This window comes from Lotus japonicus, chromosome 4 (genome assembly GCF_012489685.1).
Source record: "Lotus japonicus ecotype B-129 chromosome 4, LjGifu_v1.2".
NCBI lineage: Eukaryota > Viridiplantae > Streptophyta > Magnoliopsida > Fabales > Fabaceae > Lotus > Lotus japonicus.
Genome location: NC_080044.1, coordinates 33,332,048 through 33,476,226, shown reverse-complemented (window position 1 = coordinate 33,476,226; position 144,179 = coordinate 33,332,048). Strand labels below are relative to the sequence as shown.

Below are 144,179 nucleotides of genomic sequence, written 5' to 3'. Positions count from 1 at the left end.
ATTGATTTAGATCGAAGAAAAAGTTCGAAAACCCTATTTTCCATAGTGGCCGAAACCTATTTGCTTGGGTACCGTGTCCAAAAATAATTTTTGGGTCTCTATGACCTGAGCCATTGCGTAGCTCTTTCAATTGTCGAAATTTTGGCGCCGGTTTCGTGTCATTCCGAGTTCTGTAGCTCGAGTTATGCACGTTTTAGCGAATAAAGTGTTTTTGCACAAAACTTGAATCGAGTCAAAACTCATCCATTCGGGGAAAGCCCTTTCATTCGTGCCTAAGTGTTGTACTCTGAAGTTTCTTGAGCTTTGTCTAACTCTAGTTAGTATTGTTTCGATTATGTCGACTTAATTTGATTGATTTCTGCTTTGTTTGCTCTAAGGTTCGTTTGTGGAAACCTTGGGCTTGACTGAACAAGCTTGTGAGCGAGACCTGCACCGCGAGACTAGAACAACTCGAGGTTAGGGCAACTTACTTACTAGCTATTTCCTTGTAGGCGTCGATCAATTCGACTGGGTTATTGTGTTGATATTGAATATTGCTTGGATATTGTTTATCGCTTTATGGAAAAATGTTTTCTGAGAGGCTTCGGCCGTTTGCTGGTTAATCTAGGATGTGTTGGAATATGCTGTTTATGCTTATTGATTGCGCTGATTTAGTTATGCTATTCCACTTATATCTGTGATACTGATGAGTGAGGATAACGGGCAAGTCATGCCGAATTTTATGAGATTTTTGAGAGAGTTCGAAAGGACGAACGGAGTTCGGACCTTGTTATGTTTTAATGGATCGAGACCTTCTCAAGGAATTGTTTGGGATTATGGGATCCCTGAAACTTATAGGAAGTATTATAAGATTAAAAGAAACCTATTTTCTCAAGGAAAACTCATAAGACATTAATCAATCTCTAAAACCATTGAATAATGGTAACAACCTTAGATAAGAGCTTGGAGCTTGAATATTAGTTTGAAAGATGAGAAGGGTCGCCGAGTCCAAGTTTAGAAGAAACTTACAAGTTTCCGAGTATGTTGATACTCTTTTGCTCGATGAGCAGTTTATTGTTTGGCTATCTAAAGTTTAGCCGGAAATTATAAGTTTCCAAGTACTTCGGTACTCTTCGCTCGATGAGCAGTTTATTGTTTGGCTATCTAAAGTTTAGCCGGGAACTATGAGTTCCAAGTTCATTCTTTCTTCTTTTGATTAATTCATTTTGTCGCATAATCGACATTATCTTCGGCTTAACGGGCGCGAATCCTTATGTTCAACCCGACGGGTTGGACCGATTCGGCAATAATCGTTTGACACGCGTGAATCCTTATATTCAATCCGAGGGATTGGATCGATTCGGCGGTAGTCACTCGGGCACGCGTGAATCCTTATATTCAATCCGATGGATTGGATCGATTCAGCCATCGCCATATAAACTCGCATGAGTCCGTGAGTTCAATCCGAGGGATTGGACCGATTCAGCGATAATATTTCGACACGCGCGGATCCTTATATTCAATCCGAGGGATTGGATCGATTCGGCGATAGTCATTAGACGCGCGCAACGTCCGTATGTTCGACTCTAATGAGAGAACCGACTTGGCGTTGTCATTTACTGCGTGTGCGAGTCCTTGTGTTCGACCCAATGGGTTGGATCGACTTGACATGCCTATTTTTGGGATCAACGTTTGAATTGACATTGCATGCATACATGCGCCCAATATGGAATTGTTGAGATAATGCTTATTGTATTGTTGAGATATTATTCATTGAATTGTTATTAGAGCCTTGATAACATGCTAAGTATATACCTTAGGGTAGGCAATACAGAACATATAAATATATATATACAACATATATATATACATACCCCCTTATTCTTCACATGCTGTTTGTATTATCTACTATATTCCGTGAGTTGACCCTAGCGCCGTGGCTTTGTTTGTATGTTTGTGTTTGGGCGGTCGGCCTGCTGCCAGACGTTCAACAGATGATTCAAGAAGGTTCGTCGTTCGGGGAGGACCCGGAGCGAAATGACTACTACTGAGCCTTCGACGTGGACCCGGACTTCATGGAAGATCAGATGAGGGTCGAAGATAGTGGTGTAGGATATGGGTGGTTAGAGTTACTGATTTTGGTTGTCATGGTCATAGCTCTGATTCATCAGTTGTATTTTGGGGCAGGGTAGGTTCCCGACTATTAGCTTTTTGTGTGATTCTCTTCCATGAGGATCACAGAGAGTTTGTCGGGCGTAGGAAGTCTTTTGGAAGCCGTTTTGGGCTGACTTACTTTTCGGAGGACTGTATTTATAAAACTTATGACTCTATTTATGAGTCGCACTTGTTTGCCGTTGGGCAATACTTTTAGTTACTTGATGTTACTTTCCGTCACTTGAGGACACTCGTGACGATGTTTTTAGTTACAGCAAGGGTGTGCTTGTATTGTATATTAATCGCTGTTAATCGCGATTGGGTTGAGTCTTTATTTCGACAAGTCTTTTTATTTAAACAAAACAAAAAAAAAATATACCTGCTTTTTCCGCTTTATTTTATTTTGAGTTACTAAAGTGACGCCACCGAAATCGGGGTGTTACATTTTACCACATGGATCTTCAGTTAGCTTGCAAGGTGATATTTGGTTGACATTAATCACACTTCTTGCTTGATATTTGGTTGATTTTCTCTTTAATGTGAAGTCTTCGTGCATCCTTAAGGAGAGTTGACTACCTAATTCAAATTATTTTAATTATTTTAAATTTTTAAAGATACATTGATACTTTTATGTCTTCGTAGGATAGCTCAAGTGTTAGGAGCTAAGGGACATATGTTAGGGTGGGGGAAGTCCAGAAATCGATTCCTAATAAACGTAATTTATATTTCTAATGTATCAAAAAAAATCTTTACTTTCATGACGATAAAAAAAAACTTTGTTATGTGCATGTGAAGTGATTATTTCATAATTCATACACTAAATTGCAAATTAAGCATTGTGTGTCCTCTTTTCGTCGGGTACAATAAAACAACGATTCACCGACTCCGGAAAACCATAAGCCAACAAACAACGCCTTAACACATTTGTCTGCAGGGCAATTCCGTCATTTCCCAATAATTTCTTTCCCTTTGCTAATGGAAGAAAGTACCTTTTTAAAGACGATGGAAAACGAGAAGAAAACACAAACGCACAAACAACACTATTTGTGGTTTCCACCTGCAAATTTTCCTCCCCTTAAATCCATTGCTCAGGAGGTGTTCCTTTTTCCACCAAACACCCCCTGAGATTCATTTTCCCAAAAAAACTACCCAAAAAAAAAAGAAAAAACAGAAAACTTCAGTTCCAGTTTCAATTTTCGTTTTCCGTTTTGATCTCAATGGCGTCTGAAGGCTTCACCGACAAGAATGTTGTGTTCAAGAAACTCAAGACGAAGTCTGAAAATAAGGTTCTTCCTTTTTCATACTTTTATCATTCGAATTTTGAATTTATATGATTATTTGATTTCACTTTAAATTTTTCATATGCTTGCTGCGTTTTTGCTAGATCGAGTTTCAGATCTGCGTTTGGTTATTGAATTTTTTTGTGTGCGTTTTGTTTCAGATGTGTTTCGATTGCAATGCGAAGAACTCAACCTGGGCGTCCGTCACTTATGGGATCTTCCTCTGCATCGATTGCTCCGCGGTTCATCGTGGTCTCGGCGTTCACATCAGCTTCGTGAGGTAAGTTGTTGCTTGATTTTGGTTGTTGAATGCTGAATTTGGTTGTTGATTTTTCTATGCGGAAGTGTGCGTATCAGTTTGCAATTTTATTTTATGACTGACTCTATTTTGTGCAATGGCGAGGTCTGAATGTGCAAATGGATCAATTTAGGGTAGTTCGTTAATTTACTTTCGGTGTCATCTTTTAGAAATTTCCCCAATTCAAATGGTTTAATGAAATCAGACTCCGAGGTATTGTCTGTAATACGTAGTTTGGAATTTTATTAGCAGTTTAACTAAATAATTTTGTAGAGGGGGGGTAGACATGGGATTTACATTTCATGGCATTGGCAGGTGGGAATGCAGGACATTTGTTGGAAATCAGGATAACATAAACACGGAAAAATAGTTTATGAAATGGGTGGGATAGCTAAAAATATAGCTAGAAAAGCTTTTATCTATAGCAGCATTTTGTATGTGGGATTTATAATTGATTTGAAAATATCATTTTTGTGGGGGCAGGGTGGTGGTAGTGTTCAATTTGGTATTCATAGTACATGACTTTGGTTTGAAGCTAGCTTTTAAATTGAGTTATGATCTTTGCACTGACTTCATTATCAGACCCTCCGAAATAGACTCATCTGGATCTTTCAGAAAAATTTACCGTGGAACCATGGGATTACCCATTTGTTTACATGAGAGTATGTGAGGACTCACAAAACCTGAGCAAGTATCCTTGTTTCCGATAGCATTTACTTTATTTTTTCTGTGTTACATGATAAGAGTCAGGATGGAAGGATGAAATCCTTTTTGTTATGCTTTTCGAGTTGTGAGGTGGGGTAAGGACAGAGTGGGATAGTTGAAAATTAAAGAATCAAACTTGGACCCCCCCTATAGGTGAGTTTACTTCTTTAATGAGTCAGAGGTTTTTTAAGACCAAGAGAAGACTTCACTTTTCTTCCCTGTGAACCAGCATTTTAGTTTTTTTGTAATGAGTAGATGTCTGGAAAAAAATAAGCAGAGAGCATTTGCTTAATAAAGTTTATTTGGGCCAGAGGGGTGTTAAGTGTAATTTCTTAATCTTGAGGGATTCAATAAGCCTCAGTTTTATCTCTAAATTAAAACATCTAGCCTTTTGCTTTAGCGTCTTTGATTTATACATTGTTTTCTTTGAATTACATTTCAATCAAAAGGGAGGAAGTAATAGAAAATGAGGAAGAAGGCAGAATTGATTGATACCTAAATGTTTTTTCATATGTAGATCTACAAATTTAGACTCATGGAGTCCTGAGCAATTGAAAACAATGAGCTTTGGAGGAAACGGTCGTGCGCAGGTTTTCTTTAAGCAACATGGTTGGACTGACGGTGGCAAAATAGAAGCGAAGTATACATCCAGAGCTGCAGAATTGTATAGGCAAATTCTTTCAAAGGAAGTAGCTAAAAGTATGGCTGAGGAGGCAAGCTTGCTTTCATCGCCTGTTGCTTCTCAGTCTGCCCAAGGGGTTAATGGACTTGCTGATGTTAAGACCAATGAATCACCGAAAGAAAACACTTTGGAGAAGCCAGAAAAGCCTGAGAGTACTTCTTCACCTAGAGCACACACAGCGGTATCAAATACTATGAAGAAGCCTATTGGGGCTAAAAAAGCTGGGAAGAGTGGGGGGCTTGGTGCCCGTAAGCTCACTAAAAAGGTATGTGGGTAGCTATCTTTATTTGCAGATTTTATGCGAGAAGAGCCTGTTGGTTAATTGGTTTATGATTATCTTATTCTCTATTTTACTTTGATGATATGAATATCAATTGTTGACAAATGACTTCTGTGAAATACAGCCAAGTGAGTCTCTCTATGAGCAGAAACCTGAAGAACCACCTGCTCCGATCCCATCCACCACAAACAACAATTTATCTGCTGTGCCATCTCTGACGTCTCGATTTGAGTATGTTGAAAATGTCCAGTCATCCGAGTTGAATTCTGGAGGTTCAAATGCAATAAGTCATGTTTCTGCACCAAAGGTATCAAGCTTCTTTTCAGACTTTGGAATGGATAGTGGCTTTCAGAAGAAATCTGGGCCAAGCTCTTCAAAAGTGCAAGTAAGCTGCCTACAAATTTTGCCCCTGCATAGTGTAAACTTCTATTACATGTGATTATCATACGGTATCTATTTATGCATCTCTTAAAATTTTGGTTGAGTCTCCATGCAGTTTCAAGTTCTTAACATGATACAGATCCATGGACGAGAACATGTTAGTCCTGGCAGGCTAGTGTTTTATAGAAAAAGAAATACTATCATACAAATTTAGAGTGGTGTGTTAAAAATACATTTCAGGTTAAATACACTAACAACTAAGCATTCCCAATTTGTTTTAAAAAACTTATGAGCTTCCCTAAGCTTTAATGAGGAAGAAATCTTCTTAATTCTTTTTTCAAGTTAGGCCGGTGTAATTTCAAAAACTAGGAGATTTGTATCATGTTAGGTTGGCTGAAGACCACTTGATTGCAAGTTTGCAGGTTGTGTGCTACTATGATATCATCATTATGATCTTATATGGTTTTGTAAGAGCACTTTCAATACACTTTAGAACTACAATTGTATAACCATGACGTCACCAAGGAGTGCTAGGAGTAGAAATGAACTTGAGTAAGACTCAATTGTCTCTGCATGGTTATTTTTCCAGTTCTTCCCTAGCTAATTGCCTTCGCTGACTCTGAGCACTATAGTGTGATATGCTTGACCTTGCATGTGGCCTTGTTTTTAACCTAGTTTTAAAGCGGTTCTTGTATCCCATATAGTAATTTGTAGCTTATGTGCTTTCTGGTTGATCTGTGATTCAATACCTAGGGTGTGTCTATATACCCTTCCTCCTCCAAGTCATATAGATATGCATTCTTTACATTTGATGGCTGTTGATAGTGTTTTAAATCGCGCTATAGTGGCGCTATCTCACTGTCACAACGAGGAGCAGCCCCTGGCCGCTACAGAACTTCCTGGCGGGGAGCATTTTGCAGTCGTGCCCGAATTCGCAACCATTGTGGCGCTGTAAATCTGCTACAGGGAGGAAATCCTAAAAAGCCAAAATGCCCTCTGAGTATTAACATGAGGGATATAATATATATGGTTGTTTTTGGCTTTTCTGTTTGAAATAAGATTGAAAAAGACAAGTCTTCAAAGTCGACTCTCACTTAAATCTCCGTGCTTCCACTTCTGACAGTTGTGACTGCTTACATGTTCCACAGGAAATTTGTGCAGCCTGCAACTCCTTGGCTTTCGTAATTTGAATTTTGTGAAGTTCACTATGAGAAAATATTTGAAATCCTTGAGATAGCTCTCGGGTTGCTTAGTACTTTTTTCTTTTTTTGATTCCCAACCTAGTCAATGAACTCGGTTTGACCCATTACGATGCCCCACTTATTTCTCCTAATTTGGGCTTGGTTCAACTTTTTTCCTCCAAGAATTTCCCCTGCCTTTGAGTTGGAGCCCGAAATTTCACACTCACCTGAAACTTGTGTGTGAATTGTTCTGTAAAAGCTTGTCTCGTGTTGATAACGGCTCTAATAGCCAAGTGTGCCTATTTAGGTGGTATTGTGGCAATAGGCTTGTCGCCCCACTTGCTTCAGTTACTACGCTAGTAACCCATTTAGATTGTCCAACTGAGGGAACTAGAACACACAATGCCATTGCATTTGCTCAAAAACCAAACTTTGTGGGATATTATTGACCATGAGGTCACTTTTCATAATATCTTCCAACATCCTTTTTGGCCTCCCTCTACCCCTCTTCGCAGCACTAAGAACCATGTTATCAACCCTTCTCACTGGTGCCTCTAAAAGTCTTCTTTGCACATTTCCAAACCATATTAACCGATTTTTAGCCATCTTCTCCTCGATAGGTGCCACAGCAATATCTCCTCTTATACAATCATTTTGCATCATGTCTTTTCTAGTGTGTCCGCCAATCCATCTTAACATTCAAATCTACATAGAGGATAGCTGGTCATATAGCTGTTAATACTTTCCTTTGAGCTTGGTGGGTACTTAACAAACTTATACAGCTAGATAAAAATGAACCAGTTAGTTGACAACTTAATAATTTCCTGCAACATAATCCCAAAATAAAATATATGGAATCAAACAACACTGACAATATGTATATGAACAAGTATTAAGCAGATAGGACCGGCTAGACTTGCCAGATTTATTGGTATTATTTGGCAAGCATTTTTGCAGTCGCAGGCTGAAATTTTATCTATGGACTTATTAGTATTGTGCTACACTGCTACCTGATCTTAGTGACTTTCATTTACATCTTATCTGGCTTAAATGGATGTTGCAAAACATCTGTAAAAGCATGTACTTGGTGCTTTTTTCCCAAAAATCCAGTTAATCATCATCTTATGAATTATCTATTTTTGGCCATGCACCTTATTTTGTTTTGTTGTGTCTGGTATAAGATTCAGGAATCTGATGAAGCAAGAAAAAAGTTCTCAAATGCTAAATCTATTTCGTCATCCCAATTTTTTGGAGATCAGAGCAAGGCAGATGTTGAAGCTAAAGCTACTTTATCGAAGTTTTCTGTATGTATCCTACTGTCTTTTATTTTAGTAACTTGCTGGAACGTATAGTTAGAATACACCTTTAGATATTGGATGATCAATCCCCTGTTTTAATACTATATTGGATAACTTATTTCATAATTCATTGATATGATCTTTTGATTGTCGGAATGATCGTATCAATAAATCACCCAAATTCATCTCTAAGAAATTTAGTTGTAGACATGTTAGTTCTGAAAATGGAAACCCCACCCTAGTCTCCTAGGAACCGCAAATATCAGATATAATAGTCTATGCACTGGACACGATAGTCTCTGCAAAAGACTAATATGATTTACATTTGTGGTTCTATAAGGACTAGACCAGGGTTTTGCATTATCAAGCACTAATGTATCCATCACCAAATTTCTCGACAAATCTGGATATAAGTTAAGGGCCAGATGCATAAGTTTCTGTCAAAAGTTTATTTACTAATGAAGATTACATATGAATAATTTTGTTCTTTCAAAGTAGTCTTTTTTAACGAAGTTATGTAATTCTTGACATGTTTGTGTTCTCTCTGTCATAGATTTCTTTCCTTCTTACTAGCCATAGGGATCGCTGATTATTAATGTCCTTGGAGAACCTTTGTTTTGATAAACCAAAGACTGGCCGAAATTTATTTCTGAACACTTCTTCTGAAACATTCCCATTAACTTTAATGTTAAGATTACTTTTTGGTATAACCCATTTTGAAGTGATATCTATAAATTAAAATTAATTTCTGGTACTTCTTTTATATGGTTTCATAATTAGCTAAACTAAGTTTATTTGTTACTGATACAGATAGTAATTTATCAATTTAATACATTGAAATTAACCCAAATCGAGTCTTAGACCTTGCCTTTTCCTGTTAAAAAAAGAATTCTCTTAATTGTTATTTGAATTCATCATAGGCTAGTGTAGGTTGAGTGGGAAGAGAGAGAAAAAGAAGTTCCAGTTTTAATAGACTGATTTTGGGAAGAAAAAGAAAAGGTGAATGCATATAAACTGTGTCTACCTTTTGTTTGTTAAGCAACCCGTAAAAGTCTGAGAGAAGAAATACTATCTCTGTCATAGATGTTTTATCATGGACATTACAAACTTGTTCTATTCATGCAAATGTAAAATAGTGAAATATTTCACATAAATCTGCTGGCACACGTTGAGTAGTTCCTTGTGTGATTTACAGCATGTTTGCATAATTATTCTACTCCTACATCAGGATATAATCATGGAATTGATTTAATTTTGAGAAGCTAGTCTTTGTAGATTTTAAATATTAGAATCGATTTTGACTCGGTAGACGAAAAACCAAGTTCAAATTGCAATTAACTGTTAGATAATGGAGGAAACCCTCAATCACGTTTTAAAAGGATTATGTATCATAATTAGGTGTTTGGCAGCATCTTAGGTTAGATAGGTAGCTTTTTAGTTAGTTAATCTAATAGCTAAGATATTGGTTAGAGCGTGGTAAGGGTGAGGCATATAAAAGAAAAGGTAAGATTAGAGGGGGAGGTATATAACAGAAAAAGGTAAGATTTCAGGGGGATATATGTTGTATTGTGTGGGGATTTTGGCAGAGGTCTGCATGTCTTTAACATCGAGGGAATTTCATACTTTCTGTAGTTGTTACCTACTCATGGTGCTTGCCCACATTTGGGGCAGGATTGGATAAGGGATTCAATAACTAGACTTTCATTTCTCAATTCTGTACCAGATCTATTACAACATCTATTTGGTGTAATGCCCTTTTAATAGCATGTCACTAATGGATATGTTGATGGATTGGGTATCTGTGGGAATCATTTCTCTTTTTTTTCTGGGATGTTTGAAATATAATATAAAAGGATTCATATATCTTCACCAGACTGCTTAAGCTTTTGGGATAGTAGGTTTATAACATGGTATCAGTCTCTATGACTAAGTCGTCTCAAGTTTAGTCCTTGTTATTTCCCATTATTCTAATAAAAAGTTCAATTTAAGCACAAGGTAGGTTGATCTATGTATTGTGACGCTTCAAACGCAAATGGCTTTTACGTGATGGGAGTGTTAAAAATACAGTATAAAACCATTAATGTGTGATCTTGTAACAACACAAGCTTCTGGGGTAGTTGGTTTCTGGCATGATTATGTTCTATTTTTTTAGAAGGATGCCTTATCCTCCCCCTCTTTAATTTTTTAATTTTTGGCTTAACTAAATGAAGAAAGAGGCGTGCTTTTGTATATTCTAGAATCTCGATATGACTGGTTACCAAGCTTGAATAAACTCTTATTTGGAATTTAGTGTTTCTCGAATCTGGAATAGGAGAGGGGGTATATGATGCTTGACGGTGTTTTGTCCACTTGTTATTTCCAGGGTTCGAATGCCATCTCCAGCGCTGATCTTTTTGGTGACTCTGGCGATAACTCCATTGATCTTTCTGCTAGCGACCTCATCAATCGATTATCTTTCCAGGTATTCCTTTAAACAACGAAATGATAATGAACTCCTTGTATTAGTTCCTGTATTCATGTTGGAGGGGATGCTGTGGCTTCTTCCCTCCCTTGCTTGTTTTGCAGGCACAACAGGATATCTCTTCCCTTAAGAACATTGCAGGAGAGACTGGGAAGAAGCTCAGCTCATTGGCCTCTACCTTGATGACTGATTTTGGAGACCGAATCCTCTGAAATTGTATCATGTTCTGTATGTAAAATGTCTTTAGTGTTTGCTAAAGATACCAGCCGGTTATGTCTTGAGTTCAGTATACAATTCTTTTGAGATACAAAACACTATAATTTCCAGGCTTGTCATAGAGGCTGGTGTTTTTATTTTGTACCACAGGTACTGTTTTTAGGTTGCTAATATGTTTCAGATTGTTAATATTTTTTATTTATCAATACTAGTTTGTGGCGAACTTTGCTATTGTATCAGTTAAGAGAAAAACATTTTTAGATCAGTTTCCCTTTGATTACTGTATCAAATATTTATTTGCTAATGTTCGGTGCATACGGAGCTGCACCAAACCCAAATAAACTGGGAAGTAGTTGGGGTCTTACGGTACCAAACCTATTGCTACTACGTGGAACTGAACCATAGCCAGCCAGTGCTTTTGATTCGGTGGTTTCAAGTTCAAGACTCTGACAGGTTTTGATGTCAGAGAACTGAACCGTTTGATTTTATGAACCATACCAGTTAGCTTAGTATGAACTGATTTTTCAATTTTATAATCTGGTTCTGATGTTGTGGGGTGGATAGTGTTTCACCTGTACCTATTTCTATTAATGAGTTCATGGGTATTTATAAAAAAAATTAGTACAATGTACTGAAAGTGTTAAAATATCCAAGACTATCTTTTAGTTATATTTTCTAAAAGAGAAGTGTTTCCCTACTTCCCCCTCCCTTACCCTCCCCTCCACTTCCCTTCAAAGCTGGGAGTTGAGTTTTGAAGGGAAGAGAAGAGAAAAGAGAGGCTTATGAGAACCCCCCTTGTTTGGGAGATTTTATGAAGGCGGGGAAGGGATTGAGGAATTTTTGAAAACCCTCCAAGATCCCTCCAAGACACTCCTTTAGTTGTTTTGTTGAGTTCCCTCAAATTGGGGAACGGGGTTAAGAGGAATTTTGAACTTGCAAATAGAAATGAAAATTTGATAGAAACTCCTAAGAATTCGTTTGGGGTCAAGATGGATAAGGTAGGATAGGATAAAAAAATTGGAAAGATGGATAAGGCTCTTATATTATCTTGGGCTTGAGGTAGATAAAATAATGATAGAATATGATATAAATAACGAAAGTAAGTAATATTTTTTAACTTTGTTATTTTCTAAATTGAGCCATGAAATTTGTCATCTACCCGGGAAGTTGAATACTAACACTGAGGAATTTGGGATTTGGAAAGGAAATGCACATTGTCTCTATTTGGCGTAATTTGCTTATGGTAATGCAAGATGTCACATAGTCTTGGATCCCTCTTTCATGCGCCTTTCACACCTAAAAAACTTGGAGAAATAAAGTTGTGTTCTCTGGGTTTTACTCCATGAATCCCTCCCCATTAATGCCCTTAGATTTGGTCGAGGCTTGGCTCATTCAGATGTGTGTTCTTGGTGTTCACCTCATGTTGAGTCTGTTGTTCATTGTTTGCGCGATTACATTCATGAGAGGGAGGTTTGGACCAGTTAGGTGTGCTTGTGAAGCAGCGTCGTTTTGCTATCCTTTGGTGGCTTTGGTGTTGGAGGAACAACACTATTTTTGATGATACACAATGGTCTGAAGAAGCTGCTATGCAGTATATTACATCTTTTGTTGCAAACTGCGATGATTTCTCGACACCACATTCTATCTCATCTTCGAATTGATCCAGGGAGTTGTTGTGGCGTTGTCCGAGTGCAACCCAGGTTAAGCTAAACACTCATGGGTGTTTTTAAGTGCAGGGCCAACGAATTGGCTTTGGAGGCTTGTGTGCAATGCTTCTGCGACCTGGTTGGGAGGCTTCTCGAGGTCCTCTTCTAGCTCATGTGCTCTGTGCGAAACTCTTGGCCATCAAGCATGGATGTAAGACCTGGATTTACAGAACTAGTTACTTTTCCGACTCACGCGTAGGATCAGTGTAAGCGTGACAGGAGTTTGCTGTTTGGGAAAGTTCAATGAAGAAGAAAGTTCAGGAATTGCTTGAGGATAGTACCATAGTCGTTTTAGGAGTTAGTGCGAGTCGTCTGCACACCCGCCTTATGGCGAGAGTGTCCAGAATAGGCTAATTCCGCTCTTAAAGCAACGTTTAAGCGAAATTCTAAATCCTTGGAAAAATAAGAAGTTCTCTTTATTTTTCCTTCGACCAGTGTTTCATTTCGGAACCCTGGACTGTACGCACGATAGGATTCACTTCTCGGAAGTCCGACGACGCTAATTTCTTTTCTTCAAAAACCCTAAATTCAATCACTGAATGAAGACTTTTTCTATTCAGAGCTTTTAACGAAGTTTCCATCCGCGTTGCCAGATTTCTTTCGACGTTTCCAATCTTTCTTCAGAACGAAGTTTTGTCATCTGACCTTCACAGCAAAAAGTAGTTTTTCGGGGCAATTTAACTTACACCGCTTTTGGATCGCTTTTCCCTAATTCTAGAGATTTGTTTTGAGTTCTGGAATTCTGTCGCCAGAATCTCGCTTAGAATTCACCGATGAACGTGCTGCAAAAATCGGAATCGCGAAATATTCATTTTCCCGCGATTTCACCTTCCTATAAATAATAAAAAAATCAAAATATCTCCCCATAACGTCCATAGAGGCCGCGAGTTGAGGAGAGAAAGGAGGAGAGGAGAATTTCGCCGAATCTTGACCGATCTTCGAGCTGTTTGTCCCTACTTCAAGGTATCGAGGTAACTAGCTTGATTCTTACCTCTGATCGTTCTTTTTACTGCGTTTCTTTATCTCTTTCTGAGCTCAAAGTTTCGAGCTTTTCGTAAAACTATCCGTTTTTCCCGATTTTTCTCTTGGGATATCTTCTATACTTGCCCAACAACCTAGAACACTCGCCGTTGTTCACCGATTTCGATCGAGTTGTCAGAGATCTGAAAAACTGTGTAAAAACCCTTTTTGCGCACATATTGAAACTTTAATGTCGAAAAGTCGCAATCCGACTTAGTGCCTTTAGGATTAGTTGCTACAAATGTCGTTAGGAACATCGCTATCATATTTGTTTTCCGAAGTTTTAACTTTGAGTTTTTGAGTTTTAATTTTGGACCAAAATGCCCCTAACTAGTCGTAATTCGATCCGTTCGTCCGAAATTTTTTCCGACAATTTCTTTACCCTAGTTTTACCCTAAAACTACCTTGTAATTAAATTAGATCGAAGAAAAAGCGCCGGAGCCTTTTTCCTCTTGTGGCCGAGAGCATGTTTTAGTGGGGGGGTGGGAGTTTTTCGTTTGCGAAAACTTGTCCTTTCGTGCTCGATTGTTGTACTCTGAAGCTTCAATGCTTTGTCTATCGTTAATTAGTTGTATTGTGATCGAGCTAATCGATTTTGTTTGGATTTCTGCTTTGTTTTCTCCGAGGTTCAGTTGAAGGAACTCTGGGTTTTTCAGAGCATTTGTGTGAAGAGAACCTAGACCAAGAGGCTGGAGCAACTCGAGGTTAGGGCAACTGACCTATTAGCTAAGACTGCATGATAGGCGTCGATAAATTCGACTTATGTTTTACTTTGATATTGATTATGATGATGAATTAATGTTATTATGTTTTTCATGACTTATGATATTGAGATGTTATTGAATTGTGCGTTTTGACGCGACTTCGGAGTGGAGAATCACTGAACTGGTTGCTTTTGCTCTTTCGGGTTGGGGAAACAACCCTAGGCAAGTACAAACAGGGGTTTGAGACTTAGCCGTTCGTTTGTATACTTAGACTTTCCCCGGGATTTACATTTGGTGGGTTTTCAGAAAACTTAGAATGAATAGAATTTCGAAAACTAGAGACTTTAGAGAATTTAGTATTCAAGAACTAAACTCATAACTTGACTAATTCAATTTGAAACATTTTTATTAACGGATAAAACATAGGAAATCTAAAGGAGGAAAAAATTGCGATAGACGGGGAAAAGTCGACTTTGTTGTGGGTTCTGGAGAATTGCTGGACACTAGGGGGGGTGAGCCACGGTGACAAGGGGAAGTTACCGAGTACTTTAGTACTCTTGTTGTTGGAGTTTGTGTTGTATTGACCGAAACTAAACTCTTGGGTTTTGAAATTGGGTTTTAAGCTAAACACTTGTGTTGTGAGGACGATTCGATGTTTGGCTAACCATATTGCATCATGCATCATTCGAGGTTTGTACGATCGAAAGATTGGGCCTCGGTGAAGTCGGGAAAGCTTCACGAAGGTTGGGAATGGCCTTCATCGAAGAACACCTGGGTGTATCTTCGGCATAGCAGGCAGAGTGGCACGACCTAGGGTGGTTGGGGCTGATCCGACTATGCATGGGTTTGTAAGTGACACCCGAGCGGAAATGGTTAAACACTAGGCCGGTGTTAGGACTGACTCGATGGTGCCCATCCCACTTGAACTATCCGGATCATATTGAATTGCATTTCACGCATACATTCACTCTGACTGGAATTGTATGCTGTTTGAATTATTGAAGCATTGTTAGAGCCAATAACATGCTAGGATTATTAATATATATACATAAACATATATATCTATACCCCAATCACATGTTGAGTGTATAAGTACTTTATTCCGTGAGTTGACCCTAGCGCCTTGGCTTTGGTTTCATGTTTGTGTTTGGGCGGTCGGCCTGCTGCCAGATGTCGATGGCGGAGTGGTTTTCGATGGTCTCTCCCTCTGGGGGGATCAGGTTTGAGTTGGTGGACCGTCATGCCCCCACCGCTTGGGTGATCGATGCTGTGGATCATCGAGCGACGTACCGGGGAAGGGTCATGGAGGACCGGACAGACGAGCGTGGACGTTTGACGAGGGGAGTGCTACGACGCATGGAGCTGAGCCTTGACTTGTCGCCTTCAGTGCGCTATGGACCAGGTACTGGTCGAGGACCACCTGCACCACCTCTGACTTCATCTTCTTCCGATGACGAGGACCCATCCGAGATCGAGGCTGATGTTGATGCACCTGTTGTGCCACCTCCTACTACTGCTGTTGACCCTACCGACGTGGCGTCGTCCTCGAGGCTCGTGCAGCCGAAGAGGGAGTCTGTTGTTCCGTCTGCCTCTCGCCGTTTTCCTTTTACTCCACCGCGCGGCTACCGTGTGGAACCCCTGGTTCGGGTGGTGGAGGAGGATGTTCTCACTGAGGAGGTAGATGTTGAGATGGGCTCGACTAGGGTTGTGCGCAGGACAGTTAGGAGGGAGGTCGTGGACTTAGACACGAAGATGATCACGGTGGCTTCCGACTCTGACTCCGACACCGACGTGGACAGCTACTCGCCGAGCGACGAGGGAGAGGAGGAGGAGCTATGAGCGGTACTCGGAGGGTAGGTTAGGCAGGCGTCATATTTTGTGTAGAGCTCTGATTCGTCTTACTTTTGGGACAGGGTAGGTTCCCGATGCATGGCTTTTTGTGTGGTTCTCTTGATGAGGAATCACAGAGAGTCTGTCGGACTAAAGGGGTCTTTTGTTTGGGTCATTTTGGGGCCGACTTTCTCTTGGATGACTGTACGTAAAACTTTTTACTTACACTACTGGTTCTGTACATGTTTACCTACGGGTACACTACTTTGGGGTCACTGCAAGTGCGCGTGACGTTGACGTGCAGCTGAGGCTGTACATGTATATATGTTTGTACATCGGTTAGTTTAGTTGCTGGGTTATGTCTTTATTTTCTATCGCTTTAATTTTAAGGAATCAAACGAAAAAAAATACCTGTTTTCCGCGTAAAGTTTATTTTTGAATTACTAAAGTGACACCTGGAAATCGGGGTGTTACATTGTGGTATCAGAGCTTAGTTGAGTCTTTTGGGAGTCTTTGGGGAATAGGTCTTCTGTGCTAGGTTTTGTGACTCTGCAAGGAGTGAAAATTGATTTTTCGTTCTAATTGATTGCATTGTTACTTAATCATATGGAATAGTTTTGGTTCTATCATACGATTAGGACTAATAGTTTCCATGGGGTAACAGACGATGGTGAACACGAATCAACTAGCGGAGATGATGGCCACTATGGCCCAGGCGATGACTAATCAAGCCAATGACAACGCTCAGAGGCGTGCTGCGGAGGAAGCGCGTGATCAACACCAGCGTCAGAGGGAGGTGACTTTAGATCAGAACAAGGGGTTGAATGACTTCAGGAGACAAGATCCACCTAAGTTTTCGGGAGGTACTGACCCGGACAAAGCGGATCTCTGGATTGAGGAAATAGAGAAGATCTTTGGCGTGTTACAGACCGCTGAGGGAGCCAAGGTGGGGATGGCAACCTTTCTGCTGTTGGGTGATGCTGAGTACTGGTGGAGGGGCGCCAGAGGGATTATGGAAGCAAACCATGTTGAGGTGAACTGGGATTCTTTTCGTACTGCGTTTCTGGAGAAGTATTTCCCTGACAGTGCTCGTGACGAGCGTGAATCACAGTTTCTGACTCTTAGACAAGGGAGCATGACCATTCCGGAGTATGCTGCTAAGTTGGAGTCCTTGGCCAAACACTTACGATTTTTCCGTGATCAGGTTGATGAACCCTATATGTGCAAGCGCTTTGTGAGGGGACTGAGAGCTGATATTGAGGACTCAGTGAGACCGTTAGGGATCGTGAGATTTCAGGCATTGGTGGAGAAAGCTACATAGGTGGAGCTGATGAAGAACATGAGATTGAACAGGGCTGGAGTAGGAGGACTAGTGAGGTCGACACCTCAGAGTTTTCAAGGAAGGGGAAGATTTCAGACGAAGAAGCCGTATCAACGTCCTGCGGGGAGAGGGTTTACCCCAGGATCTTACAAGCCTATGGCTGCTGTTGCTACTCCTGGAGGGTCGGGAAACCGTACCCCAAACCGTGATGTGACCTGTTTTAGATGTGGAGCGGTCGGGCACTATGCAAGCAGTTGCACGATGCCACCAAGATGCTTCAACTGCAATAGATCGGGGCATCTGGCTGTGGACTGCAAGGCACCGAAGGCTGAACCGTCTGTGAATGCTGCTAGTGGAAAGCACCTAGCTGCGAGGGGAAGAGTTTATACAATGGATGGTGAAGATGTTGAAGGAGTGGATGGCTTGATCAGAGGGGAGTGTGAAATCGACGGTAATCTTCTAGCTGTACTCTTTGATTCTGATGCAACTCATTCTTTTGTCTCTAAGGATTGCGTATCAAGACTGAATCTGCCTATTACTGCTTTGAGTTTTGATCTTATGGTGACTACACCTGCTAGGACCCTAATTGCTAATGCCGCATGCATGCACTGTTCAGTAGTATATAGAGATAGAACTTTTCATGCCAATCTAGTATGTTTACCCCTTAAAAACCTAGATGTAATCCTAGGGATGGATTGGTTGTCCCACTACCATTGTCTTTTGGACTGTAGTCGAAAGAAAGTGGTGTTCCCAGACTCGGATCTTTTCGAGTATCTTTCTACTAACCACATTAGTGCATCGTTGAGCGAGGGCACTCAGAAGTACACTTCATTGCTAAGTTTGGAGGGGAGGAAGGACTCGGATGTTTATGGCATTCCGGTGGTGCGAGACTTTGCTGATGTTTTTCCTGGAGACGTACCTGGACTACCGCCAGTACGCGATGTAGAGTTTGTGATCGACATTGTACCCGGAACCGGAGCGATTTCGATCGCACCTTACCGTATGGCACCTGCAGAGCTAGTAGAGTTGAAATCTCAGTTGGAGGATCTTTCGGCAAAAGGATTCATTCAACCAAGTGTCTCACCGTGGGGAGCGCCAGTGCTTTTAGTCAAGAAGAAAGACGGGAAGTCGAGATTGTGTGTGGATTATCGACAACTAAACAAGGCGACGGTCAAGAACAGATACCCGTTACCAAGGATAGATGATTTGATGGACCAACTACGAGAGGCGGCCGTATTTTCCAAGATAGACTTGAAGTCAGGCTATCATCAGATCAGAGTGAAGACTGAGGATATACCGAAGACTGCTTTCAGAACACGTTACGGACACTACGAGTACCTAGTGATGCCGTTTGGAGTGACAAATGCACCTGCTGTTTTCATGGATTACATGAACCGCATCTTTCATGAATTCTTAGATCGGTTTGTGGTGGTGTTTATTGATGACATACTGATCTATTCGAAGGACGCGAAGGAACATGAAGAACATTTGGGCCAAGTTTTACAAGTGTTGAGAGAGAAAAAGCTGTATGCGAACCCTTCCAAGTGTGAATTCTGGCTGGAGGAAGTCAATTTCTTAGGCCATGTTATCTCAAGGGAAGGCATAGCTGTGGGCCCGGCGAAAGTAGAGACTGTTTTGGCTTGGGAACAACCGAAGACAGTGACAGAAATCAGAAGTTTTGTGGGTTTAGCTAGATATTATAGACGCTTCATCGAGGGATTTTCCAAGATTGTTGGACCTTTGACTCAAATGACGAGGAAAGATCAACCTTTTGCATGGACTGAGGCGTGCGAATCAAGTTTTCAGACACTGAAGGAACGTTTGACGACGTCACCTGTGCTTATTTTGCCACAACCGGAGGAACCTTTTGAGGTCTATTGTGATGCTTCACATCAAGGCTTGGGATGTGTATTGATGCAACATCGGAAAGTGGTGGCTTATGCTTCGAGACAGTTGAAGACTCACGAGAAGAACTACCCGACTCACGATTTGGAGTTAGCTGCCATTGTGTTTTCGCTTAAAATCTGGAGGCATTATCTCTATGGTTGTACTTTCACGATATTTAGCGATCACAAGAGTCTTAAATACTTGTTCGATCAGAAGGAGCTGAACATGAGGCAACGAAGATGGATGGAGTTTATCAAGGACTACGAGTTTACGCTGCAATATCACCCTGGGAAGGCAAATGTAGTTGCTGATGCTTTGAGTAGGAAGATGCATGTCTCGTCAATGATGGTTAAAGAGCTAGAGTTGTTGGAAAAATTTCGAGATATGAGTTTAGGTGTGACACCGTCTGAGGGAATGTTGAAGTTCGGAATGATCAGAATCGCCAGTGGACTGATGGAAGAGATTAGAGAGCAACAATTGCAAGATGCGTTTCTGCTAGAGAAGAGGAACTTAGTAATTCAAGGGAAAGACCCGGAGTTCAAGATAGGAACTGACAATATCCTACGATGCAAGGACAGGGTTTGTGTACCCAACAATCCAGAATTGAGAAGGCTAATCATGGATGAAGGACACAAGAGCAAATGGAGCATTCATCCTGGAATGACAAAGATGTATTAAGACTTGAAACTGAATTTTTGGTGGCCGGGAATGAAGAAACAAGTGGCCGAGTATGTAGCTGCATGTTTGACTTGTCAGAAGGCTAAGGTAGAGCATCAGAGACCTGCTGGTATGTTACAGAGTTTTGACGTGCCAGAATGGAAATGGGATAGCATCTCCATGGATTTCGTGGTAGCTTTGCCAAGAACACAGAAGAGACACGATTCGATTTGGGTAATTGTGGATCGTTTGACCAAGTCAGCGCATTTTCTACCAGTGAGAACTACCTACAATGTGGAAAAGTTGGCTGAGATTTATGTGGCTGAGATTGTGCAACTACACGGAGTTCCGACGAGTATTGTGTCTGATCGGGAGCCAAAGTTTACTTCGCACTTTTGGGGAGCTCTTCATGACGCGTTAGGAACCAAGCTAAGTTTGAGTTCGGCGTATCATCCACAAACTGATGGGCAAACAGAGAGAACTATTCAGTCGTTAGAGGATCTACTACGTGCTTGTGTCTTAGACAACAGAGGAAGCTGGGATGATCTTCTGCCATTGATCGAATTTACATACAACAGTAGTTTTCATGCGAGCATTGGGATGGCACCGAATGAGGCTTTGTATGGTCGAAAGTGTAGAACACCGTTGTGTTGGTATCAAGATGGGGAGAGTTTGTTGATTGGGCCAGAACTTCTGCAACAGACGACTGAGAAGGTTAAGCAGATCAGAGAAAAGATGAGAGCTTCGCAGAGCAGACAGAAGAGTTATGCCGATCAGCGACGCAGAACCCTAGAGTTTGAAGAGGGCGACCATGTGTTTCTACGAGTTACTCAGACTACTGGAGTTGGCCGCGCTATTAAGTCAAGAAAGCTCACGCCAAAGTTCATTGGACCTTACCAGATAACTCACCGTGTTGGGCCAGTTGCGTATCAGATTGCGCTACCACTGTTTCTTTCCAACATTCACGATATATTTCATGTGTCCCAGTTAAGGAAGTACATTTCAGACCCGACTCATGTAATCGAGCCAGAAAACGTTGAACTGAAGGATGATTTGACTTTTGAGGCACCGCCGGTTAGCATTGGGGACAGAAGAGTGAAACAGCTTAGAGGGAAGCAGATTGCATTAGTGAAAATGATATGGAACAACGATACAGGAGACGCTACATGGGAATTGGAAGACAAGATCAAGGAACTGTATCCCGGACTTTTCGCAGAACTCTGAGTTTCGAGGACGAAACTTTCTTTTTGGAGGGGAGTATTGTAAGACCAGGATTTACAGAACTAGTTACTTTTCCGACTCACGCATAGGATCAGTGTAAGCGTGACATGAGTTTGCTGTTTGGAAAAGTTCAATGAAGAAGAAAGTTCAGGAATTGCTTGAGGATAGTACCATAGTCGTTTTAGGAGTTAGTGCGAGTCGTCTGCACACCCGCCTTATGGCGAGAGTGTCCAGAATAGGCTAATTCCGCTCTTAAAGCAACGTTTAAGTGAAATTCTAAATCCTTGGAAAAATAAGAAGTTCTCTTTACTTTTCCTTCGACCAGTGTTTCATTTCGGAACCCTGGACTGTACGCACGATAGGATTCACTTCTCGGAAGTCCGACGACGCTAATTTCTTTTCTTCAAAAACCCTAAATTCAATCACTGAATGAAGACTTTTTCTATTCGGAGCTTTTAACGAAGTTTCCATCCGCGTTGCCAGATTTCTTTCGACGTTTCCAATCTTTCTTCAGAACGAAGTTTTGTCATTTGACCTTCACAGCAAAAAGTAGTTTTTCGGGGCAATTTAACTTACACCGCTTTTGGATCGTTTTTCCCTAATTCTAGAGATTTGTTTTGAGTTCTGGAATTCTGTCGCCAGAATCTCGCTTAGAATTCACCGATGAACGTGCTGCAAAAATCGGAATCGCGAAATATTCATTTTCCCGCGATTTCACCTTCCTATAAATAGTAAAAAAATCAAAATATCTCCCCATAACGTCCATAGAGGCCGCGAGTTGAGGAGAGAAAGGAGGAGAGGAGAATTTCGCCGACTCTTGACCGATCTTCGAGCTGTTTGTCCCTACTTCAAGGTATCGGGGTAACTAGCTTGATTCTTACCTCTGATCGTTCTTTTTACTGCGTTTCTTTATCTCTTTCTGAGCTCAAAGTTTCGAGCTTTTCGTAAAACTATCCGTTTTTCCCGATTTTTCTCTTGGGATATCTTCTATACTTGCCCAACAACCTAGAACACTCGCCGTTGTTCGCCGATTTCGATCGAGTTGTCAGAGATCTGAAAAACTGTGTAAAAACCCTTTTTGCGCACATATTGAAACTTTAATGTTGAAAAGTCGCAATCCGACTTAGTGCCTTTAGGATTAGTTGCTACAAATGTCGTTAGGAACATCGCTATCAAATTTGTTTTCTGAATTTTTAACTTTGAGTTTTTGAGCTTTAATTTTGGACCAAAATGCCCCTAACTAGTCGTAATTCGATCCGTTCGTCCGAAAATTTTTCCGACAATTTCTTTACTCTAGTTTTACCCTAAAACTACCTTGTAATTAAATTAGATCGAAGAAAAAGCGCCGGAGCCTTTTTCCTCTTGTGGCCGAGAGCATGTTTTAGTGGGGGGGGGAGTTTTTCGTTTGCGAAAACTTGTCCTTTCATGCTCGATTGTTGTACTCTGAAGCTTCAATGCTTTGTCTATCGTTAATTAGTTGTATTGTGATCGAGCTAATCGATTTTGTTTGGATTTCTGCTTTGTTTTCTCCGAGGTTCAGTTGAAGGAACTTTGGGTTTTTCAGAGCATTTGTGTGAAGAGAACCTAGACCAAGAGGCTGGAGCAACTCGAGGTTAGGCAACTTACCTATTAGCTAAGACTGCATGATAGGCGTCGATAAATTCGACTTATGTTTTACTTTGATATTGATTATGATGATGAATTAATGTTATTATGTTTTTCATGACTTATTATATTAAGATGTTATTGAATTGTGCGTTTTGACGCGACTTCGGAGTGGCGAATCACTGAACTGGTTACTTTTGATCTTTCGGGTTGGGGAAACAACCCTAGGCAAGTACAAACAGGGGTTTGAGACTTAGCCATTCGTTTGTATACTTAGACTTTCCCCGGGATTTACATTTGGTGGGTTTTCGGAAAACTTAGAATGAATAGAATTTCGAAAACTAGAGACTTTAGAGAATTTAGTATTCAAGAACTAAACTCATAACTTGACTAATTCAATTCGAAACATTTTTATTAACGGATAAAACATAGGAAATCTAAAGGGGGAAATAATTGCGAAAGACGGGGAAAAGTCGACTTTGTTGTGGGTTCTGGAGAATTGCTGGACACCAGGGGGGGGTGAGCCACGGTGACAAGGGGAAGTTACCGAGTACTTTAGTACTCTTGTTGTTGGAGTTTGTGTTGTATTGACCGACACTAAACTCTTGGGTTTTGAAATTGGGTTTTAAGCTAAACACTTGTGTTGTGAGGACGATTCGATGTTTGGCTAACCATATTGCATCATGCATCATTCGAGGTTTGTACGATCGAAAGATTGGGCCTTGGTGAAGTCGGGAAAGCTTCACGAAGGTTGGGAAGGCCTTCATCGAAGAACACCTGGGTGTATCTTCGGCATAGCGGGCAGAGTGGCACGACCTAGGGTGGTTGGGGCTGATCCGACTATGCATGGGTTTGTAAGTGACACCCGAGCGGAAATGGTTAAACACTAGGCCGGTGTTAGGACTGACTCGATGGTGCCCATCCCACTTGAACTATCCGGATCATATTGAATTGCATTTCACGCATGCATTCACTCTGACTGGAATTGTATGCTGTTTGAATTATTGAAGCATTGTTAGAGCCAATAACATGCTAGGATTATTAATATATATACATAAACATATATATCTATACCCCAATCACATGTTGAGTGTATAAGTACTTTATTCCGTGAGTTGACCCTAGCGCCTTGGCTTTGAAATGTTTGTGTTTGGGCGGTCGGCCTGCTGCCAGATGTCGATGGCGGAGTGGTTTTCGATGGTCTCTCCCTCTGGGGGGATCAGGTTTGAGTTGGTGGACCGTCATGCCCCCACCGCTTGGGTGATCGATGCTGTGGATCATCGAGCGACGTACCGGGGAAGGGTCATGGAGGACCGGACAGACGAGCGTGGACGTTTGACGAGGGGAGTGCTACGACGCATGGAGCTGAGCCTTGACTTGCCGCCTTCAGTGCGCTATGGACCAGGTACTGGTCGAGGACCACCTGCACCACCTCCGACTTCATCTTCTTCCGATGACGAGGACCCATCTGAGATCGAGGCTGATGTTGATTCACCTGTTGTGCCACCTCCTACTACTGCTGTTGACCCTACCGACGTGGCGTCGTCCTCGAGGCTCGTGCAGCCGAAGAGGGAGTCTGTTGTTCCGTCTGCCTCTCGCCGTTTTCCTTTTACTCCACCGCGCGGCTACCCTGTGGAACCCCTGGTTCGAGTGGTGGAGGAGGATGTTCTCACTGAGGAGGTAGATGTTGAGATGGGCTCGACTAGGGTTGTGCGCAGGACAGTTAGGAGGGAGGTCGTGGACTTAGACACGGAGATGATCACGGTGGCTTCCGACTCTGACTCCGACACCGACGTGGACAGCTACTCGCCGAGCGACGAGGGAGAGGAGGAGGAGCTATGAGCGGTACTGGGAGGGTAGGTTAGGCAGGCGTCATATTTTGTGTAGAGCTCTGATTCGTCTTACTTTTGGGACAGGGTAGGTTCCCGATGCATGGCTTTTTGTGTGGTTCTCTTGATGAGGAATCACAGAGAGTCTGTCGGATTATAGGGGTCTTTTGTTTAGGCCATTTTGGGGCCGACTTTCTCTTGGATGATTGTACGTAAAACTTTTTACTTACACTACTGGTTCTGTACATGTTTGCCTACGGGTACACTACTTTGGGGTCACTGCAAGTGCGCGTGACGTTGACGTGCAGCTGAGGCTGTACATGTATATATGTTTGTACATCGGTTAGTTTAGTTGCTGGGTTATGTCTTTATTTTCTATCGCTTTAATTTTAAGGAATCAAACGAAAAAAAATACCTGTTTTCCGCGTAAAGTTTATTTTTGAGTTACTAAAGTGACACCTGGAAATCGGGGTGTTACAATGGACTTCTTCTAGCTTGGGATTTCGGCTATCGCCATGTTGTGTCCGAGAGTGACTCGTTGAATGTTGTTAGGAAGCTGGAGTCCCCCTCTCTGTTGTCGCATCTGGTAGGTGTGTTGTTGGATATTGTTGATATCTCAACCCGTCGTTAGCGTGTCTCTTTTCACCATGTTTAGATGGAAGCTAATGCGTGTGCGGATCAACTAGTCTAGGTTGGTTTGTGATGTCATCTTGGTCTTCATAGGTGGTTTTTGTTGTCTACTTAGTTGATTCTGCTTCTTACTTCTGACCAACATTGTTGTGCTAGTGTAGTTTGTCTTTTTATTTCATTGATTAAAAAAAATTAATAACTCGTCTGGTTTTTAATTTGCTTTTTCATTTTCATGATAATGTACATATTGAGGAGGGTCCTATTGATCTATACTTCTTTCCTTTAGATAACCGATTTTTTTCCTCGACTTCGATGTATGATATATGTTTGGTTGGAACTTAGTGGTGCCTTGGGTTCCTCCACAAGGCATAACTTTGAAATTCAATGTTGACGGATCCTTTCAGGCAGGACATGCTGGTATTGGTGGCATATTGAGGAATAGTGCAGGGTATGTGTTGGGCTATTTCTCAAGAAAGGTGGTGGCTCAGCGTGCGGATGAGGCGGAGGTCTTGGCAATTCTTTACGCCTTGTTATATTGTCAACAATTTGTGGTGTTTAATGTTGTGGTGGAAAGTGATTCCATGCTTGCTGTTGGGTGGGTAAAGGGGCTAAAAATAAGACCCTGAAAGATGACAAATGAGCTTAACATGATTGATTATTTAATGCCAGTAGTTATCTGCAGTGGGGTGAGACATATTTTAAGGGAAGGAAATTCGGAGGCGGACACATTGGCAAAACAAGGATGCTTTGCTTCGGAACCGGTGTGGATTTATGACGGCCAACCTTTGGTTTGAGTGTTTTTTTATATGCATTTGTTTGCAATGTTTTGTGTTGCTTTTATGTTTGTTAAATGTAGCAGTAGGTGCTTTTAAATTTTTGGTGGCCTGGATGAAAGCTAGGGGTGATTGTTGATGCGTATAGCTGCTGCGGGTACTGTTTTGGAGTTTTTTGCTGCAGAGACAGGTCTGTTATGGATCCTGGTGCATGCTGCGTTTGCTGTTGTGTAAAACCAAAGCTTTGGATGCTTTTACTGTACCTGTGTTTGCTGTTGTGCTGATATGCTGTTGCTGAAGCTGGTATTAAGTGCTGGTGTAGATGCTTGTTGTTGCTGTCAAAAGAAATAGGCTGTTGTTGCTGTCATAAACCAGATGCTGTTGCTGTCAACTTAAAACAGTTGTTGCTGTTGCTGCTGAAATATGTTGTTGCTGCTGTTATAAAACAAATGTTGTTGCTGTCAAATTAAAATTGCTGTTGCTGTTGCTGCTGGTGCGAAAATGGAAGGGCTTTTACACATGATGTTTATGGTTTGCTGATTAATAAGTTTGAGGTCGTAATGGATACTTGGGGATGAACCTGTTGGTGCTTCGGCTTCTAGTAGACGCCTTAGTTTTTGAGTATCTGTTTTAATGCATTGAACTAAAGGATGTAATATCATTGAACTCAGGTACAGAATGACTATCTCAAGATTGTAGTACTCTTTTTCCTTGCTAGGCTTTTTCCCATTGGGTTTTGCCTAGCAAGGTTTTAATGAGGCTCTATCTTGGGATTTCGTTTATGCCATTTTGTGGGATGGTGGTGGGTTTATTTTGTTCGGCCAACTTGTTCATAGGTCGTTCGAGTTCAGTTCAGAGTGTACTTGGTTCTCGCTTGGTTTGCTATTGCCTCAAGCGCTTCTATTAATAATATACATTTCATTTTCAAAAAAAAAGAAAAAACATTTTTCAATTTTAAAATATTAAACTTAGTTGGAGAAAGTGCAAACTATATGAATCAAAATCAAAATCAAAATTAATCTCTTTTACAAATTAGATTTTTTTTTTTTTTGATAAGCTTTTACAAATTAGATGACAATAATTTTCCATCAATTTAATATTTAAAATCAATTTAATTAAATTTAGGAAAATTGAGTGCTCATTTCAAAAAAAAAAAAGGAAAATTGAGTGCTGAACCTATAAAAGGGGAAGAAAAAAAAACACATGAACAAGATTTGCGGTTTCACCTGCAAAATTTCCTCCCCAAATCTATATTGCTCAGGAGGTGTTCCGGTTCCACCAAACACCCCCTGAGATTCCACCGCAACAAAAAGAGCAAGATTTTCTTCAATTCAAATTCAAACTTCCATTTCCCTTTCGTTTTTCATTTCTGTTTTGATTCTCATTTTCGGCCTCCAATGGCGTCTGAAGGTTTCACCGACAAGAACACTGTGTTCAGGAAACTCAAGGCGAAGTCTGAAAATAAGGTTCTTCTTCTTCCCCTGTAAAATTTTCATTTCAATTTCAATTTGAATTCATAGGAATTTTTTATTTCACTTCCAATTTTTCACGTGCATGCTGCGTTTTTTGTGATCGGATTTCAGATCTACGTTACCCGTGTATATGCGTTTGATTTCTGATTTTGTAGTGTTTTGTTTCAGATGTGTTTCGATTGCAATGCGAAGAACCCAACCTGGGCGTCCGTCACGTATGGGATCTTCCTCTGCATCGATTGCTCTGCCGTTCATCGCAGTCTCGGCGTTCATATCAGCTTCGTGAGGCAAGTTGTTGCTTGGTTTTTGATTTTCTATGCGGAAAGTGTTTGTGTCAGTTAGCTATTTGATCACTTAGCTGATTCTGTGTTGATAGTTTTATGTTGTGCAATGCTGAATGTGAAATTGCGGTTGGATTTAGCGGAAGTCTTTGTTTTACTGTGTTGTGTCATCTTTTATATCTTTCCCCATTTCAGATGATTAAAGCTTGAATAGTCAATGAAATTAATAATCTGTAGATTGTAAAGGGTAAAATGATTCTTCAGTTCCCCTGAAAGCGGAATTCAATAAATAAATGATGCTGGATATTTATATTCTGCTTTCATTTTAGTGTGGTGGAGCGGGGGGTTGAGGAGTAGCATTGGTTTTACTTTTTTGTTGAAGGTTGGAATGCGGTTATTATTATTGTTTCTCATAGCCTTTTTTTTATTTTCCTTGGGGTACATTATTGAATCAAGATAGGAGTCAGGATTGGATGAATGATTGGTGATATAAGTCATTTTCTTGTGCTTGAATTGCAATATGAGATAAGGATTTAGACTTAGAGTTGAGTGTAATGAAGCAAACGTGGAACTAAGCTTGCTTCTCTAATGAGTAAAAGAGGTTTTGTAAGAGGTTTTGCACGAATATTTCAGTTGAGTTCAGGCTGAATGTTTGGATAAATTTGTGCAGCAGCCATTTGCCTAATAATATTCATTTTTTATGAGGGGATGGGGGTAAGCTGTAAGAACAATTTCTAAATCTACAAGAGATTCAATAAACCTCAGTATATCAGCATAATTAACTCATATTTTATATTATTGTGCATTCCATGGGTTGTTTAAAAAGCATAGCAGTTTATCACTAAATTAAAACTTATCACCCTATGCTTCTGCATCTTTTGTTTTTCGCTTAACTATTCTGTGAATTACACTAAAATCAGAAGGGAGGAAGTGGTAAAATAGAAGAATGAGGGCAGAAATGATTGATATCTAAATATTATATGCTTTATTATTTGTAGATCTACAAATTTAGATTCATGGAGTCCTGAGCAACTAAAAATGATGAGCTTTGGAGGAAATAACCGTGCTCAGGCTTTCTTTAAGCAACATGGTTGGACCGACGGTGGTAAAATAGAAGCCAAGTACACATCCAGAGCTGCAGAGTTGTATAAGCAAATTCTTTCAAAAGAAGTAGCCAAAAGTATGGCTGAGGTGGCTAGCTTGCCTTCATCAACTGCTCCTTCTCAGTCTGGTCAAGGGGCTAATGCACTTTCTGATGCCAGGACCAATGAAGTAATGAAAAAAAACATTCTGGAGAATCCAGAAAAGCTTGAAAGCACTTCGTCACCTCGAATTGCACGTTCAGTAATTTCAAGTACTGTGAGAAAGCCTATCGGGACAAAAAAGACTGGGAAAGGCGGGGGACTTGGTGCCCAAAAGCTAACTAGAAAGGTATGGATATTTATCTTTGTTTGCAGATTGTATACTGGAATTGTTTGTTGGTTTATCATTATCTTATTCTCCTTTTTAATTTGGTGATCTGAATTGTTGACAAAGTATATCTATGAAATGCAGCCAAGTGAATCTCTCTACGAGCAGAAGCCTGAAGAGCCACCTGCTCCGGTTGCATCCTCAACAAACAACATTATGCCTTCTCCTTCTGGACCATCTCGGTTCGAGTATGTAGAAAATGTTCAATCATCCGAGTTGTATTCTGGAAGTTCAGATGTAATAAGTCATGTGTCTGTACCAAAGTCATCAAGCTTCTTTGGAGACTTTGGAATGGATGGTGGCTTTCCAAAAAAGTCTGGGTCAAGTTCCTCAAAAGTTGAAGTAAGCATATATACCTGCAACTTCACTCCTGCATAAATTAACTTTTACTGTATGTGGTCAGCATACAAAATTAAGTTAACCATGATTCTCTTCAAATTTTGATGCTTAGTTGTCATCTTGCTCAATGCCTTTAACTAGATACAAATCTATGGAGCAAAAGTTTGTGGTTGCAACTTAGTCAGAAAGTGCTAGGATGTAAATATTTTTGAAAAGAAAAAATGCTAGTATACACATGTAGAATCATGTATTAAAATGCATTCCATGTTAATTACAAGAAAACTTAACATTGCAAATGTGTTCTAAAATAATTGCGGACTTCCGTAAGTTTTAATGCAACATTAAGCTCTCTAAATATATTTTATGAGGGTTTCAGTGTACTTTCAAAAACTTGGAGATTTGTGTTAGGTCAGGATGGCTGAATACACCCTGATTAGAAGCGAAATTATTGTTTCCTCTTATAATATCATTCTTTGATCTTGGTTTTTGATAAGAACCTTGGGAGAACCACACCACAAAAGCTAGCTGTTGTAGTTGGAGAACCCAAGGCCTTATAAACCCCACATTAGAATCCCATACTTCCAAATTCCAATGTGGGACTCAAGTCCCATACCTTGCAATGGGGTCCTAACATCCCACCACGCTCCGCAGCCCCGGCGCCCACGCGGGCTGGCTGTGCACTAGCCCCTTGACTAGTCCCAGGCGAACACTGCAATGCCGGGGTCACCACTTGCGCCGCTCGTTTGCAGCTCAGAGACATGGTGGAAGGCTCTGATACCATTGATAAAAACCTTGGGAGAACCACACCACAAAAGCTAGCTGTTGTAGTTGGAGAGCCCAAGGCCTTATAAACCCCACATTAGAATCCCATACTTCCAATGTGGGACTCAAGTCCCATACCTTGCAATGGGGTCCTAACAGTTTTGCAGGATGACCTTCAACATTCTTTAAAAATACAATAGATAACTATGACTTCACTGAGAAGTTCCAGTAATAGGAAACTTAAACAAGTCTCAGCTTGAAAACTCTAGAAAGAAATTAACCATCATTACTTGGCAATTTCCTGTTACATTATCCCACAACAAAGTATGGAGCGAAGTAACAAATATGCATCTGAACAAAGATAAACCAATAGGACCATAATTGTGCCTGTTTTAACATTGGATTGTAAACAAGCATTATTTCAGGCATAGGCTAAAATATATTAGATTAGCATTGGACAAATTAGTTCTTTTGCTACCAAATCATAATGAATGCTTTATTTTTATTAAAAAAACTGTATATTTGTTTTGCACTCCTGTAACCTGTGAAAATTCACATATCTTGTCTGACTTCAATATATGTTGCCAGTCATCTATGGAACATGTAGTTAGTGGAATTTTACAAATTCATTTTACCTGCACCACATGAATCTTTGTTTATCTTGTTTTGCGGTGTTCTGGTATAAGATTCAGGAATCTGATGAAGCAAGAAAGAAGTTCTCAAATGCTAAATCTATATCTTCATCCCAATTTTTTGGAGACAATAAGGCTGCAGATGTGGAAGCGCGAGCTACTTTGTCAAAGTTTTCAGTATGTGTCTTTTCTTTAAATAACTTGCTGGAACATATAGTGTTAGAAGTTTTCAGTATGTGTCTTTTCTTTAAATAACTTGCTGGAACATATAGTGTTAGATTATACATGAATGCAGATCTTAGATGTTCAATCCCTTTTATATCTTATTCTTTTGATTGGCAGAACTTATGTTAATGAGAAAATTTCCAAATTCGTCCGTAAGAAATTTGGTGATGAACACCCTGGTACCAAATACTAAAACCTCACCTTAGTCCCATGGGAACCACAAATATCAGTCATATTAGGCAGTGGATAACTATGATTGGCATTTGTGGTTCTTTTGGGAATAGAGTAGGGTTTCAGCATTCTGAAGTACTAATTTAAATTTATCATTGCGCCAAATTGCCCAAGGACGAATTGGGGGATTAACTCTAGTTTAACTAATACGAAAATTAAGGGCCAGATGTATAAGTTTCTTTCTAAATTTTATTTCATAATAAATACGAATGGATTTTGTACTGTCAAACTAGTCCTTTCTTTGAAGACAAATTCTTCTAACTTATGTGTGTTCAATGGATCAGTTTTCTTTTCTCATGTCCTGTCTGTCTGTAAGGACCAAATTTTACAAATCACCATGATTGTGACCTTGGAAAGACATTATTATTATGAATAAAAGAGGGGCTGAAATTATTTCTGAACATCCTCAAGGAAATTTACTGTTAAACTAAATATTACTTTTTCAAGTATAACCCGCTACTGAGTGATGTCTATGACTGGAAATTCATTTGCTGTTTAGTTTTAATTTGGTCTTGTAAATATGCTTAAGCTAACTTTCTTTGTTATTGAATGTGTGTAGTAGTCAATCAATTTCATAGATGGGATTTAAACCTGTTAGAAGTCCCACATTGGCTAGAGATAGAGCATAGATAGCCTTTATAAAGGTAGTGCAAACCTTAACTCTTGAGCTAGCTTTTGTGGTTGAGTATAGGCCTCCCAATTTCTAATATGGTATCAGAGCCTATCCTAGATCCATTTGTTGTTTGTTGTGGAGACTTCCCATATTTGGGGCACCCGTTGTTGTTGATCCCACGTTCCAGGTTGTTCAGTCCTGCACGTGAGGGGGTGTGTTAGAAGTCCCACATTGGCTAGAGATAGAGCATAGATAGCCTTTATAAAGGTAGTGCAAACCTTAACTCTTGAGCTAGCTTTTGTGGTTGAGTATAGGTCTCCCAATTTCTAATAAAACCAATCTTGCTTTTCTTGAAGATAGGAATTCTCTTAACTTGTTGAGATTATTCATTATGGGCCAGTGTTGGTTGAGTGGGATGGGTGAGAGAAAGAAGTTTCAATTTTCAATTTTTCATAAAGTGGTTTTCAGCATGAATAAATTCTTTTCTTTAATTGCTTCTGTATATTCTAGATTTGATGTGTTACCAAGCATGAATAAATTCTTAGTTTGAAGTTCTGTCTCTGAAACCTGGAATGGATAAGAAAAAGAAAATTGGGACGTGGGAGTTTAATGTATTAGTTGACATTTGACAGTGTTTATCCTCTTGTTACTTCCAGGGTTCGAATGCCATCTCCAGTGCTGATCTATTTGGAGGCGACTCAGGAGACTCTTCCATTGATCTTGCTGCTAACGTTCTGCTCAATAGATTATCTTTCCAGGTATTCCTTACATTATGGCCGGAGACAAATTTCTTTCTTCATGTTCTTTGTTATTCGAACAATGAAATTATAATTAAATTCTGGGCTTTAGTTCCTGTATTGTTGTTGGGAATAATGTTACTTTCACACCTCTAAGAGAGGTGGAAAGAGGTGGAATGAGGAGAGAGATAGGAAGAAAAGAAAAAATAAGAGAGAGAAAGTATGTGATGTGATAGATGATGAGAGGAGAGAGATAGAAATGAAAATAGGTGGAAATGAAGTGTTTAGATAATGAGGTGTCTACATATCATTATTGTTGTTGTTGGGTTTGGTGCTGATCCTCCCAATCCCTCCTCTTCTTGTTTTGCAGGTGCAAGAGGATCTCTCATCCCTCAAGAACATTGCAGGAGAAACTGGGAAGAAGCTTACCTCCTTGGCCTCCACCTTAATGTCAGATTTTCAGGACCGGATCCTCTAAAATTATATGTTCTATAATTAAGAGAGTCTTTGGAGTTTGATGCAAATACCACCACTTATGTTTCAAATGTAATATCAGGGTTCAGTATACAATTCTTTGATAAAATATAAAATAAGATGCTATAATTTCTGGCTTGCCATTTAGGCAGTTTTTTTTATATGATGTACCAAAGGTACTTTTTGATGTTGCCAATATGTTTTTATGGTTTATACTTTATTCTTTTAATTAGTCAATATCAGTTTGTCACAAACTCGACAATGTCATCTTGTATAAATTAATGAAAAAGCTTTCTCGCTTACATTTTAAAACTAGTTTCCGTTTAATTACAGTAGTAAACCTTAATGGTTCAGTGTCGATTTTTTATGGAACACGGGAATAAAATTAACAGAACTATGCAAGGCTGTGTTTGTACTACATTCCAATGCACAAGAACTGAAGATTAATGTTTATCCAAACATATTCTAAGACATGCAATTTTTTCACTTAAAGATGCACAAACTCACATATACGGTAGAATCATGAATGTGCATTATCCGCACTGGATATCTCTTGATTGGAAGACAACTCTGACACCTTCTTATGATCAGGACCTTCTAAGTAGATGAGCTTGTGACAAACCCGCACAACTCATGGACTCGCAAAGCCCGCGGTAGTTCTATGATAAAAGCCTCATTTATCACAGTAAAACTGACTCACAAGCCCACGGTGGTTTCCTCATCAATTTAACTCATCTGGTCATTATTATGCTAATTTTTAAAACAAATTAAATATATATCAAAATTTTAAGCAAAGGCCTATTAGCTCAGCTGGTTAGAGCGTCGTGCTAATAACGCGAATGTGCATTATCCGCACTGGATATCTCTTGATTGGAAGACAACTCTGACACCTTCTTATGATCAGGACCTTCTAAGTAGATGAGCTTGTGACAAACCCGCACAACTCATGGACTCGCAAAGCCCGCGGTAGTTCTATGATAAAAGCCTCATTTATCACAGTAAAACTGACTCACAAGCCCACGGTGGTTTCCTCATCAATTTAACTCATCTGGTCATTATTATGCTAATTTTTAAAACAAATTAAATATATATCAAAATTTTAAGCAAAGGCCTATTAGCTCAGCTGGTTAGAGCGTCGTGCTAATAACGCGAAGGTCGCAGGTTCGAGACCTGCATGGGCCACTTTTATTGTTTTGTTCTTTTATTTTCCATTATTTTCTGTTTTAAGAATCCAACGGTGCTGTTTTGTTAATTTTATGACCCAAATTAAAAACAATTAATCAAGATCACCAACTGGAAATTTAAGCAATTATTTATTTTCTGTTTTCAAAATTTTACATAGGAAATAGTTTAAAAAATACAAAATTTTGAGAATCAATCAATATCAATATCATCAATATCAATATCAATATATATTAGAAAAGAAGAACTTCCATAGTGACGTGTCAGCACCAGATTAATTCTTAGTGACGTGTCAGCACTAGATTAATTCTCATAAAAATTATTCCACGTGTCAATTTGAATTTTTATTAATTCGGGATTTTATGAATTTTTATTGTGATTTGCTAGATTTTGTTAGTTTTTATCTATGTTTATTTAATACAATTTTTAATATTAGATTTGATTGGGATTTAGGTTGTTTATTTCTTAATTTTATTTTAATTTATCTTATTATTTATTTTAAATCCAGAAAATACTTTATTTTATTTTAGATTTACTTTTAGAGTATATTAATTAAATTTTCTTAAATTTTTGGATTTTTAATTAATTCAGGATTTTATGAGTTTTTATTGTGATTTGCTAGACTTGGTAGTTTTTATCTATCTTTATTTAGTACCTTTTTAAATTTTAGATTTGATTAGAATTTAGGTTGTTATTTCTTAATTTTATCTTATTATTTATTTAATCAATATCAATATATATTAGAAAAGAAGAACTTCCATAGTGACGTGTCAGCACCAGATTAATTCTTAGTGACGTGTCAGCACTAGATTAATTCTCATAAAAATTATTCCACGTGTCAATTTGTTAGAGGATATAATTTTCAATTGATATATGTTTTAATTTTATATATTCTAGCCTAATTAATTGATATTATTTTAGAAGATATAATTTTCAATTAATATATGTTTTAATTTTATATATTCTAAAATAATTGATTGATATTATTTTAAAAGATAAGATTTGGTCTTTTAATTTATTTTAAACTTATTTTTAGAATATATTGATTAATCTTTATTGAATTTTCGAATTTTTTATTAATTCGGGATTTTATGAATTTTTATTGTGATTTGCTAGATTTTGTTAGTTTTTATCTATCTTTATTTAATACAATTTTTAATATTAGATTTGATTGGGATTTAGGTTGTTTATTTCTTAATTTTATTTTAATTTATCTTATTATTTATTTTAAATCCAGAAAATACTTTATTTTATTTTAGATTTACTTTTAGAGTATATTAATTAAATTTTCTTAAATTTTTGGATTTTTAATTAATTCAGGATTTTATGAGTTTTTATTGTGATTTGCTAGACTTGGTAGTTTTTATCTATTTTTATTTAGTACCTTTTTAAATTTTAGATTTGATTAGAATTTAGGTTGTTATTTCTTAATTTTATCTTATTATTTATTTAATCAATATCAATATCTATATACTATAGAAAAGAAAAACTATGTGAGACCCACTTAAATGAGTTGACACTCCTAGGTTCACTATCACTCACCCTCCTCTATAGCTGACAAGTGTCAAGTTCTAATTTATTTTGACTAATTTATGACCAGATTAATTTCTCCTTGATTTTAGTTTTGTGTCCCATCATTATCAAGCATTCAAATAATCTTGAAATAACTCATTAATTGCTGTTTAATGATTTTTTAAACCGTTCATTAATGCTGAATCAAAAGTTTCCACCCATCACAAACTAGTATGTATACCCGTGCCGATGCACGGGGACATATTTCCAGGTATATAATAATTTGCTTTTAATATATATAATTATAATTTATTTTGTGTGAATGAATAAAAAATCTAAATATAATTTATTGTGTTTTTAATTTGTTTATCATATAATAATACAATAATTTGTATGATTTTTGTTGTTAACTTATTATTTCCGTTTTTCATATCTCCAAATAAGATGATAGAAAATATGGATTACATATTAAATTTATCCGTGCCGTTGCACGGGGGGCATATTTCCGAACATATTAAAAACAACTTTTAATATATGGATTAAATTTTTTATATAAATGAAAAATAAATATAAAATAAATTTTATATTTGATTAATGTGTTTATGATGTAAGAATATAATAAATTACACGATTTTTGTTTTTTTATTTCGTTTTTCCTATCTCTAAATTACTATACACAATTTATAACATATGGAAAATGTGATAAAAGAAATAAATCACATTAAATTAAATTCTTTTCCACTATATAATTTTAATTTCATAATCCCTAAATAAATACGGACATTAAAAAGTAAAATAAAGAATGCAATAGATAGCTCATTCGGAACATTTGAAACAGAGACTTTGAAATGAGGATATGCGGAAAATGATGGAGAAGCTTTCATTTAATTTAGGAATTGCTCTCTCTCTCTCTCTCCCTCCCTCCCTCCCTCCCTCCCTCCTCTCTCTCTCTCTCTCTCTCTCCCTCCCTCCCTCCCTCTCTCTATATATATATCTACTCCTAAAAATATTTTAAAAGTCTAGAAAAAGTATAAAAATTATATTAAAACATTTTCTATTAGTTTCAACATGAAGGTATTTTCATGCAAAATGTTCCTCATTGTATCAACTTTTTACTATGTAACCTAAACACCAATCAATATAGAATATATATTTTCAATCCCCGTGTGACTATATATTTATATATATTTACTTCTTAAAATTTAATTTTGATTATTCTTAACTTGGAAATATTTTAATGTAAATGCTCTTCCTTGGAAGATCCTCATTTTCACAATAAAATTGCAACGCTTATGTATATCTACTTTTAAAATTATTTAAAAAGTCTGAAAAAAGAACTAAAATGATAACAAAACAATATTTCTATTAGTTTCAACTTGAAAGAATTTTCATGAAAAAAATTTCTCCCCGTATGAGCTTTTTAATATGTAACTTAAACATAAAAAAAATAAACTATATATCTTCATTTATTTTCATATATATTACACTTTTTGTTATTTTCAACTTGAAAATAGTTTAATATAAATAAATGTTCTTTCCCGTGAGATCTATATTATCACAATCAAATTAAAATAGTTTACTCTTAAAATTATATAAAAGTATGGAAAAGGTACTAAAATTTTATTATAACATTTCTATTAGTTTTAATTTAAAGTATTTTCATGTAAAATGTTCCTCATGTAGTAGGAGTTTTTTTACTATATAATTAATAAGTATAGACTAAATATGTTTATTCTTCTCTAATTCCCCGTGGGAGCACTATATTCACAATCAAATTATAGTGTTTATATATATCTACTCCTAAATTTATTAAAAAGTTTGGCAAAAGTACAAAATTAATTAAACCATATTTTCTATTAATTCCAACTTCAAAGTATTTTCATGTAAAAATTTCCTACCCGTATGAGCTATTTAATATGTAATTTAAACATAAATAAATAAAATGTATATATGTTCATTTATTTCAATTCCCGTTAAAATTTCATATTTTTATATACATTTAACTTTAAACTTATGAAAAAAAATTAAAATTATATCAAAGTATATTGTTTGTTATTTTCAAATTGAAAATATTTTAATATAAATGTTCTTCCGCGTGGAATCTCTATTTTCACAATCAAATTAAAATGGTTTAAATCTACTTTTAAAATTAATTAAAAGTTTGGGAATATTACTAAAATTATATTCAAATATTTTCTATAAGTTTCAACTTGAAAGTATTTTCATGCAAAATGTCTCTCATGTAGGAGCTTTTTACTATATAATTAATAAATATAGAGTAAATATGTTTATTTTTCTCTAATTCCTCGTGAGAGCCCTATAATCACAATCAAATTATAATGCTTATGTTTTTTTGGTAAATTTTTTATACTGCTTATGTATATCTACTCTTAAATTATTTAAAAAACGTATGAAAAATTACTAAAATTATATTAAAACATTTTATATTATTTTTAACTTGATAGTATTTTCATGCAAAATATTCTTAATGTAGGAGCTTTTTACTATATAATTAATAAATATAGACTAAATATGTTCATTCTACTCTAATTCCCCGTGAGAGCCATATATTCACAATCAAATTATAATGCTTTTGTATACCTACCCTTAAATTATTTTAAAAGGAATGAAAAATTACTAAAATTATATTAAAATATTTTATATTATTTTTAACTTGATAGTATTTTCATGCAAAATGTTCTTCATGTAGGAGTTTTTTACTATATAATTAATACATATAGACTAAATATGTTCATTCTACTCTAATTCCCCGTGAGAGACATATATTCACAATCAAATTATAATGTTTTTGTATACCTACTCTTAAATTATTTTAAAAGGAATGAAAAATTACTAAAATTATATTAAAACATTCTCTATTAATTTAATCTTGAAAGTATTTTCATGCAAATTGTTCCTCATGTAGAAGTTTTTTGCTATATTATTAATAAATATATACTAAATATGTTTATCCTTCTCTAATTCCCTGTGAGAATTATTACCACTTTTGGAAACTTGGGAATGGTTCACTTGATAATTGTAATTTTAGTTAAGGGTAAGCATGTAATAGCACACTTAATTTATTTTAATTTCAAATTTTTTAATCACTAATATGACTTACATTAATTACTAATTCAAATTTCAATCCCACTAACAAATTATCGGCCAATCATAATTTTTTTGAAAAAAAATTTAAAATTCCACCTTCATCATACCCAATCAGTAATAACAACAATTCATCTTTTCTACATGCTTTTTAAAATCTCGAAACATGCTCTCTCATTTTCATAACTGATGTTTAATTTTTTATTGGTCATTTCAAAATAAAAATTATTGGTGAAAATAGACATGTTGTTCAATTTGACCAATTATAGGAAATCTCTAATCTAATACATTTAATATCATAGTAAAACACGGCTATCATAATCAAACTGGTTTAACAACTCATGATATTTGAATTGAACAATTACAATAGATCTACTCTCTCTTAATCAATTATTGATTTAAATAAATGAGGTCTCCAATGCCACATTTTTTTTTTGGTACATTCCATAAAGAAAAAGACAACTAAGGCCTCACAGAGGAGACTCCCAAGGCATCAGCCAAAACCAAAAACCTCAAACCCTCCAAGGGTTGCTCTATAACCACTAAAGGCATATCCTGCTCCGCTCCAATGCCACGTTTCTTTGACTCCCATTACTTTCTTTTATTTCATTGAGAATTGAGATACATGTAATCCTTCCACTTCTCTCCATCTTATTCATTTGTCCAACACTATATAAGTTGTTGTTGGCAATGATATTTCCACACATTGAGGATTACAAAATGAACTCCCTCTCATGCCGCACATATAAGCTGTTGTTGGCAATGGTTTTCTTTTAAGGCTTCTTTTATATTGTATTTAGATACCCTTCAACATAATCAAATTAAAATTAATCAATATAGTAACAGTACAAATAAATTCTCCCGTGCGCTGAACTCCAACCATTTTCTAAAGCTACTTTCTTCCTGTAGTTTTTGCTTGAATTATCTTCAAATAAGAACTTCTTCCTTAAAAAAATTACATTTTCCTTGGCTTCTTCATAACTCCACCGCAAAACTAATTTTTTGGATCCAGTGTCTCGTCATGCTTCATGACTTATAAATCATGGTTCTTTATAACAACCATTCAGATTTGGATTAAGAATTTCCATATATTTACAAAGCTTTCTACCCGAAGGTTTTTATAAAGCTAACTTGATGTCAACTAACTACTGTGAATGTAGATTTCACAATGAGAAAAAATAACTTCTTTATAGCAAAGCTTATGAAAAAAAAACTTCTTTATAGCAAAAAGTCAGTGTTCCCACGGATCCGGTTCAACTTCAGATTCTCCACCCATGTTGATATGAATTTAAGGCAAACCACAACTCAAAATATAGACCATAGCTCTTAATTCTTCCAAGGACTTCAAGCTAAGCAAAATCCTAGTTCCCTGCAAAGAAATTGTAGAAGAGAAATGAAGAGGCAAAATCATAGTTTTCTCTTCATCTCACAATTGTGAATCCCAATTATCTTAATTGTTCCCACCATCTTGGATCCTCCAATAGATTGCACTTCAGGCAAATGCTAAGAATAACAACCTGACAACAGATGATCCTTTCCCTAGTGGCTTCTAGCCTCATATCAAATTGCAAGTAAAAAAATCATAAATAGATGAGACAAAGAAATTAATTAAAGCATATATCTTAGGTATGCATCAAACCAAGATCCATGTATTTCAAGCAAAAACATACACACAAAAAAGCAAATAGATAGAACTTTAGAAACGAATATAAGAGAAATCATAAGCATAACACACAAAAAAAGGGTCTAGGGTACACGACAGTTAAAAAAAAAATTCAAAAGGGAAAGCTAGAGAAGCCTCATTCCGCCATCACCATCTCCGACTGTGCCTTTAAGAAATCCGGCCACAAATCCCCACAAAAAATAGGATTTAATCAACGAAAATGAGATGAAAACAAATAGTTAAGAGAACGCATACGAAAAAGAAGAATTAAATCCCAGGATAAAAAAAAGCAGAACCCGTTTAGTTGCTTAGATATTAAGAGAAGTTCGGTTAGATACCACAACCTAAATCAAATTTGTTAGACGACATGTAAAGAGGAGTTCCAGATCCAGCACAATTGTAAATTCCTCCCCCTTATAACTTGTTATCTTCTCTGGTACCTTCAATCTGTCAAACACAGAAGAAGAAATAATCCCAAAACGATCCTTTGTAGTGAACAACAAAAAGAAAAAGGATTGAGAAATTACTCACTCAATCCCTATCTGGCGAAGGATCCACCGGAACTGCTCAACAACGTAGGTGCTGAGAAGGAGAGGAAAATTGAGAAAGGGATTCGTGTGAATTGAGATGTAAAATTGTTGAGTTATTTATAGGAGAAATATGTGATAGTATCCAAAAATTGAATTCAAAAAATTAAATAAGTATTGGGAATATTGAGAATTAATGACTCTGAAGTATTTTTCCTAAGCTACTTGTGGATTGGACTCTCAAAAAATTTAAACTCTTGATATCTTTTTTTTTTAATTGGTCAGAATGGGAGGTTGTAGTTTTGCATTAGTTTTTAAACAATTGGAAAAAAGAAGATAGAAAGGTTGTCAAAGATAATCACATAAAAAGAAAAAAGAAAAATCTGCAAGGTATTAAAGAGGATTTAAAGAGCACCAAAAGAGGTTAAATCTAATTGGCTATTAATGAGTTGTATTGGCATAATCTATGTGGGAGGTTCATGTTTAATAATTTGGATAACAATAACACAAGACGGGAAGTTGTGTTCTTTGGAATTGTGCTTGGCATTTGGCAATGTTCTTTAGTAACTTGGATAACAATAACATTGTCTTCATTGAATACATTATCGAGTTCCTATTTCAAAAAAAAATTCTAATTGGTTATTGATGTGGTGGAAGTAGTTTGTAGGAACAAAGTTTGAATTATAGTAATTAATGTTAGATATATTATAGATTAAAAAAAATCAAAAATAAAATAAATTAGATGTGCTATTACATGCTTACCCTTAAATGAAATTGCAATTTTCAAGTGTGCCATTTCCAAGTTTCCAAAAGTAATAATAACATTTTCTTTTTGATTTATTTAATTCTTGGAAAAATGGTTGAAAGGTCCCTCAATGCTTGCCAAGTGTCAATTCTTTCCTTCTTATAGTTTCTCTTTTATATTGTATTTAGATTTAGATTACTTATGGAATAATCATTCAAAATATTATTCTTTTTCGTATATTTTTTTTAAAACTATCCTTTAGCTAAAAACGGATTTTGGCTTTTGTTATATGGTTTTTAATATTCATTTTTCTTATACGTATATTGCATTAATTCATTAGTATTCTTATTTCAAAAAAAAATACTTTTGTTATACGGATATTTTTTTTATGTTGTTCAAACCGTTTTTCACTCCAATTATAAAAGTTACATTTCTGAAATAAATATTCAAATTTGCTTCGTTCAAAATAAATAAATAAATCAATATTCAAATTCAAATGTATTAATTTTTGACAACCTATAAATTCAAATTTTGAATTTTATATTTGCAGCATTAATCTCCTTCCTTTTTCCACCTGCAAAAGTCATTAACCCAAATTGTGATTCATCTATCTAAAGTCTCTTATGTTATTCTTCACCTGCATCATTCCTTGGATTAACCAGCCTCCAATAACTTTGAAATAACTTCTGTTATGATGTCTGGCAAAATCGACGATCTCGCAACAATCGATGCCTCTAAGGAGAACTGAATTATTGTTGCAAAAGTGAATCGTTTATGACTAAGTCCGAACTTATATGGTTCGAAGCTGCCCTTTTCGATGGACATGGTTCTCATGGATGACAAGGTATGCCAATTTTTTTCTTAATCACCAACTTTGAATTTCGTGTTTTTACTGTTAGACCATCTCTGATCTTCTCAATTTATTTAATTTCAGGGTTGTAAGATTCACGCTTCAGTTCGGAAGACTCTTATTTAGCGATTCAAGTCTTTGCATGAGTGAAGGACGCGTATATCATATTTCATTCTTTGGTGTTGGTGAGAGCGGTCATGATTTCCGCCTAACCTCTCATCCATTCAAGATCAACTTTGATATACATACTTCTGTACGATTGGTTCCTAACAAGGCTATCAACTTAAGCCATTTTGCAACCTTTGAGTTTTTAAAATATAGTTCTTAATTTTCCTTAGATGTGCGTTGTTTTTTTGAGCAGATGTCATTGGAATTCTAACTGGAGCAAGTGGTGAACAAGAGTTTGAGAAAGATGGTGCGAAGCAGAAAATGATAACTATTGAACTTGACCAAGATGGGTACACTCAATGTTCTTTACTTATTCAAAAAATTTCCCCTAATTTTATGTGTAATTAAATTTATAATTTCCAAATTGGGCTACCAGGGTTCGGGTTGAATGTGTTTTTTTTGGAAAATATGTTGCTGAAGTCGTTGGTCATCTTGCATCTGGTGATGCAACAATTGTTGTCGTTGTTGTGCAGTGTGACAAGATAAAGCCTTTTAAAGATATTTATAAATTTTACCGTGTCAGCTAATTAAAAGTGCAAACAAGAATTTGGTTTTTTAAAAATGAAGAAAAAAAAAAGATTTTTGAAATCAATCTAAACAATTAAATAGGTTTTGACTTAAAAGTTAAAACCTATTTCGTATTTATGAAAAAAAAGTATTATTTTTAATGAATATCAGATAAAGAATGTTCAAACATTTTTCAAAAAAATTCCAAGTTTACCATGTATTATGAGCTTAAATCAATCAACCATAATTAATATTCCATTTTTTTTCTTTATTTAAAGTTAAATTATGCAAGATCTAAACAATTAATTAGGTTTTGAATCGAATTTTAAAACCTAATTCGTACTTATGAAAAAAAAATATTAGATAAGGAATATTCAAACAGTTTTTGTAAAAATTTCAAGTTTAAGTAATCAAATGGTTTCACCTATTATGGGTTTAAATCAATCAACCATAATTAATCTGTCGTTTTTTTTTCTTTATTTAAAGATAAATTATGCAAGATCTGCATAATTAATTAGGTTTTGACTCAAATTTTAAAACCTAATTCGTACTTATGGAAAAAAAATTAATGCTTTAATGAATTACAACTAAGGAAAATTCAAGCAGTTTTTAAAAAAATTGAAAGTTTAAGTCATCAAATGTTTGTATCTATTATGAGCTTTTATCAATCAACCTAATTAATATTCTAATTTTTCCTTTATTTAAATATAAATTACGCAAGATCTGTATCATTAATTATGTTTTCAAAAAAAAAATCGAAACCCTAATTCGTATTCATGGAAAATTTATTTCTTAATGAATTACAGCTAAGGAATATTCAAACAGTTTTTTAAAAAATTAGAGTATAAATTTACGTAGTCAAATTTTTGCATCTATTATGGGATTAAATCAATCAACCATAAATAATCTTCTTTTTTTAATTATTTAAAGTTAAATTAAAAAAGATCTGATAGACTTTTGGTCGACCGATTTACAGTGCTACCTTTAATTTGCTTTTCACCAAATTAGGAAAAGTCATGTTTTTCCAATCCAAATTTGGGGTAGAAATCCACGTTTTTGTGGTATATGAGGAAATGTATATTCGAATAAAATCTAAACAATTAATTATGTTTTGACTCAAAATTTAAAACCTAATTCGTATTTATGGGAAACAAATATTTTCTTAATGAATTTCAGATAAGGAATATTCAAACCGTTTTTAAAAAATTTCAAGTTTAAGTAATCAAATGGTTCCATCTATTATGAACTTAAATCAATCAACCATAATTAATCTTCTGTTTTTTTCTTTATTTAAAGATAAATTATGCAAGATTTGTTCTAATTGGGATCAACCTGTATACAATGTTACCTTTAATTTTCTTTACAACAAATTATGAAAAGTCAAGTTTTTATAATCTTATTTTTGTGAAGGAACCCACGTTTTTTTGGTATATGAGAAAAAGTATATTCGAATAAAATCTTAATAATTAATTAAGGTTTGACTAAAATTTTAAAACCTAATTCGTATTTATGAATAAAAATAAATTTTTAAATGAATATCAGAGAAGGATTATTCAATCAGTTTTTTTAAAAAAATTTAATTTTAAGTAATCAAATGGTTGCATCTATTATGGAATTAAATCAATCAACCATACATAAATTTCCTTTTTTTTAATTATTCAAAGATAAATTATACAAGATATGATCTACTATTGATCAACCAGTATTCAGTGTTACCTTTAATTTTCTTTACAACAAATTATGAAAAGTCATTTTTCCAATCCTATTTTTGGGAGGAAATCCACGTTTTAATGGTAAAAATATGATTAATATTCGAATAAAATCTAAATAATAATTGTGAAGAGTTTATTTTATAATCAAAATAAGTTGGAACAACATAAATTTCGTAGATTAGGACTCCTAATATTGATATATTCACATTACCTTATTTATTTATCATTATTTCTCCTACAGACGGTCTATATTTCTTTTCCTCTGACCTATTTGTTACTTTGTAGTTTCTATAAGATTTATTTAACATTTTTAAATTATACAAATTTTATATTTGTATTGGTTACTGATTATTACTCTTATATAAATTTTTTCCTTTATAGGTTCTATAGCTCAAATATGCTTGATTGACAACAAGATCGGTTATTAAGTTTTTATCATTAATCATGGACTACAACTTCTAATAAGGGTTCATGTTGTTGTCATTGTTATGTTTATCTTATTTCAATTTCAATGTAATGCATTCCTTAAAAACTTGGTTCTTATTAATATTCAAATGTTGATATTGTGAGGTCTATACAACCTCATCAAATTAATATATTTATTGTGGTTCATTCATCTACATGTTTGTAACATATGTTCGGTTCCATATCTGTTCTATTTACTAAAAAGAGTCAAAACATATTTCTACTTATTCATCTTTACAATAAATTTAATCGCCGTGCAACGCACGGGTAAAGAACACTAGTATATTAGAAAAGAAGAACTTCCATAGTGACGTGTCAGCACCAGATTAATTCTTAGTGACGTGTCAGCACTAGATTAATTCTCATAAAAATTATTCCACGTGTCAATTTGTTAGAGGATATAATTTTCAATTGATATATGTTTTAATTTTATATATTCTAGCCTAATTAATTGATATTATTTTAGAAGATATAATTTTCAATTAATATATGTTTTAATTTTATATATTCTAAAATAATTGATTGATATTATTTTAAAAGATAAGATTTGGTCTTTTAATTTATTTTAAACTTATTTTTAGAATATATTGATTAATCTTTATTGAATTTTCGAATTTTTTATTAATTCGGGATTTTATGAATTTTTATTGTGATTTGCTAGATTTTGTTAGTTTTTATCTATCTTTATTTAATACAATTTTTAATATTAGATTTGATTGGGATTTAGGTTGTTTATTTCTTAATTTTATTTTAATTTATCTTATTATTTATTTTAAATCCAGAAAATACTTTATTTTATTTTAGATTCACTTTTAGAGTATATTAATTAAATTTTCTTAAATTTTTGGATTTTTAATTAATTCAGGATTTTATGAGTTTTTATTGTGATTTGCTAGACTTGGTAGTTTTTATCTATCTTTATTTAGTACCTTTTTAAATTTTAGATTTGATTAGAATTTAGGTTGTTATTTCTTAATTTTATCTTATTATTTATTTAATTTTACTTCCAGGAAATATTTTATTTTACATTTATTTATTGAGTATAATAATTAAATTTTATTGAATTTTTGGATTTTTAATTAATGCAGGATTTTATGAGTTATTATTGTGATTTGCTAGATTTTGATAGTTTTTATCTATCATTATTTATTATTTATTTAATTTTAATTTCATGAAATATTTTATTTTATTTTTGAGTTACATTTAGAGTATAAATGAATTTTTATGGTATTTTTATTGAATTTTCATATTTTTATTTAATTCAGGATTTTATAAGTTTTTTATTGTGATTTGCTAGATTTTGATAGTTTTTATCTATCTTTATTTAGTACCTTTTTAAAGTTTAGATTTGATTAGGATTTAGGTTGTTTATTTCTTGATTTTATCTTAATTTATCTTATTATTTATTTAATGCTAATTCTAAGAAAATGGAGTTGATTTGGTGCTGAGGGTCCACAAAGCTACCATGGACACGCAGAGATCTGATAGCTGCTATTTCTACCTCTGCTACATGTCGTGATCAGGACAGAGGTATGTCGTAAGATGATGTTACGTGAAGAAGAGTTTATCATGTTCTGATTGATGGTTTGTGCCATTTCAGTTTATCCTTTGTTCGTAATTCAATCCTGGATTCTTAAATTTCACATATTTTGTGTGTTTTGATCCAAATTTTACAAATTTTTGCATAGACCCTTTAACGAATCATTGTTGAAGACATAATGTTTTGATTCTGATGTAAAGTTTTTTCTATTGTTCTTCTTCCGCTTTTGTATTTTTTAAAACCAGATTTTAGTATAGTTTGTAGAAATCCATGCGTGTGAAGCCATTCTAAACCAGATTTTGGTATAATTTATAGAAATTTACGAAACTTAGGATAGCCTGAATTTATATTCATTTCTCAAATTTTGCACGTTTTTATTCATCATGTTTGAGCTGTGTGTATAAGCATACTATTTGCACTGTATGTGAATGATGCACAACTTACTAATTTTTTTTAATGATGCACAGGTCAGTCAAATTGATGAAAGCATATGAAGAGCTCACATTTAATCTTCATGAGTATGTTTAGCCCATTCTTAAGGTTGGTTCATGTTTTCCTCAAACTCATTAGTTTTGCATATACTCATGTTTCAGTATGCCAATTGAGTGACTTATCTTACTTTGCTCTATATATTTCCTTAAGTTCAATTTAAATTGATAGTTAGTATAAGTTTATTGGTGAAGTAACCACAATTATTTTGGGTGGGAGAATTATTTTGTTTTTTTCTCACATATATAGATAATTTGTTGGGGAGCGCACATATGGGGCAATACACCATTTTTTGTTTCTCTTGACTGAAATGTTCCTTTGGTTTTTTGTTTCACAAGGGTTCCACCCCAAGATTCACAAATACACTAAATACAATTTTTTCACCACAGTCCTTTCAAATTGGTGAAGGAGGGTATTTTGTTCTTCAAGACTTCATTTTGGGTTTCTGTTTCAATCTCCTTCATGAATTGATTTTGTTCTTCAACTAATTGTAAGATGTCATATGCTTCAAGGATTCCTGCTTTTCTCTTCTTAATCAAAAGCAAAAGGATTGAGGAAAAGAAAATCTTCTAGGGTGCAGAATATTCATTAATTGGAAAAAAAAAATAACACGTGTCATTCTCAGATTAATTCTCATAAAAAAATACATTTTAAAATTTTAGATTTGATTAGGATTTATGTTGTTTATTTCTTGATTTTATCTTAATTTATTTTTGATTTATTTTTAGAGTAAAAAAATACATTTTTAAATTTTAGATTTGATTAGGATTTAGGTGGTTTATTTCTTGATTTTATCTTAATTTATTTATTATTTATTTTTAGAGTATTAATTAATATATCCCAAACTTTTTTTTAAAAAGAGTGAGTTTGAAAGCTATAGCTTAAGTTAATTTGTTAATATATTCCCAAATAATAATAATAATAATAATAATAATAATAATAATAATAATAATAATAATAATAATAATAATGATAACATGTGTGTGCGGATATCGACCGGTTGGGTACTATAGTGCCCATACCCGCACCCATACCCTCTATTTTTTGCGGGTAATTATCTATACTCAACCTCATACCCATTTAGCGGTTTTTTACCCTACCCATAGTGTGTATTTTTTGCGGGTACCCTATGATTTTGAGACCCATTGTCATCCATAGATTTAGATTTTGGCAAAGATGGATAACTTCCTGTAATGACATTGAATTGTCTAAAGGTAGAGAGCTTCGAGTTGCTACCCACATGAGTATGGAGACGGGTACATGTAATTTTTAAAAACGCGGGTATGGAGATGGTACTATCGTACCTGCCCATTGTCATCCCTACTTAGTTGGAATAAACACAATAATAATGTTATACTTTATGATATATCTTACACAATCATGATTTGTGCTACTATCACATTAATTTTTTTTAAGATTAATATGTTGATAATTCCTTATATCTATGATTTGTGTTATCGTCTTCATATTTACGAAGAATGTGAAACGAGTTCCTCTTGGTCTCAATCGGGCTTAGAAGAGAAGTCTTTATGTCAACTTTACTCATCAATTCTGACTTTTCTATTTCATTCGTTGCTTAATATATTTTTAATAATCAAAGTATTAATTAATGTATCAAATACAATAGACATATTTCCTGTGCAACGCGCGGGTAAAAAACACTAGTAAGAAATAAAACTGTGATAAATATTTTTATAATGAATATTAAAAAAAAAATGAAAAATTCCAGTATATTCTTTTGAGGACGTAAATCATTGTTTTTGTTAAAAAGAAAATTAAATAATTTCCCTTTTTTATTATTACTGGAAAAAAATTATATTGCTATAATTTCCAATTGGTTATATATTGCAGAATGTATGATTACATGTAAAAGTATTTTTTTTTACCGTGAGGGGCCTAGCCCCAGAAACAAACAAACGAATGAAAAATAAAACAGAAATGAAGTTATCATAAGATGTTGGGTAAACTCATAGTTGAACATTTCTGAAGGATACATAAAAATAATAGACTGGGCGAGATCCCAAGGTCCCTCGCTCAGGGAACCTGACCTTAGGCAGGAAACGCGCCATAACATTGGGCCACCCTTCGCGAGGCCCAACTGACACATTTGGACAAGATAAATGCGCCAAAGCCCAACTCCACTTCTATAAATAGGGGGAAATACCAATTGTAAGGGACTCTTAGCTCATTTGAGAAATAATAACATTGAAATTCAGTTATATTTTCTTTCTCTAAGCGGTTAGAGTTTCTCTCTCTAAGCATCCACACTATTTTCACTACACCAAAAAAGGGCTTTTACAGCGCTTAATTTCGCCCTTTTACAGCGGTTTTGAGCGGGTTTAAACCGCTGTAGATCTCGCCGCTGTAAAAGACTTTATAGCGGTTAAAACCGCTGTAAAAGAATCCTTATTTACAGCGGTTTAGTCTAATAACCGTTGTAAGTGAACATCTTTAACAGCGGTTTTATAATTACAACCGCCGTAATTCGTCTCTCTATTACAGCGGTTTATTGTGGAACCGCTATAAAAAGGCTTTTTCTTTTATTCCTTTATACCATCAGCTACCATGCTAGTTCAGCCATAAAATCAACAATTTCTAAAGCATATCAACCACGTCCTTAACTTCACCTATCTCTAAATCATAAAATTACAAACTATTTTGTATTTTATTGTAAAGTACAGAATTGTAAAGTACAAAAAAAAGAAATATGGAATACAGAAAAGTAACTAACCCATAAGCAAGCAAGGTCAACTTAAATATCCATACCTTAAGCACTGCAACACCCCCAGAAATCTTGGCTAATCTTTCTTGTAATTTTTCCTTGGCATAATCTGAAGTGACCTAATCTGTTTATCAAATTCATCACAATATTGAGAAAATTAATACACCTTCCCCCAACTTAAGATGAATTACCTTCATATTGAACAACTCCAGCAGGAATTCAAAAAAAAGCCATCTTCACTGTTCTGTCCTTCCATCTCACAGAAATATACCTATATAATTAATGTTAAACTTGTTAAAAACGCATTTGGCAAATCAACAAGATGAATGTGACTAGTTCTAAAACAAAAGCACAAACACACACACACACACACACACACACAAACATGGAGGGTTATACTCAAAAGAGAGAACTTATTTCTTACCTTGCCTTATTGACAACCTTGCTTGCTGCACTTTTTTAACCGAGTTTTCACCGGAAGCTGGATTGAGTCTCTGATCTGCAAACCACAAAATTCCCTCAGCAAGAACTACAAATACACAGCTTGCCTTTCACAGTGAGTATTAAAATTGCAAGACTGCCCTTTCAAGCTTGGCCATTTCACTAACAATTTGATTCTGAATTGGTTATTGTGAATGTGACAATTACAAAAGAAACAAAAAACTCCTGATAAACAACTTCAATCTGATTCTAAAAAGAACAGCTTCGAGCAACCTTTGCAGATCATAGAAAAATGTAAAAATTCGATCGTAAAACATCTACAATTTGGCTCTGTAATTAGCCAGTAGCCAATATATATAAATACTCATACTTCATCTTTCAGTTAGCTTCTAAACACATTTAAGCCCAGAATGAATCAAGGGCAAAGAAAGATTTGGAGACAACTTTTTATGTCCAAATATCTCACATGTTCCTCTCTTTGACCGCTACTCATAGCACAACAATCCAATCTAAAATGAACTTCTGGTTTATGCCTGCAAATGAAGATTACATCAAGTGACCACAGCTGACTGCAGCATTAGTCTCGTTAGCTGCTTATAAGCTGTTCCTCTTCTTCATCCATACACAAGTCACCAACATCATCAAATGATTCTCGATCTTCAAGAAAGCATCCACCCTTAAGATAGGATCATTGACATGAATATGGCTAACAGAATAAGAAAAACTTGCAGTATAAACATAAGATAGGATCATTGACATGAATATGGCTAACAGAATAAGAAAAACTTGCAGTATAAACATAAAAAATAAGCAGGGAAGAATCACAGTGTAAAATTCCTCCAATTTAAGGGTTGTTTGTTATAACTTTTTGAACTAAAAAGTGATATGACAAAGTATAAACTATTTACCAGAGGGGAACGGAAAAAGTTTGGATCACTTGCCCGAATGATTAGTCAGAACCAATGAGCTATGGATGGAGTTTTTAGCAAAACTGCAAAAACACCAACGCGTCACACCTAATTATAGAAATCTTGAGATTGTGTCTTCAATGTGAAAGGAACTACAGAAACCCTATCACAACAATTGAAAAGATGAACAAACCTATCACTCTGAAGAGTGACCCTTACACGAGAGCTTCTGAAACATTAATGGAGAAACATTCAGTAATTAGCATCCAGATAAGAGAACACCAGGTTAACTAGTTAGAGGGTTGAGGGTTAGTCTATGAATAAGAGTGAGTTAGAGAGCATTAATCATCTTCAGGGATCATTTGGGTTGGGACTTAGGGAGAGTGGCCGAGACTCTCGAATTTCACAGCAATCTTGTACATTTCTATTGTGAATAATATCAGGGTTCTTGTTCTACTACTTCCCTGCTTCTAACTAACCTAACCGAGGGGATTCAGTTACCTATCACTCTTTCACAAAATTAAAGGAATAAAATAACTCTAGAATTGACAATAGAACAACATTGTGATTTCCATTAAAAGACAATAAGGAAGAACAAGTACAGCCCCCCACTAGAGCATAACCCGGCTACCACAAGTAAACACCATACTATACTTTCAAACAAGATTATATAACAACCGATGCAGCTAATATATTGATAATCAAATAGGAGACAAGATGATTGATTTCCATTCAAAAACCAAGACCAAAGAGCAAACACATACCTATCTGTTCACCATTTAACATATTGGCAACCCTCTTAGCAACTCTTTTATCGGTAAATTCGACCCATCTACTCAATCACACAGAAAAACACAATGATCAAACTCAAAACTACTTTAGCCAACAATTTCAATCAGATATCAATCCAATTCCAATAACAACCTTCCAAATAAATTCTAACAGGCTTAAATCAGAAACAAAGTAAACAAACAAACCTAACCTTCCACCACCGTGAGGGGCCAATGTGCAGGGGAGGAGGATGAAGAGGCGAGGCCTTCTTGCAAGGATGCGTTTGGAAGGCGTGGAGGAGAAATTGGAGTTGCTGGCCTTCCTCAGCGTTAACAGATCGAGGATGGAGAACCACTGACCTCAGTTTTGCGGCCAATAACCTTGAGCCAAAGTGTTGGACGATGAAAAACAAGAGCGGCAGCGGCGCACTAGGGACGGTGGCTGCACGATGGGGTGTAGGGGTTGAGAGAAGGAGCACAGCGGTTGAGAGAGACTGAGGTAGCACCATCGAGATAGAACGAAACTGATAAGGGTTTACGGGATTTGGGTAAAGTTATTGGGTTCTGCAATTTTACGAAATCAATTGATAAATATTAACAAATCGAATCAATATCATAAATCTTATCTGAGTCCAGTGGAAAGTGGTTTTGAAATAGCCTAAGGTATCCGGGTTTGAATCTCATATGAAACAAATTTAAAATCCAAGATTTATTTTTTACTTATCTTTTAAAGCGCTTACTTAAACAAACCGCTGTTAAAGCCTATCAACCGCTCCGTGTTTTTGTTTTTACAGCGGTTGAGACCTGAACCGCTCTTAATAGGGAACAATTTTACAGCGGTTTATTTAAGAAACCGCTGTAATAGCCCATCATCCGCTCCGTGTTTGTGTTTTTACCGCGGCTGCCACCTGAACCGCTGTAAAAGGGGCGCTGTAAAAGCCCTTTTCTGGTGTAGTGTTTCCTCACGCTTTGGGTACTATCTTCCCTCTCTAAGTTCTAGCACGGAACATTTGGCGCCGTCTGTGGGGAACGGTAGATTTCTACTTCTGGACTACGTGGATCATGATTCGGTTGAGTAAAGCTCGTTTTATGTGCGATTTCTCTCCAGTTCTTCTTGATGGATCGTGATTTGGTTCCCGCGCGATTCGCAATTTGATTTCGAGAAGTTCAAGTTTCTGTGAAAATTGGTGCGATTCAGAGGCTTGTGGTTGAATTCTCGGTTCGTCAACAGAGCCTGGTGGAGCCATCTCGCCGACGAAGTGGCAAGGAACCAGAGCGAAGTTACATTTCTTCCCCACGCACCGCGAGGTTGGATAGACATCGCCGTGCAGAAGCACGTCGGGCGTTAAGTGGCAACTTGAAGATGCAAAATGAATGTTTACAGGAGCAGTTGAGGTACTATCACCTCCGGCAGTGGAATCAAGAGGAGGAGGAAGCTGTAGCTATGGCCAGAACCAAGCCTTTCTCGGCGAAGTACGAGAGGTGACTGTACCGGACGGCATGACGAACCTCGTGTCGGAGGCGTACGACGGACAAACCAGTCCAAAGGATCATCTGTCTCGCTTTGATGCGAAGATGGCGAAGTACGCGGTTTTTGATGCGGTCAAGGGCAGGATGTTTCTAGCCACGTTCAAAGGCACAACAATGGCGTGGTTCACGACTCTACCTCCAGGATCCATAGCTAAATTCCGCGATTTCTCATCAAAATTCCTTGACCATTTCTCTGCGAGGACGATCGAGGATCTGTTTGATATTCGGCAAAAGGAACGTGAAACCTTGAAGCAATATGTGACACGATACAGTGCCATATCTGCGAGGTTCGAGGAATTGCAGCCACGCGTATGCGTGTGCGCTTTCTAAGGCGGTCTGTCCCGGGGAGAGTTTTATTGCGAGCTGAGTAGGGAGCTGGCATGCTCAATGGTGGAAGTCCGTGCCCGAGCGCAGGACTACATCTTAAAAGAGGAAATTGAAGCGCACAAGAGGAAGGGCGAGCGAGCGGCGAAGGTGTCGCTGGCAAGGAAAAGGATACAAGACAAGGAAGCAAGTCGCAAGCAGAGGTTTGGGGAAGCTGACTGGTTCGTAAAGAAGAATAAGGGACAGCTACTCCGCTTGGAAACGAGGGATAGAATGCACTGGTGCCCTCGCCGAGAAGCGAAGGTAAGCCAACGAATGAGGTCGCAGGGATGCCCAAACAAGGAGTTACCAAAGTTACTTCTCGAGGCAGAAATTGAGAACATGAATAGAGTCGGCGAGCGCAGAAAAGACCCCAGAAGCGAGGCGAGGAATCCGCCGAGGTGGTGTAAGTACCACAACCTAGAGGGCCATAACACCATCGAATATTTCATGCTGAAGGGTCGAATCAGGCAGCTGATCAGGGCGAAACGGCCGCAAAAGGAGAAGGAGAAGGAATTTGAAGAAGCTGATAGTGGCGAGGGCGGAGGAACGGTTGAAGCAACGAACACACTCACTGGAGGTTTCGAAGTTTGCAACGACGTATCGGCGGCGGGCCGGGAGACAGTGGGGGCGACAACATCGGTACAGGTGTATCCAGAACCATTTGGGTGCCCACATCCAGACATAGTGATATCAACCGCGGATTTCAAGGGAGTTAAGGCCCATACGGACGATCCGTTAGTAGTAATGGTAAGAATAAAAGGTTTCAATGTACAGAGGGTGCTTTTAGACCAGGGCAGCTCGGCAGATATAATCTATAAGGACGCATTCAGACAGATGGGGCTGGCGGACGAGGATTTAAAGCCATACACGGGAAGTTTGGTAGGTTTCTCTGGGAAGCAAGTTCAGGTACGTGGCTACGTAGAGTTGGATACAGTTTTCGGAGTGGGCGAGGATGTCGAGCTCTTAAGGATAAAATATCTGGTCCTACAAGTCGCGGCAGCTTATAACGTCATCATAGGGCGAGGTACCTTAAATCGCCTCCATGCAGTGATATCTACGGCCCACCTTGCGGTAAAGTATCCCCTACTTTGCGGAAGGATAGGGAAACCGGCAGTAGACCAAAAGGGGGCGAGGAAGTGCCATAGCCATTGCCTCAACCTGTATGGCAGAAAAGGAGCTGGCGATGGGCACAGGTGCCACGAGTTTGGGACGTCTGAAGGCGGTGAAGTTGAACACGAGCGTTTGGGAGCACAGAGCCAGAGCGACGGCGAAGAGAGGAATGGGAGGAATCAGGGCGAAGAATCCCGTAGGATAGGGGAAGGCAAGATCTACGCTCAAAAAGATAATGAGTGGTATGACGAGAACTGGGACATGAACGCTACCAGTAGAGGAATACTGGCAATCAAGCCCAGACTCACCAAGGAACAAGAACAACGCTTGAGTGAACTCGTAGAAGATAACGTTGACCTCTTCAATTGGGGGGAAGGATGAACTGTTTGTGGGGAGCCTCCTGCATTTGCTTGGTCCCCTCGGAAGGCCGGAAAGGGAGAAACTCATCGTCAGACCGGGAATGAAGGAAAGGGCAGAAGGAAGGGGTAAGAAGAGGGAGGGCGAGCAACAAAGGGATGGGGACAGAAGACCAACGAAGTCAGCTCGGCCCGCCAATCGCGAGAAAGGACAGGGACAGATCCCTCGCCACGGAAGAGAAGGCAAAGAAGGCGAGGAAGACAGGATGCTGGGAGTAATACTCTGATTGAAAAGGAGACCAAAAAGCAAGGACCAAAATAAATATGCACTCTTTTTCTCCGACACGGGAGTTTTTTAACGAGGCATCCCTTGATGTAAAATTTAAACAAATCAAATACAAAAGGATATTCTTAGCAATACTCCTAACTATCGAACTGAGACGGCAGCCTGGTGGGAAAAATTCCCTGAAGGTGGCGATCCCAACACGACCTTGATGTCTGGGGATCGCTCCGGAAAGTCCGGCGCTGACCGTAGCCCCTGCATGTGACGTGTGCGGATGAGCTTTCCGCGCCACCCGTTGGCAGTGTGCGCGAATAAGCTCTTTATCCAAAGAACCTCCTCAAAATATGGGCGAGTCGAGTCTTCCCGAAACGCGGGAAGCATTTTTAACTAGGCCAAAAGTCTCGGGTAAACTCATATGGCCATTGGGCCCCGAGCAACTGTAAGTCTCCACCTAATAAGGCTGGAGGGGCTGCACCTGCTCTTACGGGAAATATTGGTGCGAACAAAAGCCTCGGTAAAATACCGAGTGAAAGTCCTAGTTACACGTAGCACACTCTCGAAAAGTTACTCACGCAAAACTGGGAGGCTAGCACTGAAAACACGTGCTAAACGACGACGAACAAAAGGCGAAGATAAGTAGCGGGCCGCCCGCCTCGCCCGCTTAACTATCCTTCGCTCATTTAATTATTCATTTATTCCTTCATTTATCTGTTTATATTGGGGCGATTTACTAACTCGATTATTTGTTTGCTCGTATGTTCATAATAGTGCACGTCAAAACAATTCGAGAAACAAAACTTTTATTCAAATACTTGACTTAATACATTTAAAAGGGGAGACCCTTGGTACAAAGATGACAATGATAATCTAAGGACTCCTAACATTTGGAGTTGGCTCTACGTGTTCTTTTGTCTGAAAGCGCTCGACGACGAAGCCTGGAGGATCGTTGGGCCCGACCAATCCTGTGGGAGTAACCCTCTTGAATGCTCCCATCTGGCTGAGGTCAATCAGAGGATGGAGATGTTCAACTTGGGCTTTGGCGAGGAAAAAGCCTCGGCCACGTTTAGAAGCAGCAGCAACAGCGGCCTCTGACACTGGACAAGTTCGCGCGAGAGTAAAGGAGCAAAGGTTCGTAATCGCAAAGGAACGAAAGGAATGAGTAAGACAATGCTGTTATAAGCGGGGAGCGACGTGCAGAGGAGAACGTGCAGGAAGAAGTTGTGGACGGTTACCGAGAGATGTGGAAGAAAAAGAGAGGTTGAGCCCCACGACGTCAAGAAATAACATGATTGCAGTTGCGAAATTCTGGGGAGTGGGAAAGACGCATTAAATGAAAAGTTGCAACGGTTGCTGCCGATTGATTAAAATTCAAATTGTCAAATTTGTGACGCGACTGGAAGGGACACGTCAAAGATAGTGGTTGGGATTCTGTGGATTCACTGACCCTGGCGTCACTTCGAGGCACATGCACACCTATGCTGAGGCGGGCGGACTAAAAGTCGTCGCCAGCCACAAGCCTGCTTGTGGACTTGGGTCGCCCAGAGGAAGAGGGCGCGGCTGGAGATCCAAAGTGTTGATTACAAAAGGCTTATTTACCAGGCCATGTTGGCCATTGTTTTTCACTTTTAGATTTTAAGTTTTAAGCTTTAATCAGTATCCATAGGGATCTCACCTTATTTCTTACTTAAAGACACACTTAGCTCTCATGCTTCGAGCTCGGTGTCTTGTGGACTTGTGGACTGGGCGAGACCCCAGGGTCCCTCGCCCACGGAACCTGACCTTAGGCAGGAAACACGCCATAACATTGGGCCACCCTTCCCGAGGCCCAACTGACCCATTTGGATAAGATAAAGGCGCCAAAGCCCAACTCCACTTCTATAAATAGGGGGAAATACCAATTGTAAGGGACTTTTAGCTCATTTGAGAAATAATAGCATTGAAATTCAGTTATATTTTCTCTCTCTAAGCGGTTAGAGTTTCTCTCTCTAAGCATCCACACCATTTTCCTCACGCTTTGAGTACTGCCTTCCCTCTCTAAATTCTGGCACGGAACAAATAAAAATACAATATTGTAGATAAACTGATACGTCCGCAAGGAATTTTAAATTGAAGAGCTTGATACATGAAAATAAAATGTTGTGGATACCTTTCAAATGTTACACACACAAAATCATAGAGAAAATCAAATGACTCAAACATTCTTCAATTTTGCTGGCATCTTAATTCCCTCATTCTTCTTAAGTAACAACGTTATGGTTACCATTGGATGGCAAATAGGGTTGCAATTCCAGGTCATTCTTCTCATTGTCCTTCATGTTATCTCTGTCTGGCTCTTCAATGGAGTCTTTCTTAACCATCTCTTTGCTCTTTCCCCACAGAACAGCATAGAGCCCACCAACTATAATGAGAGACCCAATGACACTAAAAAAAAATCAAATTAAAACATGGGATTAATTAAATTCAAAGCACAATCACATTTAATTAAGTCATAGACAATGAGTAAAGTGCACATAATTAATTGATATTCAAACATACGTTCCAACGTATAACTTCTCCTGAAGCAATGCCCAGCTTATAATAGCAGTGACGATAAGCTGCAAGAGGGTGAATAGAGAGACATAAACAAGACCTTTCCTCTCAATAGTACATGAAATCACACAATATGATAGGCCAGTGCACTAAAACACGCAATGTGCCACCATCATCTTGGAATTTGATTGATTTAAGCATCATCTTCATTTTTATCCAAAGAAGCTGATAAATAGCTCAATATGAAACCGACTAGATCTCCCTCAAGAACAGAGTCACGATCTGAAACCTCAGATAAAATTAGTTAATTCAATGCTCACATCATCAGAACCTATAAGAAAAATATATAGGGGAATCTGAGTATAAGAGAAGTTATATCTCTACTCACTAGGATTATATTATTAAATTAGGAATTTGGGGTAACTTAGATCAGTTTTCATATATTTCTAATTTAATAGTATGAAATTACAGTATATATCCTAATCTGAATAGAAATATAGCTTCCCTTACCTTATATTCAGATTCTCTTTTTGAAAAAGAGGGCGAATATATAATCTCAAACCTACATGATGCACATAACTACGTATCTGACTGCCCCAAGTTATGTCAGTGAGAGATTGTGTATGTTGTGCAATGTGCATTCATCTGTGCCTGGCGTGCATGCCATCTCAAGTTGGTCTAATCTTGACCGAAGCATAGCCATTGCTGAAGCCTTATTCTGATGTTGTGATCTGTTTCCAAATCATAGCCAAACTTAAGAAGACCACATAGTCGTTGACCAAAAAACAAAAAAAAAAAGAACACAGCATAGTCAATGCATGAATATATACACATATTCCATGCCTTTCGTTCTGACAAGTTGCAGTAACTCCTGTAGGAATATGAACTATTCTTACAACACTCTCAGTTGTATCACATGCTGGCCACCAGCACCACCAGCGCACGAAACATGAACATGAACATTAAAGTTATGAGTAAGATAGCAATGAAAGGAGCATGGTGAGAAAGAAGAACATACCTTAGAATGATGTATGTCGGCGTTTAGCACTGTCAAAAGGCGATATGCGTACCAGCCTGTGCACTCCTAGTTCTGCTTTGGCATATCCAAATGCAAACTCACCGTCTACTTTGATTGTAGCTCGCTGAAAAAATAAATTGATCTTTATTCAGACTCTACAGTTCCTTACAATACAAAATATAATCTATGGGAATGAGTGCACTACAAGGAAAATAGCATTTAGGGGCGGAAATTCTGCGGCGGTTCCAGAAAAACCGCCGCAAAGTGTAATATTGCGGCGGCTCTAGAGGCGGTTAAGCCAAGCGCCCCAATTTGACTACAATTAGCGGCGGTCTTTCTCAACTTGTGGCGGTTTCTAAGTTATTTGCGGCGGTTAAACCAGAGGCGGTTAAACCAGCCGCCGCAGAATGGGTTAAATTTAACAAAAAAAATTAAAAAGGTCACGCGAACCCTAACTCATTTACGCATCTCACGATTCACGTTCAACACTCTAAGAACCAAAGAACGAAACCTCCTCTCCTCTTCGTGTTCCTCTCAATCGAATCGAAGGTTTCGTAGTGTGCAGTCATGGGTTGAAGCTTCCTCTCCTCTTCGCGTTCCTCTCAATCGAATCGAAGGTTTCCATAGCAAAGCTCAGCCATGGATTGAATTGCGATTTGCCTTTCTTCTCCACCAGATTTGGATCGAAGAACTCCATTTTCTCCGTCTCTCCGTGTTCGCCTCGCCCTTCTTCTTCTACGATTCGCGATTCCTGCACACTGGTGCGAATCTTCCAATGACAATCGAATCAGGTAATAGAGTTTGAGTAATAGAGTTGGAGCTGGTCATGTTGTGATTCAACACAAGTTGGCTAGTGTAGGAATTAGGGACTAAGAAGGAAATTAAGAGATTAAGTATGTATATGTGGAAACGAAATAGAAAATCCCTTTTTAATATTTTTCATCTCCAAGCTATCTTTTTGCTCTTTTGGTATTAGATAAGCATAAGCATTACAGGTGGTTGGTAAAATTTCCAATGCCAACGGGACTCATTAGTGGGTTTTGTGTTTTGTCTATTGTGATTGCATATTTTATGACTCACTCAAAGTGGATGAAACTTTCCAATTTGCAGATCTGATCTAAGCCTTTCCTGAGGTTCCAAGGATATCAGTTTCACTCACCGTAGCAGTCCCTTGGGTAAGAAAATGTAGGTGGTGGTGTTGTTTAATTTCATTCTAAGATGTTTTTGTTTTGTGTGCCTAATGTCCTGATATTTTGATACCAATTTTCAGGAATAAGAGAGGAAGCCAATAATTATTGACCCAAGCCATTAAGAAATGCAATTGAGAGTCTAGAGCTAACTGGTCGCTAGGTTGAGGCTTTGAGCAAGCTCAGGCATAAATTAGAAGATGTGGCATTCCCGGTGTGTTCTCTCTCTCTCTCTCTCTTCTATTTTAATTCTAATTCTAAGATTTGCAGATTTATCAAGAACTCTTCATATAATCATGCTGATGTGGTTTTTGAATTGGATATTATGATGAAAAGAAGACCTATTTCTTTAAAACCATTTTTTTTATATACTTCATTTCTTTGTTATTGTCTTTGTTTGTACGTAGGATCTTATGGGTGCTATTTGAAACCTTAATTGATTGGTTTTGTTTCTTATTTATGCATGTAAGACCCTCATGCTAAGTGAATATATATTTGTCCCCCTGTGTCTTGTTATGGTATTTCTATTTTATAAATCACACAAATGTGTGGGGCTTCTGGCTAGCTTATAATTTGTTCTAAGATACTAGATATGCTCTTGGGATAATATTATCTATAGGTAGTTGAATCTTTTTCTTTGTTAACTATTATTCGCTTCTGGCACGCTGATTGTTGATGAAAGGTGTGAAAATTCATTTTAGAACTTTGCAGCGGTTAAAAACCGCCGCAAAACAGAGGCGGAACGAATTACAGACTCTGCGGCGCTTTTTAAGCGCCGCTATATTCTGTGGCGGTTATTCCAACGCTTGGATATAAGCGCCGCAGAACGGCCCCCGACGCTCGTAACTGCGGCGCTCAAGGAAACGCCTCATATACAATTTGCGGCTGTTTTAACCGCCGCAAAATGCTTCCAGAAGCGCCGCAAAATACCTTTTTTTTTGTAGTGGTGCAGCATGCTGAAAATGTCAAAATCGAGACCCCACTCAAATTGAAAGGAAATATGCATGGTAATCTTCCTTCAAGCTTAAAATGCAAGTTACGCAACCTTGTACTTGAAATTCAGAAACTATAGTTACATAAGAGGGAGGTAATTTTGGGTCATGAATCCAAGGGAAGCATGAAAGAGCTAAGTGGAAAAAATGTAAAATAGTTTCAAATAACTCATTGATGATGGTAAGAACAAGAACCTTGATTCCTGCAACCTCACCAGGTATTTCATCCACTACAGTTACATTATATCCATGTCGTTGGGCCCATGACTTATACATCTGCATGACCATTGCAGCCCAGTCCATTTTCTCAGTACCCCCAGCCCCACCCTGTACCTATATAAAATTATAAAACAAGCAACATCAATAGACACATACATACATACATAGCCACAAACATGTTCACTGTTCTACTGATGCTAGACAGGGAAAAAAGAAAAGTTGCAAGATATTCTTTATTCGCTATTCTTAGACCTAGACATGTATGAGGATGCTTTTCAAGAAAAATACCAATGGAATATTAGCAACTTCTGAATATCTATGACAAACCTCTATGTAGCAAGAACAAGAATCATGCTCCCCAGCCAACAATGCCTCTAACTCCTTTTCTTTTGCATTCCTTCTCATATCAAGCAATGCTTTCAATGGTTCCTGAAAAGGAAGACAGTCTCTGCATGAATTTAAGTTGGCATCTTATAATTATAAATTATCTATCTAACACCACAAAACTTGAAAGATAAGAAACTAAAATAAAGCATGCTTTAGGCATTTAAGCATATAGATCTACCTCACTGTATATTGAAAGTTGAGCTATCTATCATCAAACATTTTGATATGATGTTAAATATTCCATTGCCTTTCACTTTCTTACTTTTGATAACAAATTACCATGTCCTCATCTACTTGATTGTTCAGTATAGTGTTCTCCACTTTTTCACCATGCCGCATTAGATTGAAATGAGTTAGATCATTAGTTAAACATGAATATGAGTTATACAATTAGGCAGCACACACTTTTCCACTACAATGAAAATAAAAACAGATAAATACATGCCTAAGTGATGAATGAAGGAAGTCCCCACCGATTCCAATTCTGCATCATTCTCCTCACGAGCAAGCTTTATGATCTCAATATGCTCAAGCAACTCTCGCTCCAATGCATTTACCTCTTTCATTTTTCCCAGGAGCGAACCATGCTCTCCGCTAATTTTGCCAGCATGCACACGATCATCCCAAAGGTCTGGCTTGTTCAGCTGGGCTGATAACATTTCCAACCTAACCTTCAATTTTGTCCACTGCCATTGTTCCAGTATGGAACTAGCAGACTTAGGCTAACCAATTTGAGAGCAAGCGAAATTGAACAAGACAAGTAAAAATGCGTGAAATGATAGGTCCCCCATCGCTTAGGTGGCGCCTGATATTTATAACTTGGGTTTTGGTCCGAATGAACCATGGGTTTCCCGGCCCATTCGTTACATATGATTGGTCAGCCCAATTATCAAATAAACTAGTGCGCCCATATCAGACCACAAGCCCACAAGACACTAAGACTTAGAATAAGACGAAAGTGTCTTTAGTAAGCCCACAATGAATTGAATACACTTAGATGAGGAATCATTTCATCTGTTATTTCACTTGCCCTTACTGTGACAAGTTTCAATTTCAAAATCATCATTACTTTACCTGTCATAATTACATCAACAAAGATACTATATATATTTGGGAACTTGGTGCTACAGTGTTATTGAGTACTTTAAATCCCACTGACACGACCACCAAAGAGAAAATAAGTATTCATAGATTCAAATTAAAATCACGGTTAAACTCACACATGAAGGGTCACATTCCTTCCTACAATGTTTCGCTTCTTGGACAAACATGTCCCTTTAAGCATGGAGAACCTTAACCTGTCTTAGAAAAGTTTTTCCTTCTGGACCGACATATCCCTTCAAATTGAAACGTCTTGAGTCGACGTGTCCCTCCAAACCGAAACGTTTGAATGAGTGGTCCTGAGCGTCCGCGTGAAAACACGCGTCTGCTTCTTTCAATTTCTACCTTTTCACCTTCCCTCTCCCTTTCCTATAAAACCCAACCATTTTCACTTTCTCTTTACTCACAATCACTATCAAACTTTCTTTGGAATTCCTCTTTGCCAGATCGAGATTTTCCTCTTGCACTTTTCTTTGTTCAACCATTTCCAGAAATTCTCCAAGTCTCCTCGTTTCAAAGGTAAACTTCATGCTTCACTCACTGTTTTTCATCCAGCTCACTTGATTTTGGTTTTTGCACTTATACTCAACACTATGAGTCTTCTTACTGTTCTTCTAAAACCCAGAAATACTACACATAACTCGTATGCTTTAAAAATGTCACTTGCATTGTACTAAAACTTAACAAGGCTTCATCTTTTCATCTCATAACCCCAAAATTCTTTATTTTCAGGATCTCTTTTGAAAATGGCTGCTAAGCGTTCTCGTAGGAATTCTAATATGCCTAAAACTCAAACTACCGCAGACTCTCTATGGGTCTCTAGCAAAATTAAAAATAGATTTTCAAAAAACTGTACTCTTAAAGCTGTCATGAACCTAATCACTAAGTATAATTTTCGCACTGATGGTCTAGATGCGCCTACCTAGACATAGTTCCTTGTTCCCCTGACGAGCCATGTTGTTTTGGAAAAGCAAACAGCCAAGGTAAGAACTTCACATACCTTTTTGAAAATATGTTCGCCGATTTGAAATACAACATTCCTTTCTCTGATTTTACATGCTCTGTCCTAACTGTAAGATCAAGTTTTGATCTAGTACTACAACTCTATGTTTTGATGAATACAAGTTAACTATTAAGTATGAACAATTATGGTGCTCTAACGTTGTTTTCTGAGTGTTCAAATGACAGGTCAAGACTCTGGACCTATCTCACAAAAATTAGAAGCACAATGCTCAAAGAGTAACCTCTGCAATGCTTTCGCACGTACTATGTTCAATCTGAACAGTAGTTCAAGCTTCAGAAGATCTGAAGATTACAAAGCTCTGATATGGATTCAGCTCACTAGAAGCTCTGAAGGATCAGACGCTCTGAAGGATCAGAAGCTCTGAAGCATCAGGAGCTGAGTAGTGAAGACTCTGAAGTCCAAGAGTAAGCTGAATCATTGCCTGCTAAAATTTCTAAACCCTCTCGTAAAAAGGGAACTCCTTCTGTGCTTAAATATCATGCTCAAATTCCCTTACATTATCATGTTGAGAAACCCAAGGTCATCAGAACCTCTGAGGTAACTAACAAGAAAGGACCCGGAAAGTGGGTACTTAAGGACAAGATTATCTATGTTGCAGATATCCTTGATCGCTCCACTGAAACACCAATCATGGTATCTGGACAGTGGATGCTCGCGTCACATGACGGGAAAAAGGCGTATGTTCCAAGAGCTAAAACTGAAGCCTGGAGGCGAAGTTGGCTTTGGAGGAAATGAGAAGGGTAAAATTGTTGGTTCTGGTACTATTGGTATTGATAATAGTCCATGCATTGATAATGTTCTGCTAGTAGATGGATTAAATCACAACTTATTGTCTATAAGCCAATTAGCTGACACGGGTTATGATATTATCTTCAATCAAAAGTCCTGCAGGGCTGTAAGTCAGATCGATGGCTCTGTTCTGTTTAACAGCAAGAGGAGGAACAACACTTATAAGATCAGATTATCTGAGTTGGAAACTCAGAAAGTAAAGTGTCTTCTTTCTGTTAATGAGGAGCACTGGGTATGGCATAGACGGTTAGGGCATGCCAGTATGAGAAAGATTTCTCAGCTGTGTAAGCTTGACCTTGTCAGGGGCTTACCCACTCTGAAGTTCTCTTCAGACGCTCTTTGTGAAGCATGTCAGAAAGACAAATTTACAAAAGTCCCTTTCAAGGCTAAGAATGTTGTTTCCACCTTAAGGCCGTTGGAACTTCTGCATATCGACCTTTTTGGACCAGTGAAAACTGAGTCTATAGGTGGCAAGAGATATGAGATGGTCATTGTTGACGACTATAGCCGCTGGACATGGGTAAAATTTCTATCCCGCAAGGATGAGTCTCATTCTGTGTTTTCTACCTTTATTGCCCAAGTGCAAAACGAGAAGGCTTGTAGGATTATGCGTGTCAGAAGTGATCATGGTGGAGAGTTTGAGAATGACAAGTTTGAGAGTCAGTTTGATTCCTATGGAATTGCACATGATTTCTCTTGTCCTAGAACTCCTCAACAAAATGGGGTTGTTGAGAGGAAGAATAGAACTCTTCAAGAGATGGCAAGAACCATGCTTCAAGAAACTGACATGGCAAAACACTTTTGGGCAGAGGCAGTAAACACAACATGTTACATTGAGAATAGAATCTCTGTGAGACCAATTCTGAATAAGACTCCTTATGAATTGTGGAAGAAAGTAAAACCCAACATTTCTTATTTTCATCCTTTTGGTTGTGTTTGCTATGCTCTGAATACTAAGGATAGATTACATAAGTTTGATTCTAAATCTTGTAAATGTCTATTACTTGGCTACTCTGAACGATCTAAAGGTTTTAGAATTTATAATACTGATGCTAAAACTATTGAAGAATCTATTCATGTTAGATTTGATGATAAGCTTGACTCTGATCAGTCAAAGCTAGTTGAAAAGTTTGCAGATATGAGCATCAACGTTTCTGACAAAGGCAAAGCTCCAGAGGAAACTGAACCAGATGAAGACACTCCAGAGGAAGTTGGTCCCTCTGATCCACAGCCTCAGAAGAAGAGCAGAATTGTTGCCGCTTGTAAGATAAAGTTTTGATCGAGTAGTACAACTCTATGTTTTGATGATTACAAGTTAACATTTTAGTATGAACAATTTTGATACTCTAACGTGTTTTTCTGAGTATGCTTTTACAGGCTCTGACCTTAATCCAATCTCACACAAATGAGATGCACTATGCTCAAAGAGTGTCTCAAGCAACGCTTTCGCAAACTCTATGTTCAATCTGAACAGTAGAAAAGCTTCAGAAGATCTGAAGTCAAACAAGCTCTGATATGGACTCAATCACTTGAAGTTCTAAAGATCCAGAAGTTCTGACAACCCAGACACTCTGAAGGTTCAGATGCTCTGATGGTATAGAAGACTCTGAAGATCCAAAAGCTGAAAAGTGGAGACTCTGAAGTCCAGAAGCAAGATGGCTCTGAAGACCAAGTACTTCGCTCTGAGTTCAGAATCAGAAGATACAATGGTCAGAGGATCCATGCTTCCCTCTGACTCTGATCAACGAGCTTCACAAGTTCCAACACGAAGCATTCCTCTGATCAAAAGTCTACTAGGTTAAAGGTCAAGTCACTATCCAAAGTACAAAAGCAAATGTACTATCTTGATGACCTACCTAACATTCTCAGCCACAACAGAAGCTGGAAATTCCAGAACTGCCCTCCAACGGTAGCATTTCCATGCAGCGTTCAAACCCTAATCCTTGGAGTATAAATAGAGGCTGAAGATTGAAAGACGCGGTTGGAAGAATCTCACACGCGCAAGCTATATTCAAACTTTCTAAGCATTCTTTCATCTTTGAATTCATTGTGTTTACTATAAGCTTTTTAGAAGCAATCTCTTTGTAAACAATCTTTCTTAAACAGTTGTTTAGTTACCTTTAGGAGATCAAGGTTGATCGGATCCTAGAGAAGACTAAGAGAGTGAATCTTAGTGTGAGCTAAGTCAGTGTATTGTTAGTCACTTGTAGGTTTCAAGTGCAGCTGTAACAATTACCTGATTAGTGGATTGCCTTTATTCTAAGAAGGAAGAAATCACCTTAACGGGTGGACTGGACTAGCTTGAGTGATTCATCAAGTGAACCAGGATAAAATCCTTGTGTGCTTCTCTATCTCTTATCTTAAGCACTTTATTTGTTCTCGAAAGATTTGCTAAAATCTTTAAGGTGGAAGTTTTATTCTGAAAACGTTATTCAAACCCTCCCTTTCTACCGTTTTCATACCTTCAATTGGTATCAGAGCGCAAGTTCTGATTACCATACCTAACAGTGTTCAGTGATCCGGGCCGGTGTGAAAAACAAATGGCTACCACCAGTGAAACGCAAAAAGATGGCTACAATGCAAAGCCTCCCATGTTCGACGGTCAAAGGTTCGAATATTGGAAAGACAGAATTGAGAGATTCTTTCTGGGCTTCGATGCAGATCTCTGGGATATTATTGTGGATGGCTATGAGCATCCAGTTGATGCAGAAGGCAAGAAGATCTCCAGATCAGAGATGACTGCTGAACAAAAGAAGCTTTACTCACAGCACCACAAAGCTAGAGTTATTCTTCTTAGTGCTATTTCCTATGAAGAGTACCAGAAGATTACAGATCGTGAGTTTGCCAAGGGCATCTTTGAATCCCTGAAGATGTCTCATGAAGGAAACAAGAAAGTGAAAGAATCTAAGGCGTTGTCTTTGATCCAGAAGTATGAGTCCTTCATCATGGAGCCAAATGAGTCCATTGAGGATATGTTTTCCAGATTTCAGTTGCTGGTAGCTGGAATAAGACCTCTCAACAAAAGCTACACTACAAAATATCATGTCATAAGGGTCATCATAAGTCTTCCTGAAAACTGGATGCCTTTAGTGACTTCATTAGAGCTTACAAGAGATGTTGAGCGTATGAGTTTAGAAGAACTCATCAGCATACTGAAATGTCATGAGCTGAAGCGCTCAGAGATGCAGGATCTGAGGAAGAAATCTATAGCCTTAAAATCCAAATTTGAGAAGGCTAAATCTGAGAAGTCAAAAGCTCTCCAAGTTGATGCAGAAGAATCTAACGAAGCATCAGAAGATTCTGATGAAGATGAGCTGACTCTGATCTCCAAGAGACTCAACCGCATCTGGAAGCACAGGCAGAGCAAGTACAGAGGCTCTGGAAAGGCCAAAGGAAAGTCTGAATCCTCATCACGCCAGAAGAAGTCCTCAATCAAGGAAGTCACATGTTTCGAGTGCAAAGAATCAGGGCACTACAAGAGTGACTGTCCAAAACTGAAAAAGGACAAGAAGCCAAAGAAGCACTTCAAGACAAAGAAAAGTCTGATGGTGACTTTTGACGAATTAGAGTCAGAGGATGTTGACTCTGATGGTGAAGTTCAAGGGCTCATGGCTATTGTCAAAGACAAAGGAGCAGAGTCAAAGGATGCAACTGACTCTGACTCAACATCAGAAGAAGATCCTAACTCAGACGATGAAAATGAGGTATTCGCTTCTTTCTCAACCTCTGAACTAAAACATGTTTTGTCTGATATTATGGATAAGTATAACTCTTTATTAGCTAAACATAAAAAGTTGAAAAAGGATTTATCCGCTGCTTCTAAGACTCCTTCTGAACATGAGAAAATTATTTCTGAGTTGAAAAATGATAATCATGCTTTAGTAAATTCTAACTCTGTTCTTAAGAATCAGATTGCTAAGTTAGAAGAAATAATTGCTTGTGATGCCTCTGATAGTAAACATGAATCTAAATATGAAAAATCCTTTCAAAGATTCCTGGCTAAAAGCGTAGACAGAAGCTTTGTAAGACCCGGTTTTAGGGCATACTATTTTAATAATAATATTAAATAATATTCTGTGAATTACTTGTGCTATATGTGATATTATGCCTTTTAAAAAGGTGATTAATTATTAGAAGCAATATTAAGTCCTAGAAACCTCTAGACGTTGATGAGCGCGACGATACGAGCATTTTGACTATAATATTGCTAGGGTTCTGCGACGGCGACTTTTAGGTCAAAATCGACCCGACAACAGCGATGAATTGGCGAATCAAGTCGACGAGGACGATTTCGTGGGCCACACCTTATGGGGAGGTGCTGGGGATGATTTTAAGAATATTCTATGAGGGAATATTCCTTACTTTGGTTTTTGAAGGTTTTATTTAAATAAAATGAGTTTTTATTTAAATAAAATGCATTTAAATAATTTTAACCTATGGTTTAATATCAAAATTAATTCTGAAATTATTTTTGAGGTATTATGGAGCTGATGCACGAATTTTTGGAGCCAAAATTATTGATAAGGATTTTTGATTTTAAATTTGAAGTTTTGATGCATTTAGGAGGGAAATGGTGCATTTAATGCATTAATTATTTTGGGGTTTTTATTTAAACTATTATTTTAAATATTTTTTGGAGAAAATCTGAGCATGGAGAGTGTGTTGGGCGGCCAAGGCTTGTGGAGGAAGGAAAATGAGACTTTTGCAAGTAATTTCCTTTTCTAGCTAGGTTTTATGAAGGAGAGATATTATGGATTTTGATTCTTGACTTTCAATTAATGGGGGATTGATTTCTGAACTTTTAAAAACTCCAAGGATCTTTTAACATCTGATTTAAAACCCTTTGGATTCAGATTTATATATTCTAAGAGATTAAGGATTTAAATGATAGTTTTAAAAGGGATTTAATTAGGAAATAAGACAAATTTTGAGGACCGAATCAAGGAAGGTTGGAAGAGTCTAGAAACACTAAAATGGGCTGGAAATTTCGTGGGTTTGGGCTTCTTCCTGGGGAGAAAGAAAAGCATTTAATGCTTGGCTCTCACCCCTCACTATAAATAGAGCCTTTCCCCCTCTCATTTCTTCACACCAAGAGCTCTCCTCTCCTCTGCATTTGCGTGAGCTCTCTTTCCCTATCTTGTCTTTCTTTTATTTTTCTTGTTCTTAGGTTAGTTTAGTTTCTAAGCCTTGAGCAAGGTCATTCTCAATATGCTCTGTGGTTGCAGCTTAAGCTGATCTGCCAAATCCAGAAGAGAATGATTTTAACCAAGTTGCTTAGAAATGTTTATCTATTTGAGGGTTTTCTTAAAGAAATTCTTGATGTTCTTATTTTGTTCTTATGACCTTCAAAGAAAGGATTTTATAAAGGAGGTTTTGATCTTGGGAGGATTGAATCTATGCGAAAATTATGTTTTTCTTCGAAAGTTCTTCAAGTGTTCTTATGATCTTCAAGCAAAATGTTTTAGAAAAGAATGTTTGATCTTATGAAAGAAATGATTTTGGATTTTCAAGGTTTTTTTGGGGGGGGGGGGAATTTCGTGATCAACAAGGGGATGGGCTTATGATCGATTCGATTGTCCGATTAGTAACGTTACTCTGTCCGTTTGTTGGTAGGAAATTTCCAAGTGTAGATCTAGCTTCAAGGAGCAACCCGAGACTTCTAGGAAAGCGTGCCTTTGAGGTAAGGGCACTTCGGCCTCGGCCTAGATAAATTGTTTGTGATTGTGATTGTTAGCAAGCATGATGCTAGGACTATTGATGTTGTATGTGCTAGATATGCTATATGATGATGCAATAAATGCTAGCTAGTGTTATTATGAACATGCCTATATGCCTAGGGTGTTAGCTATATTTATTGCTATGCATGCAAGTTATTATGCGATGATATGTTGTTCATAAGAGATGAACGTGATGGGCTTAGGGCCTAGTGATGATGACTGACTTGCATGGCATGCATTTGTGGGCCAAGTGACCTGGACTGGGCTTGGTTAGCCACGGCTGGTGACCTGGACTGGGCTAGTCAGTGGTGACGTTTAGGGGATGGACCTGAACAAAGGACGAACGTGAAACGACAGTGCGTTGGAGAGGTCCAACCCCGATCATCAAGCTGTTGGGCAGCGGTGTGTTGGAGGTGTCCAACCCCGATCGTGGAGTCGTGTTCGTCCTGCCTTTCCATAAGGGATTGGCTTATGGATATCCAAAGCGTCTGCATGCATGTGCACGAGCATTGACTAACAATAAACTATGAGATAGTTCCCTATACTTGTGAAACTTAGAATTATGAGATAGTTCCCTATACTTGTGAACCTTAGAACTTAATATAGTTCCCATATTTGTGAATGTTAGCTTAGTGAAGAACTTGTGATTGATAGGGTAGTATACCCTACTTATGATGTGTGTGTGTTAGAAGTTGACCCTTGCTTGTTTGTTGTTTGTTGTTTGGTGTAACGCCCCGATTTCTCGTGCGTCACGGAAAACCGGATATCCATTTTCACAAAGAATTTTCGTCGTTCAATTAATTATTCTTAATTAATGACAAACCATTCATTATTACGAAAACCTCGAATGTTAAACCTCCTTTGTACTCCAATTGATCGTAATAAATAAATCATGGGCGAAGAATGAAATGAAACGTGGGTTCTATTAGCAGAAGATAAACTGTTTGAACCGGAAATGAAATAAAATAACAAAATGAGACACTCGCCCATGCGAGGCCAATTATTCAAGATTAAGGGTACTCAAATATCCCCAACCGTTACAAAACTGAGTTGATAAAAGTAAATAAAATATCTCGGCACGAAGCTCACTCCGCCCCAAGGATACCCTCAACTCTCTTCTTGGCGTCCCTCCCTTCTGGATTGGCAGGGTCTCCATCAGAACCCTCAAGCCACCCATTCCGCTGCTCCTTGGCCGGCGCTTGAGGCTTGGACACTACTTCTTCAGATGGGTCGAGCTCCACAGAAGAGACCCTCGAACCATCATCCTGGGGAATCTGAAATCGTGGAGGTGCGTAGGGCATACGAATGGTTCCTCCATGTACGCGCTGGACCTCCATCACCCCTCCATACACGTCATAACTCGTCAACTCCGCGCCGCCGACATAAATCCTCCGAATCCCGGACGTGTCGGCCATCCAGGCTCGGTCTTCCTCCTCATTGAGGAGTTTCAGCTCCAGAATGTGGACTGACGACTGTGAAGTCAGCACCATCTACCCGCATCAAATATAGTAACATGTTCACAGTGTAACCCAATATCACATGGAAAAAGTCCAGCACACATTGCATATTCAAAACCTCAAGCACATCAATCAAGTTCATACATAAAATCATGTCAAAGCATGGCAAGAATCATAATTTTTCCAAGAAAACTCATGATATAACCCCTATTCTACCCAAAAGATCCTAAGACCAGCCCTTACCTTGGGTTCTTGGTCTGAAAAAGGAGAAAAGATTGCAGGTTCAGAGCTCAGTAGCTTGCTGTCCTCGTCCCTCTCTTCCCTCCTACTCGAGCTCTCTTTCGGGCGCGCACAAGGTGGCGGTGGTGGCTTGGTCGACGGCGGCTAAGGGTGCAAAGGAAGGTTTCTCCCACTCTCTTCCTCTTCTGTTTTCTTACGTAAAGAGTGCTCTAGGTTTCTGTTTCTGATATGGAGAAAAGAAACAAGTTTCCCCCCCTTTACCCCTCTTGAACCCGCAACACACACAACCTAGTGGGCTAGGGTTTCAATTTTCTTTTCAAGCTCGAACCATGCCCAAGCCCTTGACCCATCAATTTAGTTCTTAATCTGGTCTAAACTCAATTAAAACCCAAGTCCTTTTATGTAAAAACAGAAGCAAAATCGGAATTAAAATAAAAACTCCTCAACTAGTTCGCTGGTACTGTACAGCCTGAACGACAATCACTAAAATGCGAATATCTCGAGCTACAGAGGTCGGAATGACCTGATTCCACTTCGAGAATTTTCTAGACTTAAAGGGCTACAAAGCTCATGAAGAAAGTTTTCCCAAATGAAGTCGTTAAGACCCTCTAAAAATTCGCACAACTTGACAGTTCTAATCTGCCAGTTATCAAACATTAGCTAAAACTCCAATTTTATTCAATCTTTCATAAAATTGTTCCAAATTGAACTTAGGGCCTTACAATACCACCCCCCTTAAAATAGTTTCGCCCTCGAAACTTAAGGGTTTACAAATAAATCGGGATGTGACTCCCGCATCTTATCCTCTAACTCCCAGGTCGCATCACCGGTTTCTTGGTTCCACACGACCTTCACTAAAGGTACCTCCTTGTTTCTTAAGCGCTTTATACTTCGATCGACGATCTTGATGGGTGGCACCTCCATTGTCAGATCATCTCTCTGCTGTATATCGTCTGGCGTAATCACATGCGAATCATCTGCCATGTACTTCCGCAACTGCGACACATGAAGAACGTCATGGATGTTGGATAGGAACGGTGGTAGGGCGATCCTGTACGCCACCGGTCCAACTCGCTCCGTGATCTGGTATAACCCAATAAACTTCGGAGTAAGCTTCTTGGACTTGATTGCTCTTCCGACACCTGTCATCGGGGTAACCCGCAAGAAGACATGGTCTCCGGCCTGAAATTCCAACTCCTTTCGTCGGTTGTCGGTGTAACTCTTTTGGCGACTCTGCGCGGTTCTCATCTTTTCCTGAATTCTCCTGACTTCCTCGGTGGTCTGTTGCACCGATTCCGGGCCAATCACCAAATTTTCTCCATCTTGATGCCAGCATAAGGGCGTACGACACCTCCGACCGTACAAAGCTTCGTAAGGTGCCATGCCGATGCTCGCATGGAAACTGTTGTTGTAAGTGAATTCGATCAATGGCAGCATCTCATCCCAACTGCCCTTGTGATCCAACACACAGGCCCGTAGCAAATCTTCCAGCGACTGGATTGTCCTCTCTGTCTGCCCATCGGTTTGGGGATGATAGGCAGAGCTCAACCTCAACTTAGTTCCGAGGGCCTGCTGCAAGGCTCCCCAAAAGTGAGAGGTAAACCTCGGATCTCTGTCTGACACGATGCTGGTCGGTACACCATGTAGACGCACAACCTCAGCCACATAAATCTCCGCCAATTTCTCCACCTTGTACTTCAGGTTGATCGGGATAAAATGAGCGGTCTTTGTCAAACGATCAACAACAACCCAAATTGCATCGAACTTCCTCCGAGTTAAAGGTAACGCCGTCACGAAGTCCATAGAAATACTGTCCCACTTCCACTCTGGGACATCTAGTGGTTGCAGCTTCCCTGCGGGCTTCTGATGCTCTACCTTCGCCTTCTGACATGTCAGGCAAGTAGAAACATACTCAGCAACCTGCTTCTTCATCCCAGGCCACCAGAAGTGAAGTTTCAAGTCCTGATACATCTTGTTCATTCCGGGATGGATACTCAGTCTACTCTTGTGTCCTTCATCCAGGATCAATCTTCTCATCTCTGCATCGTCAGGCACACATATCCGTCCCTTGCATCGCAGAATATTGTCATTCCCAATAGAGAACTCTGGTGCCTTTCCCTGAGTCACACGGTCTCGCCACTCAGCTATCCCTTCATCAGTCTCTTGTCTAGACTTGATCTCTTCCAAAAGTCCACTTGACACCGTCACCATTCCGAAACTCAGCCTTCCTGGTGCGAGCTTAACGTCCAAGCTCAGATCTCGGAAAGCCTCCAACAGTTCTAACTCCTTGACCATCATTGAGGACACATGTATAGCCTTCCGGCTGAGAGCGTCGGCTACGACATTGCTTTTCCCCGGATGGTACTGTAGAGTGAACTCATAGTCCTGAAGGAATTCCATCCACCTCCGCTGCCTCATGTTCAGATCCTTCTGATCAAATAAGTACTTTAAGCTCTTATGATCGCTGTAGATCGTGAACGTACTGCCATAGAGGTAGTGTCTCCAAATCTTGAGAGCATAAACTATGGCAGCCAACTCCAAGTCATGTGTGGGGTAGTTCTTCTCATGAGTCTTCAACTGCCTTGATGCATAGGCAATTGCTTTCTTATCTTGCATCATTACACACCCCAAACCATTGTGCGACGCATCACAATACACGTCATAAGGTTCTCCTTCCTTAGGTAAACCTAGTATGGGTGCGGTGGTCAGCCGCTTCTTCAACTCCTGGAAACTAGCCTCACACTTCTCCGTCCACGCAAACGGTTGATTCTTCTTTGTCAACTGGGTCAACGGCGAAGTCAACTTTGCGTAATCTTTGACGAATCGCCTATAGTAGCCTGCAAGCCCGACAAAACTTCTGATGTCGCTTGCTGTCTTAGGTTGTCCCCATGACATGATCGATTGAATCTTGCTAGGGTCAACAGCCACACCTTGACTTGATATGACGTGACCAAGGAACTTCACTTCTTCCATCCAGAATTCGCACTTCGAGCCATTAGCATATAGCTCCTTCTCCCGCAATACTCTTAGCACTTGGCGCAAATGCTCTTCGTGTTCTTCTTTACTCTTCGAGTAAATCAGAATATCGTCAATGAACACCACCACGAACTTGTCCAGAAATGGTCTGAATACCCTGTTCATGTAGTCCATAAACACTGCGGGTGCATTGGTAACTCCAAACGGCATCACAAGGTATTCATAATGCCCATATCGAGTTCTGAATGCGGTCTTCTGAATATCGGCCTCCTTAACTCGGATCTGGTGATATCCTGACTTCAGATCTATCTTCGAGAAAACAACAGCACCCCGAAGTTGATCCATCAAATCATCTATCTGAGGCATCGGATAACGATTCTTCACTATCACCTTGTTGAGTTGTCGGTAGCTTGCTGTCCTCGTCCCTCTCTTCCCTCCTACTCGAGCTCTCTCTCGGGCGCGCACAAGGTGGCGGTGGTGGCTTGGTCGACGGCGGCTAAGGGTGCAAAGGAAGGTTTCTCCCACTCTCTTCCTCTTCTGTTTTCTTACGTAAAGAGTGCTCTAGGTTTCTGTTTCTGATATGGAGAAAAGAAACAAGTTTCCCCCCCTTTACCCCTCTTGAACCCGCAACACACACAACCTAGTGGGCTAGGGTTTCAATTTTCTTTTCAAGCTCGAACCATGCCCAAGCCCTTGACCCATCAATTTAGTTCTTAATCTGGTCTAAACTCAATTAAAACCCAAGTCCTTTTATGTAAAAACAGAAGCAAAATCGGAATTAAAATAAAAACTCCTCAACTAGTTCGCTGGTACTGTACAGCCTGAACGACAATCACTAAAATGCGAATATCTCGAGCTACAGAGGTCGGAATGACCTGATTCCACTTCGAGAATTTTCTAGACTTAAAGGGCTACAAAGCTCATGAAGAAAGTTTTCCCAAATGAAGTCGTTAAGACCCTCTAAAAATTCGCACAACTTGACAGTTCTAATCTGCCAGTTATCAAACATTAGCTAAAACTCCAATTTTATTCAATCTTTCATAAAATTGTTCCAAATTGAACTTAGGGCCTTACATTTGGGGCGCTTAACGCCTAGACAACAAGCATGCATGTGATCAGTCGAGATGCGACTCTATATCTGCTTGATGTGGACGACGGCAAGGCTTGAGACATCGACTGCGTGACTGATGGTTCAGCTATGGGATTGGCGAGAGCAGAGGATGCAAGACGATATGATGCGAGCGCTAGAGGAGGCCTTGGAAGGCACCCGGCCTATGAGTCTGCTTTTGAGTGTGATAATTGAGTCTGTACTTGGGGGTGGGCTGAGTTTGTTTATAGGGTTCGAACCTAACCTAGAGACCTTCTTGTTGTGTTGGCTCGGGGGCGGTCGAACACTAGTTTAATCATTATGTTGTAATTTGAAAGAATCATTGTACGCTTCCAAAGCTTTTATTAATAAAATGAATTATTCAGTCTACTTCTCAAGTTACTACTTTTTATTTGTAAGAAATGTTTCGAAAAGTTTTTTATTTCAGTTAAAATTTACACACGTTTTTGGAAAAAGGTTACTAAAGTGACCCTTGAGAAATCGGGGCGTTACAAGCTTAATGGCTTCAATGATCTATGGCGTAAGCAGAAATGGAATGCATGGCATTGACTATTCTAAACCTGATAGAAGTGAGCCTCCTATGCCTAAGGCTAAATCATTATATGAATGCTTTGTACCCTCTGGTACTATATTGCCTGAACCTTTACCTGTTAAAGTTGCTAACCCCCCTCTCAAAAAGGGAACCTTCTCCATGTCTAAATATCATGCAAAAATTCCTTTACATTATCATGTTGAGAAACCCAAGGTGATCAGAACCTCTGGGGTAACTAACAAGAGAGGACCCAAAAAGTGGGTACCTAAGGATAAGATTATCTATGTTGCAGATATCCTTGATAGCTCCACTGAAACACCAATCATGGTATCTGGACAGTGGATGCTCGCGTCACATGACGGGAGAAAGGCGTATGTTCCAAGAGCTAAAACTTAAGCCTGGAGGCGAAGTTGGCTTTGGCGGCAACGAAAAGGGTAAAATTGTTGGTACTGGTACTATTTGTGTAGATAGTAGTCCATGCATTGACAATGTTTTATTGGTAGACGAGTTAACTCATAACTTATTGTCTATAAGTCAATTAGCTGACAAGGGTTATGATGTTATCTTCAATCAAAAGTCCTGCCGGGCTGTAAGTCAGATCGATGGCTCTGTTCTGTTTAACTGCAAGAGGAAGAACAACATTTATAAGATCAGATTATCTGAGTTGGAAGCTCAGAATGTGAAGTGCCTTCTGTCTGTTAATGTAGAGCAATGGGTATGGCATAGACAGTTAGGGCATGCCGGTATGAGAAAGATTTCTCAGCTGAGTAAGCTCAACCTTGTCACGGGCTTACCCACTCTGAAGTTCTCTTGAGACGCTCTTTGTGAAGCATGTCAGAAAGGCAAATTCACAAAAGTCCCTTTCAAGGCAAAGAATGTTGTCTCAACCTGAAGGCCGTTGGAACTTCTGCATATCGACCTGTTTGGACTAGTGAAAACTGAGTCTATATGTGGCAAGAGATATGGGATGGTCATTGTTGACGACTATAGCCGCTGGACATGGGTAAAATTTCTAACCCGCAAGGATGAGTCTCATGCTGTGTTCTCTACCTTCATAGCCCAAGTGCAAAACGAGAAGGCTTGTAGGATTGTGCGTGTCAGAAGTGACCATGGTGGAGAGTTTGAGAATGACAAGTTTGAGAGTCTGTTTGATTCCTATGGAATTGCACATGATTTCTCTTGTCCCAAAACTCCTCAAGAAAATGGGGTTGTTGAGAGGAAGAACAGAACTCTTCAGGAGATGGCTAGAACCATGCTCCAAGAAACTGGCATGGCTACGTGATGACCCTAGTTTAGTAGTGTTTTTAGGGACATTTTGTAATTTATTTTGAGTCTTTTTATTGAGTCTCATGTAGTGTTTCATGCATTATCATGCATTTTTATCTTTCGTTAAGTTTTTACTTTGTTTTGGTAATTTTATAGTTTTATAGAGACCTTTCTTGCATTTTAAGTAAGTTTAGGACTTGCATATCTTTTCTACTTGAATTGAGGGTCTTTTGTGCTAATAAACTCTTGGAAATCCTAGATATTTTCCTTACTTTGTTCCCAAGCAGCTAGGTCTGAGAACTGATGAAGAAAGAAGGTCAAAAGGCTTGGAAAATTGAAGGGAGGATTAAAGGGGAGTTAAGAAGAAGGTCAAGAGGCTTTCTAGCATGTAGAGAGCGCTCAGGCACTCGTGTTGAGCGCCTGAGCGCCAATTGGATCGATGTTTACATGATGCTAGAAAGGAATTGGCGCCTGAGCGCTCCTGATTGAGCGCCTGAGCGCCAATTACCTCCAGAGAGCTTGTTTTGGCTTGGAATTGGCGCTCAGGCGTGCTTAATTGGCGCCTGAGCGCCCAGACTCGACCTGTTTGCCTATAAATAGGCTTTTTGTCATTTCTTTTGTAACTTTTGTCATTTCTATACATTCCTAAATAAGTTAGAAGTAGGGTTAGGCTCTGGAGCTTGAGGAGAAGCATTCTCCAAGTTCATGTTCCAGGTTTTATCCTTCTTTTCTTGTATGGATTCTATAGCCATGCTTGGCTAAAACCCCTTTTGCTTTGGGTTCTTTGTAAGACTTTGAATGTTTTAGCTATCAATCCTTTTCTATTCATGATGTTCTGAGTAAACCCTTGAATCTCACTTCTATGTTTTATCTTTCAAGCTTGAATGCATGCTAGCTTCTTACTTTTCTATAATCATAACGATAGTTTGTTATAGAATTGGGACTTGTTGTGAGATTACTCCTTCTATACTTGCTACTAGGAATAGAGGAAGGGTTGGGGTTTGTTGGCCTGAATTGCATGCTTAGTGCTTCTAACAAATGTTTAGGTTGTCAAGGAATTGAATCTATCTTTTGATTAGAAAGGGTTTTCTTTACGAGGCATCGATAGATAACTATCTAGGCTAGAACATCAAGGAGAGACTCAGGATTAATTGAATAGGAAGGTTTGCTAAAACTGAATTTGTTGAACAAGAACCCAAGGCAATCTCATTTCTGTTTTTCAATCGCTTTATTACTTGATTACTTGTCTTTTTGCAAACTCAAGAAACAACCAATTATTAAAACTGAATTTTACTTGCTTTTCAACCTTGAACTTGAATCTTAAACTGAATTCACATTCCAATTCCCTGTGGTTCGATAAATTAAAACCCGGAGATATCTGTGCACTTGCAGATTGACCAACACTACGCACTTTTGGGCAAAGGCAGTAAACACAGCGTGTTACATTCAGAACAGAATCTCTGTGAGACCAATTATGAATAAGACTCCTTATGAATTGTGGAAGAATATAAAACCCAACATTTCTTATTTTCATCCTTTTGGTTGTGTTTGTTATGTTCTTAACACTAAGGATAGATTGCATAAGTTTGATGCTAAATCTTCTAAATGTTTATTACTTGGTTACTCTGATAGATCTAAAGGTTTTAGATTTTATAATACTGATGCAAAAACAATTGAAGAATCTATACATGTTAGATTTGACGATAAGCTTGACTCTGATCAGTCAAAGCTAGTTGAGAAGTTTGCAGATTTAAGCATAAATGTTCCTGACAAAGGCAAAGCTCCAGAGGAAGCTGAGCCAGAGGAAGATGAACCAGAAGAAGCTGGTCCCTCTGATTCACAATCTCAGAAGAAGAGCAGAATCACTGCGGCTCATCCTAAGGAATTGATTCTGGGCAACAAAGATGAACCAGTCAGAACCAGATCAGCCTTCAGACCCTCTGAAGAGACCTTGCTAAGTCTGAAAGGATTAGTGTCCTTAATTGAACCTAAGTCAATTGATGAAGCTCTTCAGGACAAGGACTGGATTCTGGCTATGGAAGAAGAATTGAATCAATTTTCCAAGAATGATGTTTGGAGCCTAGTGAAGAAACCTCAAAGTGTCCATGTAATTGGAACCAAATGGGTGTTCAGAAACAAGCTAAATGAGAAAGGAGATGTAGTCAGAAACAAGGAAAGACTAGTTGCTCAAGGCTACAGTCAGCAGGAAGGAATAGACTATACTGAGACATTTGCTCCAGTAGCAAGACTAGAAGCTTTTGCAAAACTTACAAAGATGATATCTTAATTGTGCAAATTTATGTTGATGATATTATATTTGGTTCTGCTAATCAATCTCTATGCAAAGAATTTTCTGAGATGATGCAGGCTGAATTTGAAATGAGTATGATGGGAGAACTCAAGTACTTTCTGGGAATACAAGTTGATCAAACACCAGAAGGAACATATATCCATCAGAGCAAATACACTAAAGAACTTCTGAAGAAGTTCAATATGCTGGAATCTACAATTGCCAAGACTCCAATGCATCCTACAATGCATCCTGGAGAAAGAAGATGCAAGTGGTAAAGTTTGTCAGAAGCTCTATCGTGGTATGATAGGATCACTTCTATACTTAATTGCATCTAGGCCAGATATTTTGTTTAGTGTTCATTTATGTGCTCGTTTCCAATCAAATCCGAGGGAAACCCACTTAACTGCTGTTAAGAGGATCCTAAGATATCTGAAAGGTACCACTAACCTTGACTTGATGTATAAGAAAACATTAGAGTATAAGCTTTCAGGTTATTGTGATGCTGGTTATGCTGGAGATAGAACAGAAAGAAAAAGCACTTCTGGAAATTGTCAATTTCTGGGAAGCAATTTAGTCTCATGGGCAAGCAAGAGGCAATCAACCATTGCATTATCTACTGCAGAGGCAGAGTATATCTCAGCAGCAATTTGCAGCACTCAGATGCTCTGGATGAAACATCAGCTGGAGGATTATCAAATCCTTGAGAGCAATATCCCAATCTATTGTGATAACACTGCTGCAATCTCACTGAGTAAGAATCCTATCTTACACTCAAGGGCAAAACACATTGAGGTAAAGTATCATTTTATTAGAGATTATGTTCAAAAGGGCGTACTTCTTCTGAAGTTTGTTGATACTGACCATCAATGGGCAGATATCTTTACAAAGCCCTTAGTAGATGATAGATTTAATTTCATTCTGAAAAATCTGAATATGGACTTTTGTCCAGCATGAAGATGGATCAGAACCTCTGACTATGATGCTTCTTTATCAGAAGATGTCTAGTTCAGAAGGTAACTCCATCAGAGGATAAGTACCCATTGGTGCTGACTCTGAAGCTGAGACAATAAACGTGTGTCAGTAGCTATGATACATCGTTCCTTGTGCCCGTGCTGACAGTCTGTCGTAATGAGTGTTGATGTGCTTCTTTCCAACGTGTGCTATTGGTTTTATCTGTTGCTATGATATCTTTAATTTTCAACCGTTGATTTTACTTTGCTTTTTAATCAACAACGGTTATTTTCAAAAACCCACTATACACACACGTTCTCCATCACTTATGATTTTACTCTCTCTCTCTTCGATTGCAAAATCCCTTAATCCCCACGATCTCTCTCTCTCTTTTACTTCATCCTCTTCCTTTCTACCCAAACCTTCAACCGCTTCAAAGATGGTGAAATCCAACAGAGGTGAAACTGCCGATGGAACCAGATTTCCAGTTATGGAAGTAGGTCAAATGATCGGTCAATCGGCTTCTGCAAATCAGAGAAATCAACCAAAAGCTCAAGCTCAAGCTCAAGGGCAGATGATTCCTCTCGCAGAACGGGGTTGTGTCGTTCATTGTGTCTATGCTCCTGAAGAACTCCAGGTTCTTGCTGAGTGGAGATTCGACCTAGACAACATTGCTGCAAATGGGTATGATCTTCGTCCTGAAGTTCGTGTTCAAGGCTGGGAAGAATACTTCAAAAGGCTTCGAGGTCCAGTCTACGTCAAGCTGGTGAAGGAATTCTGGAAACATGCCAACTGTGATGACACTCAGGTGGTTTCTTACATTGCTGGCAGAAGAATCATCATCATAGAGAAGTCGATTGTTGATCTTCTGGGTACACACACTGGCACAGGCTACAGATTCCAACTGACAGAATCAAAGGTGAAACCCAGGACAAAAGAAGAAACCAACAAAGCTCTCTACACAACCTATAAGCCTGGCAAGAGTGACTACAAGGTAGTGGATCTTCATCCAAAGCTGAGGATCTGGCACAAGATTCTGCTTCATTGCATCAATCAGAGGCCAAAGGGAAGCTCTCCAGACTACATCAACTTTTGTCAAAAAGTGATGTTGTTCTTCATTCAAGACCACAAGAAGATCTGCCTTCCCTTCTTCCTGTTCTCTTACCTCAAATAGTGTATCAGGAAATCCAGAACCACTGTCTCTCTGAAGTCTGCCATCAAATACATTCCTTTTGGAAGACTGCTCTCAGACCTATTCATTGAGTGCAAATTCATAGAAGATCTGATTACGGCAGGATGCACAGAGGATCTATCGACCATTGCTAGTGATGTCTTCACCTCCACATCTTTGAAGAAGATGGGGTTGATCAAGACAAAGGTTGCTCCTGTTCATGAAAATGCTTCTGATGAAGTCAGACAAAGAAGAGTCCCTCTGGTTGATTACCCTCTATGGTCCCAAGTAGATGATCCAACTGCCATCTTGTGCTACATTGATGATTTGAGGCGACAAGGGTATGAGATAGATGTGGACGAGTTCTTTAGAACCCTGCCACCAGCTCCAGAGTTTGATTCTCCTCCCAAGAAGAAGACTAAGAGAAAAATCATCTTGGAGGAATCCCCTGAAGAGTCTGATCCCTCTAATGGTGTTGATCAGAAGAAGAAGAAGGCTGACAAGCCTAAGAGGAAACATGAGGAACCCACCAAGCCAGATGCTCCATCTGATGGTGATGATGGTGATGCTCCTCCACCAAAGAAGAAAAAGAAGCAAGTGAGGATTGTGGAGAAGCCAACTCGTGTGGAACCAGCTGCTGAAGTAATCAGAATTGAGGCTCCTGCCAGAGTTACTCGGTCTGTAGTGCGATCATCAAGTAAGTCTGCTGTTAAAGATACTGATGATGATTTAAATTCACTTGATGCACTCCCAATTTCTGCACTCCTTAACCGCACTGCCACCCCACTCGCTCATACTCCAGAGTCCCAACCAGCTGAACAAACCACTTCTCCACCCACTTCACCTAGTTCTTCATTTTTCCAACCTTCTCAACAAGAAGCACCTCTTTGGAACATGCTTCAGACTCCAAGACCCTCTGAACCTACCTCACCCATAACCATCCAATACAACCCACAAACCTCTGAACCCATTATCCTAGAACAATCTGAACCTGAACCCAGAACTTCTGATCACTCTGTCCCCAGAGCATCAGAACGTCCGGTTCAAGGCTGGGAAGAATACTTCAACAGGCTAAAACCAATCTCTCCATCGTTCCCTATACCTACCTCAAGCCAAACTCCCTTCTTGAGTGCATCAGTGTGTTTAATCATGAAGCATCGCTGATGATTCGCAACGTACAAGGTCACACTGACCTCAGTGAGAATTCTGACTCTGTCGCTGAAGAATAGAATCATCTGAGTGATTGGCTAATTGCTCAAGTTCCTATTATGATGAGTCATCTCACCGCGGAAAGGGATCAGAGGATTGAGGCTGCTAGGCAGCGTTTTACCAGAAGAGTGGCTCTGCATGAACAACAGCTAAGAGTTGAGTTACTTGAAGCTGTTGAGGAAGCCAGAAGGAAGAAAGAACAAGCAGAAGAAGCAGCACGCCTAGAAGCTGAACAAAAGCTAGAAGCTCTGAAAGAAGCTGAAAGGCTACAGGCTGAAGCTGAAGCTCTTAGATTTCAAGCTCTTGCACCAGTGCCTTTCACATGTGCTGCCTCACAATCCACTCAAGCTCATCACTCTGCTCAGGATGTTCCATCTACTTCAAATCAGCCAAGTTCTTCCAGACTTGACATTTTGGAACAACGTCTCAACTCTCATGAGACTCTCCTGTTCAACATGAATGAGACCCTTAAAGAACTTCTGCGTCGCTCTGAAAAGCCCTAGTTTTAGGATTTCTTTCGTTTTTCTTCCTTATTTATTCTACCTTTAGTTTATTGTTTTCCTAACTCAAAGATATTTGCCTTATGTGTTATATTTGTTTATTTTCTTCAGTGTTTGCTTATTCTGTGGTTCGTATTGCATCAATTATAACATATGCTTGCAAAACCTTTCTTTATTTCTATAATAATTATAATCATTACATTACATCATACATTTTCCTAAATCTAGAATGGAGGATCCTTCCTCATTCTTCTACATTCCTAGCGCTGCTCCATTCTCTCCCTCTCCAGACGATCCAATGTATACTCTATGTTGCCAAGCTTGATGCTTAGCTCATCTTTCTCCAGACTATCTTCCATCGTCTTGAGTCTTTTCTCCACTGCTTCCTTCTCTTCCAGCAAATTCAGCTCAAGCTGGCACAGCTCCTGAATCTCCTCCACGAAGTAGAGGAATTCCTTCAGATCCTTCTCCAACTCTGGACCAAGATCCTCTTCTAGCAGTGTCTTCGTCAGCTCATATATGGTTCTTGAACCATCAGGGTGCCTAATATTGAGGAACATATCTTCCTCGAAGGCTTTCCGTCTGAGCTCTTCTAAAGCAATCTTGTATGATGCCATTTTCTTATATTTGGAATTGATCGTGTTGTGAAGCTTCCTTCGTCCTTCATCGCTTTACATAAGCATTCTCTTCTCTCCGGAAGTTATTGCTATTGCGGTTTCTCAAGGATAAGTCTTTGGTAACTGAGGCTTCTATTTACTCCCGTGGCCGGTGGTAAACGTTCTACACATGCATTAATTCTTTCTTTAACTCGCTAATCTCATTAATTAATTCTTCATCTTTTCGAACTTAGTCCTTCCTTTAGGGGGAGTACCTTGTACTTCAAGCTAAGTTTTTCACACCCCAAGCTTTTTGCTTATGACAAAAAGGGGGAGTATAACCCAGAGTTTTTGATGTATATGCTAATTAGTGTGATTTTGTTATTATTTGGAGAATTTAAGAGTTCCACTGCTATGACCATAGACATGTCACTGGGCAAATACAAGGAATACATTTCACTTCCTCTGAAGTGATTTTAGTTGACTCTAATACCCTACACGTGACTCTGAATACTTATGCGCTATGATTATTTCAATTCATCTATGTCATGCGTTTTCACTCTGAACTCTTACATTATTTAGCTCAGAATCTAGACATTACTAACGTTTTCATTAAGTCTTAGATTTAGGGGGAGCTATGCTCAGAATCAAGCTGTGACTTGGATTCAGAATGAGCAAAATAAACCATTCACATCAGGATAGGTCTAATTCTATTTCTCTAAACTCTGAGTGAATTCAGTTTATTGTTTAAGAATTGTTCATCAAAATACTTGGTTTTGTCATCATCAAAAAGGGGGAGATTGTAAGATCAAGTTTTGATCGAGTAGTACAACTCTATGTTTTGATGATTACAAGTTAACATTTTAGTATGAACAATTTTGATACTCTAACGTGTTTTTCCGAGTGTGCTTTTACAGGCTCTGACCTTAATCCAATCTCTCACAAATCAGATGCACTGTACTCAAAGAGTGCCCCAAGCAACGCTTTCGCAAACTCTATGTTCAATCTGAACAGTAGAAAAGCTTCAGAAGATCTGAAGTCAAACAAGCTCTGATATGGACTCAGTCACTTGAAGTTCTGAAGATCCAGAAGTTCTGACAACCCAGACACTCTGAAGGTTCAGATGCTCTGATGGTGTAGAAGACTCTGAAGATCCAGAAGCTGAAAAGTGGAGACTCTGAAGTCCAGAAGCAAGATGGCTCTGAAGACCAAGTACTTCGCTCTGAGTTCAGAATCAGAAGATACAATGGTCAGAGGATCCATGCTTCCCTCTGACTCTGATCAACGAGCTTCACAAGTTCCAACACGAAGCATTCCTCTGATCAGAAGTCTACTAGGTTAAAGGTCAAGTCACTATCCAAAGTACAAAAGCAAATGTACTATCCTGACGACCTACCTAACATTCTCAGCCACAACAGAAGCTGGAAATTCCAGAACTGCCCTCTAACGGTAGCATTTCCATGCAGCGTTCAAACCCTAATCCTTGGAGTATAAATAGAGGCTGAAGATTGAAAGATGCGGTTGGAAGAATCTCACACGCGCAAGCTATATTCAAACTTTCTAAGCATTCTTTCATCTTTGAATTCATTGTGTTTACTATAAGCTTTTTAGAAGCAATCTCTTTGTAAACAATCTTTCTTAAACAGTTGTTTAGTGACCTTTAGGAGATCAAGGTTGATCGGATCCTAGAGAAGACTAAGAGAGTGAATCTTAGTGTGAGCTAAGTCAGTGTATTGTTAGTCACTTGTAGGTTTCAAGTGCAACTGTAACAATTACCTGATTAGTGGATTGCCTTCATTCTAAGAAGGAAGAAATCACCTTAACAGGTGGACTGGACTAGCTTAAGTGATTCATCAAGTGAACCAGGATAAAATCCTTGTGTGCTTCTCTATCTCTTATCTTAAGCACTTTATTTGTTCTCGAAAGATTTGCTAAAATCTTTAAGGTGGAAGTTTTATTCTGAAAACGTTATTCAAACCCCCCCCTTTCTACCGTTTTTCATACCTTCACCTCTCACCCTAAGGAGTTGATTCTGGGAAACAAAGATGAACCAGTCAGAACCAGATCAGCTTTCAGACCCTCTGAAGAGACTCTACTTAGTCTGAAGGGATTGGTTTCCTTAATTGAACCAAAATCAATTGATGAAGCTCTTCAAGACAAAGACTAGATTTTGGCAATGGAAGAAGAACTGAATCAATTCTCCAAGAATGATGTTTGGAACCTTGTCAATAAACCTCAAGGCGCCCACATCATTGGAACCAAATGGGTATTCAGAAACAAGCTGAATGAAAAAGGAGATGTAGTCAGAAACAAAGCAAGACTAGTTGCTCAAGGCTACAGTCAGCAAGAAGGAATAGATTATAATGAAACATTTGCTCCAGTAGCAAGATTAGAAGCAATCAGACTGCTGATCTCTTTCTCAGTGAATCACAACATAATCCTTCATCAGATGGATGTCAAGAGTGCCTTCCTGAATGGATACATCTCAGAGGAAGTATATGTGCACCAACCTCCTGGTTTTGAAGATGAGAAGAACCCTGACCATGTTTTCAAAATGAAGAAATCACTCTATGGTCTGAAGCAAGCTCCCAGAGCATGGTATGAGAGACTCAGCTCATTCCTTCTGGAAAATGAGTTTGTAAGGGGTAAAGTAGATACAACTCTCTTTTGCAAAACTTACAAAGATGATATCTTAATTGTGCAAATTTATGTTGATGATATTATATTTGGATCAACTAATCCATCTCTTTGCAAAGAATTTTTTGAGATGATGCAGGCTGAATTTGAAATAAGTATGATGGGAGAACTCAAGTATTTTCTGGGAATACAAGTTGATCAAAAACCAGAAGCTACTTACATCCATCAGAGCAAGTATACAAAGGAACTTCTGAAGAAGTTCAATATGACAGAATCAATAATTGCTAAGACTCCTATGCATCCTACTTGCATTCTGGAGAAAGAAGATGCCAATGGGAAAGTATGTCAGAAGCTATATCGTGGAATGATAGGTTCACTTCTATACTTAACTGCATCTAGGCCAGATATTCTGTTTAGTGTACATTTATGTGCTCGTTTGTGTAAGGCCCTAGACTTGTCTTAGTGCCATTTATGCAAAACTTTGAATAAAATGAATTTTTAAGTTAAGTTTGAAGGTTGACAGATTCCTCCTGTCAACTTGTGTAAATTTTTAGAGGATCTTAAAGACCTCATTTAGGAAAACTTCCTTCATGATAGTTGTAGCCCTTTAATTTAAGTAAATTCTCCAAGTGGTTTCGCGTTAATCCGATGTCTGTAACTCCAGATATTCGTGATTCAATGGACAAAGGTCCAACTGTCCAGACCTTGCGAACTCTAATTTAAAACTTTGGGTTAAAGCCTTGTTTAATGTGTTAATTGGGCTGATTAGTGGGCTCATGAGATCATAATCAGAAGACTAAGAGGAAGCATAGTGGGCCAAGTGTGTTTGGATTGCAAAAGAGGGAGCTATGGTTATGAAAACCCTAGCCACACTAACAAAAGGGGGGAAATCCTATTTCTCTTTTTTTTTTTTCCTACTGTGCAAAACAGAAAACAAAACAAGTGAAACACCAAACACTACAGAGAGCCATCATCACCATCTCCTCACCATCACCGGCTGCCACCCCAGCACCCACCCAACCACCGCCGGCCGCCGCCAGCAAGAGAGGAGGAGGGAGCGACTGCGAGAGAGAGTGCGACGCGAGCGGGAGAGGGAAAGGAAGAGGAACGCGTGGAGAGAACATTGGACAGCAAGGGGAGTCGACTTTCTGAACCTTACTTCCTCTATATTCATATCACCCTCAAGGTAAGGGCTGGTCTAGGATGGGTAGCTTCATTAGGAAATTGTTTGCCATGACTTGATATGAAAGGTTTGTGTTGGAGGGTTTTGCATGAGGGTTGGATATTGGGATTAACTTGCTGGATTCTTCTTATGATCATGTTCTTACTGGATTTGCCATGAGCCATGTGTTATTCCATATGCTATTCTTGCTTTACTTCTTGATGCTTTGTGAAGATCCCATGCAATACTTGCTAAGTTTGACATGAAACTTAATTGTCCAACATGATGTTTGAGATGTGTTAGGTTCTGAAATCTTTTCTATGGATGATTCCACATGATTATAAAATGTTTTAGTTGCTGGAAAATGGCTTTGAAACCGTGTACTTTCATCTCCAAAATTTTAACTTAGGGCAGAAGTGACCCTGCCAGTTTTCTGCACTGGACAGCGCACTTCATGGCCCGGTATCACTTATTTCCGGTCTTTAGATAAAAAAGTGGTAAACAAGAAAGATGTGGGATTTTGAATTAGCTTTCCAGACATGTGTATTGCGAAAATTTTGGTTGAGAAACGCGCTCTGTAGCTCGATTTTAGTGAGCTCTGTTCCTGCTGTCTTTTAAAAAAAAATGGCCGAGACTCTTTTAAGGGTTTTGGGTGAAATTCTTTCTTCCGATTTATGCACAAGTTCACATGATGCTATGATTAATGGAATTGCTATGAATTATGTGTTGACATGCATGAGATTTATATTCAGGATATTTCTTAAGCAAATTATTGTGTTTATTAATTAATTGAATAAGGGGTCGCTCACCTAGCCGTAATTCCGTTTATTCATTGTGAATGTGATATTGTGCTAACATAGTTGAGACAAGATTTAATAAGACTCTAGGATAACCATAGAGCCAAACTTAAAAGAGAATGAGACATAACTCGCATGCAAGTGTAATTTTAATGATGAGATTTGAGATGGACATAGGTCTAGAGTGGACTATGGACCATGAGAACGATGGTACCTTGCACGCGAGGGAGATTTTCTTGAGAACTGTGCCTCTACGGACGCACGTGATGTGTTTTGTGGATACTGTGGATCCACGTGATTGAGGTCTTGGACGGTGAGTCCCCCTCTGAGAATGGTGCCTCTGCGGACGCACTCGTTTGGCCAAGGAGTTTTGGTGGGTTGTGTGAAGTGAGGAATCCGTTAGCATTGACTAATTAACTTGAAACTTTCCATAAGAGATATGTTATATATATAAATATACTGTTCCTTACTGTGATTTGTTATTGTTTTTCTGTTTGACCTGACCCTTTCTTGTTTGCTATGTGTTTATTTGGGGGAGGGGGGGGGGGGTAGATGAGGAGAACGACGACGATGGCACTTGTCCATCGGTGGACCATGAAACTTGAGGACCAGTATATTGAAGAAGCCTGGGGGACCGACACCTCGGGGATTCGGAAGATCTATGTCGGAGATGTGTGCATCATTGGGGAGGACGAGGACGGCAACATAGTGGAGAGTCAGATGATTCGGGGAGGGATCTATGACATGCCATACCCGCCAGCGAGGTTCCTTCAACCCAAGGATGAAGAATCACGAGTGTCACCGGTTAAGCACGAGGATAGTGAAGAGTCCGTCGCTTCAGTGAACGCAGATGTTGGAACGAAGCGACGTCCTTATGGTGGTGGTGCCCGTTGGATATTCAACACGAAGGTTGGTCCAAGGCCGAGGAAGAAAGCACGGGGTGGCGAGGTCGAGGTTCCGAAGAAGGACTCTGCGGGGCAAGAGGGGCAGTGAGTGCATGGGGGTCCCAGTGAGAGCGCATATCTGTCCTCGGAACTTCATTTATTTATTTATTTTCTTATTTTGCTAAACTTGAGGAGGCAATTGGCTATTTTATGTAACCGGATTACTTTCACAGTGGGTTTTTCCACACATGGGTGTGGCCACGACATTATTTTCTACGGTTGTTTTATGATGATGTCATTTAATGCGCGACGTTGATTATAACTTTATTTCAAGTTATCATTATTATTCCGCTGTTTATATTTATTGTTCTTTCGTCGGAGTTAGGATAAAGAAGTTTTCTGGAGACGTGATAGTAAAGAGTTTTCTAAAAAGGAAAAATGAACCCTTATCAGTAAATAAAGAAGAGTAAATGAATCGGCGAAAATTATTTGCGAAATTTTGGTAATTACTTGACGCTTGAGAAATCTGGGCGTTACACTGTGGTATCAGAGCTCCGGTTGAGAAACCAGAGCACTAAGGGCTTTGGGCACACGAGTTTGAACTCGTTGCTGTTTGTTTTGACAAGTTTTTAAGTTTCCGCGGTGAGGTTGGGTAGACTTGTGTGCTAAGATGATTGCTTGGCTTGAGATTGTCTGAAGTAGTACCATTGCCGTGGTACTTGGGTTAAAGTAGTTAAATTTTACTTTTAAAAGTTTATTATTATTGTGTGAACTGACATTAGATCGTGGTTCTATTTCAAGCAGGATGCCTCCGAGACAGGACCCCACTAATGCTCAGTTGGCCCAGGCTATGGCACAGCTGGCGCAAGTTGTCGCCCAGCAGGTTGCCGTTGCTACTGTAACACCCCGATTTCCAGGTGTCACTTTAGTAACCAAAAATAATCTTTACGCGGAAAACAGGTAATTTTTTTTCGTTTTCTTTCCTTTAAATCAAAACGATAAGGAAGTAAAGACAAAACCCAACTACTAAACTAACCGATATACATCAAATATAAACATGTACAGCCTCAGCTGCACTTCCACGTCACACACACTCGCAGTGACTCCAAAGTAGTGTGCCCGTAGGAAAATATTTACAGATCCAGAAGTGTGAGTGAGAAAAAGTATAATTACAAACCACTAGGAGAAAGTCGGCCTCAAAATGGCCTAAGCAAAGACCCCTATGGTCCGACTGACTCACTGTGATCCCTCCGTAAGAGAACCACACAAAAAGCCATGCATCGGGAACCTACCCTGTCCCAAAAGCAAAACGAATCAGAGCTATTACAGTAACAACCAACTCCAAAAGACTCTAACCACCCATACCCCACACTACTATCATCGACCCTCCCTCGATCAGGCATGAAGTCCGGGTCCTCGTCGAAAGCTTCAGTAATAGTCGTTCCGCTCCGGGTCTTTCCCGCACAACGGATCATCACGAACCGGCTGACAGACGCCTGGCAGCAGGCCGACCGCCCAAACACAAACATACAAACAAAGCCAAGGCGCTAGGGTCAACTTACAGAATACAATAGATATACAATCAACTTGTGATAAAGGGGATATATACATATGTTGTATATATATACATATAAGTTATGTATTGCCTACTCTAAGGTATATACATAGCATGTTCTCGAATCTCCTACACAGTTCAATCATTAATACCTAACGATGTTCATCAACATCAAATCATCATAATCTGAACATATAAAGTTAGGTGATAAGGTTAGTCAAACAATGTATCGTCCTCCCAACACACACGTATCCAACTAAACCAATGTTCCCTGTCGTTGCCCTAGGGTAAACGACGATGAAATCTCACGCTTCCATGAAGTCTCACTCTTCAATGGGGTCTTACGCTTTCACGAAGTCTCACGCTTCAGTGAAATCTCACACATTCACGAAGTCTCACGCTTCAGTGAATTTTCACGCATTCACGAAGTCTCACGCTTCAGTGAAGTTGCACGCCTCCGCAAAGTCTCCCGCTTCAGCAAAGGTGTACGCCTCCGCAAAGTCTCCCGTTTCAGCGAAGGTTCCCGTCTCCACGAGGTCTCCCGCCTCAGTGAAGTTTCTGCTTTCACGAAGTCTCACGCCTCAGTGAAGCTTACTCACTTTCACGAAGTCTCACGCTTCAGTGAAGTTCCATGCTTTCACGAAGTCTCACGCCTCAGTGAAGCTTCCCGGCTCATCCTTTGGATGGCTAAATAAACTGCTCAACGAGCGAAGGAGTACCAATGTACTTGGAAACTTATAGTTCCCCCGGCTTATCCTTTAGATAGCCAAACAACAAACTGCTCCGACCCAAACTCAAAACAACCCAAGAGTTAGTGTCGGTCAATACAACACAACTCCACCAACAAGATTACACGAGGGTCTAGTGTCGGTCAATACAACACAGCCCAAACAACAAGAGCACTAGGTGTCGGTCAATACAACACGGCTCATAACACTTCCCCAAGAGTACTAACGTACTCGGTGACTTTCAATCATCACCATAGCTCACCTTAGTGGCTTTCCCAATTCCGATAACTCTCCAAACCCACAACAAAGGTCAACTTTTCCCCCGCCTTTCGTAAATATTTTTCCCCTTCAGTTCTCCTATGCTTAAACGTTAATAAAAATGATTTCAATTCAAATTAGTCAAATTATGAGTTTATTTCTCAAAGTCTAAGTTTCCCAAGTCTTTATTTTTCGAAAGCTCTATCATTCTAAGTTTCCAAAAATCAACCACCCAAAATACATTTCCCGGGGAAAGTCTAGGAATTCCAACGAATCCCAACAAATGGCTAAGTCTCAAACCCCACATTTGGACTTGCCTAGGTTTGTTCATCCAACCCAAAATGTCAAAGATCACCGGATCAATGAACCTCCACTCCGAAGTTGCGTCAAAACGCTCAATTCAACACATCATCAATATCATAAGTTATGAAACAATCATAACAAGAAATCATCATCATATACAACATCAGATAAAGCATAGGTCGAGTTTATCGACGCCTATCATGAAATCATAGCTAAATATAGCAAGTTGCCCTAACCTCGAGCTGTTCCAGCTTCGAAATCAAGGTTGTCCTCAAACGGTTGCTCTGAATATTCCAAAGTTCCTTCAACTGAACCTCGGAGAAAAACAAAGCAGAATTCAAACAAAATCGATTAGTTCGATCGCAAAACAATACATAAACGATAGACAAAGCATCAAAGCTTCAGAATACGACAAACGGGTACGAAAGGACAAGTTTTCGAAAACGAAAAACTCCCCCCCCCCCTTAGGAAAAACCCACGGCCATAAGGAGAAAAGGGCTTCAGCTCTTTTTCTTCGATCAAACCAGTTTACAAGGTAGTTTTAGGGTAAAACTAAGGCAAAGAAACTGTCAGAACAATTTTCGGACAATCGGGTCGAAATACGACTACGCAGGGGCATTTTGGTCCAAAATAAAGGCTCAAAACTTCAAAGTTATCAGTTCTGAAAACAGATTTGACAGCAACGATCCTCATGACATCCGTGACAACAAATCCTAAAGGCACGAAGTCAGATTATAGCTTTACGACAATAAAGTTTCGAAATGTGAGACAAAAAGAGTTTTGAGTCAATTTTTCAGATCCTGGACAACTGAATCGCAATCAGAGTTTACTGACAGAGGTTTTAGACTCAGGGGAACATAAGGAACATAACCCAAGCGAGAAATCAGAGAAATCGGACAATTTTAGAAAAAGCTCAAAACTTAGAGCACAGAAACGACTTCAGAAACGCAACAGAAACAACAATCAGAGGTAGGAATCGTGTTAGTTACCTTGATACCTAGAAGTAGGGACGAACTGCACGAAGATTGGTCAAGTTTTAGCGAAAATCTCCTCCCCCCTTGCTCTCCACGAATTTGGGCCACTAATGGAGGAAAATGAAAGATATTTTGCTTTTTCGCCTATTTATAGGCGGGCGAAATCCCGGGAAAATGAAAATTTCGCGATTCCGATTTTTGCAGCACGTTCACCAAGGAATTCTAAGAGAGATTCTGGCGTCAGAAATCCAGAACTCAAAACAAATATCTATGATATGGGAAAAACGATATCGAAAATCTCAAAAGCGGTGTAAGTTAAATCTGTCCCGAAAAACTACTTTTTGCTGTGATCGCCGGACGACAAAACTTCCTTCTGAAGAAAGATTGGAAACGTTGAAACAAATCTGGCCGCGCGGATGGAATCTTCGTTAGAAGTCCCGAATAAAAAAAGTCTTCATCCATTGCTCGAAAATAGGGTTTCGAAGCAAAGAAATTAGCGTCAGCGGACATCCGAAAAGTGAAACCTATCGTGCGTACAGTCCAGAGTTCCGAAATGAAACGCTGGTCGATGGAAAAATAAAGAGAATCTTTAAATTTTCCGAGAGTTCGAAATCTCACTCAAAACGTTGCTTTAAGAGCGAAATAGCCTATTCTGGACACGCTCGCCCTAAGGCAAGTGTGCAGACGACTCGCACTAACTCCGAAAACAACTACGCAACATTCCTCAAGCAATTCCTGAACTTTCTTCTTCATTAATCTTCCTCAAATATCAAACTCCTGTCACGCTTACACTGATTCTACGCGTGAGTCGGAAACTAGCTTGTTCTGAAAATCCAGGTCTTACAATACTCCCCTCCAAAAAGAAAGTTTCGTCCTCGAAACTCAGAGTTCTGAGAAAATTCCGGAATACAGTTCCTTGATCTGGTCTTCCAATTCCCATGTAGCATTGCCCGTGTCATTGTTCCTCATAACCTTTACTTAAGCAAGCTGTTTTTCCCTTAACTGTTTCACTCTTCTATCCCCACTGCTAACTGTCGGTGTCTCAAAAGACAAACCATCATTCAACTTCATGTCGTCTGGCTCGATCACTTTGCGTCGGATCTCTGCTTGAAATGATACCGGTTGGCACTCCGTGCAGTCGCACAACCTTAGCCACTTACTTCTTTACTTTCGGTCGTCCGAAATTCTTCTTAAACTCGGTGCCTCTCTGTCATCTCAAGGTAAATACTCAACTCGTCCTCGTGATCTTCATCTACAGTCCAAAACTCCACTTGTCCGTTCGATAACTCCTAGACGAAATATTGCGTTGGAATCTAATAGTCCATTAACGTCACATCCAACTTCGTAACTATCATCACTCGCACAATGAAATCAATCTCCTACTTAGTCACCATATGAATTAAAAATCTACTTATGTCCTTATTTCTTGTCCTTCTCTAATCTTATCCCCTTCAACATCAAGTTATCAACAACTTATAAGATAATCCTCTTCTTAATATCTAACAATCCATTATTATCGTCTTCTTCCTTAGAACTTCCCTCACTCAAACCTATTTACACTTACTGAAATCCCTAACACTTCGCACCAATCGAGACTTATCCTCTAGAAGATTAAATCATAACTATACCTCAAGGGACTTAACTAGCCATCTTATCATCCGATCCTTCAACATTCTGAGATTTAACTCTTACCGTAACCGCTAACACCACCAAATCTCTTATGTGTACAGGAATCTCAGCTCTCTAGGACAACCTTAGCCCTAGGATTCTTATTCAACTTTAGCAAAATTCACTTGTTACCCGTAATGTGCACCATCAAAATCCATAACAAAGTTTCATTCCCTCTTAGACTCTGAGGAACTTGTCCAAACATAACAACTTCAAGTATTCATCTTAATACTAACACTTTCCTTTTTGTCACTCCATCACCATCTCGTCACTCAACTTCTTAATCTCTCAATCAAATTCTGACAAACTTCGAGTCCTACACACCTTAGACAGACATTCATAGATTTAAAACCTAAACCTTCACCAAGTTTGGTCCTCTAATGACCTTTAATCCTTCAATACTTCTTAAATGGATATCCGTTTCTTAAAAACTATAACTCCTTCACTTACCCAAACGACCTGATCAGTGTCGTCATGCTTTCACATTCACAACTTATTATGCCAACATCATTCAAATCTTATCACATGGTCATTATGTCCGCAACCTCATAATCAACATCAATCGATCACCAACTTATAACCAACCTTAACACTCTACACAACCCAGAATTCCTTTACTTCAAGATCACTCTTATATTATACATCAATGGTCTTAACCCGAAACTCACCTTCAGGTCTTCAATCTTCTAAGATTCAACTCCTATTGTCACACCTACAACCATAAGATCTCCTACTCGTACGCGATTCTCGGCTCTCAAGATTCAATCTTAACCCTAAGATTTCAATCCAACTTAGTATATCTCACTTAGTAATCTCAGCATATTTCTTTGGAATCCATATCAACAACCTCAAGTATTCAACTTATGCTAAAACTTTCTTTCTCCAACTTAATCATTAATTCAACACTTTTCAAGCGAAAATTCATCTCTTAAGACTATAATGTCTCCACATATTAATCAAACGCTTAGCAAAACTTATTCCTCGAACTCGACTATAACAATCTAGTTCAGAGCTAATTCTTCTCAATCTCGCTACCATCAAGGTATCATCTAAAACATGATTAAATCCAATTTATTTAGTCTCTAACAACTCCCCTCAGCAATCACATAACCTATGACTTCATAACTTCCGAGAAACTACTTAATACTTTTCCGGCATTAAACCTCTTGACTTAGTCTACCTCTACTTGGAGTAATCACACGAACTAACCAATCAATGTCTATACGACACTCATCGACTTCCACAGATTCAAATCTTAATCTTTTACAATCAAATGCTTAACACGAACTTTCCTCCCAAATCCGACTAATCCTCAATCAATTCAAATTCATCTTACCCGTCCTTCTATCAAAGTCCATAACCAGCTGTGATTCCGAATATCACCCCCTCAATATTAGGTTGATCAGGCCTAATACATCGAAGGTGGAAATTTAGAAAAACCCACTGGAACAGTCAATGAGTTCCTATCCTCCAGTAGTCACAAATATCCTGATACTAAATCCTTTAATGATCCCGCTACGGAACTACACACCCTCAACATGACACGTATACTACCCATACGGAATCTCCCTAAGATTCGTTCTTCAGTTACTAGCTTCCTCATAATCGCATCGGTGGAAGGCTACTTTCTAGACTTAGTGTGCTATTCCCAACCTCGTGTAACTCCTATAGTTAAAACACGAGCAACTTCGAATAAGGTCCTACTAGGGATAATAATCATAAGATCATAGTCTAGGTCGTAAATACAAGTTAGGCGCGTCACACTCGCTTCGAAGAGAAAAGAGTAAGTTATTCTAGAATAAAAGAACAGTTAAAATATTACCATCATTCCCACGTTCTTCCTCGTTCAACTCCTCAGCTCTTGCCCCCTCCTTGGTATGAATCCTTTCCTCTGTAGCAAATTGTTTTCCTTTCCCAACATTCCCTGATGATTCGCCCTTGAGTGCCTTACAATCTCTGGAGAAATGTCCCGGTTGGTTGCAATTAAAGCATAGTTTTCCCTTGATCTTGCACTTACTAGCATAGTGCCCTACTTTCCTGCACCTGTAACACGTCACTGCTCTTCCCGAAGTCTTGTTTCATGTCCCTTCGGTAGCATCATTCCCTTTCATCTTACTATCAGACGTTTCCTCCTGGGGTGTCTTGCAGTTCACAGCTAGATGCCCCTCTCGGTTACACTTGAAGCATCTCCATCCAGTCACTGAGCACTTGTTAGCAAAATGCCCAAACTTTCCACAACGAGTACATGTCACACCTTTGTCACCAACTGGCTCCCCTCCCGTATCAGCAGTCGTTGGTTTGTAGACTCTTGAGATAAGATCTCTTCCCTTGAAACGCTGATACGGTCCCCACTGATGGTAGCTCTCCCTTCTGTTGTAGCCTTGAGATCCTGACCTTATTGGTCCCCCAGCTCCTGTTCGGTTCATTCCTCTTTGTTGATACATCGCCGTCGCCATCAATCGTTGGTGATGCTCACGTGCAGCCTCTTCAGCGCGCATATAAGCGTCTTCCGCAGCCTGGTTCATCATTGCCTCGATCAGTGTAGCTATTGCCCCCGCCATCCGGTTAAGGTCCACCATCCTATATCTCATCAAACGTCCGATTAGTACTAGCCATACGGTAGCACTAGACAAACCACTCAATCCGATTAAGTAGTAACGCAAACAATTAGAGCGAAAATCGCTCTGCAGACAATCAATTTTCACTCTTTGCAGAGTCACACAACCTAGCACAGAAGACCTATTCCCCAAAGACTCCCAAAAGACTCGACTAAGCTCTGATACCACAATGTAACACCCCGATTTCCAGGTGTCACTTTAGTAACCAAAAATAATCTTTACGCGGAAAACAGGTAATTTTTTTTCGTTTTCTTTCCTTTAAATCAAAACGATAAGGAAGTAAAGACAAAACCCAACTACTAAACTAACCGATATACATCAAATATAAACATGTACAGCCTCAGCTGCACTTCCACGTCACACACACTCGCAGTGACTCCAAAGTAGTGTGCCCGTAGGCAAATATTTACAGATCCAGAAGTGTGAGTGAGAAAAAGTATAATTACAAACCACTAGGAGAAAGTCGGCCTCAAAATGGCCTAAGCAAAGACCCCTATGGTCCGACTGACTCACTGTGATCCCTCCGTAAGAGAACCACACAAAAAGCCATGCATCGGGAACCTACCCTGTCCCAAAAGCAAAACGAATCAGAGCTATTACAGTAACAACCAACTCCAAAAGACTCTAACCACCCATACCCCACACTACTATCATCGACCCTCCCTCGATCAGGCATGAAGTCCGGGTCCTCGTCGAAAGCTTCAGTAATAGTCGTTCCGCTCCGGGTCTTTCCCGCACAACGGATCATCACGAACCGGCTGACAGACGCCTGGCAGCAGGCCGACCGCCCAAACACAAACATACAAACAAAGCCAAGGCGCTAGGGTCAACTTACAGAATACAATAGATATACAATCAACTTGTGATAAAGGGGATATATACATATGTTGTATATATATACATATAAGTTATGTATTGCCTACTCTAAGGTATATACATAGCATGTTCTCGAATCTCCTACACAGTTCAATCATTAATACCTAACGATGTTCATCAACATCAAATCATCATAATCTCAACATATGAAGTTAGGTGATAAGGTTAGTCAAACAATGTATCGTCCTCCCAACACACACGTATCCAACTAAACCAATGTTCCCTGTCGTTGCCCTAGGGTAAACGACGATGAAATCTCACGCTTCCATGAAGTCTCACGCTTCAATGGGGTCTTACGCTTTCACGAAGTCTCACGCTTCAGTGAAATCTCACACATTCACGAAGTCTCACGCTTCAGTGAATTTTCACGCATTCACGAAGTCTCACGCTTCAGTGAAGTTGCACGCCTCCGCAAAGTCTCCCGCTTCAGCAAAGGTGTACGCCTCCGCAAAGTCTCCCGTTTCAGCGAAGGTTCCCGTCTCCACGAGGTCTCCCGCCTCAGTGAAGTTTCTGCTTTCACGAAGTCTCACGCCTCAGTGAAGCTTACTCACTTTCACGAAGTCTCACGCTTCAGTGAAGTTCCATGCTTTCACGAAGTCTCACGCCTCAGTGAAGCTTCCCGGCTCATCCTTTGGATGGCTAAATAAACTGCTCAACGAGCGAAGGAGTACCAATGTACTTGGAAACTTATAGTTCCCCCGGCTTATCCTTTAGATAGCCAAACAACAAACTGCTCCGACCCAAACTCAAAACAACCCAAGAGTTAGTGTCGGTCAATACAACACAACTCCACCAACAAGATTACACGAGGGTCTAGTGTCGGTCAATACAACACAGCCCAAACAACAAGAGCACTAGGTGTCGGTCAATACAACACGGCTCCATAACACTTCCCCAAGAGTACTAACGTACTCGGTGACTTTCAATCATCACCATAGCTCACCTTAGTGGATTTCCCAATTCCGATAACTCTCCAAACCCACAACAAAGGTCGACTTTTCCCCCGCCTTTCGTAAATATTTTTCCCCTTCAGTTCTCCTATGCTTAAACGTTAATAAAAATGATTTCAATTCAAATTAGTCAAATTATGAGTTTATTTCTCAAAGTCTAAGTTTCCCAAGTCTTTATTTTTCGAAAGCTCTATCATTCTAAGTTTCCAAAAATCAACCACCCAAAATACATTTCCCGGGGAAAGTCTAGGAATTCCAACGAATCCCAACAAATGGCTAAGTCTCAAACCCCACATTTGGACTTGCCTAGGTTTGTTCATCCAACCCGAAATGTCAAAGATCACCGGATCAATGAACCTCCACTCCGAAGTTGCGTCAAAACGCTCAATTCAACACATCATCAATATCATAAGTTATGAAACAATCATAACAAGAAATCATCATCATATACAACATCAGATAAAGCATAGGTCGAGTTTATCGACGCCTATCATGAAATCATAGCTAAATATAGCAAGTTGCCCTAACCTCGAGCTGTTCCAGCTTCGAAATCAAGGTTGTCCTCAAACGGTTGCTCTGAATATTCCAAAGTTCCTTCAACTGAACCTCGGAGAAAAACAAAGCAGAATTCAAACAAAATCGATTAGTTTGATCGCAAAACAATACATAAACGATAGACAAAGCGTCAAAGCTTCAGAATACGACAAACGGGTACGAAAGGACAAGTTTTCGAAAACGAAAAACTCCCCCCCCCCCCTTAGGAAAAACCCACGGCCATAAGGAGAAAAGGGCTTCAGCTCTTTTTCTTCGATCAAACCAGTTTACAAGGTAGTTTTAGGGTAAAACTAAGGCAAAGAAACTGTCAGAACAATTTTCGGACAATCGGGTCGAAATACGACTACGCAGGGGCATTTTGGTCCAAAATAAAGGCTCAAAACTTCAAAGTTATCAGTTCTGAAAACAGATTTGACAGCAACGATCCTCATGACATCCGTGACAACAAATCCTAAAGGTACGAAGTCAGATTATAGCTTTACGACAATAAAGTTTCGAAATGTGAGACAAAAAGAGTTTTGAGTCAATTTTTCAGATCCTGGACAACTGAATCGCAATCAGAGTTTACTGACAGAGGTTTTAGACTCAGGGGAACATAAGGAACATAACCCAAGCGAGAAATCAGAGAAATCGGACAATTTTAGAAAAAGCTCAAAACTTAGAGCACAGAAACGACTTCAGAAACGCAACAGAAACAACAATCAGAGGTAGGAATCGTGTTACTTACCTTGATACCTAGAAGTAGGGACGAACTGCACGAAGATTGGTCAAGTTTTTGCGAAAATCTCCTCCCCCCTTGCTCTCCACGAATTTGGGCCACTAATGGAGGAAAATGAAAGATATTTTGCTTTTTCGCCTATTTATAGGCGGGCGAAATCCCGGGAAAATGAAAATTTCGCGATTCCGATTTTTGCAGCACGTTCACCAAGGAATTCTAAGAGAGATTCTGGCGTCAGAAATCCAGAACTCAAAACAAATATCTATGATATGGGAAAAACGATATCGAAAATCTCAAAAGCGGTGTAAGTTAAATCTGTCCCGAAAAACTACTTTTTGCTGTGATCGCCGGACGACAAAACTTCCTTCTGAAGAAAGATTGGAAACGTCGAAACAAATCTGGCAGCGCGGATGGAATCTTCGTTAGAAGTCCCGAATAGAAAAAGTCTTCATCCATTGCTCGAAAATAGGGTTTCGAAGCAAAGAAATTAGCGTCGGCGGACATCCGAAAAGTGAAACCTATCGTGCGTACAGTCCAGAGTTCCGAAATGAAACGCTGGTCGATGGAAAAATAAAGAGAATCTTTAAATTTTCCGAGAGTTCGAAATCTCACTCAAAACGTTGCTTTAAGAGCGAAATAGCCTATTCTGGACACGCTCGCCCTAAGGCAAGTGTGCAGACGACTCGCACTAACTCCGAAAACAACTACGCAACATTCCTCAAGCAATTCCTGAACTTTCTTCTTCATTAATCTTCCTCAAATATCAAACTCCTGTCACGCTTACACTGATTCTACGCGTGAGTCGGAAACTAGCTTGTTCTGAAAATCCAGGTCTTACAGCTACGACTCAGACGACAGCCCAGGCACAAAGGGAGGCTGAAGAGAATAATAGAAGAGCTGAAGAAGATGCTAGGAGAGCTCAGCGGGCCGAGAGAGAATTGGCCCAAGAACAGATCCGTATGAGGACGGATTTCAACCGACATGCACCGCCCAAGTTTCAGGGCGAAGCTGAACCTGAGAAGGCTGATCTTTGGGTTCAGGATACGGAGAAGATTTTTGAGGCTCTCCATACTCCGGATGCCGAGAAGGTTAACCTGGCAACTTTCATGCTGAAAGGTGATGCTGAATACTGGTGGCGAAGTGCGAAGCAGTTGATGACGGCCAACCAGAAAGCCATTAATTGGGAGTCCTTCAAGAAGGCTTTCATGGACAAATACTTCCCTGAGACAGCAAGGGAAGAGATGGAGAACAAGTTCCTCAGCTTGAGGCAAGGGGCTATGACAGTAGGGGAGTATGCTGCTCGTTTGGAGACCCTATCCAGACATTTCCGCTTTTTCCAGAATCAGGTGGATGAAGCCTACCTGTGTAACCGTTTTATGCGAGGACTGAGGAATGAGATTGAGAAGGCTGTGAGGCCTTTGGGAATCAGAGTCTACCAACAGCTGGTTGAGAAGGCTCGTGAAGTTGAGGCTATGGAGAACCGACAGAGAGGCCGTACAGAGAGTGGAGTACCAATGCGCCCGGGACAGAACTAGCCGGGAAGATTCAGTGGGCAGAGATCAGTAGGGAAGTTGGATAAGGGCAAGGCGCCAATGAGGAAGCCTTACCAGCGCCCAGTCGCCCAAGTGCCAAATACTGTGAGGGGAGCAGCCCCTGTTTCAAAGGAAGATGTGACCTGCTACAAGTGCAATGAGAAAGGACACTACGCCAACGAATGTGGCAAGGGGATTGTGTGTCGGAGGTGCCGGAAGCCAGGACACGTGGAGAGAAACTGCCCAAGTGCTGCTAAGACAAAACTAGTGCTGAATACCGCCAGAGGGAGACGACCATCTGCTCCAGGTCGTGTCTTTGCTATTTCAGGCGAGCAGGCTGCTGTTACTGATGACCTTATCCAGGGTACGTGTCTTATTGCTGGAACATCACTGATGGTTTTATTTGATTCGGGTGCTACGCACTCATTCATTGCGGAGGATTGTGCGAAGAGATTGGGGTTACTGACTGCTGACCTACCCTTCGATCTGGTGGTGACAACCCCTGCCGCCGATCGATTAGTTACACGCACGACATGCTTGCAATGTCCTTTGATTTACGAGGATCGGAAGTTCTTTGCGAACCTCGTCTGTTTAGGGCTCAAGGAGATGGATGTGATTTTGGGAATGGATTGGTTAGCGCAATATCACGTGCTCTTAGATTGTGCTAACAAGGCTGTAGTATTCCCAGATCCCGGCGTTACGGATTACTTAAATTCGTACAACTTGGGGAAGGGTTCACCGGCATATGTGAACTCTATCATTGCCGAGGCGAAACACGATGGTGATGTGCGCAATACCTTGGTGGTACAGGAGTATGACGATGTGTTCCCAGAAGATGTACCCGGTTTGCCACCAGTCAGAGAGACAGAGTTCTCTATTGACATTGTGCCCGGTACTGGACCAATATCAATGGCACCTTATCGTATGGCCCCAGCGGAGTTGGCAGAATTGGCAAAGCAGTTGGATGATTTATCCTCAAAGGGATTCATTCGACCTAGTGTATCGCCATGGGGTGCACCTGTGCTGTTGGTAAAGAAGAAGGATGGGAAGTCCAGATTGTGTGTAGATTACCGACAGCTGAATAAGGTGACAGTGAAGAACCGTTATCCGATGCCTCGGATAGACGACCTAATGGATCAACTTCGAGGAGTGGTGATTTTCTCGAAGATAGATCTAAAGTCAGGATACCATCAGATTCGAGTCAAGGAATCTGACATCCAGAAGACAGCGTTCAGAACTCGATACGGGCATTATGAGTACCTGGTGATGCCGTTCGGAGTTACTAATGCACCCGCAGTGTTTATGGACTACATGAACAGAGTGTTCAGACCATTTCTGGACAAGTTCGTGGTAGTGTTCATTGATGACATTTTGATCTACTCGAAGAGTAGAGAGGAGCATGAAGGGCATTTGCGCCAGGTGTTGGGCGTATTGCGGGAGAAGCAGCTGTATGCTAATGGCTCAAAGTGTGAGTTCTGGATGGAAGAGGTGAAATTCTTGGGTCATGTCATATCTAGTCAGGGTGTGGCTGTAGACCCTAGCAAGATCGAGACGATTCTGTCATGGGAGCAACCCAAGACAGCAGGTGACATCAGGAGTTTTGTTGGACTCGCTGGCTATTATAGGAGATTCGTCAAGGACTACGCAAAGTTGACTTCTCCGTTGACTCAGTTGACAAAGAAGAATCAACCTTTTGCGTGGACGGAGAAATGTGAGGCTAGTTTTCAGGAGTTGAAGAAGCGATTGACTACCGCTCCCATACTAGCTTTACCCAAAGAAGGAGAACCTTATGATGTGTATTGTGATGCGCACACAACGGGTTGGGATGCGTGATGATGCAGGACAAGAAGGCAATTGCCTATGCTTCAAGGCAGTTGAAGACTCATGAGAAGAACTACCCCACACACGATTTGGAGTTAGCTGCTATAGTTTATGCTCTCAAGATTTGGAGACACTATCTCTATGGCAGTACGTTCACGATCTACAATGATCATAAGAGCTTGAAGTACTTATTTGATCAAAAGGATCTGAACATGAGACAGCGAAGGTGGATGGAATTACTACAAGACTATGAGTTCGCTCTACAGTATCATCCGGGGAAAAGTAATGTTGTAGCTGACGCTCTCAGTCGGAAGGCTATACATGTGTCCTCAATGATGGCAAGGAGTTAGAACTGTTGGAGGCTTTCTCAGACCTGAGCTTGGACGTTAAGCTCGCACCAGGAAGATTGAGTTTTGGAATGGTGACGGTGTCAAGTGGACTCTTGGAAGAGATAAAGTTTAGACAAGAGACTGATGAAGGGATAGCTGAGTGGCGAAACCTTGTGACTCAAGGTAAAGCACCAGAATTTTCTATTGGAAACGACAACATTTTACGTTGCAAGGGACGAATTTGTGTGCCTAACGATGCAGAAATGAGGAAACTGATCTTGGATGAAGGGCACAAGAGTAGATTGAGTATCCATCCCGGAATGAACAAGATGTATCAGGATTTGAAACTTCACTTCTGGTGGCCTGGGATGAAGAAACAAGTCGCTGAGTATGTTTCTACTTGCTTGACTTGTCAAAAGGCGAAAGTAGAGCATCAGAAACCTGCAGGGAAGCTGCAACCGTTAGATGTTCCAGAGTGGAAATGGGACAGTATTTCCATGGATTTTGTGACAGCTCTACCTTTAACTTGACGGAGATTCGATGCAATTTGGGTTGTTGTTGATCGTTTGACAAAGACCGCTCATTTTATCCCGATCAACCTGAAGTACAAGGTGGAGAAATTGGCGGAGATTTATGTGGCCGAGGTTGTGCGTCTGCATGGTGTGCCGACCAGCATCGTGTCAGACAGAGATCCGAGGTTTACCTCTCACTTTTGGGGAGCTTTGCAGCAGGCCCTCGGAACTAAATTGAGATTGAGCTCTGCCTACCATCCGCAAACCGATGGACAGACAGAGAGGACAATCCAGTCGCTGGAAGATTTGCTAAGGGCTTGCGTGTTGGACCACAAAGGCAGTTGGGATGAGATGTTGCCATTGATCGAATTCACCTACAACAATAGCTTCCATGCGAGCATAGGTATGGCACCTTACGAAGCTTTGTACGGTCGGAGGTGTCGTACGCCTTTGTACTGGCATCAAGATGGAGAAAACTTGGTGATTGGCCCGGAATTGGTACAGCAGACCACCGAGGAGGTCAGGCGAATTCAAGAGAAGATGAGGACATCGCAGACTCGCCAAAAGAGTTACGCCGACAACCGGCGGAAGGAGCTAGAGTTTCAAGCCGGAGACCATGTCTTCTTGCGGGTTACCCCGATGACAGGTGTCGGAAGGGCAATCAAGTCCAAGAAGCTTACTCCGAGGTTTATTGGGCCGTACCAGATTACGGAGCGAGTTGGACCGGTGGCGTATAGGATCGCCTTACCACCGTTCCTATCCAACATCCACGATGTTCTTCATGTGTCGCAATTGCGGAAGTACATGGCGGATGATTCGCATGTGATTGCGCCAGACGATATTCAGTTGAAGGATGATCTGACGATAGAGATGCCACCCGTCAAGATCGTCGACCGAAGCATAAAGAGCCTGAGGAACAAGGAGGTGCCTTTAGTGAAGGTCGTATGGAATCAAGCGACCGGCGACACAACTTGGGAGTTAGAGGATAAGATGCGGGGGTCACATCCTAAGTTATTTGTAAACCCTTAAGTTTCGAGGGCGAAACTATTTTAAGGGGGGTGGTATTGTAAGGCCCTAGACTTGTCTTAGTGCCATTTATGCAAAACTTTGAATAAAATGAATTTTTAAGTTAAGTTTGAAGGTTGACAGATTCCTCCTGTCAACTTGTGTAAATTTTTAGAGTGTCTTAACGACCTCATTTAGGAAAACTTCCTTCATGAGAGTTGTAGCCCTTTAAGTTACGTAAATTCTCCAAGTGGTTTCGCGTTAATCCGATATCTGTAGCTCCAGATATTTGTGATTTAATGGACAAAGGTCCAACTGTCCAGACCTTGCGAACTCTAATTTAAAACTTTGGGTTAAAGCCTTGTTTAATGTGTTAATTGGGCTGATTAGTGGGCTCAGGAGATCATAATCAGAAGATTAAGAGGAAGCTTAGTGGGCCAAGTGTGTTTGGATTGCAAAAGAGGGAGCTATGGTTATGAAAACCCTAGCCACACTAACAAAAGGGGGGAAATCCTATTTCTCTTTTTTTTTTTTTTTTCCTACTGTGCAAAACAGAAAACAAAACACGTGAAACACCAAACACTATAGAGAGCCATCATCACCATCTCCTCACCATCACCGGCTGCCACCCCAGCACCCACCCAACCACCGCCGGCCGCCGCCAGCAAGAGAGGAGGAGGGAGCGACTGCGAGAGAGAGTGCGACGCGAGCGGGAGAGGGAAAGGAAGAGGAACGCGTGGAGAGAACATTGGACAGCAAGGGGAGTCGACTTTCTGAACCTTACTTCCTCTATATTCAGATCACCCTCAAGGTAAGGGCTGGTCTAGGATGGGTAGCTTCATTAGGAAATTGTTTGCCATGACTTGATATGAAAGGTTTGTGTTGGAGGGTTTTGCATGAGGGTTGGATATTGGGATTAACTTGCTGGATTCTTCTTATGATCATGTTCTTACTGGATTTTCCATGAGCCATGTGTTATTCCATATGCTATTCTTGCTTTAGTTCTTGATGCTTTGTGAAGATCCCATGCAATACTTGCTAAGTTTGACATGAAACTTAATTGTCCAACATGATGTTTGAGATGTGTTAGGTTCTGAAATCTTTTCTATGGATGATTCCACATGATTATAAAATGTTTTAGTTGCTGGAAAATGGCTTTGAAACCGTGTACTTGCATCTCCAAAATTTTAACTTAGGGCAGAAGTGACCCTGCCAGTTTTCTGCACTGGACAGCGCACTTCATGGCCCGATATCACTTATTTCCGGTCTTTAGATGAAAAAGTGGTAAACAAGAAAGATGTGGGATTTTGAATTATCTTTCCAGACATGTGTATAGCGAAACTTTTGGTTGAGAAACGCGCTCTGTAGGTCGATTTTAGTGAGCGCTGTTCCTGCTGTCTTTTAAAAAAAAATGGCCGAGACTCTTTTAAGGGTTTTGGGTGAAATTCTTTCTTCCGATTTATGCACAAGTTCACATGATGCTATGATTAATGGAATTGCTATGAATTATGTGTTGAGATGCATGAGATTTATATTCATGATATTTCTTAAGCAAATTATTGTGTTTATTAATTAATTGAATAAGGGGTCGCTCACCTAGCCGTAATTCCCTTTATTCATTGTGAATGTGATATTGTGCTAACATAGTTGAGACAAGATTTAATAAGACTCTAGGATAACCATAGAGCCAAACTTAAAAGAGAATGAGACATAACTCGCATGCAAGTGTAATTTTAATGATGAGATTTGAGATGGACATAGGTCTAGAGTGGACTATGGACCATGAGAACGATGGTACCTTGCACGCGAGGGAGATTTTCTTGAGAAATGTGCCTCTGCGGACGCACGTGATGTGTTTTGTGGATACTGTGGATCCACGTGATTGAGGTCTTGGACGGTGAGTCCCCCTCTGAGAATGGTGCCTCTGCGGACGCACTCGTTTGGCCAAGGAGTTTTGGTGGGTTGTGTGAAGTGAGGAATCCGTTAGCATTGACTAATTAACTTGAAACTTTCCATAAGAGATATGTTATATATATAAATATATTGTTCCTTACTGTGATTTGTTATTGTTTTTCTATTTGACCTGACCCTTTCTTGTTTGCTATGTGTTTATTTGGGGGAGGGGGGGGGGGTAGATGAGGAGAACGACGATGATGGCACTTGTCCATCGGTGGACCATGAAACTTGAGGACCAGTACGATGACGAAGCCTGGGGGACCGACACCTCGGGGATTCGGAAGATCTATGTCGGAGATGTGTGCATCATTGGGGAGGACGAGAACGGCAACATAGTGGAGAGTCAGATGATTCGGGGAGGGATCTATGACATGCCATACCCGCCAGCGAGGTTCCTTCAACCCAAGGATGAAGAATCACGAGTGTCACCGGTTAAGCACGAGGATAGTGAAGAGTCCGTCGCTTCAGTGAACGCGGATGCTGGAACGAAGCGACGTCCTTATGGTGGTGGTGCCCGTTGGATATTCAACACGAAGGTTGGTCCAAGGTCGAGGAAGAAAGCACGGGGTGGCGAGGTCGAGGTTCCGAAGAAGGACTCTGCGGGGCAAGAGGGGCAGTGAGTGCATGGGGGTCCCAGTGAGAGCGCATATCTGTCCTTGGAACTTCATTTATTTATTTATTTTCTTATTTTGCTAAACTTGAGGAGGCAATTGGCTATTTTATGTAACCGGATTACTTTCACAGTGGTTTTTTCCACACATGGGTGTGGCCACGACATTATTTTCTACGGTTGTTTTATGATGATGTCATTTAATGCGCGACGTTGATTATGACCTTATTTCAAGTTATCATTATTATTCCGCTGTTTATATTTATTGTTCTTTCGTCGGAGTTAGGATAAAGAAGTTTTCTGGAGACGTGATAATAAAGAGTTTTCTAAAAAGGAAAAATGAACCCTTATCAGTAAATAAAGAAGAGTAAATGAATCGGCGAAAATTATTTGCGAAATTTTGGTAATTACTTGACGTTTGAGAAATCTGGGCGTTACAGTTTGCAATCAGATCCTAGAGAAACCCACTTAATTGCGGTTAAGAGAATTCTCAGATATCTGAAAGGTACCACTAACCTCGGCTTGATGTATAAGAAAACATCAGAGTATAAGCTTTCAGGTTATTGTGATGCTGATTATGCTGGAGATAGAACTGAAAGAAAGAGTACTTCTGGAAATTGTCAATTTCTGGGAAGTAACCTAGCCTCATGGGCAAGCAAGAGACAGTCTACTATTGCACTATCCACTGCAGAGGCAGAATATATCTCAGCAGCTATTTGTAGTACTCAGATGCTCTGGATGAAACATCAGCTATAGGATTTTCAAATCCTTGAGAGCAACATTCCAATCCATTGTGATAACACTGCTGCAATTTCACTTAGTAAGAATCCAATCTTACACTCAAGGGCTAAACACATTGAGGTAAAGTATCACTTTATTAGAGATTATGTTCAGAAGGGCGTACTTCTTCTGAAGTTTATTGATATTGACCATCAATGGGAAGATATCTTCACAAAGCCCTTAGCAGAAGATAGATTTAAATTTATACTGAAAAATCTGAATATGGATCAGAACCTCTAACTATGATACTTACTCTGAGATAAGACAGTAAGCGTGTGTCAGTTACTTTGATACATCGTTCCTTGTGCCCGTGCTGACAATCTGTTGTAATGAGTGTTGATGTGCTTTATCTCCACCGTGTGATGTGTGTAATAATTGTTCATAATGATGTCCTTAATTTTCAACCGTTGATTTTACTTTTGCTTTTACAATCAACAACGGTTACTTTCTAAAACCACTACGCACACACGATCTCCATCATTCACGTTTTTGCTTCTCTCTCCTATTTGCAAAATCCTTGTTTTCCTCGATTCTCTCTCGCAATCTCTCATCTCTATTCTACCCAAACCTTCTACCTTCAACAATGGCAAATTCTGAAAGAGCTGACTCCGGTGAGCGATCTGATTCCGCCGATGGAAGAGTTTTTTCCCAGAATGGTTGTGGGTCTTCCCACAGGGCAAGTGGGTCCTGCTCTACGTCCCAGATCGACTGAGGTTGTTCAAGCACAAGTCCAAGACGCAGAAGATGTTGTTCCCCTTTCTCAAAGAAGATGTGCAGTTACCTGCGTCTTCCCTCCAGAAGATCTCCAAGTTCTTGTTGAATGGAGATTCGACCTCGACAATATTGCTGACAATGGAGTTGATCTTCGTCCTGAAGCTCAAGCTCAAGGCTGGGAAAGGTACTTCCAAAGACTCCATGGTCCCGTTTATGACAAACTCGTGAAGGAATTCTGGAAGCACGCTGATTGCAATGAGCATCAAGTGGTGTCATTTGTTCTGGGGAAGAGGATCATTATTACTGAGAAGTCGTTTGCAAAACTTCTGGGTGCAGAAACAAGCAAAGGCTACAGATTCCAGTTGCAGGAATCAAAGGTCAAACTAAAGACCAAAGAGGCAGTCAACATGGCTCTATACTCTACATGGAAGCTAGGAAAAAATGACTGCAAGACCAAGGATCTTCATCCTGATTTGAGAATCTGGCACAAGATTCTGCTAAACTGCATAAATCAAAGGTCAAAGGGAAGCTCTCCAGATTACATCAACTTTACCCAGAAGGTGTTACTCTTCTTCATCAAGGAGCACCACAAAGTCTGTCTGCCCTACTTTCTCTTCTCCTATCTGAAGGAGTGCATCAAGAAGTCACGAACCACTGCTTCACCCAAGTCTGCAATCAAATACATACCATTTAGAAGATTGATTTCTGACTTCTTCATTGAGAGCAAACTGATAAAGGATATGCGACAATTAGGATGCACTGAAGACTTGACAACAATTACTAGGGATGTCTTCACTCCTACTTCCATGAAGAGAATGGGCCTGATAGAGACAAAGGCTGAGGTCAAAGTTGTTGATGCAAGACCAAGAAGAAGAACTCATCTGAAGGACTACCCCCTCTGGTCCAAGGCTGATGACCCAGAGGCAATTAGAATCTACCTTGATGATTTGAGACGGCAAGGCTTTGAAATTGATGTGGATGAATTCTTCAGGACCCTCCTCGATCCTCCTGATTTTGAATCTCCCAGGAAGAGGAAGAGCAAGAGAAAGCAAGTTGAAGCCTCTGAGGAGAATGATCCCTCTGATGGTGATGACCATGATGATGATGAACCACCGCCTCAGAAGAAGGCCAAGAAGGTCAGGGTTGTGACTCAAGTCACTCATCTGCAACCAACTCAGGAGGCTGCTAGACCTGCACCCTCTACCAGAGTCACAAGATCTGCAGCTAGAGCTTCAAGTAAGTTTGTTGTTCTTTCAGATGATGATTTTAATTTGCTTGATGCAATTCAAGATCAAACCAATCCTGAACCCACACCAATCAATCAATCAACCTCTCCTCCTTCACCCCCTAGGGCCTCATTCTTCCAACCTTCCATTGAGGAAGAACCCCTCTGGAAGATGCTCCAAGCCAACAAACCCTCTGCTTCCACCTCACCTATTATCCTTCCATACAATCCAGAAGCCTCTGAACCACAAATCATTGAAACACAGGTCTCTGATAAAACCACCTCTGAACCTCATACACACACTCACTCTGAACGTGAAATTCTCTCTCCTGGTCCCTCTGTTTCCTTTCCTACCAATGTTCCTTTCTCTTCTCCCTCAAATGAATCTGAAGCCAATCGCAAATTCTTTCAGATTGCAAGAACAATGATTTCTGAAATTCCTGCACATTTCATAACTGTTCCTAGTCCAAACCGCTACCCTTGACCAAGGCCAGAACCTCTGGTTGCTTCGGATTTCCCAATCCAAGCAGTACCTCTGGCCTCAATGCCTCCTCCACCTCCTCCTCCTCAAAACTCTCTTCCAGAAAATGCTGAATCAGTCTCAAACCATTCTTCAGACAAATCACCAAACCCTGAGACTGAAACCTCTCATCAACACCCTGAGACCAACACGTTTGCACATCAGACTCTGCAGGTTGGCTCTCCCTCTGAGGTAGCAAGTAGCAACCACTCTTCATCACCTGAACCAAACCTCTCCCTTGTTCCCTACACCTACTCTGGACCAACCACCCTCCTTGATTGCATCAACTCATTTCATCATGAAGCATCTTTAAAGGTTTGCAATGTGCATGGTCGCACTGACCTGAGTGAGCATCCAGGCATGGTTGTTGAGGATTGGGATCGTTTGTGCTCTTGGATGGTTGACCAAGTTCCGGTGATGGTTGGTTTCCTAAATGCTGAATAGGATAAGTGTGTTGAAGCTGCCACTCAACGCCTCAAACGCCGAGAAGCTCTAAATGAACAACTGATGAGAGAACAGCTCTATTGTGTTATTGAAGAAACCAGAAGGAAGAAAGAACAAGAAGAAGAAGCTGCACGGATTGAGGCAGAACAACGTGAAGCTGCAAGGTTGCAAGCTCTGGAACAAGCAACATTATTACAAGCTGAAGCTGAGGTACTCAGAAATGAAGCACTTAGAATTGTTCCAACTACTGATGTTGCTTCCACATCTGCTCGAGTTCCTCACTCTGATGTCGCTGCAACGTCTGCTCAACCTCAGTCAGATTCAAGGATTGATATCATTGAACAAAGGCTCAACTCTCATGAAGTTCTACTTCAGAGTTTGAAAGATATGTGCACAGAACTGCTTCGGAGGACACCTAAACCCTAGTTTTATGAACTCTCCTCTCTCCTGTTTTATCGTTGTTGTTTATTTTCCTGTATTATGTTTTTCTTTTTCCCGTCTATTTGTTTTGAACCTGGTTTCTTTATCTATTCTCGTGTTATTATTTTATCCTCTTCATTATGTGTTGCATAATACTTGTTCATCATAAAATTTATTTCATGCATACTCATTAACCACCAACCAAATTTTTTTATTAATAAGAAATTGCATACAAACATTGTTACATTAAAAGGGAGGATTTTTCATCATTTCTCTACACTGCCTTCGCATCGTTGCTTTCTCAAGCTTCAGACGATGCTGCCTATACTCTAAGAGGACTGAGCTCTGGCGCAGCTCCTGCCTCTGAGGACCCGCCGCCACCGTCTCCATAGCCGCCTTTATTGCTCTGATTTCCTCATAAAGCTCCAGCTCCTTCTGAAAGCAAACTTGCATTTCCTCCACGAATCTGAGGAAGCTCCTAAGGATGTTGTCCATTTCTGGACTTAGGCTCATGCCTAATAGCTGGTTTGTAAGGGTATAAACGCTCGGTTCCTCTGGATAGCGTACGTTGATGAAGAGATCTTCATCAAAGGTTTTCTCTCTCAACTGCTCGATGCTTGCACTGAAGGATGCCATTGAATTTTTTACGATCAAGAGAAAATGAGATGTGAAGACTGATATGTTTAACTGCTATTTGTAAGGCCCTAGACCTTATTTTTGTAATGCTTTGATGATCGATTGAATAAAATGAGATTTTGGTTAAGTTTGAGTTTTGACAGATTTTAGCTGTCTCATTTGGGAACACTTCCTTCATGAGAGTTGTATCCCTTTAAGTTAAGAAAATTCTCGAAGTGGAATCAGGTCATTCCGACCTCTGTAGCTCGAGATATTCGCGTTTTAGCGACGGTGGTTCTGGCTGTACAGTACCAGCGAATTGTTTTATTTTAATTCCGAGTTTAATTGTGAAATTACTAAGAGGGGTCCAGGTTTTAAGTGTGATCAGGCCTGATTAGTTGAGGGATTAGTGGGTCAAGGTTACTATGGGTTTGGGCTAAGAGAAAAGCAAACCCTAGCCCAAATAAGTGTTGGCCGTGTATGATAAGGGAGTAAAGGAAGGAGAAAACCCTTGTTTTCTTTTGCAATCAGAAATAGAAGTGCACCCCTACTCCATACTTCACGTAACAACAGAGAGGGAAAGGAGAGAACTCGCGAGAGAGGAAGAGGAGGCCGCCCTAGCCGCCACCACCGCCAACCGCACGTGCGCACGCGAGAGAGGAGGAGATCGCGAGTGGGAGAGAGAGACCGAGAGCAAGGGGGGAGAGAAAGGGAACTTGGACAGCAAGAAACCATCTTCATTCTCCTCTGTTTTCAAGCTTTAAGACCAAGGTAAGGGCTGGTCCTAGGACTTGGGTAGTTTGTTAGGGACTTGTTGCTATATTTGGTTGTGAAAAATCTTGATTGTTGAGGGTTTACTTGAGAGGGTTTGGGTTGGAAGTTTGCTTGATGTACTATTATGATATGAGACCTATGTGATTTGATTTTTAATGCTGGAACATAGCTTAAAGCCTTGGGCTGAAATGGTTTATAGCTTAAACTAGAGGTGGGAGTTTCGCTGCCAGTTTCCTGTACTGGACAGCGGACTTCAGAGCCCCTTTTCACCTATTTAGGGTCGTCAAATGAAAACGTGATTAAAATGAAAGTTGTATATTTTCGAAATAGCTTTCCATACGTATAAAAATCATAATTTTTGGTTTAGTAATGTGATCGGGAGGTCGTTTTTAGTAACTGTTACACCTGCTGTCTTTCCTGTTCCGGACAGTAAGCTTTAAGGCCTAATATCACATAATTCTGGGACTCAAATGAACAAGTGTGTAACTAGATAATTGTAGATATTTAAAATAGCTTTCCAGAAAGGTATCATACGTGATTTTTGGTTGAAAGATGCATTCTGTGGCTCTGTTTTTGTGAAAGCTGTTTCTGCTATCAATATGTTGAGTTGCAAAAATGTTTTGAAGTTTTGTTAGGAACATGTGTTTAGGAGATGCTGTGAGTTATACGCTGTTAAGCTTGATTTCATGAGCCTTGGTACTTGCCTTGTGGTGATGTTGTGACATAATATGCATGATTTTATGTATATGGTTATTCTTAAATGATTTCACACTGTTTAATTGGTTATTTGTACAAAAGGGTCGCTCACCTAACCGTAATTCCCTTTTGTGCACTGTGAATGTTGTGTTGCTATCTTAGTTTTGTGAAGAGAATAAAAGACTCTAGGAGGACTTGACTTAGAGCCTCAATATAAGAGAAAGAGAAATAACTCGCTTGCAAGTAAAAAGTAAAATGTGATGTAATTGGAACATAGGTCTAGTGATGACTATGGACCATGAGAACGATGGTACCGTTAGAGACAAAGGGTTACTTGCACACGAGGGTGTTTGTGGGTTGTACGGTGTGTCCCCACGTGATTTGGTTGACTGCGGTCACCTTGAGATTTTGTGGGTTGTACGGTGTGTCCCCACGTGATTGAGGGTTGTACGGTGTGTCCCCTCCGAGAATTGTTCATCTGCGGATGATCGTGATTTGGCCATTGGTGTTGAGGTGGTTGTGTGAAGTGAGGAATTCGTTAGCCTAACTAACTAACCATTGATGAAAACCCATGATCGATTTTTAATTTATCTGTGATGATTATTGAGTATTATGTATTTTGCTGTCGACCTGACCCTTGCGCTACTTGTTTATTTGTTATATGTGGGGGGGCTGGGTAGATGGTGCTGACTACGAACACGGTGACTTCCTGGAAGTTGAGCCATGATGACGAGGAGTCCGAGCTGGAGCCAGAGGAAGAGCTTCCCAAGGTGACCGACGATCCTTGGAATGAGATTAACCCATCCGACGATGAGCTGAGGTTCCGAAGCTTCACTGCAAGGACCAAGCGGCAGTTCCATAATGGTCAAGGGGGGCGTCTATGAGGACTTGAAGGCTTCATGGAGGACAAGCTCCGGAATGACTAGGGTTGGGTTGAGTGACTTGTACTTTTCTTCTGGGTTGAGAGTACCGGGTGGGCGGTGGACTATTTACTTTACCTTTCTGTTGGATATTTTCCTTCCATTCAATGTAATTTACAACAAGGTTTCTTTTGGGATAAATATTTTATACATCTCCGTTGTTTAATGAATTTGTGTTCGCATTGGCTTTTATGTATTCCGCAAGTTAATTTGGTATAGTTTTTAAGAGTTTCGCAATATTAAAACTTTTGTCATTTAATTCAAGATTCATAAGTGAATCGACGAAAACTCTTTATGAAAATTGGTTAATTAGTTACTGTGTAACACTCGAGAAATCGGGGCGTTAAATTGTGGTATCAGAGCTCCGGTTGGGAAACCAGAGCACTAAGGGTTTTGGGCTTACGATTTTTCGAACTCGTTGGTGTTTTTTTTTTTATAAAGGTGTTTTCAAAGTTTCCGCGGTGAGATTGGGTAGACTTGTTTGCTAAGATGTTTGCTTGGCTGTGAGAATGTCTGTGATTAGTATCATTGTCGTGATACTTGAGATTAAGTGTTTGACTCTATGTCAAGATATTTTGAGGAAGTTGATCTTGGATGAGGGTCATAAGAGTAGATTGAGTATTCATCCGGGAATGACGAAGATGTATCAAGACTTAAAACTTCATTTCTGGTGGCCTGGGATGAAAAAAAACGAGTAGTTGAGTATGTATCAACGTGTTTGACGTGTCAAAAGGCGAAGGTAGAAGCTAAGGATGAATCTTTGTGGAATGACATATGAATTCCAGAGATGAGATGTCAAGGGTACATAATTTTTGAGGTTGAAGTATTAGAAATTGAATCGATTGGATAGGACCTCAATTTATGAGACTACTGGATGATAGGGACTCATTGACCTTTCCAGTGCTTTTTTCTAAATTTTTATCTTCGACATATTAAGCCTAATCGACTTAATATTGAAGGGGGGTGATATTCAGAATTTTAGCTGGTGATGGACCATGATAGAAAGGTTGATAGGAATTGATAGATGTTGGTCAAATCTGAGAGATGAGTTTGTTAGGTATTTGAGCCCTTTGTGAAGAAGTCGTAGTGCTAAGAAATGAATATTCATCTAAAAAGTGTTAAAGAGTTAGAGGACATTATTGGTGCGAACTCGATGAAGGTTTAGATTTTAAGTCCATAAATTCTTGTCCTAATTGTGTAGGACTTAAAGTTTGTTAGAATTGGATTGAGAGATTAAGAAGTTGATTGGTATGATAGTGATCAAGTTAGAGAAAGAAAGTTTTAGCATAAGTTGAATACATGAGAGTGTTGATATGGATTTCAGAGAAATGTGCTAGGATTACTAAGTGAGATTTACTAAGCTGGATTAAAACTGTAGGGGTTAAGATTGTCCTTGAGAGTTGAGAGTCAGGTATGAATAAGAGATTTAATGGTTTTAGTTGTGACGATAGCAGTTGAACCTTTGAAGATTAAAATCTAGGGAGCGAAAGTTGGGCTAAGTCCCTTGAGGCACAGTTTATGGTTTGATCTTCAAGGGAATGAATTATGAGTTATGCAGAGATTTCAGACTTAAAAATAAGCTATAATTTGACTTAAGGATAAGTGAAAGATTGATTTAAGGTCTGAATGAGGATAGTTCTGATACAAGAGATGATGTAAGGATTGTTAGGTATTGAGATGATGATTAGCTTATAAACGGTTGATCAATTGGACTTGGATTTGGCGCCTAGTGCCCTAGTACGAGCGTGATATCTAGGTCTATCTGAAGATGATTGCTAGATATCAAGGGGTTGTCGCTTACCAAAGATTGAGGTTGGAATGGGCGCTCCAAGTGGGATACGCCTGACCACATCGAGACTTTGTGTCAGAATTGGTAAAATAAATAATATTTGGTATTATTTCATTTTGTGAATGGTTTTTTATTTATGTGTGTGATATGATTTGGTGTGCTGAATGCACATTATTAAGTCATAGAGGTGGGGAAGAACACTGACCGAGTCAATGTCTTCCTTACGTTTTTGTGGTGTTTTGTGTGATTGTGTTACACTCTTGATTTTTCCTCACTTAGCAAAGATGGTGGATGGAACCATCAAGGTCGATGAGATGGCGGATGGAGCCAGTGAATGGAGTGCGTCGATCGAGATGGTGGATGGAACCATCAAGGTCGATGAGATGGCGGATGGAGCCAGTGAACGGAGTGCGTCGATCGAAATGGTGGATGGAACCATCAAGGTCGATGAGATGGTGGATGGAACCATTGGTCAGACTGAGATGGTGGATGGAACCATCAGGAAAAACAGGATTGCTGGATGGAACCAACGATCGTATATGGTGGATGGAACCATAGATCGGACAAACCAGATGGTGGATGGAACTGTCGAATGGACTAGGAGGTGGATGGAACTACCGAACGAGTGAATTGGTGGATGGAACCTTTGAGCTCGGTGTCTGGAAAGTTTGTTTTCCCAGGTCTAAGCTGTTGATGTTGCATCTGGATCACCTGGACGGGACGCCGACCAGCGTGTACCGGCATGAGCATAACACCTGTTTGACTTAAACTTTTGTTGTTTTGTGTGACTGCAGTGAGGCAGTCTGGGTCATGTTCTAACGGAAGAGTTCCGTGAGGTTCTACGACGAGTGTCTAGGTTATAGACAGTGAAATGAGAGTGACTCGAACATCCTTACCAATTATTTTTCTAGTTGTCATCTTTTAGATATTGAGCCTGATCAACTTGATATTGGAAAATGGTAATAGGAATGATAGTTGGTGTTGGACTGTGACAGGAACGTTAAAGAGAGAGAGTTTCCCTTTGTGAAAATGATGTGGAACCAGACCACTAGCAATGTCACGTGAAAACCATAAAGATGAGACTAAGGAAAATAACCTATGCGTCGAGACGACTGAGAAATTTGTAGGGAATATCCGATGGCGCAATGGAAGCGTGGTGTGTATTCCTATAGTAGTTTCGAGGACGAAACAATTTTTAAGGAGGGTGGTATTGTAAGGCCCTAGACCTTATTTTTGTAATGCTTTGATGATCGATTGAATAAAATGAGATTTTGGTTAAGTTTGAGTTTTGACAGATTTTAGCTGTCACATTGTGTGAACTTTTAGAGGGTCTTAACGACCTCATTTGGGAACACTTCCTTCATGAGATTTGTAGCCCTTTAAGTTAAGAAAATTCTCAAACTGGAGTCAGGTCATTCCGACCTCTGTAGCTCGAGATATTCACGTTTTAGAGACGATGGTTCTGGCTGTACAGTACCAGCGAATTGTTTTATTTTAATTCCGAGTTTAATTGTGAAATTACTAAGAGGGGTCCAGGTTTTAAGTGTGATCAGGCCTGATTAGTTGAGGGATTAGTGGGTCAAGGTTACTATGGGTTTGGGCTAAGAGAAAAGCAAACCCTAGCCCAAATAAGTGTTGGCCGTGTATGATAAGGGAGTAAAGGAAGGAGAAAACCCTTGTTTTCTTTTGCAATCAGAAATAGAAGTGCACCCCTACTCCATACTTCATGTAACAACAGAGAGGGAAAGGAGAGAACTCACGAGAGAGGAAGAGGAGGCCGCACTAGCCGCCACCTCCGCCAACCGCACGCGAGAGAGGAGGAGATCGCAAGTGGGAGAGAGAGACCGAGAGCAAGGGGGGAGAGAAAGGGAACTGGGACAGCAAGAAACCATCTTCATTCTCCTCTGTTTTCAAGCTTTAAGACCTAGGTAAGGGCTGGTCCTAGGACTTGGGTAGTTTGTTAGGGACTTGTTGCTATATTTGGTTGTGAAAAATCTTGATTGTTGAGGGTTTGCTTGAGGGTTTGGGTTGGAAGTTTGCTTGCTGTACTATTATGATATGAGACCTATGTGATTTGATTTTTAATGCTGGAACATAGCTTAAAGCCTTGGGCTGAAATGGTTTATAGCTTAAACTAGAGCTGGGAGTTTCGCTGCCAGTTTCCTGTACTGGACAGCGGACTTCAGAGCCCCTTTTCACCTATTTATGATCGTCAAATGAAAAAGTGATTAGAATGAAAGTTGTATATTTTCGAAATAGCTTTCCAGACGTATAAACATCATAATTTTTGGTTTAGTAATGTGATCTGGAGGTCGTTTTTAGTAACTGTTACACCTGCTGTCTTTTCTGTTCCGGACAGTAAGCTTTAAGGCCTAATATCACCTAATTCTGGGACTCAAATGAACAAGTGTGTAACTAGATAGTTGTAGATATTTAAAATAGCTTTCCATAAAGGTATCATACGTGATTTTTGGTTGAAAGATGCATTTTGTGGCTCTGTTTTTGTGAAAGCTTTTTCTGCTGTCAATATGTTGAGTTGCAAAAATGTTTTGAAGTTTTGTTAGGAACATGTGTTTAGGAGATGCTGTGAGTTATATGCTGTTAAGCTTGATTTCATGAGCCTTGGTACTTGCCTTGTGGTGATGTTGTGACATAATATGCATGATTTTATGTATATGGCTATTCTTAAATGATTTCACATTGTTTAATTGGTTATTTGTACAAAAGGGTCGCTCACCTAGCCGTAATTCCCTTTTGTGCACTGTGAATGTTGTGTTGCTATCTTAGTTTTGTGAAGAGAATAAAAGACTCTAGGAAGACTTGACTTAGAGCCTCAATATAAGAGAAAGAGAAATAACTCGTTTGCAAGTAAAAAGTAAAATGTGATGTAATTGGAACATAGGTCTAGTGATGACTATGGACCATGAGAACGATGGTACCGTTAGAGACAAACGGTTACTTGCACGCGAGGGTGTTTGTGGGTTGTACGGTGTGTCCCCACGTGATTGAGGGTTGTACGGTGTGTCCCCTCCGAGAATTGTTCATCTGCGGATGATCGTGATTTGGCCATTGGTGTTGAGGTGGTTGTGTGAAGTGAGGAATCTGTTAGCCTAACTAACTAACCATTGATGAAAACCCATAATCGATTTTTAATTTATCTGTGATGATTATTGAGTATTATGTATTTTGCTGTCGACCTGACCCTTGCGCTACTTGTTTATTTGTTATATGGGGGGGGGGTAGATGGTGCTGACTACGAACACGGTGACTTCCTGGAAGTTGAGCCATGATGATGAGGAGTCCGAGCTGGAGCCAGAGGAAGAGCTTCCCAAGGTGACCGACGATCCTTGGAATGAGATGAACCCATCCGACGATGAGCTTTTGGGATAAATATTTTATACATCTCCGCTGTTTAATGAATTTGAGTTCACATTGGCTTTTATGTATTCCGCAAGTTAATTTGGTATAGTTTTTAAGAGTTTCGCAATATTAGAACTTTTGTCATTTAATTCAAGATTCATAAGTGAATGAACAAAAACTCTTTATGAAAATTGGTTAATTAGTTACTGTGTAACACTCGAGAAATCGGGGCGTTACACTATTTATACGCTCAGTTCAGTCTACAGAAGTTAATGCTGAAGCAGTTTCTCGAGGTTTATATATTGGTAACAGAAGTTTGCCTTAATTCCTTGGTCGGTGGTAAACGTTCAACCTCTTCATTTACTCTTCTGCATATGCATTAATTAAATACGTTTTCATTAATTTTTTTTTTCTCTCCATCTTTTGAAATTTAGACCTTCTCTAAGGGGGAGTACCTTGTACTTCAAGCTAAGTTTTTCACACCCCATGCTTTTTGCTTATGACAAAAAGGGGGAGTATAACCCAATTATTGATGTGTAAGCTGTTTAGTGTGATTTCTTTTTCTTTTGGAGAATTTAAGAGTTCCACCTTTATGACCATAGATGTGTCACTGGGCAAATACAAGGAATACATTTTCACTTCCTTTGAAGTGATACTAGTTGACTCTGATACCTTTACTCTGCTCATGACTCTGAATACTTATGCGCTCTGATTATTTTATCTTATCTATGTCATACATTCTTACTCTGAACTCTTATGATTTAGCTCAGAATCTAGGTATTTTTTTTTTTCATTAAGTCTTAGATTCAGGGGGAGCTAAGCTCAGAATCAAGCTGTGACTTAGATTCAAAATGAGCAACATAAACCATTCACCTCAGGATAAGTTTTTCTCTATTCTCTAAACTCTGAGTGAATTCAGTTTATTGTTTAAGAATTGTTCATCAAAATACTTGGTTTTGTCATCATCAAAAAGGGGGAGATTGTAAGATCAAGTTTTGATCTAGTAGTACAACTCTATGTTTTGATGATTACAAGTTAACTATTAAGTATGAACAATTATGGTACTCTAACTTTGTTTTCTGAGTGTTCAAATGACAGGCCAAGACTCTGGACCTATCTCACAAAAATCAGAAGCACAATGCTCAAAGAGTAACCTCTGCAACGCTTTCGCACGTACTATGTTCAATCTGAACAGTAGTTCAAGCTTCAGAAGATCTGAAGATTACAAAGCTCTGATATGGATTCAGCTCACTAGAAGCTCTGAAGGATCAGACGCTCTGAAGGATCAGAAGCTCTGAAGCATCAGAAGCTGAGTAGTGAAGACTCTGAAATCCAAGAGTAAGCTGGCTCTGAAGACCAAGTACTTCTCCTTTGAGTCCAGAAGCAGGAGGTACAAAGGTCAGAGGATCCAAGCTTCCCTCTGACTCTGATCATCAAGCTTCACAAGTTCCAAGATGAAGCATCCCTCTGATCAGAAGTCAACAAGGTTGAAGGTCATGTCGCTATCCAAAGTACAAAAGCAATTGTACCATTCCTGACGACCTTACCTAACTGATTCAGCCATAGCAGAACTTGGAAATTCCTGATCTGCCCTCCAACGGTAGCATCTCCATGCAACGTTCAAACCCTAATCCTTGGAGTATATAAAGAGGCTGAAGATTGAAAGATGTCACCTAAGAAACTTACTCACGCGCAAGAAATATTCAAAATCTTCTTAGAAATCTTTCTTAAAATAGAACTAAGTATGTTTACTATCAACTTTGTAGAAGCACTTATTTCTAAACCCAATACTTTCAAACAGTTGTTTGTTTTACCTTTAGGAGATCAAGATTGATCGAATCCTAGAGAAGACTAAAAGAGTGAATCTTAGTGAGAGCTAAGTCAGTGTATTGTTAGTCACTTTGCAGGTAGCAAGTGCAGTTGTAACAAAACTCTGATTAGTGGATTGCCTTCATTCTAAGAAGGAAGAAATCACCTTAACGGGTGGACTGGATTAGCTTGAGGGATTTATCAAGTGAACCAGGATAAAATCATTTGTGTGCTTTCCTTATCTCTTATCTCTGCACTCTTATCTTTGGTGTTCAAAGAGATTTATCTAAATCTCAAGTGGATTGAGTTTTTAGTTGTAAAACGTTATTCAACCCCCCCCCCCCTTTCTATCGTTTTTCATACCTTCACTAACCATTCTGAAGGTGGCCCCTACCCAACTTCAGTGTAATGCTTGGGTGAACCTAAAGGCCTTTGAGATCTTATGTGTCGCCCTAGGAATAGAACCCACTTGCAATAAGTTTTTCTATTTCTTTGAAACATGCAGGCGAAGCGTTAAAGGTGAATACCTTTCTCTTGCCACTGCTAGAGAAATGGGTCTATTTACTCTGTTCAAAAGCCACTACAAACAATTTAAAGGAAAATTTTTCAAACTCCAAGAAACCGAGAGATGTAAAGACGTTTTTTACTTTGATGATGGAAGTCCTTGATTTCCATTCTATTGGACGAACCAATATGAAGTTATCATCAAGATTCCCGATGATGCCTAAACCCCAGAAGAGTTAGTTAATTGCTAGTTCTTGTCCACCATAGAGTTAAATCTAGGTGGTTTACTGATAGCCCACTTTGAAAATAAAGTGAGCGAATATGTGGGTAAGATGTAAGACCCAAAATTTTAGAATTAAATAGATAAATGATTTCCAGCTCACGCATAGGATTCTGTGTAAGCGTGAGAGGAACTTGACTCGTGTTTAATGTTTGGATTAATATTAAGAAGAGGAAAGTTCAGGAAATGACTAAGAATAGTAACATAGTCGTTATAGGCTACGGCACGAGTTTCATTCATTTCTGCCTTAGGGCAAAACCGTTAGTAAACGACTAATTTGCACTTAAAGACACGATGGGAAACTAATTCCAAAAATCTTCAGAGAAATGTTAGAACTTCTCTTAATCCTTCCATAATAAGCGTTTCGATACGAAACCCTGGAATTTACGAACACTCATTTCCGATACCGGGAGGTTTGCCGAAACTGAATCCCTGGTTTTTCTAGAGCTATTAAATTAACCTACGATGAAGACTTTTTCTATTCGGAGCTTCAAACGAAGATTCCACACGCGAATGCCCACTCTAATCGACGTTCCAAATCTTTCTTCAGAAGGAAGTTTCTGCATCCGAGGTCAAAATCAAAAAGTGCATAAAGTGCATTTTAAGCCGGTAAACATTAAAAAACAAGCCTCGAAAACCAAAAATCATACTGATATTTCTTTGAAGAATTAGAAGATTCAGCGGGAAGAATATCGTGTCTAAAATACGTTGGAATCAGTAGGAAAAATCGGAATCGCGAAATAATCATTTTCTCACGTTTTCAATTTCCTATAAATAGGACTTCAAAAAATGAAAAAAATCAAAAAAAAAATCACACAACACACACACACGGCCGTGAACTTCTTGGAGGAAAGGAAGAGATTTGATTTTTTCCGGTTCTTGCCTGATCGTCGCTCTGTTCGTTGCTACGCGTAGGCCTCAAGGTACTGATGTTATTTCTTTCTTCTGATCTTAAATTTTGTCGCTTTTCTCTATGTCTTTCTGTGCTCAAAGTTTTGAGCTTTTTGTAAAACTGTCCAAATAACTTGATTTTAGTGTCTAAACTTATTCCCTGCGTGCCCCTGAGCATGTTTAGCGGATTACATTTTGCCGAATGTCGCCGAAATGCCGCCGGAATTCATTTCTGTAGGAAATACCCATTTTTGGCTAAAGTTCCGTCTTTTGGGCTTAAAACTCTCGACTGAGCTTAGCGTTAGTAGGATTAGTCGTCATAATCGTCGTTGGTGTCGACCCCATCTAATTTGTTTTTCGAAATTTCAGTTTTGAATTTTTGAGCTAAAAATATTGACCAAAATACCCCTGCGACAGTTTTCGACCCGATAATTTTTCTGAGAGTTTCCCTGGCCTAGATATCGCCTAGGAATACCTAGGAATCGATTTAGACCGAAGAAAAAGTTCGGAAACCCTATTTTACATAGTGGCCGAAACCTATTGCTTAGGGTACCGTGTCCAAAAATAATTTTTGAGTCTCTATGACCTGAGCCATTGCGTAGCTCTTTTGATTGTCGAAATTTTGGCGCTGGTTTCATGTCATTCCGAGTTCTGTAGCTCGAGTTATGCTCGTTTTAGCGAACGAAGTTCCGTTGTCAATTCGTGCCTTAAGAGGAACTCTGAAGCTTTAAAAGCTTTCTTTCCGGTTTCGATTAGCGTTATTAGATAGTGTTACTTCTAGTAGGGCTTGTGTTGATGATTGTGTTTCCTTGTTCTAGGTTCACAACTTCCATGCCCAACTTCTACTCACGAAGGTAAGGGTAACTCGGTTTTAGAGTGTCTTTGAGTCTTGCCTGCTTTTATCGCACTGCCTGCGTTTGAGATGAAGATGTTTATATTGATTGGCATTGGATTATGATTATTATGCTTGCAATGTTGTATGCTTGCTTATATTGACTGTTTCTGAGGCTTGTGCCAAATGTTTTCTGAAGGCTTCGGCCGAGTAAACTTATTGAGACGTGTGTCTCCGTTTTCTGAGAGGCTTCGGCCGCTTACGGGTTTCTGTCATTGAACTGAGTTGGTATGCAATTGAATTGAGTTATGTTCGTTGATAATAGGAATAACATGTGGTTACTCCGAATTAATCATTGGTTTGGGGATTGTTGTTGACTGACTTGGCATATAGGCTTTGGTTCTTAAGTGGCGATGAGGTGGGTGTGGTCCCACGTGATTGTCCCGTCTTTCGAGGCGTTATAAAGTGGCAATGAGGTGGGTGTGGTCCCGCGGGATTGTCCCATCTTTCGAGATGTTCTAAAGTGGCGATGAGGTGGGTGTGGTCCCACGCGATTGTCCCGTCCGGAGTGGCGTAAAGTGGCAATGAGGTGGGTGTGGTCCCGCGTGATTGTCCCGTCTTGAGAGACGTTGCTGATCGATCCATTTTGGTAGAAGCATATAGTTGCATTATAGGGAACTAACACCTGACCCTATGTTGTTGGATTTTAGTTATTGGTTTATTGATATCTGAATTGATATTATACTGTTGAAGTTTTTGATATTTGAATTGATGTTATATGTTAGGTTGTCGATATCCGAATTGATGTTATATGATTAGGTTGTTGATATATGAGTTTAGTTATGTTGCTGGTTTATTTACCATGATAGGTAGTTAAATTTGAATAGCATGATTTTCTCTTTCATACATGATAATTGTATGGAGTTAACCCTTTTCTATTTGCTATTTGTTGTTTGGGCGCTTAACGCTATTAGGCGATGGTGAGCCTTCCGCTGAAGCTTAGCTGTTCGAGTCGGAGACCGTGATCGTGGGCGGTCGAGTAGAGGTGGATGAAGCAGTTGCTTCTCCCTTTTTGGTGGACTATGTTTGAGTTTCTTTTTCCTTATGAAAACTCTGTTGTTTAAACCTTATTTCGCCACTGTTAAAGTGTGCGTACTTATTTTGGAAACTTGTTCATGATGATGTAAGACACTATTATTATTATGTCGGGAACGGGTTGTTGAATAAAGTCTATGTTATATATTCAATTATGTTCAGTTGTTTCGAAAAGGGAAAAAATATATTGTGTTTTGTTAGGATTACGAAATAGTCCTTAGATTTTGTTAGGTAACTAATGTGACTCCTCAGTTGAGAAACCGGGGTGTTACATAAGACATCTAAATCTGCATATCTAAATTTGCATATAACAAATTTTTCTCTTTAACACACTCCATACTTATACTTTTTTCATTAACAATGACTCGCCTATCTGATGATGATATCCTCCGCGGGCAACAGGCTGCTAAGGAAAAAAGAAACCCAGCCAACACCCTCACAGAAAATGATACAAGTCACTTTGCCACTAAATCCACTTGCCCCGCAAAAAAGAAAAAGAAGAATGAGACTCCCGAATCGGTTAAGGGAAAGAGTTCCAGTCATCCCTCCATGGAAAAATTTATGATAAAAAGAATGCCCAACGCTGCTAATAAGGGTGGTTCATCAAGCGCTCTGTCCCCTTCATGGAAAAACTTGCTGAAAGAGTTTGAAGAACTCACTTTAGAGGAAGTCACCTCGCTTTGGGACTCCAAAATTGATTTTAATTCGCTGGTGGAAACGAATTTGGTGTTTGAGGCTGACCAAGAAAAGATCAGGAAAATTGGTCTCAAAGAGGCTTGTCAAGCTCTTATGACCAAGGGTTTGGAGATTGCTACCATCTCCAAAATGGTGGATTTGGAAACTGCCGGCTTTGACAGAATTTCAAACACCAAAATGCTTGAAGAGAAAGAAAAAGAAATTGGAAAGATGAAGGCTACAATGAAACTGTTGGATAATTCCAACAAGGAAAAAGAGAAGAAAGCCGCAGACCTGGCTTTAGAGAATTCCAACCTGAAGAATAGTCTGGTGGAAAGCAATGTCGCCCATAAGGCATAATCTGAAGAGAACACAAAGCTACAAACAGAAGTTTCTCAAATAACTTCTGCCAACAACACTTTACTTGGAGAAAACTCCAAGTTAAACTCTGAGGTTTTGGTATTGAAGGACTCCATCCTGGAACAACTTGAAGTTGGCTTCGCCAAAGCAAAGGATCAAATCCTTTTTCTCAATCCTGATGCATGCGCCCCTCAACGTCGACAATATTGGTCCTTATTCCCACATTGTTGAAGGGAAACTAATTAATCTCGATGCCGCTGATAAAGAGAATGAAGAAGAGGAGAAAGAGGAAGAAGAAGAAGAAAAGAATGAAGAGGGAAATGCCAATGGCAAGGAGGGCGAAGGAGAGAACCACTGAACCTTCGCCAAGTTCTGATTCCCTGTTTTTCTTTTTTCCTACTTTCCTGCATTCTAATTGTCTAAGTTTTGAACGTTTTCGTTCACTATCTATCTTTCTTTTCTTGCCAACTATGTAATGTCTTTATATTTCTGAATGAAATATATCTAAGTCTTTCTATTCATCAAAGTTTTCAACTTCAAAGAATTCTAAACAATTTCTTTTGCTTAAACAAAAGATTCAAAGTCTCACACCTAAGTCAAACTTAATAACAAACTTTCTCTGAATCTCTTCGCCTAATAAAGCAAAGGAATGTAAATAACGCATAAATATTCGAAGTTATCTAGCATACTTCTCAGGATAAACATCAACATTTCAATGCGAATTATGCAATAATGTTACTTAACAACATTGCAATTCACTAACCTTCGCTTTGAATTTATTGCTACTTTGTTTCACCTAAAAGCTACTGTATATAGAAGAAAGTTTCCGAAGAAAATGTTTGAAATTCCTAGAGAAATTTCATTTCAATCAACTATTCTTTGAATCATAAGGCTTTTGTATATTTAACTTAGTCAAAATTTCCATTTTGGACTTAGTCATATGTTGAATCAGAGTCACACTATCCGAATCAACTATTTGCTCGTGTGGAGACTTGTGCTTAATTTGGACAAGCTTAATCCAACTTAAGGTTGTGCTTATGAATTCGTGGCCAAACGCTCTAGTTTTAAGAGACATACTCTTTCTCAATTGCATGACATCACCCAATTGATAGACCTCAGTTGATACGTTTTCAATCATGGAAACAAAATAAAATGTTGCACACTCAAACATTTTTAAAACGTTATGCCTCGTTAAAAACTATCCTGCTTGGGGTAGAGAAAATAGTGCATACCTGTTATTCATTAGTGTGTGATGCCTCGTTAAAAACTCTCCCTTCTGGGTAGAGAAAAGAGTGCATCACACTAAGTCTTACACACATAACATAGTCTTAAACAACATGGAGAACAAACAAATTGAAAGTAACATGCGGCGAATCAACTGTAGTAATAACGGAGATGATGTGCATTCCAAGCTCTTGGCACCTTTCGCCCAGATAGTTCCTCCAAGTGATACGCCCCTTGACCCAATTCTCGCAGAATTCTATAAGGTCCTTCCCAATTTGGTGACAACTTTGAGTCATCAGGTCCCTTTGCTTTCCGTTTTAGCACTAGATCGCCAACTTTCATCTGCCTTGGTACCACTCTTGAATTATAACACCTCCCAGATCTTTGTTTCACAACAGCTTGTCTTAAACAAACCTCTGCTAGAGTTTCCTCTGCTAAGTTCAAATCAATCAGCCTACTCATGTCATTTTGCTCTTCACTGTAAGTTGCCACTCGGAAAGTCACATCTTGCACTTCCACCGGAATCATTGCATCTACTCCATAAGTTAACTTGAAAGGTAATTCGCCAGTAGTAGACTACGGTGTGGTATTGTATGCCCAAATTACTGTAATCAACTCATCTGCCCATAACCCCTTTGCTTCGCCCAGTCGCTTCTTGATTCCATTGAGAATAACTTTATTTGCATATTCCACTTGTCCATATTACTGTGGATGCTCAACAGAGGCGAAACGTATCTCAATGCCCATTTCAGCACAAAAATTCTTCACACTCCTGCTAGTGAATTGTGTACCATTATCTGAAATGATTGTAGCTGGTACGCCAAACCTGCAAATCAGCTTTCTCCAATAGAACTTCTTGACTTTCTCTGAAGTTATCTTCACCATTGACTCTGCCTCAATCCATTTAGAAAAGTAATCAACTGCAACCAGAACGAATCTAATCTACGATTCTACTGGAGTAAACGACCCCAAGATGTCCACCCCCGCCATTGCAAATGGCCATGATGAACTCATTGAACTCAGAACTTCTGGCGGTGCTCTATGAAAGTCTGCATACATCTGACACTTTTCACACTTCTTTGCATACTCCATACAATCTATCCTCAGCGTTGGCCAATAAAACCCTGCTCTTAACACTTTTGCTGCCAAAGATCTTCCGCCCAAATGACTTGCACAAACTCCTTCGTGTACCTCAAACATAATTCTTTCAGCTTCCTCCTTTGAAACACATCTCAGCAACGAAATCCCCACTCCCCTTCTGTATAATTGATCGCCTAGGAGAGTGTAATGACTTGCCTCACGAACCTGGTCCTTTGTAAACATCAACAAATTTGTTCCCTCTACTTCCAGACGCATATTGATCCGCCCCATCCAATTTTGATCCGCAGCTGCTGAAATCATCATAACTTCATCATTTTCAATACTTGGGCTATTCAGAACTTCCTGGATCACTGACTTGTTGTTCCCTGGCTTTTTAGTACTTGCTAATTTTGACAATATATCCACCCAGGTATTTTCATCTCGTGGAACATGATTAATCTGCACTTGAACAACCTGATTTATCAAGTTCTGAGCATTCACTAAGTACTTAGCCAATTGTGTGTCTTTCGCTTGATATTCGCCTTGAATCTACCTGGAGACTATCTGTGAATCAGTTTTGATTGTAATGCTCTTGACTCCCATTTCAATCGCCGATCTCAATCCTACAATTATAGCTTCGTATTCTGCCTGATTGTTGCTTGCTTTAAAATCAAACTTGAGTGACTGCTCAATTGTTACACCCCCTGGTCCTTCTAAAATCACTCTAGCACCACTGCCCTTGATGTTTGACGATCCATCAACTAACAAAATCCATTTGCCTACTTCAACACTTTTTTCATTAGGAGACATATCATTAACAAAATCCACTAAAGCTTGCGCTTTGATCAGCCCTTTTCTTTCAAAAGTAATTCCAAATTCTGATAACTCAACAGCCCATGAAACCATTCTTCCTGCAAGATCAGGATTTTGCAACACTTGGCGAAGTGGTAAGTCAGTTTTGAGTATAACTGGAAAGCCTTGGAAATAAGGTCTTAATTTTCTGGCGGATATGATCAAGGCTAAAGCAGCCTTTTCTATTTTCTGGTATCTCACCTCTGCCCCTTGAAGGGCATGGCTCACAAAATATATGATTCTCAAATCATCCTTAATTTCTTACAACAAGACTGAACTAACAACATTATCAGATATGGAAATAAACATTGACAACGAAATACCTGGCATTGGTTTGGAAAAAAATGGCGGACTGGATAAGTGTTCTTTCAAACTTTGAAAAGCCCCTCAAATTCTTCATTCCACTTAAACGCTTTATTCTTCCTCAAGCATTGGAAAAACAGAGCTGATTTACTTTCAGAACACGGCAGGAACCTTGACAAGGCTACTATTCTTCTAGTGAACTTCTGCACATCCTTAACTAAAGTGGGACTTTGCATCTCGAGGATCGCCTTACACTTATTAGGATTTACTTCAATTCCTCTCCTTGTAATCATAAAACCCAGAAATTTTCCACTTTTAATCCCAAATGAACACTTTTCTGGATTGAGTCGCATATTATGCTTTCTGAGTTCACCAAAAGCTTCCTTCAAATCTGAACAATGTGCTAACATTTCCTCTGACTTGACCACCATATCGTCCACATAAATTTTCATGTTTCCCCACTTGCTTGTCAAACACTTTGTCCATCAGTCTCTGATAAGTTGCACCTGCATTTTTTAGTCCAAATGGCATGGTTTGGTAACAATAGTTCGCCTGATTAGTCATGAAAGTTGTTTTCTCCTCATCGGGTTGATACATTCTGATATGATGATAGCCTGAATATGCATCCATAAGACCAAGCATGCCAAATCCATACGCCCTTTCCACAAGCTTATCAATGTTTGGCAAAGGATAAGAGTCTTTTGGACAATGCTTATTCAAATCTGTATAATCAGTGCACATCCGCCACTTTCCATTGGCCTTCTTCACCATAACTACGTTCGCCAACCAAGTTGGATACTTCTCTGATGAATCCAGCTTCTAGCAGTTTATTAGTTTCCACCTTCACGGGTCCTGATTTCTCCTCACCCATTTTCCTTTTAAACTGAACAATTGGTTTCGCCCCGAGATTAAGAGCTAACTTATGACAAATGAACTCTGGATCGATCCCATGAAGTTCTTCCGCCCTCCATGCAAACAAATCCATATTTTCATATAAGAGCTTGACTAACATGTCCTCCTGACTTGCAGTTAAACTGACACCCACTTTCAAACTTCGTTCGCCAATCATCACCGCCTTAGTTTCTTCTTCTGAAGTCATCTTATGCTCTAGAAATCCATCACGAGGATCCAAAAACTTATGTCAGCTTGATCCATGTTTACCTCATAAACACGGTGTCCCTCTTTCACAACTTTCTTTCCCATCTGACCATACTGTTTGAAGCTCTCTGAATAACACTTTCGAGCCACAACCTGATCAGCTTTCAAAATTCCAACTCCACCCTTGCTTAACGGATACTTAGCTGTTAAATGTCTTGTGGAGATGATCGCCCCAAGTCTATTCAACGAGGGCCTCCCAATAAGCACATTTTATGGCGAAGTACACTTCACTACCAAAAATGGAATGGATTCGCCCTTTTGTTTTTCCTTCTGGCTGTTTCCTCTATTCTTCATTTTCAATTTCCTTTCCTTCATCATTACGTTTCACTGAAGTTTTAGCCTCATCTGAATTGTTTCGCCCAGATAAGTGTTTCATGAACCCTGCCTTTATCAATGCCTCTATCTCCTTTCTCAAAGTAAAACAATCATCAGTGTTAGGTCCGGAGATCCTATGGTACTCGCACCATTTTGTTTTATCCACGTGGCCTGTTGGCGGTTTTGGTTGTCTCGGAAAACGAATCACATTATCCTCCAAGCACGTGTGTAAAGCTTCAGTTAAATTAACTGCCAAAGGCGTTGCACGATAATTTTGGTTTCGAGTCCACGTCATAAAATGTCCATACCCACGAGTTCCATACGGTTGAGCACGATGTTTGAAATTGGAACGATTATCATAGCGATTGTCATAACGGTTCCGATTGTGGTACCCCTTGTCTCCATGTTCAACCGCTCCATTCGAACACTGATCGTTAAATCGCCCCCTTTTTCGGTTCGAACTGTTGCTTCTGACCAGTAACCGCCGCGTTTGGGCGATTCTTCTTGACTTGATCGCTCTGTTCTTCCCTGATGAAACCTTGAACTCTGATCCGCAATTGCGCCATTGTTGTCACCGGCTTCCTGCTCAAGTTGTTGTTCAAATTTTCAGGCCTTAAACCTAATTCAAAAGCAACAATACAAATTTCTGGCATTTTATCTTCCAAATGCACTGACAATTGATTGAACAAGACAAGTAAAAATGCGTGAAATGATAGGGCCTCCACCGCTTGGGTGGCGCCTGATATTTATAACTTGGGTTTTGGTCCGAATGAACCATGGGTTTCCCGACCCATTCGTTACATATCATTGGTCAACCCAATTATCAAATAAACTAGTGCGCCCATATCAGATCAACCACCAAAACACATTTGATCAAGTTCCATGAAACAGACAATACAAACAAAAATTGGAGCTATGAACAAGAGGAAACTGAAAAAAAAATACCCTGAGAATGAATGAGTGTGAAACAGAAATCTGGGAAGAAATTGAAGGTTTTTGTTACCTGTAAGCGGTGTTTGATCAAGTGAATGGATTGAGCTAAGGCAGCAGCGTGACTCCTCCAATTGTTGGCGAGGATTCCTTCGACCGTGAGCCCATCAGAGCTTGAGTAGTGTTCTGTGGTTGTGTAAGACCTTGTTTTGATGAATATTACTTAATTAAATAATAATTGCGTGATTCAGTAATACAGTTACAGTAGTTACTGTTTTACCTTGTGTGATCCGACGGTAACTGCAGAGTTATTGTTTTTGCATCTTTGGGTGACTTATGTGGCTTTATGTGTTGTTGTGATTTCTTTGATTTAATAATCAATAAAGTCTTGCATAATTAGAAATATTACGTAAAGGTGATTGGTGATATGTATGTGTGCACGAGAAGTGAATTTTTGTAATATTTGCCCTTGCATGGGTGTGTGTCACGTGTGATGGGGCTTGAGTGAGGAAAGTTTTTATCATTTTTTTAGTTGATTATATATTCAGCTCTTTGTTTAATTTTTTAAAATAATCAAGAGTTGACTAGGGTTATTTATGGAGGAATTTGAAGTGGTGATGGATTCTAATTGAGGAAGGTTTCAATCAAGGAGCTGATTGAGCATTAATTTGAAATGAAGACCCTAGGGAAGAGAGAGGGAGGGGACTGCCAAGAGAGAAGAGGAGGAGGCTAGGTTTAGTTTTGTGAAGCCTAGGTGGATCTTATAAATAGATGATAGGTAAAGCCAAGGAGAACCCTAGCTACCCAATTTCATAACACACAAGAATTGAGAGAGAAAGGGAGAGAGGGTCGTGAGCTATAGCAAGGGAGGAAGACTGATCAAGCTTGAGGAGGGACAAAGTGAAGCTCTTGATCATCAAGGAGGAGTGGCCGAACCTTGCTCTAGGAGAAAGACACTTTTTCTTCTTTTTCAACTAAATCCAATCAAGGTGAGGGGATCACTTCCTAGGATAGGTCATTTACCTTTGTTGCCATGATTTTGTATGCTTGTTTTTTATGTATGAGTTGTATGATAACATGATCTTGAGAGATAACATGCCTTGTATGATTCTTGCATGGTTTGTGTTGGAAGTAATGATCTTTCTCTATTCCATGAAAAGCAAGCATGATCTTGTGTTGTGTGTGCAATATATGTGTGGCCGAGAGGCCTATATGATATTTGGCCATGGATTTGTCAAATTTCTCTTCTTGAACACGTGTGATTCAATTGTGATGACCAGATCTAGTATGATACCTTTCTTTGTCTTGAAATCGAATTAGATCTAGTATGCATGATGAACTATGTTAATTTGGGGTAAATGATTTTGAATCATGAGAGCATGTATGGAAAGGGGGGCTGGCCGTGAGGCTCTATGAGGGTTTTGGGTTATTTTTGTCGTGCCTATCTTTCCCTTGATACATGAGCATGTGAAATGAGGTTGGGTTGAGAGATCCTTGTTTTTGGAAGCATGATACATCTCTTTTAATCAATATAAGTTCAGATCTTGTGATATATGTTGAGTATGTGATGATGGCCGAACCATCTAAGTGTGTATAACATGATATTCTTTGTTTTTCCCTCAAGCCACGATAGTTGTTGTGGGTAAATAATGCCTTGATGGTTGTTTCATGACTTTTTACCTCTACTGTGAACTGAGTATTGTGATGTTAGAGATCTACGTTTTGACTCATGATAATTGTTCAAGGTCTAGAAAGTGCTTAACTTTAGAGCCTAACTAGTGATGTGAAGTGTTTCGCTTGCAAGTAGGGCGATGTGAATCATGGAACGTAGTTCTAAGTGTAAACTATGGACCATGAGAACGATGGGCCGTTAGAGATTAAAACGGTTAACTTGCACGCGAGGGAGAATGTGGTGTCCTTTGTGGCCCATGAGATGGTGGTTAATCCACTGAGACTGGTAGGTGTCGTGACCTATGAGGAGACCGGGGGGTGTCTGTGACCCATGAGGTTGTGAGCTATGCTCACTTGTTCATTTGCGGATGAATGTGATTGGATCCAAGGTGTAAGGCGGTGGTGTGATGTGAGATACGTTTAGACTGACTAAACTTATAGGTTAAAACATCTAACCTTAACGATGAACATTATAATTGTTTAGTCTTATGAGTTTTGTTATTTATTCTTGTGATGTTGCAACCTTGCTTGAGTGTTTGTTTGAGAGTCGGAAGTGACCCTCTAGTGCGCTTAATTGCTGCCAGATGTCCATGACGAAGTCGACGTACAAGACCTGGGAGACTCATCTGCATGAGGTGAATAGGGGCGTGACTGGAGCTACCGACGGGTACCAGGGCCAGAGTTATGACGACGGCGTTGCCAACTTCCGTAGGCTTGACCAGCAGGGGAGGTGGATTGGTTCCCGAGAGGAATGGAGACCCATTGACCTAGAGGGATCTTCGACTACAGAGTCAGACCCTTCAGAGGACACCCCGGGAGAGTGGGATGAGGAGCTAGCTGAGGAGGCACCACCGATGCCAGACCCGGAGATCGACCTTGACGAGCAGATGGCTATGGATCAGAGTGATCACGTTGAGGATACCGAGCAGATGCCAGAGAGCATGGAAGAGGAGAATAGGTCAAGTGCTGAGCCAGAGGAGGAACTTCCAGAGGTGACAAGCGATCCCTGGAACGAGGTTGACTCGTCTGATTACAGGCTTAGGTTCTGGAGCTTTACTGCCAGGGCGAGGCGACAGTTCAAGTATCGTTATGGTAGTATCTACCAGGGACTGAGGGCTTACATGGAGGGAAGGTTCTTGGATGACTAGGGTTGGGTCGTGAGATTGTTTTGTTGCTGGGCTAAAGTGCGAATTTGGTTTGCGACGTATGTTTCATATTTATTTCAGTTGGATATTTAATGGTTATAATTATTTCGAAAGGTTTGCGACATTGAATACTTTCGCGTGTTTTGAAAAGGTAAGTTTCAAGAGTTTTCGTAAAATTTGAACGTTTATCATTAATTGAAGATTAACAATTTAATCGACGAAAATTCTCTACGAACTTTATGATGTTTGGTTACTCGTGACACTCGAGAAATCGGGGCGTTACAGGTGGCGGGTTGAGAAGCCCATAAGCGAACCAGTGAGGGAAAGTGAAGAACTTGGTGAGACCCATTTGAAATGAACCAGTGATTGGTGGGTGAGGACAAGTCGAAACAACCACAGGGCAGGCCAAAGAAGACATAAGCCTTTTTAAGACGAGCAAAGCAGGCCAGAGCTATTGCGGCTCAGTGGCAATTATTACTGGTTAATTTGCAAGGGCCAGAGAAAGTTATGGCGCGAGCAAGGAGGTCATAAAACTTGTGATTCTAATGCCTTTGTGCAATTTCTTTGTTTGGTGTTGCTATGTGTTTAAAGGTTAATGTATTGGATGAGATGAGTCTTATGTTTTGAATTTCAAAGGGATGGTGGTGGGGTTTGGATCTTTTGTCTTGTAAGGGAGTATTGGATCTAATACCATACGTATTTATTGATGTTTGCTCACTTGGAAGGGTTGTGTTCCCAAGTATTTTTTTCCTTCATCAAAATTTCATCTTTTGCTTTCAAAAAATTTAAAATAATATTTTAGGGTATTTTATGAGTCCGAATATTTTAATTTTAATTTTATTTAATGATAATAATAATCATAATTGTAATTGTATATTATATTACTTAATGTTCAATTTATAAACATATTAATATTTGATGATAAATTTAAAAATAACTCAAAAAAAATAAAAAATTACTAATTTTTAGTTTTAAATATGTATGAAAAAATGGTCTTAGGAATTTTATACTCAAGTAATACTAAAATATTACCATAAAAAATGAGTTTATTTATTAATAATATTTTCAAAGTCCATGTTATGCAATTATTGATGATTTTTATGAAGTAGCTTTACTATTTAAAATAAAACATTTATCTTTTTAATAATATAAAATATTATTTCATAATATTAAATTTTGTTACCTTCATTTATTTTTGTTGACTTTAATTTTTAATTTCATACTTAATAATTTAAATGTCAAAGTATACTTAATATATAATATGAAATAACATTTATTAGATTTGAAAAATTTAAAACTTACATAATAATTAATTAATGAAATTAATAATTGTTACTATATTTATATATAATTTTATAATTTTTAATTCAAAATAATATTAATGCGTTGAGGACCTATAATAAAAAACCGTAATTAATATTACATTTCTATATTAATAATATATAATATAATTAAATAAATATAAATTATTTTAAACATGGTCATAACGAACTTCATCATTAATACTTTGATTTCAAAAAAAAAATCATTAATACTTTAAAATCAACTTTACTAATATATAATATAATATAATATAATATAATATAATATAATATAATATAATATAATATAATATAATATAATATAATATAATATAATATAATATAATATAATATAATATAATATAATATAATATAATATAATATAATAAATATTAAATATTTAATGCTTTGAAGTGAATTTTACTAATATGTATTTTATATTTAAATATATTAAATTAATATTACATCATTTGAAATAATCTTAAAATTATTTTAATGATATTTATTATTATTAAATATATTAATATTACATATTACGATCTTAGGTTCTGAAATTACTTCTATGAAATTATTTTTATTATTTTGATGAAAATATGAGAAAAATATTGCACAAATTATTAAATATTAATTATAAAATACAAACATTATATTGATAAAAATACTAATTGGACAAATTAGTCAATTACATCAATCCTTAGCCGTGTCATGTTACGAAAACAAACTAATCAATAATAATCGTCTAAAAAAAATCAATGATAATGAAAACCAAGAGTATACGTATTGAGGTTTTTTCAGTTTTTGCTAAGGTGCTAGGCTCAAGTATTTGTGAATGCACTTCGTTAAATATTTGGTAGATTAAACTTTAGGTTCTATTTTTATTTGTAGGATATTTAATTATATTAGAGAACATCCTAAAAAAGTAATATTTAGTTCTATATTAATATATAAATTTTATTTCATAAATAATTATTTGGCTTGTGTAATAATATATAATTTTAGATCTTTAACCTTTATCACATCTTGTTCGGGTTTGGTAGAGCAAACTACAAACGCATATATAATTAATATTAACCTATATATAATTGATATTAATTATAATTAATATTAATTTTATATTTATATACAATTAATATTAATTGTATATTAATATATAATTATGATATATAATTTATATATTAATATTTCTTGCTATATATATTGCCGCATATTGTCTAGTTTTTTCATCTCATAGACATCGTAGAAACCATGACTCTGATAGATCTAAACTTACCCCCGCCGGCTTGTGATGCTCAGGAGGAGGAAACGCCAGCAAGGAAAAGGACGAGGACAACTTTCACATTGGAGCAGAAGATTCATATGGAGGAGTATGCTGAAATGTTAGGATGGAAAACTCGAAGGTATCAAAAGCAGGCAATCGAACTTTTTTGCTTGGGTATTGAAGTTGATCCAGTTAAGTTCAAGAATTGGGTTAAGAACTGTCGACGTCGTAGAAACCAAATGAATTGATGCTAAATCTGTCTGTTATCATCATTTGATTTTATTTTGTTTCTCAGTTGGTAAAGTCTTATGAGAGGAACTTGTGCACCTATGAATTTTGTTCAATTTCATTCCTCTCACCAGAGTTGTCTTTTTATTAAAAATAATTTTGTTTCTCTGTTGGTCAAGTCTTATGCGAGGAACTTGTGCACCTCTGAATTTTGTTCAATTTCATTCCTCTTATCAGAGTTGTCTTTTTATTAAAAATAATTTGTTCTTCAATTTCATTCCTCTTATACTTTTAATATTATGAATTAATTATATATGTGAAATAGGCTATTAAACGTACATTATCGTATGCGAAAATTGAGTGTTTAAGAATTAACTAGAATCAATTCGAGCGCTTGGCGAAGATCTCCCTTGGCGGCGGTAGGCCGTGTCCGTTCCATTTTCCGATGGCGGCTTTTGGAGGTTGGAGAGCCAAAGGATATTTTTTTTCCTTTCATAGTTTCCATCTCTCCCCTCTCCCTGTCGGAAAGCTTCTCTTTTATTTATCCGACCTTATCTCTGATCTCTTGGATCACATCGCAAAACACATTCTTGTTCCTTTGCGGTGCATCTAGTATGTTCTTTGGGCGTGGTATATTTAGATCAATAGTAATTTGGAGAGATATGATATTTAATTCTTTTTGCATACTAGTAGGGATTTAAATTTAAATTCTATTTTTGGGAAAAATGTATAAAAATTGCAAATAGATTGAGTTAATCTCCATTGTTTTATTGTTAAATGATAGGTAGAAAAATAAAACATATAAATATTTAATAAGGAAATAGCGATGAAAGAATAAGCTTGACCAATTAGATCGATCAACTTGTTTAACCCACTTAATATGGCGAATGGGTTGCCCCATAGGGTTTAATTTTTATTTTTCACTTTTTTAATTTGCTATTTTAATTTTTTTCTCGTTCCTTTTCATTAAGATATCATACCTCTCCAATTTCCATTATTAATTGGACGGAAAAATGACTTAATTCTAATAAATTAAAAATCGCTCATCGGTGTATCAATTCACACAATCGTGTGATACTAAGGACTAAAAATCAATTAAGCGGTAGGTAGTTCTACCAATTAAAAATAAGTTTGTAGTTTAAGTTTAATTGATATGCATCGTCAGTGTAATACTACCCTGAGAATGAATGAGTGTGAAACCGAAATCTGGGAAGAAATTGAAGCTTTTTGTTACCTGTAAGCAGTGTTTGATCAAGTGAATGGATTGAGCTAAGGCAACGGCGTGACTCCTCCAATTGTTGGCGAGGATTCCTTCGACCGTGAGCCCATTAGAGGTTGAGTAGTGTTATGTGGTGGCGGGTTGAGAAGCCCAGAAGCGAACCAGTGAAGGAAAGTGAAGAACTTGGTGAGACCCATTTGTAATGAACAAGTGACTGGTTGATGAAGCGAGAACGTGATGCGAGTCTCCGACGAGTTTGGAATGAAACAAGGAGGAGATAGTGATCCTAAGCGATCTTCCAAGCAAAGAGGACATGTTGTGACTCTCTCGTGAGAGAGAGAGAGAGAGAGAGAGAATGGGCCTGGTGCATTTACATGCTTGTGCTTCATTCATGTCATGTAAGCCCATAAGCCCAAAAGTACCAAACATTGAACTTGAACAGGGTGAACCACTCCTGCCTCGGTCATCTCTCCTCACCTCGGTCACCTCTACCACCACCTTCACCGCCTCCATCTCCAATGTGAATACCTTTGTTTTCGTACTCAGCTGCAGTTGAGGTATGTTTAGGATCTTCAGGAGCCTCCCTGTTTTCCCCATGTTATTTAGATATGTTTGATTGACTCTCGTTGGTGCCATTGTAGCCACATTTCGGGCTTCTTTGTTAGCCACATTGTCTACAGTCTCGGCAAAGCCAATTGAGTTGTTTATATGGGAGCGTTGATCAAGAGGATTTTTTTCTCGCTCATAAGTCAGTTAGTTTTTCTGGTATTTTGGGTTTTTAGGGGCTTATGTGTGGCTGTTAGGGTTTTACATCATGTTCTTTAGTTTGTTGCTTGCGTGTGCATGATTGTTATTCAAATCTTATGAATCTGTGCATTGTTGTAATATTCTTAGAAATTTATTCTCACATGTTGTAAGTGTCGTCTAATAATGGACCTCGCCCAGGGTTGCCCGCCTTTTGAGGTCACACAGGCTCAGAGTTGGGCCTCTCCCGCGAGGCCCAACTGCCTTGTAGGGGTAGTTAAACTCCCAAGGCCCAGCCCCTAGCCTATAAATAGGGAGCTGTTACCACATGTAAAGGGCTCTTGGCTCATTTGATCAATAACAAACTCTAAATTAAGTTATTCTCTCTCTCTCTAAGAGGTTACACTCTCTCTCTAGGAAGTTACACATTTCTCTCTCTAGATTCTCTCTCTTGTTGCAATCCCTTCACTCTAGGTACTATACCTTATCTCTATGTTCTTGGCTGGAACATTTGGCGCCGTCTGTGGGGAACGGTGAATTTTGATTCCCAGACTACATGGATTGCTTTTAAGATCAAGAGAAGTTCGGAATTCTGTTGAATTCCTTGGTTTTTAGTCTTTTTCGGATTGATTTTCTGATTTACGATTGATTTTCGATGGAAACTCGTCGTCATCGACACAGTGAAACGCAGGAGCAGAGGCGCGGTTCACCACCGCGTTGTGTGAGGGGAGACTACGTCGTGAGGAGGTTCATCGTGAGAAACTGACTCTTCATTCACCTCCACCACCTTCTCCTCCTCCTTCTCCAATGCCTCGGCTTCTTACTCAGCCATCCTCACCTTCGCAGCGAGGAACTCCGGAGAACTCTCAAGTCCTTTCAGAAAACAGATCCCCGCTGTTGGTAAATCCGCAAGTGTACCAATCCACCCGATTTTAATTATCGAACTACATGGATTGTGAGTGAATAAATTCAGTTCAAGTCTTGAGTTCAAAGGTTTGTTTTATTGAAATGGAGATATGTCGAAGTAGTAATAAGGAAAAAGGAAAGTTAAAAGACAATTCAGAAATTAACATGCTTTGGGTTCTTGTTCAACTAGTCAATTCAAGCACATCATTCTAAGCACGTGAACTCATGAATCTCTCATTGATGTTATAGCCTAAGCAACTACCTATCGATGCCTCGCATAGATAATCCTTTCAAACCAAAAGATAAGCCCAATTCCTTGTGTACTTAAACATTTGTTTGAAGCATAAAGATTATAAAGTTCAGGCCAACAAACCTCAACCCTTCCTCTATTCCTAGTAGCCAAGATAGAAGGGGTAATCCCAAATCGGTTCTCTAATCTATAACAAACTTCCGTTCTGATCATAGAAAAGCATAAAGCAAGCATGCATACAAGCTTAGATTGATATTTTAGAAAATGAGATTCAAGGAAAAAAGAAGATCATGTGGGACAGAACTTAAGATTATAACTCAAATATGAAAAGTCTTACATGAAAACCAAAGCATAAGAAGAGAGATTAGCAATGCTTGGCTAAGAACCTAAACTACAAGCTTGAAAGCCTTCTCTCACTATCCTAGATGTTCCTCTCTTTCTAAACTTATGTAAAAATGGAATGAATATCAAAGATTACAACTAAACACTTATTTATATATTTTTCTGACGTTCCAGGGCGCTTGAGCGCTAGGCATTGACGCTCAAGCGTCATTGCTCCAGAAAGCAATTTTCAGCATCAGAGTACTGGGCGCTCGAGCGCTAGTGCTGGGCGCTCAAGCGCCAGACTTCAATTTTTCAGCTTTCTTGCATCTGTGTGCTGGGCGCTCAAGCGCTGGTGCTGAGCGCCCAGGCACCAGTTGCTCGCCCCAAAACCTTCAGAATTCCAACTTAACTCCACTTCAATGCAAATTTCAAACCTCCAAACCTCTTGGCCTTTCTTCTTCTTCAGTTTCACCTGATTATTCTCATCAAAGCTCAAGGAAAATATCAAGAAACTTAAAGGTCAGTTTTGCATAAAGGCTCCAAAACAAGTGGAAATTACCTAAGACTCCTAAA

At 39.2% G+C, this 144,179-nt stretch overlaps 2 protein-coding genes, 2 long non-coding RNA genes, 1 other non-coding gene and 1 pseudogene across 5 annotated transcripts; 5 read left to right on the top strand and 1 right to left on the bottom strand.

The window, feature by feature from the left end:
* Positions 1-3,146: 3,146 nt before the first annotated feature.
* LOC130711308 (probable ADP-ribosylation factor GTPase-activating protein AGD8) lies at positions 3,147-11,180 on the top strand. The gene is made up of 7 exons (XM_057560866.1): positions 3,147-3,419; positions 3,575-3,693; positions 4,934-5,363; positions 5,503-5,763; positions 8,122-8,244; positions 10,601-10,699; positions 10,804-11,180. The coding sequence occupies exons 1-7, from the start codon at positions 3,351-3,353 to the stop codon at positions 10,909-10,911; spliced, it is 1,209 nt and encodes a 402-aa protein (XP_057416849.1). The 5' UTR covers positions 3,147-3,350; the 3' UTR covers positions 10,912-11,180.
* A 16,120-nt stretch (positions 11,181-27,300) lies between these two features.
* LOC130711966 (probable ADP-ribosylation factor GTPase-activating protein AGD8) lies at positions 27,301-33,530 on the top strand. The gene is made up of 7 exons (XM_057561772.1): positions 27,301-27,564; positions 27,739-27,857; positions 28,850-29,282; positions 29,406-29,663; positions 31,109-31,231; positions 32,780-32,881; positions 33,231-33,530. The coding sequence occupies exons 1-7, from the start codon at positions 27,496-27,498 to the stop codon at positions 33,336-33,338; spliced, it is 1,212 nt and encodes a 403-aa protein (XP_057417755.1). The 5' UTR covers positions 27,301-27,495; the 3' UTR covers positions 33,339-33,530.
* Positions 33,531-34,442: 912 nt separating this feature from the next.
* TRNAI-AAU (transfer RNA isoleucine (anticodon AAU)) lies at positions 34,443-34,516 on the top strand. Its single transcript has one exon. It is a non-coding gene; the product is annotated as a tRNA-Ile (tRNA).
* Positions 34,517-58,270: 23,754 nt separating this feature from the next.
* Positions 58,271-135,595, bottom strand: LOC130712649 (peptide chain release factor PrfB2, chloroplastic-like; annotated as a pseudogene).
* LOC130715885 (uncharacterized) lies at positions 120,592-122,360 on the top strand. Its single transcript, XR_009011804.1, has 2 exons — positions 120,592-120,820; positions 122,136-122,360. It is a non-coding gene; the product is annotated as an uncharacterized LOC130715885 (long non-coding RNA).
* On the top strand, positions 125,264-127,815 carry LOC130715886 (uncharacterized). The gene is made up of 2 exons (XR_009011805.1): positions 125,264-125,768; positions 127,543-127,815. It is a non-coding gene; the product is annotated as an uncharacterized LOC130715886 (long non-coding RNA).
* Positions 135,596-144,179: the final 8,584 nt, after the last annotated feature.

Bases quoted from the DNA above. Each gene is read 5' to 3' on its own strand.
- LOC130711308 (XM_057560866.1), top strand. From the start codon at position 3,351: ATGGCGTCTGAAGGCTTCACCGACAAGAATGTTGTGTTCAAGAAACTC. The intron at 3,420-3,574 runs GTTCTTCCTTTT...GTTTTGTTTCAG, and splicing joins AGACGAAGTCTGAAAATAAG to ATGTGTTTCGATTGCAATGC. The intron at 5,764-8,121 runs GTAAGCTGCCTA...GTCTGGTATAAG, and splicing joins CAAGCTCTTCAAAAGTGCAA to ATTCAGGAATCTGATGAAGC.
- LOC130711966 (XM_057561772.1), top strand. From the start codon at position 27,496: ATGGCGTCTGAAGGTTTCACCGACAAGAACACTGTGTTCAGGAAACTC. The intron at 29,283-29,405 runs GTATGGATATTT...TATGAAATGCAG, and splicing joins CCCAAAAGCTAACTAGAAAG to CCAAGTGAATCTCTCTACGA. The intron at 32,882-33,230 runs GTATTCCTTACA...CTTGTTTTGCAG, and splicing joins TCAATAGATTATCTTTCCAG to GTGCAAGAGGATCTCTCATC.